The 144179-nt window shown below is 29.5% G+C and overlaps 4 protein-coding genes across 7 annotated transcripts in view; 3 read left to right on the top strand and 1 right to left on the bottom strand.

Moving 5' to 3' along the window:
• Positions 1-46493, top strand: part of LOC107438993 (sine oculis-binding protein homolog) — a 102334-nt gene extending 55841 nt beyond the window's left edge. Inside the window, exons 3-4 of one of the 2 annotated variants that reach the window (XM_016051430.4) lie at positions 17717-17806; positions 44378-46493. In XM_016051430.4, coding sequence (XP_015906916.2) covers positions 17717-17806; positions 44378-46419 — 2132 coding nt within the window. In that variant the 3' untranslated portion in view covers positions 46420-46493. Of the gene's footprint in view, positions 1-17716; positions 17807-29635; positions 31335-44377 lie in introns of those variants that run through there. The other variant, XM_016051431.4, reaches the window with a different exon arrangement.
• Positions 46494-64355: 17862 nt separating this feature from the next.
• LOC107438981 (mitochondrial tRNA methylthiotransferase CDK5RAP1) lies at positions 64356-87513 on the top strand. Of its 2 annotated transcripts, XR_006225459.2 has the most exons (13): positions 64356-64737; positions 66276-66379; positions 70182-70320; positions 71718-71846; positions 72184-72265; positions 72976-73096; positions 75880-76101; positions 77619-77772; positions 78735-78865; positions 80798-80947; positions 82414-82554; positions 84661-84845; positions 87387-87513. XR_006225459.2 is itself a non-coding variant. In XM_043045138.2 (12 exons), the coding sequence occupies exons 1-12, from the start codon at positions 64500-64502 to the stop codon at positions 87489-87491; spliced, it is 1716 nt and encodes a 571-aa protein (XP_042901072.1). In that variant the 5' UTR covers positions 64356-64499; the 3' UTR covers positions 87492-87513. The 2 variants fall into 2 exon arrangements, 1 of the variants encoding a protein (XP_042901072.1); XM_043045138.2 differs by lacking the exon at positions 84661-84845.
• Positions 87514-102582: 15069 nt separating this feature from the next.
• Positions 102583-109678, bottom strand: LOC107438992 (replication protein A 70 kDa DNA-binding subunit-like). Its single transcript, XM_043045139.2, has one exon. The coding sequence runs from the start codon at positions 109404-109406 to the stop codon at positions 107220-107222; it is 2187 nt and encodes a 728-aa protein (XP_042901073.1). The 5' UTR covers positions 109407-109678; the 3' UTR covers positions 102583-107219.
• A 12785-nt stretch (positions 109679-122463) lies between these two features.
• On the top strand, positions 122464-135032 carry LOC107438991 (uncharacterized). Of its 2 annotated transcripts, none has more exons than XM_016051428.4 (3): positions 122464-122991; positions 129839-129967; positions 131777-135032. In XM_016051428.4, exons 1-3 carry the CDS (start codon positions 122983-122985, stop codon positions 134192-134194), a joined length of 2556 nt encoding a protein of 851 aa, XP_015906914.2. In that variant the 5' UTR covers positions 122464-122982; the 3' UTR covers positions 134195-135032. The 2 variants fall into 2 exon arrangements, with proteins under 2 accessions (XP_015906914.2, XP_071037867.1); XM_071181766.1 differs by having other exon boundaries at positions 122545-122668.
• The last annotated feature ends 9147 nt before the right edge of the window (positions 135033-144179 follow it).

The raw sequence follows: 144179 nt of genomic DNA, 5'->3' as shown, positions 1-144179 counted from the left end.
GGTCAAGTTAAGTACTTATTACCATTTTTTTTTTAAATTGACGTTTAAAATCCATTTGATTACAGTAAGTAATAATAATAATTAGATTTAGAAATTCCTTAGCCTTTTTTTATACCTGAAAAGTTCGCAAAGTCTTTTTAATTTTATTTTATCATTTGTCTTTTTTTTTTTTATTTTCACGAAATTTACACGCAGTATATTGGAATTATTTTAATTGTTTACAATAATTTTGAATTAAAATGCTTTTAAAATATTACCACACCCAAAAATGACCATCAATAAAAAATAAAAAAAACTAAGGGGGGGGGGGTAAAAAAAGAAACGGTATGCTGCGTTTTCTTTCCTAAGCCATATATTTTTTTCCCCACAAATTTTCAAAATTTGTTATGAAATTTGTTAACAGGTGGTGCTGCTAAGTAAATAAAATAACAAGAAAATTTACTTAAAAAACTTCATTCGCAGCAATAACATGGCATAGTTTTAGGCAATATTAACAGGCATCTATGCAAATAATTCAATTGAAATGGTCTAAGATGCAGCAAGTAACATTGTTTTATAGTTGTTTCAGTCAACAGTGTCATCTGTTGACGCACTTTGTAACTAATATGAAAATTTTATGAGGAAAAATTTTTGGTTTCCAAAGCAGAATGCAGCAAACCTTATAAATCTACTTTAGTTTTTCTTGAATTGATTTTAACTTGATCATTTCTTTTTGGGAGACTTCTTTAACAGTGTGTAAAAAAATTATAAATACATTCGAATTATGAATAATCAAATTAATGGAAAAGACTTATTTGTAATATTTTACCGAACCTTCACTATTTTTCAGCTTCTTGGATATAATAATAATATGGAACAGTAAAGCTCTATTTTTATGCCTATCATTTTCAGTACCCGATTTTAATTCAACGTATAGAAAATAATACTTTCTCTAATGAAAACCGCTTGAGAATTACACCATAGATTCTTAAGGGGATTTATGTCATCATTATTATTATATTGGAAAAACTAAGTAGACTCTATCTCTAGGCTTTAAATAGAAATATTATGACCACTTTTAATCGAAATATTATAACAACTTTTTTTAATCTCTCAAAATTGCATGACTTAGTAAAATGAATGTCTCAAAGATTGCTTCCAATAATTTAAACACATGCGTCACTCATGCTTTCATAAAACTTATCAATCGAAAAAAATCGAACCGAAAACACATCCGATGAACAGCAATAAGTTATTTCTTAACAACAATTCCAGCCATAAAATTTTAATTCAATTTATTTTTAGTGTAACTAAATTAGTATCAATTATGTGTTATAATGTATTAATACTTACTGTTTTAAGACGCCACTTAAATTCAAAATAGTTTGTTTTCCTAAATTTTTTTAAGGAAAATGTGCACATTACAAAATGAAAAATTACTATTGTAGACTTGAATCCGAAACTGAAAATCAAAATTTAAAATTGAAATAAGGCTGGGGGGGGGGGAANAATTAACAAGCCAGATCTTCTAAATCATTCAGAAGAGCATATTTATTTTGTTCTACCATCTGGATGTAATTTTTGAAAATTTAAAAACATCTATCTGGAAACAATATTACAGAACAGTTGGCTGTAAAAAGATTTTTTTTTGTGCCAAATTTACTTAAAATGTGCCCAGTATAGTTCTGACGATAATAGGCTGCGAAATCTGAAAATTCCGTTCGATCTACAGTTAGACGCGCTTCTTTCACATGTGTGCCATTCACGTGTGAATCCTAATCACATGTGTTACTAATCCGAAAGAACGAAGCATTTATGTTACTAACGAGTTTATCATAATTTTTCGAATGAAATTTTATCATAATTTTTATAATTGTTTATTATTATACAGGATGCTCTCTAAATACCTCCCTTGATTTTGGGAATACTTGCCGAAATTGAATTTTAGCCTAATTAAGCGAATTTAGGAACTAATATTTAAATGGAAAATCAAGATTAAAAAACCATTGCGAAAGTTGAAGTTAGATTTAAGACGATTAAAATTGAAAATAAGAGTTTAAACACATTGATAATAAATCATTGACAGTAAAACCTTTCATAGTTTCTATAATTAACCAATAGAAAATAATATTAATTTTTGGTTTTATTCCATCGATAGAATGGATTTGAATATTTGAAATATAGGTTCTTAACGTGAGTGCTATCACTCCTACCCCCAGTGGTGTGTGAAAATTTTAGGGAAGGGTAAGGAAAAACTATATTACATTACTATTTTTTTTTCTAACGAAGTCTATGTTAAAAATTTTAATTTTTCGATTTTTAACTAAATTTTTCACCGGTGAGATAGATATGGTATATTGCAGCTGAACGTCATCATTGGCGAAATAATGCCAAATATGGCGGTAATGGAGATGTTGGGAGGGAATGTGTAGAAGTTGCAGGTGACGTCGACAAGGATTTATATCGGGCGGAGGAGATATTCAGGATCAAACGAGATCGTGATTCAGTCCTCCCTCAATGCCCGACAGACACGCCCCAACATCTTCTCTACAATTTCCTCTTCTCAGCACATCTTGGGACTGACATCGAGACGCTTCATTAAATTCAAATAAATAAAAAACAGTTCTTTAAAGGAAAATTTTTAAAATTCTTTCCTTATAATTTTGTTACTCCGCACGCAGAACGTATGCGGTCCCTTTGGAGCCAACGAAACTGAAAAATGCCTTTATTATTTACGAATGATTTTAAACTTGTTCAATGGTATGCAGAAAGAGGACTGTGGCCCAATCAACAAGCCAAATGGGTCATCCAATCACCGACTAAGAACACTTAAACTTTATTTTTCATTTCAACATTTTCATAATGAAATAATTTTTTAACTGGTTAATATTTGATTCAGGAAAAAGATTAAATATCTGTTTACGATGTTTTTTTTTAAAAAAATTAAATTGGCTTTTTCTGTGCTACAATAGATTATACTAAGCTTTTCAGGAGCATAAACACAACTTCCAGTTTAGATTTTATTGTGAGCATTCAAACGTTTCTATACGCCACTGAAGGTATTGTTTTAATATGTAAGAATTTTTTAAAAATTTTAAATAATATTAAAATGTGCATGAAAATTAATAATTGCATTAAACTACTAGTTAATACAGTCGAACTCGTTTATAACGAGCACAAAGGGACCGTAACACGTACTCGTTAAATCCGAGTGCTCGTAATAAACGGGTACTTAAGACAGGCGCGCAACCGGAAGAGGGGGGGGGCTTGGGAGGTCAAATGATTGAATTTACTTAAAATTTAATTAATACTTACTTACTTTAATTACATTAATTAATTTAATCGCGTTTTTTTTATTTCGAGCACATTTCTTATCATTTTGAAAAAAAAGATAAGACAGAAAGACTAGAAAGATGAGAAAAAAGATTACAAGACGGAAAAATATTGCTCGCTAAAACCGAGTTTTGCTCGTTAAAAGCGACTTCTGTTCCATAGACTTAACATTGATCCAACCAAATATTCTCGTGTCCCTCGGTAAATCCGAGTTCTCGTTAAATCCGAGCTCGTTATAAACGAGTTCGACTGTATACAATATAAAAACATAGTATTAATCATTATAATGCGTAACTGGAAATTATGAAACTCCGGCATTCCAAAGATAGCATAGGCATTGTATATAATGCCGGTCGTTTTTAGGCATGGTATGAAATCTTAGAATTGTTACATACTTTCCCTTGGCATTGTATATAATACCTAGGTATCACATAGAATGACAAATTTAGGCAAAAGTTGAGAAAAAAAGTCCCGTTAAGGCTATTATATAAATGACGTGCATTCCTCAAAAATAAAAATGTTATTCTGAAAAAAAAATAAGGAGAGTGCCATGAAAAAATATTCTAAGTACGTAAAGAAAAATGAACTTCCTACAAAATAAAATGTATGTCTCTCTTATTCTGAGAATTAAAATTTTCATATGAAAGGTAACAAATTAAAATTTACCTACCTGTTTCAACATGGTATGCTAGAATCATAGTTTTAATTACATTCAATTACATTCAAAACGAATCGGATATGAATTTCACACTTTGCCGGTTTCTCATTTGGCATTCTATAGAATGTCTAGGAATATGAATCGTTTCATGCATTATATCCAATGCCTAAGGCATTCTATTAGAATGCCGGATTTCAAACTTTGCGGGTAACATATATACCAAAATATTCTGTTACTACTGCCCTCAGTATATATTTTTAGAATTTTTGTCAAATATGGAGTCAAAAATGTATGAATTTTATGTTTCACATCTAAGCAGGGGAAGGCAAAAAATGCATAAGCAAAGAAACCAAGGACAAAATAAAAAAATAATGTAAACATAGGAAGATAACATAGGCGAGAAAGAAGCAAAAAAGGTGTAGAAACATAAGGTATCACAATTGAGGAATGCAGGACTAAAAACATCAAAACCTGTATGATTGATGGAGGAAATAAATAGTTTTTACAAGGCGATTATTAAAAACACCAGTAAGTTTCACCAGGCAGTCAATATGGTTTTAATGTTTTTCCATCCCGCTTTCTTCAGTGATTCGACAGGTTTTATAAGTGTTTTTGTTTCTCCTTCGTTTATTTATTGATACGCAATCCTTAATGTATATACATTTTTTACAATACACTGAAGCCAGTGTTTTCGGTAGAGAAGAGTACGGCTGACGGCTCGGTAGAGTGCGGCAGAGCAAGAGCCATTTACTGTATAAAAATCAGTGCACAAAAGCTCTACATTCATTCGAAAAATTCATGCTGTTAGGTGTTTGACCAAAATAGAACCGTGATTTGTTAAAATTATTTCTGTGAAATTCAGTGTAGTGTTGCAATAATTAAACGTAAAATGTTAGCAAGACACCATTTGAGTTGAGTGTTTCCAATTGTGGACGCATAGTTGGAAGACTTCAGGACAAAGAGTCACTACTGTGGCCAATCTAATGGGAGTGTCAAAAAGTGTAATCTTGTGATTATAAAGGTCGCTGAAGATGGAAATGCTGTGCGAAAGCATGCCAATGGTCCTGGTAAAAACATTATACTGGCGAAAATTCACTGAAATGTAGATAGCTGTTGACTTCGCAACCGCCAGAGCCGTTTTTATGTTTATAGGGGCCCTGGGCCTGTCATTATCTGGGGGCCCTTTATGAGTAAATTTAGAGAAAAATAATTTATTTTGAATAATTTTTTTTTATTTTAAGAGTAAAAAACATATAAATTAATTATAAAAACTTATATACANTTCGCAACCGCTAACTGTAAACATGTTTCTGCTAGAACCATTTCATAATGATTAAATCAAGTTAGTTTGTATGGAAGGAAGCCTGTTCGATGTATCCCGCTTCATCCCTACCATTATCAAGAAACAGTACGTTGGTTTAAGAAACGTATTGGTTAGAATCATTGACAGTGGTTCCAGAGTAACGATAACCCGTTTCACTTTGATAAGTGATTCTGGCTATTAGTTGGGGGGGGGGAGAGGGGGGACATGTTATGCCCAACAGTACGAGTTCACGAACGTGATTGGTATGGCAGGCATCATCCACAATGGCAAAATACCATTTTACATCTTTGAGCGAGGTAGCGTTACATCGCAGCGGTATTGCAGAGAAATTATTCTGGTTTTTGTTCGTCTTTTTAGGGGTGTGGTAGGTCCAAATTTTCTGTTTATGGATGACAATGCGCGGTCACATTAGAAAGCTGAGGTATCGGTCACGCTAGAAATTGAAGATATTGTCCGTAAGCGAAGGCCTGCGTATTCACCAGGCTTAAATCCCATAGAGCATGCATGGGATTCCCTTGGCAGACATGTTTCACAAAAAAACGCCCTCCCCGAACCGTGACAGAGATAAACACAGCCTAGAGAGAGCAGTGGGACAATATCTCCTACGCACTTCTCGTTAGTTTAGTGGACAGCATAAATAACGGATGCAAAATGTGCATTAGTGTCCGAGATAATTACTAAGGTACTCATATCTGTTTCATTCTGGCAAGAAGACTCATTTTTCGTGGTAGTTTGGAAATCGTCCAGGGAGCATCTTTTTTATTTTTTATTTTCTTATATTTCGATGAGGCGATATTTGTATAATTTTGCATAATAATAAATGCACATTTTCTTTACTAAATATGCATTTAGTTTCATTTCTTCAATAAATGTCTATTATTATATATTCCGAAAAATGTGACTGTTTCGTAACGATTGCTAAGCAATGTATATATGTATATACATATGCGTAATGACTACCCTTTATATATATGTTTATAATTTTTGTTCAAAAATAATCCGATAAACTATTGCAAAGAAATTTGGAAACCACTGATTAATATCTAAGCGAAGATACTTAAAATAAGATTTCACAAAAAGTATTTACGAAACATATAGTGACCAACTTGGTAGTCTTAACCCCCATGATATTAAGAGTGATAGGGAAATAATTAACAAGGTAAACTTCATTTGTTTAATTTTAACAGTACTTAAAAACTCCACTTACTATTTTAAAATATTTATTGCGGTGGTCAAAAACCACTACTGAGGAAAGTGGGATGGAATACATCGCAATCAGTTTGGTTGCCTGCGATATAGCTTGGTGTTTTTAATATCTGTCTTTCAACTCTTCTGTATTTCCTCTTTGTAATCAAATAGGTTTTTATAAATATATATTTTTTTAGCTAAAATGGTAATTTTCAAAACTTATTTTAGGAAGATTGAACTATTTATTTTATCCTATAATTACTATTATAATTAAACACCTGTAAAATATACAGCACAGAATGTTAAGAAATAATTAGAACTTGAGGGGAAAAAACTCTCGATCAAATGCGAAGAAAAATAATTTAAATATTTAAAAAAAAAGAAAAAAATGTTTGATAAAAATTATTGAGAGTAAAAAACTCTATTATTTGTCGCATTTTCTTTTGACCAGCTAATATATTTGGAGGGGAACTTTTTTTTTAATTTAAAAAAATGTCTCCCCGAAATAATAAAAATGAATCGTAATTTTCTATAACTAATAATGATGCGAAACAACGCACTATACTAACGTAAGATATCACGCATGTTAGTGGGTGACTGTAACTTTTCCGTGATAAAGAATGAACTGAGTAAGTATGCGAAATTCTGCATACAAAAATTAATTTAAGAGCTGAGGAAACACATTAAAGAAAGATAATTTTTAAAGTTTTAGTGCTGCCATCTGTAGTAATTATAAACAACTAAAACTGAAGGCCGAATTTTGTTCTTTAAATTTTATTTGGAAATAGGTAAAAAATTTTTTTTTTCTTTTAGAAAGTCGGAGCGTGAATTTCTGAGAGTAAATAAAAGAATAATTAGTACATGATAAAAAGTAAATAAGAACATTTATATGCATTGCAGTATGTAAAAAGAAAAAGAAAAGAAATTCCTTAAATCGCTTTTGTTCAACACTTCCGAATTATTAATTAGAACCAGTGTCGTAAAATTGAATAACAAGGTAATCACAAATGGTAGCATAATAGTGATGCTGCTTAATCATTAATTTACAAGCGATATTTTAAAACTGAATTTTACAAATCTGCACTACGAAACTCATGTTTCTGAACATAAATAGTTTTTTCATGCGTCAATATTTGAAGTGGGGGCATGCACTTTGCATTTGAATTGTAACCTTTTTTTCCTTCTTTTTTTTTTTTACTAATTGCAAGTTGTAATGAAATATTGAGTTTTATAGAAGGATACGTGACTAAATTTTTTAACAATAAAATATTGAATCTTAAATGAAACAACAGTTGAATCTCGAGACTTGTGATTGAAATTCTAACGGTAGAAGGGGCATTTTAAAAATTAATTTGACAAGGATGCACAGCGGATGATACATTTTTAAGAAATATATATTTGCTACAAATGTAAATCTTTAAAGTGGTGTACATTTTGCATTTAAGCTGCAGCTTTTTTTAAGAACAGCAGTAGAAAGTTGAGCCTTAAGCGTGTTAATAGCACATTAAAAATAATTTTTTCAGTTTTGCTTTGTACAAACTATGTTTTTAACACATAAATATTTTCTACGATTGCCAATCTTTAAAATGGTGTCATGCCATATATTTAACCTTTTGCACTTTTAAATTTTCCTGAACAAACCTACTGCTTTCACTTAAAAAAATTTTATTTATTGTTCATGACAGTTAGGCGACCCTAACTACTATTTAATTGCATTGATTTGTTGGTTTTTACAATTATTTCTGTGCTGTATTTACTTGAAAAAAATGAAACACCTGCAACGGCCTTAACTCGTTAACACGAGATGTTTAATATATTGAAATTACTTTTTTTAATGTCTCCATTTAATTTTGATAACTTAATTCAGGCGTTAATTTTTTTTTGTTATAGTATTATTAATATTGAGCAAAAATATGGTCCCAATAGTTGAGCCAGGAAAGCAGTTGAAAGTATGTAAACTCCTTCGGCCGTAATGTTGTAGTATTAGAAGACATCTTTAAATTATTATTTTGTATATCTCATTTTTATGATTTTATCAGCGAATTGGCAAAATTCGCTGCTAAAAATCTTAAAAATCAGGAATATTGGCAGTATTTAATAATATTTCATATTTAAGTTACTTATATAGAGTGAAGTTATTGTCACTGATTTTTTTACCAGTGTTTGATGTTTATTCATAACCAATGTTTTTTTTTTTATCTGGCCAGTTCATCATAGAGTTCTAGCCAGTTCATAATTTCACTCGAGGTCTTTTTAAAAAAATCGAACATTTTTTGCACACGATTATAAAATTTGTTTATCCACAGATAATTCTTTTAAAAAAATAACTTTTAAATATTATTCAGTACGTATTATTATTTTACTTAATAACGATCAAAACATTTTTTAATTGATAGATTTGCACATTTTTAAGCAATTTTTTAATACGTTACCTCAAATGACAAAATACAGAATTGGAATAAAGTCAGTAGCACTAATTTTTTTCTCGTTTCACTTGCAATGAAGAGCAATCTCATACAACTAATTTTAATGTCTTACGTAAAAAAAAGAAAAAAAAATGTTTTCTGTGTCACAATGTCATTACTCTACTTAAGGGTACTTAATTTATCGCCTTAAAGTCAATTAAAACAATATTAAAGTACCTATAAACCTTTTTAATATCGAATATAGATATAAAATTTTTAATATCCGATTTTTAAATTTTTGGGGGTAAGTAAGAAAAAAATAGAAATGAAGTGTTAATTTTTTTATAGTTGTGGGTTATTGTATTATTATTACTATTATTATTACTTATATAAATATTAGTATTAATTATTTTATTTTTATCATTATGAATTCTATTAATATTACTACACGTAACCAAAAGTTAATGAAAAGTCATCACCGGAAGGGCAATATTCTTAGTTTTCAGGACAGATAAACCAAAAGAGATGAAAAGCTTTTAATAATGAATAAAATGCGTTCATTATTCTAGGAATCTGAAAGTTAACTTAGTTTATTGGTGAAAATTACGTAAATATGTACTTCGTATGAGATTTGACAATTTTTGTAGATCAACAAGCATAAGTTATCTCAAAAATGATAGCTGTTTCACAACTCAATACTTTCCCTGAAGCATACGAAGATTTTTGTTTTTACAATAATCCTTATTTTTGTTCTCGTTGAGAGCCAAAAAACTTGAATTTCTCGAAGTCCCCTCATCTGTCACAAAGGTTTACTATTGTTATTAAAAATTTAAATCTCGATTTTTTTTAAAAACTTTTTAACTTCGAAACTGTTAGACGAATTTAGTTTAAGTTATATTTTGTCATAGAAATTTTCATAATTTTTAAAATTGCAAAGCGACATTTTCGAACAAAACCACGTTTATTCCGTGTTTATAAATTATTTAATTCTTTATTGTTTCCAGCACTTTTTAAAAAAGTATATTAATATATTATGCATTGATTTTTTTAAAGTTTAGAAATGAAAAGTGTCTCAACTTAATCACTACATATGGTTAGAATAAAATAATTTTAAAAAACAACAACTTTTCCATGGGTTTGCACAAAGAAGTAATAATTAATGTATTGTAACTTATAAAAATAGAATTTATAATAAATTTGGCAAATTTTACAGTTATTACGTTCATTTTATATAAAGTTATTGTGTTTCAATTTTTTATAGAATTTTTTTTAAAGAAAAGGCAAAAAAAAGAAAGAGAAAAAAAAAACGGATGAAAAGTCTGTGGTTTTTTGGATTATTATTGTTACTTGAAAAACCACCGACTTTTCAATGAAATCCTAAGACGAAAAGGAATGAAATAAAATAGTTTAGAAATTAAAAAACAACAACCTTTCTATGGGTCAGCACGAAAACACATTGTATAAAATATTGCGTGTTGCTCTTAAAAATCGAATTTATACAGTCTCGTCTGATTTTCTGGGAACTATATGTTCATTTTATATAAAATTCATCTTAAAATGTTTTGCGAGAATTTCTTATGAAATTTTTTAAAGAAAATGGATGAAAAGTCAGTGGTTTGTTTGAATTTATGATTGTTCTTTGAAAACCACCGACTTTTCATCTGCTTTCTTTAAAAATTTTCAAGAAACTCTTTATACAAAATGAACATCTCAATTTTTATATGTAACGTGCAATCTTTTATTTATTGCTTTTCCGTGTTAACCTATAGAAAAGTTTTTTTTATTAAATGTTTTAAATTATTTCTTTCTTTCTTTTCGCCTTGGAATTCATTAAATATTTGAAAAAAAAACATTGCACCTTATTTTTTCCTTCAAAAACGTTTTGAAAATACAGTTATAACAAAATAAACACGTGGTTTCAAATAAATTTAGAGATTCTAACTCGATGACGTAGCACCGATCTACATTCATATCTGCCAATATCTCCAGCTTTTATCCGGAGATTGTCCTGAATTTTTTTAAAGTAGTACAAAATTTCTGTTTTAACCCTTAATTCGAAAAGATTCTGATCGCCACAATTCATCAATAGTTTAAAAGATGTACACATAAATTGTTGGGAAAACAAGCATTATTGTCTTTAGGTGATAGCGAAATTTTAAAAACCTTTGTTTACTTAATAGTTATTTTTACTATCACTTTGAATGATGTGGAGAGCTAGAACTTCCTGTTTGGTAGCTCTGTGACTAAATCTGTAAAAAAATAATTGAAAGTTAAAGAACGTGCGCCAAAATCTTAAACAGAATCGATTACAATTTGTTTATAACAATGACTAATGAAAAACTACATCGTAAAAATAATTTTTTCATACAATTATCTCGAACAGAATAATCAAATTTTTTTAAACAATTTTTCGCATTGGGGACTAAAATTGTTCCTCGTTGTCGATGTCGAAATTTCAGAACTCTTGCGCCAACGCTTCTGGAGTTACAAAAGATTCAAAATAGCGTACCACGGCAAAGATAGCAGATGAAATACAGAGTAAACATAAAAGAAAAGTTGGAAAAAAAAAGGTGGTCATGGATCTTTTCCTCTCAACGTTTGTTCATTGGGATTAACTGTATCTCATATAATGATCTATACCTAGAAGTTTAAAGTAATTAGGCAAGCTCTGGAAAATTTCGAGGCGGCCAACAGCAGAGAGATACCCACTACATCGTGACCTACGGATCGATTCCTAGCCAGAAAAATGCCAAGCATGGCTTCTCACCACAGACTGCACGTTTATTTACAAATAATTAACGAACACTCAGTTAAGGCTATTTATACGGTCCAAGTTCATGAATCCAAGAACTTGGAGGAATTCCTCTGTCCAAGAAATTGGATGATCCGAGGACATTAACCAAGTTCTAAAATGTTATTAATTGGTGTGATTGAAAGTTGGAGCATCGCATTCTTCATACTCAAGATTATAAAAATCATACTAGCATGAAAGCAAAATTACGTCATATAAATTCATAATAACACAAATGGATCCTAACAGATTTAATTTATTTAGATTAGAGTATATGAAAATTTATAAGAAAATGAAATAATCGTATGTCCTCTCGCTGACGTCAATCAACTTTAGAAGCTGATTGGTTATGGAAGGAAAAACTTGGACGAAAAGTAGAACATGCTCTACTATCATCCAAGAGCTTGAACCAAAAACTTGGATGATCGTTTACACCACATAAGCTAAATAAAATTCCATCATTTCAATCAATATTGGATTGTATGAACAGGCCTTTAGAGCCGGCCAAAGATCCTTGGTTCAAAATGGTTCAGTGTTAAGTGTGTTCATGTTCGTGTAGATGTCAACTTTCATCTATGAAAAGGTACTCTCAGCATAGAATCGAATTAACATGTCTTATATACTTGTGAATTGTAGTTGTAATTTTGTAGTGGTAGATACGCTACAGTACTCCCCCACCAGAATTATATCTGGGATAGAATTCGATGGATACCGCTAGTTGATTCATTCCAATTTTTGTGAGGAGCCGAGAGAGCTGTATTAAGATCACCGTACTTTTTGCTGTTTGTGAGAGCTGTATTAAGTTCACAGTGGTGGTCGCTCCAGTGTTGCCTTTAGCAGTCGAGTGAATGCGTTGTACGTTGTGTGTGAGTACTGATGTACTGATGTGTACTCAGTAGCAACAGCACGAGGAGGTGGATAATGTCGCAGTTACAAGTAGCAAGTCAACTGTTCAATGTGGACCATCCATCGAAGTAGGCGTTTCCAGATCAAAGTGGGCGTTACTGTCAAGATAGGCGTGTTCACATCACGTCCGAAGGTCACCAATGTTCATGTTCGTGTAGCTTAATAATGATGGTTAATTCATTATTTAAACATAAACTTTAATAAAGACAATTTCTAGGATATACAATTATTTTTTTTTCTTCTTAATGGCGGGCACTTGGAGCTATTGCCCATTGGCCACAGAAAGTGCCAGAACTGCTAATTCTCTTTTCGTTACCCAGTGGGACCTGTGGCGAAGCCACGGCGGTGGAACAGCTTCGCCCACGTCACACTACCACAACCCGTTTATAGGGCGGGTCACATTCACACACAAAGGAGAAAGGACATAGAACACAGGAGGGAAAGAAACATCCATGCCTTGCCCGGGATTCGAACCCAGAACCTTTCTGATGCAAGGACAGTTCCCTGCCCCCTATACAGACTGGTCGGCGGATATACATAAATGAGAAGTTACTTACGGTTCTTACGGTTAACCCAAAGTTCGAAGTTGAAGTAGTGGTTTCTGTCTGTGGCGCGCTTAGCGCCATCTTACGCTGAACACAGAGCCATGGTTAAGCTCTGCCGCAAGTGTTTCTTCCTTGAATCTATCTTTGGTAGAAGATAGAAGGACAGTGCTGCATGTTGAGCAATGATTTGCAAAGATTATGTTTGTAACAAACATCTCATTGCCTTCCTTCGTATTCCTGAATTTGTTAAACGTAACGGAAGCATCCGGAAGTTTCCGGACTTCCGCTTAATAGCCTATTCTGTAACACTTAAACCATCGTAATACTCTCTTAGTCGTGACTCTTTTCCATCCAACTTTTAACTTGTTCTGCAGCATAACTGAAATGCTGAGCTTTAATAATTAAGATGACCCAATGGTTACCCATTCTCTCCATCATAGAAAAGCATGCCGCTTTGTCTGCACTTTTTTCGACCTTATTTTGAACTTTTTTGTCTGCCTATGTTTGTTCTCTTCAAGCTCACCATCTGCTTCGTACTGGATTAGTTGAGGTTTTCTAATTGCCGGCTTGCAGCAGGAGTATTTGTCCCCAAGGACCACCTTTTAATTATTGTTTTAGCAGTGTCACGATTTCAGTTTGGTTTTCAATCGAAGCACAGCGAATTTTCTTTAACCTTTTAATCTAAAGCTTTAGTTTCGCAAGATCAACAATATTCTGGACCAATTTCTTTAGTCTCTTCTGACGTGGTTTTTTCTTTATGCGGTCTGACTGTCAGGGTGTGTTCGTGAGCAGATAACGTGCCTTCGTGTTTTATTTTGGTTCTTATGGGAACTCCTTTAGTAGTCACATCTGAATTTTCGAAATTTGTTTCATTGTTATCTATTAAAAGCCTTTTTATGAATCCCTTCTCTTCCATAACGGTGTTCCGTTGATTAATTTTACCCTCAAGCTCTATTGTGATCTACATTTATCTCTGAACAAACTTTTGCTCCCAAAGCTCTTTCGTTTATTGCTTATATGCTAATCAACTGTTGATTTAAAATTATTGCTTTCACAATCCACTTCTTTTGGACTTTCTCTAAACTGAAGTAGAACTTCCCGTCAGACTCTGATTGATCCGAGTCATCTGTCACAGGATTGAGGTAATAATTCGAAGCAAGGAAAAATAAAAGTGCTTGGTGTTTATAGAAAGAAAATGTCTGAGCTCTATTTCTGATCTCGGCACACGGTGGCCACGTAGAGTGCTCACAAGTGCACCTCCATTAGGTGTGGGTGCGGAAAACGGAAGTCTTAAATGGAGAGCCTTCTTCATTGTATTTCGGTGAAGGATATCATTTCCAGAAAGTTTTCTCCACATAGAAAAATTTTTCTGATGAAAATTTTTGTTTACATTAGCTCAATCTAGAACGCATCTGCGAGTGAAAGCGTAAAAGATTCTAAGAAAATTTCATCCGAAAATTTAGCTTTTTGTTTACGCAGTTATCTTACTTTATAATATTTAAATGATAATATTCCGCTTATTTTTTAATTGTGACAATATTAGTTCTTTATCATTAGCTATAAATGAATAAAAGAATATTTCGTATTTAAACAAATTCTTCGACAAAAGAATGTTCCTCAAGCTAAAAGATGCATTATAAACATTATAAAGTGTTTCACAATCAATACAAGAACTTTTTTATTCCTTTTTCATGTTATCTTACCAAGGATAAAAGGAAAAGCAAAAAAAAAATCCAGTGTTTCACCCAATTTTCAATGACATGTAACCTCACTTTTCGGAACTTGTAATTTTGAATTTACATTAGTTTATTTTAACCGAACAAATGATATAATATACAAATTAAAAAAAAGTGGAATAAGAAAAATCACTTTTATGACTGAGGACACAATTCTAGTGGCAACGCCTTTATCGACAGAATTCGAGAGTTCTACTTTGACAAACGACTTGGCAAGAGTTGTCGCTCTCGTTTTCGATCGTCTTTTTAGTTTTTATTCTTCTTCGGGAAGAAGATTTTTGAGATCCCCGGTATCGTTTGGTTCTGGGCGGGTCCGACATGCGAATCCGACGTCCAGAAGCCCCCCTTTCTTCCCTTTTGACGTTTGCTTTCCCAGTAATAAATGTTCGCCCCGCCGATAAATTCGCATTTGTCACCTGGTTCTGTTAATTACAGCTAATGATGGCGACGGGCCACGCCTAGCTAACCCCCTCAGATCAGCGTAATGACGTCGTTAACTTTGTTTCACCCCCGGTCCATATACCCCTTTTCTTCGTTCTTCTCTTTCGCCCACATTCTTCCTGCGGTGTGCCTTGTTTACTTTCGTAGTGTTCTTATTCCCCACTCCCATTCCTGGATAGTTTTAGCAGACGACATTTTTCAAACGACTTTTCAAGAATGTTGCCAAAAGAACATTTTTAGAAAAGAATGAAATTGCGACAATCGTTTGGAATTCTTTTGTTTTGGTCTCGTGTTCGAGTTAAAATTTTCAAGTTTCCTCTAACAATTCATCAGTTAGAATAGTTAAGAGTATATAATTTGAAACCGAAATAAATGTTTAAAAAGAAGCGAGGAGAAACATTTAAAAGAACGAAATTTATCATCTTTGTAAGTCTTCCAAACGACGAATCGAATGGGGAATAAATAAAAATTATTATTTTATTTATTCTACATTTTTAAAGACATTGCAGTGTCTATTCCTTTGGAAGCTTTCTCTCTCGTAACCTAACTATCAGACTGTAAACGGAGAAAGAGAATATTTAAATCTTATTGATTTTTACCTCAGAGAAATTTATGTTTCTAAATAAAAGCACAATAAAAAAAAATTCAAAACGTTACTATAATATACGTGATCCTATCTTTATTCAACAATTTTTATTAAAATGAAGCTAATAACTAAATTTTTATTAAAATCAAATCAAAGAGCTATGGAACCCAGAGAAGTATTAGTCATTCACACTACAAGTATAATCGTTTAGACGTAAACAAGAATACGACTGAGGCACTAACTTATAAACTGTAGAGTGCCATGCCAACTAATATTTAAATCTACCGTATCAACTAACCGTTTCCTTTTAGTGCTGGTGAGAGCATATGGTCCTGTTGGTCTATGAGAAACTTGTCAGAGTAGATTATCGTTCATGATTTTTACAAATAAACTGAAGGTAGACATATATTCTATTTGGTCAATTAATACCTTTTGAAACATTCAAAATTTATAACTGTAACCAATCAAAATGATAGACATATTGCGGGTGTCATTTTAGAATTTTAGCAATTTTTCTTCGTTGACAAAACTAAACCAATGCAAAATTTAAAACAGGATTTTCAGAAAGATAATTTAGTTTTTCCTCACTATGCAAAATCATTTATTTTTTATTTTATTCGAACAAGCTATTTCCAGTCTATTTCAATAGTTTATTGAAATCGCTATTATATATATATATAGTTTTTACAGCAATATCATATAAATTACTATATAATTTAATGAAAAGAAAGCGATAAAATGAAGAAAGAGACATTTCATTAAATGATGAAAACATTTATTCATTAAAATTAAATTACACGACACAAAGTTCCTCATAACAGAAACTGTTCAAAATTGCTAAGATTTAGATAGGCTTCACGAATTCGAAGTAGTGACCGCCCTTCATCGGGAAAACAGGCTTATGATGTCAGCAGCTACGGATATCCGAGAAGCAAGGTTTTTAGTAGAATCTATTGAACCATTTTATTTTATAATCGGTGTTGAACAGCCGACCTAATTCTGAGTTTACGACTACCAATGTTCAACTCCGTAGCCTTGTAATTTTGAGCCTAATCCTGAAGACAAGGGAACTCCTAGATCAAGTATAGAAAAAAAATTGCCATCGAGGAGAACTTTTTAATGGAACTAACCCACATTTGCGTTACATGGTGAGGAAGACCACTTAGCCTGGTGGCAAGGGGACTCTAACCCCTCATCCGTGTACCACTGAAGATGTTTTAAGTCAGCATTGTGGTCGGTACGAACCGGGTATGGAATTCGAATCGACCATTCGAACTAGTAGTTCACCTCATTGGAAGGCGAACGCTCTATTCCCTGAGTCACCTCGGCGATAGATTAGGCTCTTCAGATGACCCCACAAGAAAAAGTTCAGCACCAAAAAAAAAGTCCGCGCCCTTTAGCGCTTTAGGACGTGCATTCGGACCATAGATTATATGCTGATATGTGCTTGTCTAGTTGTCTTCTATCACCCCTAACATAAGTATCATGAATTTCGTGACACCTTATATTTGTGTGTGTATAAAGGTGTGTAAAGATCATTCCTAAATACTTCTGCAATCGAAATAGTGTAATTCTAAACTGGCTAAGCACCCTAGCTTGTGAGTTATTATTATTATTATAATTTTTTTTTGATTATTTAAATTTCCTACAGTTATTTTACTATGTTATTCTAAAACTTTTAATCTTAGAACTATAAAATATAAAACTTAGCTGAAACTTATGAAGTAATTTTCAATCTTTTTAACCCGTGATAAACTTTTAAGCTATTTTTGTTTCAATATTATTTTTTCTTTTTCAAATTGTATTTGCATTTTCTTTTTTCAGCTTCATCAACAGCTTCCGACGAAGTTGCCAGGCAACATCAGCAAATGGTATCAGCACTTTCAAATATTACCAAACATCCAGGAGCGCCTGGTAAGTAACATAATATGCATGTCTTAATAATTGTAGGTAATTATAGGAGGAATAAATACACATTTAATAGTTTTTTATAAGAGTACTACATTACACATTTAATAGTTGTATATAAAAAAACTGAACATTTATTAGTTGTATATAAAAATACTGCATTACACATTTAATAGTTGAGTTCCGCATAACCTTTTGTTAAATAACATATTGGTTGATTAAAGTAAATTACGAATATAGTGAATCAGGATAGTTAAATAGTGATAGTTAAATAGTGAATCAGGATAGAAATTATTATATGCTAACAGTTTGGGTACACTTTTTTAAACAATACATTTCAGTAACATTTTCTAGATTGCCCAAGGTAGTAATTTCGATTGCTTTTTAACTTCTTTTTCAATTTCAAAAAATGTACAATTAATAATGCATAAATAACTTTCTTTCCAAGTGAAGTAAATTTTTTTATTGTTAATATTTACTAAAAACTTGTTATATAACTGTAAATAATATAAAAAATATGAAGCATTAATGAAACAAATTTATTTACACATTAGTTATTCTTTTACTATCCAGTCATTTTGACTGCTTTTGGGCAATACAGGTATATACTAAATTTCAGTCTTTCTAGTACTTAAATAAACTACCAATATATCTTTAAAAAATATTTAAATACACTGACACTATCTTTTAAACAATATTTAAATTAACTAATAATATCTTTTAAGCAATATGTATACACTTACACTATCTTTTAAAAAGCACTTATATTAACCAACGTTATTTCATAAATAATATCGATATTATCTTTAAAACAGTTCTTAAATTAACTAACAATATATTTTAAACAATACTTAAATTCACCATTATCAGTCGAAGTTACACGTGAGGTAAAAAAATTTTTTTGTGTTCCTAAATATTTTTCTTTAATTTTAATGTTGTCAGAGATTTTACGTTCATTTTAAAAATGTATATTTCATTGTACACTGAGTAATTTTAACTTTGATACAATTTGAACTAAAATAAATAATTAAATGAATTAAGTACTTTAATACTAAGTACTTTAGTGAAGTAAAAACAAAACATAAACGTTATCAAAATCTGATGATCAGTTTTCAAGATGAGAAAGGCAAGATAAAAAACAATTAAAAAATTTTTTAACCAGATTTTCAAAAATTAAATTTGCATAGATATAGATCTATAAAGCAAAGAAAAAATACAGCATTAAAATCTATTTACTTCTTTCATAAAATATTTCTTCTGAGATTTTATATTTTCTACATAGTTTGCTTTGCATACTACTAGCGACAGGGGAAAAATGTAATCTACATGGTTCCTTAAGTGGTTCTAAATTGGAAAATATTGATTTTTATAACTTGCAATTCTTCGTAAAAATTTAAATTTGAAATATTTCCCCCGACAAATAAGTTTTCTATTTTACCTAAGACATTAAGTAATTAACGAAAAAATCTGAAGAAGAAAAAAATCAAAGATGAAAACATGAAGGATTCACACGCAATTTAATTTGAACTCCTGTGTCTCAATTTTTCAAAACGACTCACCGAGAAACACAAATCCACTTAGCAAGTTTTCCGACGTATTCCGGACTTACGAAAGTCCTGCCATTGCGAGAAAACTTTTAAATTTCAAGAACCCGGAGTAAAAAAATAACTGCAACCGTAATTACCCCCCATTACTTCGTAATTAGGTCCAAACTTGTTTAATCAAAGCAATCAGTCGCAATACTTTTTTTTCTTCCCTATTTTTCTCTATCCCCAATTGTTTCTACGTATTCACTAATTACTTTCGGGCGAACTACGTCCCCACTTTTCCCTTTTTTGAGGTGTTACTTCTCAAAGATTCCACGTGTTTGGATGATTTATCTGTAGACATTACTCCAATCCCAGAAGAAATTATTTGAACAAACAACAATAAACGAAACAGTTAAATAAAAAAAAAGCAGACGATTTCGCTCAAACTGTCAAGTGTGTTCGAAGTGGAACATTAATTATTCGAATATTTGGTAAAGAGGAGGCCCTCGCTGTCAGGAACACGGTGTGGGAGGATCGATATTCAGCTCAGAACCAAAACATTTCCCTGATTGTATTAGTTCCAATTGCCACTGAAATGCCAACCCCTTTGTTATTCCTGTTTCAGTGCAATCGAATTTTGGAAAACACATTCCACACAACATTTTTGGAATAATAGCTTTAGTTTTCCTGAATAATAACTTTTAAAAACACAAAATGCTTCTTGATGAGAAGAATAAATAAATTCCATAGCATTAGATGCTGAATTCCTTATTATTTCGCCTAAATTATTACAAAATTTGAATAAAGTCTTTTGTATTAATACCGACTGTTTACATTACCATCATATTACTTAAATACATATAGTTTATATTATTACCCTGAATTTTAAAAGAAATCAAAATTTGTGACCAAATGTTAATTATGTCAGAAACTGACCAAACCAGAGATTTGTGACATTTCAAAGTCTATGGCAGTTTAATACGTATTAAAAATTTAGTCAAAACTTGAAAAATGGAACAAAAATAATAATTGATAGGAAAGTCTTAAGTACAGGTGAACATAAATGTTTCATTATTATTGTCTTAGGTTACATTAGGGAACATTTTTTTGTTTGTTTTCTGAAGCAAGAGATTTTTTTTACCAGATCTGAAATACTTTTGTATCGCTGATTTCAAATTTGCAATCAGTTTCTTTCTCAAAGCTATAGTTTTTCTATTTCCTTTTTTTCCCTTTAATTGACATTTTTAGTCTATTTTTTCTCGAAATGCAAAAGTTTAAAAACTATATATTTTACAGAGATTCGCATAACTGTTGCAACAACTTCTAGGGCAGTTAGTGCACATCGTCAGGATTAGTTTTTGTTATTGTTTCCCTAATAATTGTTATTGGTTCGCTATGTAAGCTATTGTTTTTTGAATTCTTGTTATGAGTCAATTCAAATTTTTTAGGACAATAAAATTTTTTTTTTAAACATTTGTTTAATGCTATTCGATTTATTGAAAAGATAAGAGTAAAATAGAAGCGCATGTTAATCGATTTTTGAAAAATGTTAATTTTTCCAGATTTAAAAAAAAATGTTACAATCGCGTCTAAGTGCAAAACTGCAGATTGAACTACTGATTAATTCCTCCAACATACCGATTACTAAGCTAACTTGTAATAAGTTTTCCGATGTTTCACAGATTCTAGATTTCATTTTTTTCAAACTCACTTTGCATTATCATTGGTTGTTACATTAAAAAAAAGAAAACAAAAAAGGGATTATGAAAATAACTTTGAACCAAACATATATTGTTTGTTAAAAGCTTGTCTAGTGTCAATATCAAAATTAATTGGTAAAAATTTATGTTTAGAAATGTAAATAAGATGTTAAAAATAAATGCAAATAGGAAGTGCATGAAAAATCTCCTGAATAAAAGCCCATTACATGTATGTTTAACTATAAAAGTATTACACACTAACTCGTACAAAACATGTAAACATTAAAAAACTATAGTTCCTCTAATAATTTGGTTTAATTATTACAATATACTAATATAATACCTGATATAATAAAAATTCTATATTTATATAATATATCGTCTTATTTATCCAGTCGTCAAACTTACATTATATATCGTTTAATTCAACCAACTGATACACGAATGTAAACAAGTTCAAACCGGTTTCAGTCATGTAAAAGCAATAAAGCTGTATAGTATCAACTGATAATTAAGATTTTTTTTTCACATAGAATCTAACAGTGCGTCTAATAATTTGGCCAGGGACTGTATCTATCTATCTATCTGTATGTCTGTCTACCTGCCTGCCTGTCTGTATATTTTTTTCAAGTACAGATGATTATTTTTAAAATCTAAGTAATTGTCTGCTTGCGATTAACTCATTAACAAAATGTTCTTTCATAAAGCTACAATAACTCCCTATTTTGGTACAGAAATATTAAGTTTTTTTCTGGGAAATATTTAAGTTTCAGGAGAAATATAAACAATGACGAATGAGAATCAATTACGGGGGTTGACGAGACGAGCGAGATGGAACGGAGCTTCTTACTTGGATAAAAAATTGATTTGTTTAACAAAGTTAACAGATAAGTTAACCTTCCCAAATTTCGACCCCGAAATTTAGTTTCCAATTCAATCTGCATGATTGCTTTTCCACTCTGTCCTCAAGTCACTCATAGCATTCAATGGAGAAACAGTGCTTGGTAAGAAATTGTTATTACAAAATTGCCCTTTGTAGCACTCAAGTTAAAATAAATAATTGAAATCATTCACTTTCTGATTGCTTTAAACAGCTATCAACAAATGAGATCTATTACTATTTCTCAAAATATCTGTACTGCAGTAGTTTTAAGTTAACTTATTTTAAAAATTAACATCTTACTGTCTGCAAGTGATCCAACAGCATACGCTCGGCCGCAGAACTGCCGTTCGAACTATCGCACTGGAGTATCTGCGTATGCTCAGATTAAATATTTTGTTTTCTGATATATTATAGGTTAATTAGCTTATATAAAATCTTATTATTTCATGATATAAATGATAAATGAAATTTATTTGTTAATCAACTGATAGCTTATAGATATAGGCTATCGGTTGGTAAGCGCCGGCAAAGTATTAATTTTACTCAGTTAATTAATTCTTATTATTTAACAATTGGTTTGAGGTAATATTTATGAAAATTATTTCGTTTAAATTCATAGATATAATCTTAGATTTAGTTATTACAGAAAATTTATTTTATTCAATGTGAAAAATATATTAAACTCCCTAATGGCATCATTTTCTTAATGTGTATATAAATTATTCCAGAAAGAACACCTGTTGGAATTTCCGTGCGTGCTCTAAAATCAAATCACACTCGAGATAATGATAAAACTTTCAAAATTTTCTAAATTAGCATGAGCGCGTGACGCTCTATCAAGAAACTGGCCGCCAAATGTCCACTCAAAATTTGCATCGGACATCAATGACAATTACTCAACCCTTTCAAGAATGTCCAGCTATAATCAGTTAGAGCATCGAGTCAAAACACCATCGTGGTCAGGAGGTTCCCACTCATAACCAAATGATGTCCCTCTAATGAATATGGAATCACTGACCAGTCCGAAAAATGTTTCAACCTTGCATCAACCCCCACCAATGAAGCGTCATTATGACGGTGATGACAATAATGCTCTTTTAATCGAAACTCCATCAAAATTACATTTAGGGGGTGGACGAGAAATGGATGGCCGCCCACGAATAAATCATACATCGTCATTCGTTGTTGTAGGTGTTCTGGTCAGAATCTGTAGGTAGAAAGATGCAAATTTGGGGATCTTCTTTAGACCCTCTCCTTGGAATTTTGCCCGATGAGTCCTCTTTGCTTCTGATTGATTGTAGTTTGGGAACAGAAGACTGTTCGAAACTTTTCAGTGTACTCATCAGTGGGGAAAATGATGGTGTAATTATGTTTGTTATTTAGTGTCTTTTCCTTTTGTAAATGAATCTGGTTGGAGATTTGGCGATATTTATGGACGTAATGAAACTAAACTTATTATACGTCCCTTCTGCCTGCAATTAGTGAAACTCAGGAAATTTTCAATGGTTAGGATTGTAATTAAGATAAATTATGGAAAAATATATATCCTTGAGCTAGTTTATAGGGTCATCGCTTTGTCAAAATACTATGGATCAGATATGAAGAAAAACGATATCGTGCATATGATACATTTAAGGTTTAAGGTTGTGTTATATCTCATTTTAAAACCGTCGTCGAACAGTCGATCCAGTTTTGAATTTAAGATTACCAATGTTCAACTCCGAAGCCTTGTAATTTTAAAGACAATCCAGAAGACAAGGGAACTCGTGGATCAAGTATTGGGAGAAATTTGTCTTTGTGAAGGACTTTTTGAGGGAACTGACTCGTATTTGCGTTAAATGAAGATAAAAATCTCCCACTGTTAGCATGATGGCAAGGGTCTTTAATTCATGATTCGTCTACCACTGACGATATTTTTAGTTCGCACTGGGGTTGATGCGAGCCGGGTGCACGGATTCGAACCGGTTCACCTCATTGGGACGCAAGAGCTCTATCCCCTGAGCAGCCACGGTTCACCGTGTAACATAATAAACCAATAAAATATTAAACTATAAATTATTTAAACATTGATGATAATAATTAATAACGATAATAATTAATAACGAATTGTGGCAGTCGAAAAGCCATTAAAACTTGTATTCTCTGCCAGCATTGTCGTCCAGTTAAAATTTAGCTACTCTAAAAAGTCGAACTATTTAATCTTTATTTAATTCACTTGAAAAACGTAGCTCTTAAACATTTTATTTCATTATTTTCTTTTTTTAATTCTTTGTCTGAAATTAAATAACATTAATTAAATAATAAATAAAAAATAAATTAATTAATTAAATAATTTTAAATAAATTAATTAATAAATATTATTATTGAGCTGCGATGGCTTAGTGGTAAAGGCACTGAGCACTGAGCTGTCATTGTGAAGAGCTGGGGTAGGATCCCCAATGGCGACTTGTAATCCACCCAGCTTCAAATCGATGGGTACCAGCTTGTCTGGGAAGAAAAGGCGGCCTGTGCGCAGCACTGACCACATTGCCACAATCATGCAGTTTGGTCACGAAATTGTGGAGCCCTATCATCATGATCCCCTTGGGTCTCAAAGGGCTGTTGCGGGAATGCTTTTGCTTTTAAATACTGTTAATTTAATTAAAGTATTAAATGATAATTGAAAATGATAATTAAAAATGATAATTTGAACAATAGGTTGATGGAGGATAATTTTATATTTGCTATAAAATGGCTACTGAAATTCTATCTGACTTAAACGATAATATAAAACTATTCACGCCTTAGATTTAATTAGAAGAGTTAGATATCTATTCGAAATCGTCAGCACAAATTTCACTAATTTCTCTAATTCAATCATTCAAAGTAACAGTAATTATATTTTATTTGTTATTCGTAACAGTAAATTCTGTTTTTTTGTTGAAAATAATTTGTTTACAATGCGTTGTTTTACAATGTTATTACCCTTTAAATTGTTATTATGTTCAACTATTTAAAATAAGAACTTTAGGAACTACGTTTTTCATTTGCACTAAGAAATAGAAAATAATTATATTTTTGTCAGACCAAAAACGATAAACGTACAACACATCACTCTCGGAAAACTTGAGGGGAATTTTATGTGTTTATTTTAAAAGTGCCTCAAACTTTTCATTTTTGATTTGAGAAAAATTCGGTTTATTTAATCGTTTTTTAATTCACTTAGAAAACGTAGTTCTTAAGTTTTTTATTTTATTATTTTCATCTTTTTTAGGTTCTGCATCTGTAATTAAATAGTATTTATTAAATATTTAAGATAATTAAAGTACGATGACGATAATTTAAACGACCGGTTGAAGGAGGATAATTTTTATTTGGCTATAAAATGGTTTGGCTGAAAGTCTAATTATGTGTGGCAGTCAAGAAACCATTGAAATATATATAGTCTGCCGTCACTGTGGTTGAGTTAAAATTTAACTACTCTAACGAGTTGGAAAGTCATTGAAAATAATGATAAAAAAACTGCAAATCTAAAACCATTCACGCCTCAGATTTAATTGGAAGAGTTACATCATTTATTCGGAAATCGCCAACACAAAACTTTCTCCCCTTTAGCTATTTCCCAATTAAGAGCCTCATTGGAAATTCAGCACCACGTTGAAATTGAGCACTTGGCGATCGCAATCGTGTCATTGCAATCCAGCTATCCAAATGTATAAATCAAAATAAATGACAGGGCGCCAATCTATGAAGGAACGAAAAAAAGAACGCCAGGTAATGATGGGCAGTCTGTACTTTCGTTTTGCTTACTCCGCCTCCGAAGACCATTTCACAGCATTTACCTACCCACTTTCAGAAGGGCCCTCTCTTATTTTAAGTTGCCCTCTCAATGGTTCTAAAGCTGGAGGGCCTGATCGTGACTAGGCCCGAAACGCGGATGTAGCCCAAAGGTTCAATTTCATTGGATAAACACCTTCTCCAAAAAAATCGTGATATCAATAACTTTTTGTATGTTTTTACGGTAGTAATAAGAAAGTTGTTAATATTTACCTCCAAAAGGAGATCATGAAGAAATAAGGAACCAATGAAGGCTATGGTTATTTTTAAAGTGTTTTGTGAAGTCAAAGTTCAAGTTTCTATGAAATATACTTTTATTCTTCTTCTATTAGATAAAAATTTAAATTTTTTAAACCGAGAAATTTCAATTAAAATTTGTATTTTTTCAATTTTTTTTTTAAGTATATGGAAATGATGCCAATTGTTAACAGTTAAGTGGGTACTTGCGCTTCAAGAATACCTCCTATACCTACACATGTGACCTGTGACGTCAGCGCCAGCTAATCTTCATCAGCAAAATGGCGTATTAAAATTGAGCTAAGTTTCTCTATATAAGTTTGTTAATTAACGATAAGTTAATTTAATTTAGAGCAGTATCGCTCATCGAATAAGTTGAAATATAATTCTTTCTCGCCAACTTCTTTTTAACTTATATTTATTGATTGTTTACGCATTTTATTGTAACCGTGATATATTTTTGTTTTATGTACCTGCCAACTTCGATGCATAATTAGTTTGTTCATGTTCCGCATGGTTTCGTGACTGTCTTTGTGTTAAGTCTCTGTGTAAATATATGGTAAAAGAATTTAAATCTTTGTGAAAGAATTTAGAATGTGTCACTTAGGAGAATTGATACTTGAAAGGCTTGGTTTACTCGAAATAGAATGGAAAGAACAGTTTCTAACACAAACAAATGCCATGTTTTAACTACCAATCATGATTGAGATACCCACACTACGTCACTTGTGGGTATCCTATTGTGGAGGTTGGTATTGTAATAATAAATAATATAGATTCGAATTCTAAGTAAAATAACTTATGTAGATAGGTATACAAAGAAGCTGCATAATGATTATGATAACAATGATTCCAATTAACAGCAATTAATGTACAATGTTAAAAAGGAGAAAAAAAATATGGAACGCCTTATATAACTTTTGATCCAATCATCTTTCATGTACTAAAACTCACTATTAATGATCTAAGGGCCTAACTCTAAATATGTTAAATCATAAGTGCGAGCCATGATGGCTCAGGGGATAGAGCGTTCCCCTTCCAATGTGGTGAACCGGATTCGAATCCCAGTGATGGCTGGTCGATACGAATTCTTATTTAAAATATCCTTAGCGGTAGACGGATAATGGGTTAGAGTTCCCTTACCGTTAGACTAACCGTGGGACTAATTGTTTTCGTGGTTTTCCACTCCATGTAACATGATGCGAATTAGTTCCATCAAAAAGTCCTCCACGAAGGCAAATTTCTTGCAATGCTTGATCCAGCAGTTTCCTTGTCTTCTGGATTGGGTTCAACATTATATGGCTATGGATTTGAACATAAGTAGTCGTAAACCCGAAAAAAATGGGTCGGTTGTTGAAAAAAATTATAAGTGCAGACGATAATGTAAGTAACGGAATCAGTAACTTTAAATATAAGCAACTTAAAATAAAAATAATAAAAAAAAAAACATTCTTTCTTCAAATAAACAGACCTTTTTTCGACGGATTTGATTTCCTGATCCTCAATATAGGGGGAGGGGGCAAGAGGAGTCGCAATCTGGGAAAAATGGCCCAATAATTTAGTCGGGAGAACGGTCGAAAACTTGGTTCCATAGGGTTTATTTTATTTTTTGCGCGTTTCACCATATCTCGAATACTTTTTAAGCGAATCAAAATAGAGAATTCCTTTATCAAGAAAAAAAATTTTCATGAAAAAAAATATATATAATTCTTTATATTTATTAAGTATTTTTTATTATTCAATTTAATGATAGTCGAAAAAAGTTTGTTTTGCAAGGTATACAAATTTTTACATTCTCTTTTACTTTTGCGTCCTACTCTCAAGTTTTTTTTTACTACGAAATATCATTTGTGAATTAATACGAATGTTTTTTTAATACGAAAAACAGTATAGCCAAATCAGGATTTTATTTTGTTACATTCTGCACTCATACGGAAATTCTAACTCTGGTATCCGAAAATTTATTTTAATCATATCTCACCTCCCATGAAAGTAGCCAAGTTCGAATCGCAGCGATGGCTGGTAGACGTAAATTCTACTTCCAGCTCACACAAACCACAATACTGACGTAAAGTATCTTCAGTAGTTGTCGGGTCATGGGTTAAAATCCCCTTGCGGTCGGGCTAACTTTGAGATATTTTAGTGGTTTTCCTCTCCATGTAAGGTTAATAAGAGTTAATTCCATGTAAAGACTACCATGGAAGCAAGCTGATGAGTACCAACACTTGTTCCAGGAATTCCAGTTTGTTCCACTTTCGAAATTACAAGTAAACCGTAAACCCAAAAAGTTGATGGACTGTTCAGTGCCTGTTATGAAATCAAATCACATGTTATGATTATGATTTCATGCTTTATACATTAAAAAGCAAAGCAAATGCATGCCAATTTTTAATCGACAAAATTAAATTTCACGAGAGAGATTTATTTTTTGATTTTCCTTTATATTTTGTATTGTAGAATGAGGTAAAATTAAGATAGCTAATTTATGCTAAAAATAAAAATTTAATATTTTCTTTTGAAGAAGTAAGCAAAATATCCCTAAGTTGACACATTTTATTGATACGCCAAGTTATTTGCTAATAGATCTAAGTATATGAATTTTAAAATTAAATCTAGATTTCTGTACCGGATTATTTTTTATGTTATTCTCGAAAACTATGTTTAATTGGCAATCCTTCTTCCTAGCGATAAAAAAGAGCTATTAAAGTAGAAATTTCAAATAAAGCCGACAAAGTAATTCTTTTTAGAAGTAGAAATAAACATCTGACTTCTAATTAATAAAAAAAACTTTAAGGCAATATTATTTATTCCATAATCTTTATAAAAAAAAAAAATTTCCTCCAAATTATTAATTATTTTACAAGAATTTAATTTCAAAATTCCTTTCTCTCCATTTTTACTTAAATTATTTTAGAAGACGATTATGAAGTGATTTTTAATAATAATTTAGTGCTACAGCGGTACCACGTTAAAAGAACGAGTCTATCCATCGCCGAAATGACAGATACGTGTTTTTTTCCATGAATCCGGCGCTCTTTTACATAACTTTCTTCTTTCATTAAAGAGGATTTTCCTAAGAAATTTAAAAGTCAAAATAAGTCTGAATTTGGTCTTTTTTTTTACTCCCAAAGCATTTCACACAATTGAAGTAAACATACTCCTGGGAAAAAGCCAAGTAGACTTTCTCACAGTTCGATTTTAAATACTTCCTATTTAGTCCAATTTAAAACTGTTTACAAACTCAACTTTCCAATTTTTCTCTATTACTTCTTTAGATCATGACAACTTATGGCACCCGTTTTTCTATACTTCTAAACGAAAGAGTTCCGTCTACAAGAGCTAAGCCCTTGGCGCAAAGCTATTTTCGCCAATTACAGATTTTACAAATCAACGAACACCCAGTGCTTCCAACACATTATCAGTCCTAAAAACATCTTTACGGAGCCTATTTGCCTACCCCTGAAGGCGCAATCATTCGAATTTGATCCTGCGGTTCTTCTTAACTACCCCCTCCTCTAATTTACCTGGATCCCCGCCCTACTTAAATGACCAATGATTTTATACCTCTTCCACTTAAAACTATTCCCTCCCTTTTACGTTTTGTTCTTTTTTTTTCTACTGTAGTATTCGTCATTGAAGCAATCACACATTTTCAAAATGTCTTTGGTTTATGCGCAATAATTTCCATTCTGCCTTACTGCTATTACTCTTTAACCTTTAAGAGTTTTTTTCCTCCATCCCAGCCCACGATGCTTGTTATTAGCACATTGTTTGTTTGAAAGGGGGCAGCTTTTATCTCATTGACATTTATCTGGAGATTATTATTTATTTCTTCCTTTTCGTGGCATCACCTTTATGACCCTCGATTCTTTTGGATGGATGGCAAAGTGACAAATGATATTCTTGTGTAGTTATTATAATTGCTGCGTTTATGTTTTATCAGTTTATTTTACCCATGGTCTCTCCCATTCCAAATCTGTCTCAATTTTAATAGTCTTTTAGTGAATCCCACTGCGTGTTTTTTTCTTCTTTCCTTTTTTTACCATCTTGTGATTGGCTTTGTGAGAATCTTCAGCGAAATTCATTTCGTTTCTTTAACTCCTGATGATTCTTTTGAAACGTGCACCCATCAATCTAATTCAGTGAATGCTTAGTCTTTGTGAGAGAAAGTTTTATGGTGTTACTTCAACGAAAGGCAAATCGCTATCGGTCTCTGAATTGGAAATTTTATGGTGTTATTTTCATGAAGAACACGCTTCATTTTTTATGAAGTATTAGGAGATATATTTTCTCGGTATTACATGAATGACAAATCGTTTTTGGTTCTTGAAGAATGATTTGATTATATATTTAAGAACAGAACAAATGATTTTATTTTGACATTGACTCTGAAGAGGAAATTTTATGGTATTCAGTGTGAGAGAGTTCGTTTTTGGTCTCTGATGAGGAAATTTTATGGTGTTAAATGAAGAACACCCTCCATTTTCATTAAATATTTGGAGATATATTTTCTTGGTGTTAATGGATAAACAGTTCCTTTTTTGTCTTTGAAGAATGATTTTACAGTGTATTTAAAACCAGAACGATCAACTTTATTTTGACATTGACTTTGAAGAAGAAATTTTATGGTATTCACTGTAAGAAAATTCGTTTTTGGTGACTGATATGGAAATTTTTTGGCGTTAAATGAAATACCTTGATTTTCATTAAATATTTGAAGAAACATTTTTCTTGGTGTTAAATGATAAACAGTTCGTTTTTAGTTCCTTGAAGAAAGATTTTATAGTCAGAACAATCGATTTTGTTTTAACATTGACTCTAAAGAAGAGATTTTGGTATTCAGTGAAAGATAATTGTTTTTTTGGTCTCTGATGGGAAAATTGTATGGTGTTGATTATTATACCCTCCATTTCTATTAAATATTTGAAGAAACATTTTTATGGTATTAAGTAATAAGCAATAATTTCTAGTTCCTGAAGAATGATTTTATAGTGTGTTTAACACCAAAACAATCGATTTGTTTAAACATTGACTCTGAAAAAGAAATTTTATGGTGTTAAATGAAGAATACTCTCCATTTTTATTAAATATTGGACGATATATTTTTGTTGTGTTAAATGATAAACAAATCATTTTTGATCCTTGTCGAACGATTTTACAACATATTTAACGACGGAACAATCAACTTTATTTAGACACTTGAAGAGAAGCTTAAATGATGTTCCCTTTTGGTCTCTAAAGAGAAATGTTTATGGTGTTTAATGCAAAACAATCCACACTATTTTGGTATTTAAAGGAAAAGTTTTGACGTATCCAGTGAAAGACAATTCACATGAGGCCACATTGGGGATTAGATTATGATTTTTTAAGTGAGTAATTTTTTAGACAATATTTGTGTGATTTTTGTATGTCAACTATTAGGTTGTACCTCAAAGAATATTATAGTTAAAAGTTTTGAGCCATTTTGAACCATATTCAATTCCACTAAAACCTTAAGAAAGGCCGAATTGAACCTTATAATTGCGGCATTAAATCCTTCTTAAAAACTTAAACATATACGATATATAGTACAGCATCATTGTGAACATTACTCGATTTAACACCATATAAAATTTTAAGCAAATTTATACTGTATTAAGGTTTAAAGTACCCTAACTATGAATCGATGTAGGACCCTTTTTTCAACGAGAGTATTTCCATGGCATTTAGTTTTTTTTAAAAAATTATTTTTTGTTTTCTGCCTTACAATTATGCGCATAATATTGCAAGTCTATGCTATTTTCTGTTTTACTTGAGCAAATTTAAAATAGTTATACATTTCTTAAAATATACCATTTGTTTTTGTAAAATTACTGCTATTGCAAAAACCATTTTGATAGCTATGCCACCTAATCAATAATGCATATGTAACGTTGATTTTAATGTACTCATGAAAGTGCAAAAATGAATCTTAACAAAAAGGGTGCAATGTTAAATTTGCTAATGTAAAGGTTTTATATTTTGTGTTTATTGCTAAAAATTAAGATAAAAATTTTTCAATATTTATCAAATTTTTTTTACAACTGTAAGAGTTGTGATATTAAAAGCAGTTGAATTTTTAATAATGACTATCTTTTTTAAAACTCTTAAATAGCAAATGAAATTTAAAATTCATAAATAAATTTATAAACATCTTGAAACCAATTTATAAACATCTTGAAACAAGCGTTAACCGTATAAAATGATTGCACTGTAGTAAGTTTGAAAATTGTTAAATTCATCATAAATGTTATTACAGTACCTTAGAACTTACGAAAAATTCAATTTTATTCTTCTTTTACTCAATTTTTTTTCACTTCAAAAAGTTGATCTAACCTTATATATGTGCATTTAACAAGCAATCAATAGGATTTCATCATTTCGACTGCTCCAAACTTGTTAAACTTTCTTGTACTAAGTAAAATTTAATTCCCGTGTACTTTACACTCTCCTATATCCCTACTTCATTGTTTCACAAAGATCAATTTACAATTGCTGGAAATTAAGTTTGCTAATGCTGCATTAAAACTTTTCATGGATTTTATTAATAGTTTTTTCCTCTTTATTAGATCTTTTCTTTGCTTGTAGAGAACATCTACCTGCAAAATAATTGGTCATAATGCATTTCTACTTAGATTCTTATTAGAAATAACATAAAATTTTGTTGATTTTCCTTTCTTCAATTTAATAAGCACAGATCAAAAGATAAAACTTAACGAATTAAGGTATCCGACTAGTTTCGACAACTTTTTTTAAAATATTATTATAAAATTTAAAAAACACTAGTTTATATGTTTAACTATGGGAAAAAACTTATAAAACTATCAAAAAAAATATTATTAATTTATTATTTTTAAATGGCCATTTTTAGGTAAAAATAAGGCATTTTATTGTATATACGCTACTGTAAAAAATATTCTATCGCCCAAAACAAAAAAAATCCTTTGTTGATTTTATTTAGAAGGCCATCAACTATGTTTAGAACTATTATTTTAAAATCAAGTGCTTATACTACTCAGTTAGGGATCCATGCAGTTCAGAAAGCAAATTTTTAAAAATTTACGCATGTGTTTTCGCGAAAAATCATGCATAAAAAGTGAAATTCTTATTTTTTTTCTCTTAATCTGTCAACATGTGTGCATGAACATAAACGCATTTTAAACACATTCATGACATGCGTAACAGCATAAACACACATTCAAAACTTGTGCGCTATAATCATAAACACTCATGAACAATCGTAGACAATTATTTTAAAAATAGTATGAGAAATCGTGTTTAAGGTGGTGAAAAATGTGAGAAAAAAAAACTAATTTTGGGATAAACTCAATTAAAAACGCCTAAAATCATTAATCTATCCCGTGTTATCACCTTGCACAAAAACTGCTATAAATTTGAAAATCATTGGAGTACAAACAAAAGTAAAGTATTTTTATAAAGCTATGACTTCAGGGATTTTGAATTTATAATTAACCCAATTTCGAAAATTTTGTTCAAAATCATAAAGCGATGCCGTTTACCGTATTAATAAGAAATTTATGTTTATAAAAATCGTGTTTTTATTTTTTTATTTTAAATGCTCTGAAAATTTAATTTAAATTAATTTCTAATTTAATTAATTTAAAATTTAATTTAAATAATTCTTTTATTTTAAATGCTCTGGTTTATTTTATATATCTTAGATTTGATTTTATACATCCCCATTAAAGAGATTTTGAATTTTAAAAATTAGATCGAATTTACCAACGTAATGTGTGTTTTAGTAAAAATTATTTTTCAGTTTTTTTTTTACTTATTTAAACTTATGTTTTAAAATGAATTTTTCAGTAGATTAGTTTTTTTTTAAATCTACACCTTTTTTTTCTCCAAAATTTTACTATAACCAACGAAAAGAAAACATTAGAAGATCAATCAAATTTCGTTTGAATTTCGATTTATGTTTCCATCCCCGCTTTCGTTTTATAATGAATTTTATTTTATTTTATAACCGGCTTTGAACAGCCAATACAATTTTGAGTGACCTAAACACACACACACACACCAATGTTCAATTTCTTGCCTTACAATTTTGAACCCAGGCCGAAAACAAAAGAACTGCATGATTGGGATAAACTAGCCATCGCAAAGGACATTTTGATGGAACGAACTCGCATTTGCTTAACATGGCGAGGAAATGTACGAAAACCTCTTACAGTTATCCAGATGCAAGGAGTGTTTCCTAGTATAAACAATATTGTTTGAATAAATTAAAATTTTTCTGCGTCATCATCTGAAAAGAAATAAATATTTAGAAACATTTAGCACTTATTGCCTGCTTTCTTATCATTTATTTAGTTTTAATTTGGCATTATTTGATTATTTGAAAGTAAAGCATATATGTCATTAAATTGGAAGTATTTTAATTTCTCATACTTTTATTTAACAGTTTCTTCATTTTCTTTTATTTAATAGTTTCCTTTTTGAACATGTTAATACGTCGCATAAAAAGTACCCATTGTTACGGGGATAAAATGTATTATTCCACCGTTAAAAATAAAAATAGTGCTTCACATTTTATTAAATACAAGTAAAAATTGTATATAACTTATAAAAATTATATATAAGTATATTCCAGCTTTAAGAAAACAAAAATAAAATAAACATTTTTTAAATAAAAATTCTTCTGATTTCAAAATTTATTAAACTATTTATTAAAAACACTTTAAATTCAAATTATATCGAATGCAGGTGTAATCTTCATACTTTTACAGAGATGCAAACTTGATCCGGAGGGCGGATAAATATATTGGAGTAGTGGTCTTTTAATGTATGGTTTAGTAAATTTAATTTATAGGGTTTTTATACTCATCCCTACTTCTAAATAATTCAAAGGTTTATGTTATGCGGCACTTTGTTACAGTTAAGCCGTGTCGAGCCTTGTAAAAAGTTAACAAAATTAACCGAAAATCTGCACATTTTAGTTGGTAGTTCTCTACTGTTTTTTTTTTAAATATTTTGTTGAATCCGGAGTAATTAGCATCTCTGCTTTTTAACTTTTGAAAATATGTAAGCTTAATTTTTAATGTTGTATTTTACGAGTGTTTCATTCGTAACATTTTATTTTAAACTTTTTATGCGCATTTACAATTAAATCAAACAAATCTTTCATGATCAGTAAAAAATGAGAAAAAGAAAAAAACATGCGTATTTGTTTTAAATACTCCCTAATACTTTCAGAAAGCAAAAATATATCAGAATTAAAAAAAATCATAATTTCGTGATAATCATAAAATCTTTTCAGTATATATATATATATACTGAAAAGATTTTATGATTATCACGAAATTGTGATATTGTGATATTTTTTTATTATGATAAATTTATGCTTTCTGAAAGTATAAGGGAGTATTTAAAACAAATACGCATGTTTTTTTTCTTTTCATATTGATGATAAAAGATTTGTTTGTTTTAATTGCAAATGTGTATAAAAATTTTAAAATAAAATGTTACGAATGAAACACTCGTAAAAAACAACATTAGAAATTAATCTTACATATTTTTAAAAGTTAAAGCAGAGATGCTAACAACTCTGGATTCAACAAAATATTTTTTAAAAAAAAGGTGATTGATTCCTCAAATTTTAGCAAAAGTAGAAATTTTATTGAAGTTATAAATATTAACATATAGTAGAATTTATTTTTCCAAATAATTTCTATCCTTTTATATTTTTTAAGTTCTTGATTTCTTGAATATTAGTTCTTGACTGTTGAATGTATTTTTAAGCAAAGCTAATATTTAAAAATTGAATAATAGAAATAATTTGAACAAATTATATTTAACTTAAAGAGTTTGACGTTTATAATTTTAAAATAATAGTAAGTAAATTGTTGTGTAAAGTTAAAATGTATTTATTAACGAACAAAAAGTAAGTAACTTATCATTTCAAAATGTACGTATTTTTAAAGTATTGCATCCTTTATATTGCATCATTTTAAAAATAACATGTCGTTTACTCTAGGTCAAATTATGTTAGAAAATCGAAAAATGATATTTATAAAACGACAAATTCTATCAACATAATTTGTAGATGAAAGCATTTTTTATTAATTTCTTTTCCTTTGGTAAATCAAAAATGCTATTTCAGAAATAGTGATAAAAAAATAGAAATGGTAAAAAAGAAACTGAAAACTTCTTTTGTCTTCATTGATTTTGTTTTTTTTAGTGGACATAAAAACACATTAATTAAGATTCACGTAAAAAAAAACTCTTTTCCAGGAAAAATAATTATCAGTTTATGATTGAAGACTTAATTTTCCTTCTACGAAATTTATCGAAATACCATTTAAACAAAATAGATTGATTTTTTTTTCTTAATTTGTTTCGGGAAAAAAAGTTTTTGAAATATTTTAATTTATTGAACTATGTTTTATCTTCGTCTGTTTCTTTGTATTTAGACGTTATAATAAAAAATTACTTTTGTGACTTTTTTCAAGAAAAGAAATCTTTTTACGATTAATATAGCATGCTACTTTCCTGATAACATGAAATTTTCAGGCATGAAAATTCATGGTTCAGCCCTCTCATGCAGATGGGACATTACTGTTTCTTTTGTATATTTTTTCTGATGCTCTAATTACAAACAAAAATATATTTTGGTATTTTTTAATTATTAAAAAACTGTTAAATAGTTACTAAAAAAATATATGTTTGATTATCGGACTTATATTTGTACTAAAATATAAGATCCAAAAAAAAAAACATAGTTAAAAATTTTTTTTTTGATTCATGATCAAAAATTTATCAAAAGATTGATTTTGTAAATTAAAGAATTTTCACTGACGAATAACTGCTTCTCTTAGATCTAAATAAGTGCAAATAAGTTGTAAAATTATTGTTCAGATGTGAGCCATTTTATTTTTATTTTTAACGTGGAAAGAGATTCTGTAGTTTCATACCGTTTTTCATAATCCATAACTTATTAAAGTACTAAATATAATATTCTTTTCTTATTTTGATCTAAATTAAAGCAAAGTGGTGAAAAATAAACTATGAAAAATATGTTAAAAAATATTCTGCCTCAAAAGATTAGACTCAGTGAAATATAGTTTGAGTTACGGAGAGAACTATTTCCGTCATTCTCTTATTTTTTCTTCTTATGTTCCAACTAATTCAACTTTCAATTTCAAATTTGTTCAACAATGACGGAAAGCTAAAAGTTAAAAGTCTGAGAAATTCTTTATAGAGAGATAACCACTTCGTTTTATGGATAATATTTCAAATGTTACTTAACTTTCGTTTGAAAATTTTGCTACGGGATGAAATTCGCTTTGGGGAGGCTTTCCACATCTACTTGATGACCGAGTTTTAAACAATGCAAAAAGTTGCATTTTTATTTAGAAATATGTAGTTTAGTTGATAGTAAACTCATAAATGTTGCAAACACATTAATTAAGAACCACATGAAAAAACTCTTAAGCGGGAAAAATAATTATCAATTTATGACTTATATATTTTCATTCAATGAAAGTTATCGAAAGGCCATTTAAAGTTAAATAGATTGATTTTTTTTCACCTAATTTGTTTAAAAAAAATTATTAATGCATTTTTTTAAATTTACTGATCTATGTTTATCTCTGTCTGTTTTTTGTATTTAGATGTTATAATGCAAAATTACGTTAGTCAGAGATTATTTTTTATCCTTTTATAATTATTTTTATAAGCTACTTTCCTGATAAATTTTTCGACATGAAGGCTTATGGTTTTAATCTCAGTTGAATATAATTTTATTTTATTTTATAACCGTAGTTGAACAGCAGACCCAATTTTGTGTTTACGACTACTAATGTTCAACTCCGCAGCCTTGTAATTTTGAACCCAATCCAGAAGACAAGGGAACTCTTGAATCAAGTGTTGGCAGACATTTTGCCATCGTGGAAGAGATTTTGATGGAACTAACCCGCATTTGCATAACATGGAGGGGAAAACCACTAAAACCTCCCACGGTTAGCTTGACAGCAAGGGGGTTCTAACCCATGATCCGCCTAACGCTGGGGATATTTTACATCAGCACTGTGGTCGGTGCAAGCTGACTGCAGAATTCATATCGACTATCCATTGCTGAGATTCGAACCCAGTTCACCTCACCGGAAGACGAACGCTCTATACCCTGAGCGATCACTGCTCAGTTGAATATAATTGGAGTTATGGAGAGAGCTACTACATTTTTACAGAGTTTTCTTGTTCTCGTATTCCGTTCTACAAATTTGCTCAAAAATACGAATAGCGAAAAAATATACGTCTGAGAAACAACGAAAACCTCAAAGATAAACATCTGCAAAATAACGAAAACCGAAAAAAAAAGAAAAGAAAAAAAGAAACGTCTCAGAAATAACGAAAAGTAATAAGATATACGTTTGTTATGATGAAACAACCACTTCGTTTTATGGAAAATATTTCAAATGTTATTTCAATTTCTACTTAAAAATTTTGTTGCAGTATGAAATTTGAGTTAGAGAGACTCTACATTGTAAAAAAATATGGTGTATAGTTGCGTGTATTTTAAATGAACAAAGATTAAATTTTTTTGTTGCGTGTGTGTTAGCTCCGTGTAAATTAATAAAAAAATTTATAAGTAATTTATTTATTTATCACCTATTTAACGGTATTTTCCTAAATGTAAAAAAAAAGAAAAAAATTATCGATGAAGTTGTAATTGTAACCGAACGGAATCTCAGAGGATCTAGCGTTCGCCTTGCAATGTTTGAATCCGAACGGTGGCCGGTCAATACGAATTTTTCTCCCGGCTCGCACTAGCCACAGTGCTGACGTAAAATTTCCTCTGTGATCGATGGATTATGGGTTAGAATCGCCTTCTAGTCAAGCCAACCGTGCATAGTTTTTCTTGGTTTTCCTCTCCATGTAACCCAAATGCGTGTTAGTTCAGCCAAAAAGTTCTCTGTGAAGGCTGGTTTTTCTCAATGCTAGATCCAGGAGTTCCCTTGTCTTATGGGTAGGGTTCGAAAGTACAAGGCTATGAATTTGAACATTGATAGTTGTAATAGGGTCGCCAAAAAAAGCTCAGAATTGAGTATTTCAAAATTCATTAAATGATAAAATTGGACTTTTGCAATAGTCAAGTAAAAAATAGTCATAATAAAAAAAATATGAAAAACACTTATCGCGAACAAAAGCGAAGACTTAGATACAATGAAAATAATATATTTTATATGCTTGTTAAGTTGCACAGTAAATTTGAAAACAAGAAGGAGTTGTCGTATCTGTGGCAAAAAAACGCTGCTTATAGAAAACGCTCTTTCAATTTTACGAAACCTTGTTTAATCTGAATATGTTTCAATAAATTTCACAAGCCAGTGGTATTGAGCAGTAATCTTATATTAAGAAAAATTTAAAGAATTTTAGAAGTTTCTTAAAACATTGCTTTTAAATGTTGTTATTGTCAAATGAAGTAAAATTTTTATTTAAAAAATACGTTAAGTTTATATCATGTATTTTTAGACTTAAAAAGTTCATGGTTAATAAAAGACTAGTTTGAAAAAGAAAAAAAACATCGAAAAATATTAAAGAGTAAATTTCCTTAAAACCCAACGGTCAATACATAGGACAACTTCTGCACAATTTTATCACACAAAAAAATATTGTTTAAAGATTTTTTTTCTATCATTATATCTTTAAAGAGATAGTCTATGTAAAAATACAGTTGAACTTACCTTCGACGGTTAGAGTTTTTATGAAAAATGATAAGAGCTGTAGGAAAGTCGATACAAGTTACATTTTGGACAGTTTTATGGCATATAGGTATCTTATTATTGGAATCTAGTGCACTGTCAAAAATTCCGATTCAAATTATGGCATAAAATACCAGCACTTTGGGTGCATCATCCATAAAATCCAATTTTACCGTGAAATATTTTACCTTAATTTTTACTGTAATATTTATTTAACTTCAGTGATTCAGGGATACGGTAATAATTTCTAATAATTGCGGTATATCAGGTATTTTGTTCAGTCACATGTTCCTATAAAAAGGGATTTTACGGTAAAAAGTACCAGCACTTTAATCAGAAATTTTTCACCATGTGGATTTTTTCATGACTAAAATTTAAAAAACTGCATTATAAGAATACCCTACAATATACAAGAATTCTAATAATTAAACTGCATAACTTTTTATACCATAATGAAAAACAACTAAAAGAAGTTAATTAAGCTTTATTAATTGAAATTTTTTAAACGAAAAAATATTTTATCATATTTATGAGTTTACTTTTTGCTAAGCTACATATTTCTAAGTAAAAATCAGATTTACTACCATTATTTAAAGCTCAATTCTTAGGAGGAGATAATACACTCTCAAAAGATTTGGTGTATATTTGCCACCATTTGTGTTGAGGTAAATTAAAAATTTTTACTGTGCATGTAGCCACATTTTTTACATACTTTTTCATTGATGTAGTTTTATTTATTTATTCATTCGTTTTTTGTTTGTTTGCTTACTGGCAAAACATATTTTTAAGAGCATTAGAATCAATATTTGGAATTAATGCACACAAAAAAAAGCGCAAACGTTTAAAAAACAAACACACTTATAGTTATATATTTGCGTTAATTCCTTTAAACATTTTTTTTAAAATTTTATATAACATTTTGCACGATAACTACAGTTTTGTGTCTAAAAATGTATTTAATTTACCCCAACTCCAAAAACTATACACCCTTGTCGATTACTCGGCTATAGTATGGTTAGATTAAATTTCTAATCCTGCTACGTAGATAATTCTTGGCCTCTTTTTGGGACGACGCCAAATATATAAAACTTCCTAGCGCCCTAAATTTTGATCCAAGTTTTTCAAAGAATCCAATTATGTAAAAATATGTTTATTCAAAAAAAGTGCGTTTTTTGGCCTGATTTCGCAACTTAATTAAAAGTTAGCACTAGTTAATTGCATATTTTAATTCTCCCCAGAAACCATTAAGACTCACACTGAAAACGTGAAAATCCGATCATTAGAACGAAAGTTATTCAGGGTGATATTTTTTTTTGCTCACTGTAAAAGTTATATAAGACTGATGACATCATAAAATCAACTAGGCTAAACAGAACGAGATGGGCAGGCCATTTGCTAAGAACGGACTCAAATTCTCTATGATAAAAAGCAAAGAAGCAGACCAGAAAGGGGAGGGGGTGGAGAAAGAGGGACAACCTGTTAAGAACAAGATTTTCCTGTAATTAAAGAAAAGAGCTGGAGAACTGTTCCCTGCAAAAGAGTGAACTGGAAAACTGTACTAAAGAAGGCCAAATCCCACCCAGGGCTGTTGTGTGCCGAAAATGATGATGATGATATTCTTCAATAATCTAAAAGCATTTAAACGTAGAATGCTCAACTGCCTTTCACAAAATGCTGATTTCAGAAATTGTATAAGTTCTTCAGAAAAAATATATTTCAGTTTTGGAATAACACTAGAATAATATGTTTTAGATTCTAACTGGGTGACGACCATGTTTTTAACATTTTTCTAGTAAAATAAATGCTTAAAATCATTTTTTAAGAAAATATTCTAATGATTATTAAAATAATATTTAAATATATTACTTAATCCTTTTCTGAACCATAACATCGTAAAAATGCTTTTTTAAACACATTATTTTATTAGTATATTGTTTTTTTAATAACTTTACAATATGTAACAAAGTTTTTCAAACTACGAATCCTGTACCTTGTCTGGAACTTTGCTTTTTAACAGATCTAAATTATGTATTATTAGAAGATCTAATAAAAAAAAATTTCCTAACTCTCTGCTACATATCAAATCAGTTGTTTTAAAAAAAATATTTACCCCTTATATACATTAAAAATTGTTATATTATAATAACACCCCTTACATTATTAATTATTATCCATTAGTTTTTTTAAAAGAAACTTTAATTTACTTTTAATTAGTTAATTTTTCAATTTCTATTTGCAAGCGGAATCTAATGTACTTTCTTAAGGTAATAAAAAATAATATTTCTTCAATATAAAAGTGGTTTGAACAGTATTTATTTAAAAAACACCAAGTCACATATTTGCTAATTTAAGTAGCCATGTAGGTATTTATTTATTTGTTTATTATTATTATTACTAAACAACCTGCTGAATTCAGCAGGTTCTGCATAAATAAAACGATTTGTTAACGTTACAGCTATTATAACGTTACAAGTTGTATCCATTTTTGGATCAGATTCAATGGGGTACCTGCATGCGACGACACTCGTGGGTGTCGGAGCTGATTGGCTGCGAAATTACGACAAGAACTGAATTCACGATTCAACAGCAAATCAAGCTTGACATCTACATTTGACCCAGTTAGAAATACTTCTCTAACAAAATTTAAAAATTTTTTTTTAATCATTTATAAAAACTCTATGTCAATGTTAAGAATAGAACCTCAATTTTTTTTCCTATCAAATTCGAGGTTTTGAATCCATATTATCTGTCATTTACTGTCACACTACGCGTATAGGTTTTATCCTCATTTTTCTATTCCCAAAATCTTATATCTACTGTAGCTTTATTTAATCCTTTTCATGAAACTTTGAGAATCACGTTTTACCACACTATCGTTTAAATATGCTGTTATCTTATTACGATGATGTGCTGAATGACACTATCGCCCTGCTTAATTACGTGATACTTGGGTTCAAATTTAACTGAAATATGTTCTTTTTACTGTTGTAGCCACTATGCACGATATTATAGTTCAAACTATCAACATTATCCCTCAACGTTGTACTGATTTATTTATTATTTATTTGCTTGTTATTATTATTATAATTTTTTTGGAAAGTATCGTGACGTTTAGTGTGCATTTCTTTCTTTAAAAACTGAATATTTTTTGAATCTGCTTTTTTTTCTTCTAGTTTTGATATGATTGAAAGTCTTGATGCTTGTATTAAGTTTAACAAACTTGCAAATAGTATTTTCCAGGTTTTAAAATATTTGGTTACATTTCCACGAAATTCTTAAAATTAGTAGAGTTAAATTGTTAAGTAATACTTTATAACATGTTAAGTTCTTTTTGTTTAATTATAATTGGAATAAAATTTTAAAAAATCTTCTCGTAGTTGTTGTTGTCGCATGCCATTAAATCAAAAGAGTGCGCTTCTTCTTATTTTCCAGTGGCGCCATCTATGACCAAGAATTCGACTTCTTTCACACATATACGTCACAGCCCATTTTACAGGGAGGACACTATCCATCCATCCGCAGATCGTAATTTTAACTGAACCAGAGCACGACCAATCTCAAATCCAGTATCCCCAGAGGTACTGCTTTGTTATAGAAAACTGAAGAACTTTGTGACACCGACAGATTTAATATTCACCAATCTCCATTTTGTACACGGGACGTTTTTGGCTGGCTGAATCGAACTCGCGACCTCTAAGACATGCGCCCAACGCCCTCATAAACCAGACTATCTCGGTTTTCTTCGGGTAGTTAATATAATTTAAATTTTTTTTAACTATATTAGTAAAAAATTCAATCAACCGAAAAATATTAGACCAATAATTTAAAAACATTCAATCAACCCGAAGAAAAATTTTAAGATTTTTTTTCCTTGTAAACAAACAAATCAGACGAAAGAATCCTCTAAATTTTAAGCCTCTAACGGTAGTTTCTAAAATACTTGAGCCTAAAAAAAGTTAATTATATTGACGAAATTATATTTCCATTCAGTTTTAGAATAGATGAAATGTTTACCAGCTATATTAACTGACCAGGCTGCCTTCAGCACTCCATTCTTCTCCTGTAAATATTTTCTTTAATTTTTGGGTTTTAGTAATGTAATTTTTATATATTATGTGTCGTTCGTATCTTCTTCTTAATATTTTTTTGTGCTTTTTGTGTTTCGGTATTTCAAATTCTGCTTATATGCTGTATTATTCTATAGGCGAGAGACTTGATATAATGGATTGAGTTCTGATTTTGCCATATTGAACTCCGACATTGGCAGAAAAGGCAGTTCATTAAAAGTAAAAGAAAACACAATATAAACAACACTAAAAACTACTTTATTAATGGTGGTTGCTACGAATTTAAGAAAAATAAGTTTTAATAATTTATTCATTTTTAAGGCATTTTCTTTGATCGAATTTAGTTATTGATTTAATATATTGTAGTCAACTGATAAACATATACAAGAATAATAAATAAATGTTTGAAATTCACTTATTTAGAGTAGATTGTTTTAAAAGTTTTTTTAGACGGGAGTTGGAAATACATTACACAGAGTTTTTCGTTTAGAGCATCTAGTTTTTAAAATTCAGGAAAGCATGTAGTTTTTAGATTCAATGAAGTAATATGTATTATATAATAAATTAACATGGTGTTGAATTGCGTTCTTTTTTCACTTTCAGATTCTCCTAATCTTCCACCTGGCTACATTGTGTGTGCTTGGTGTCAAAAAGTTGGAGTAAAGTTGTTCACGCTAAAGACACCAAATGGATCAAAGGCGTTCTGTAGCGAACTTTGCTTCACTCAGTGCAGAAGAGCTTCCTTTAAAAAGAATAAAATCTGTGATTGGTGCAAGCATGTGCGACACACTGTAAATTACGTAGACTTTCAAGATGGTGAGCAACAACTGCAATTTTGCAGCGATAAGTGTTTAAATCAGTATAAAATGAACATATTTTGTAAAGAGACTCAGGCACATTTACAGATGCATACGCATCTAAAAGAAGCTGCTTGCAAACTTGCTGCTGCTGGTTCTGTTAATTTAATTACTCCAGATTTGTGGCTTAGAGACTGTAAAACGAATGGGAATTCTAGATCACCGCACGAAGCGATTGATATCATGGAAGACGTAAATTCAGATGAAAACATTTCTATAGTGGCATCTCCTGCTCCGCTTATAGAGTCTCCGAAACCTTCATCTTCTCCTGTTATTGAAAAAAAGGAGTCAAAGGACCACAAACAAGATCAGCCTTTGCCTGTCAAAGAAAAAGACAAGTCTTTAAGAAAACATTCCTCTAAGCATTCATCTAAAAAACTGTCATCCGAGAATAAATCACATACGCAGAAACATTCACGAGAAAAGAAAAACACTTCGCATTCAATAGATTTTCCCTTGAATCAAAGGCAATCCCCTATTCAAGCCTCCCCACCTACACAAATTAGAAACGGACAAATGGTAGATAGTTCTCATCCATTGTTATCTCCTCCTCCTGTAGGCTCTATTCCAAGACATCCTCCTCATATGGGTTCGTTAGCATCTCGCCACTGCCCACCTGTGCCATCACCTATAAATTCCAACAACTTCACAGATCATGGTCGTCAGCCATTTCTTCATCCTAATGTTGTTCCGCCACCATTCCAATTTTTCGCTCAACAACAAATGGAAGCGATGCTAAGATCTCAACATGGTTTGGATTTAAGATCAAAGCTTCCACCACATTTGCCAATCCCCCCTTGGCTTATGCCCCCATTTCCACAAATGCATCCGCCGCCGCCACCACCACCTCCACATCATCCGCCCACTGCAAATTCACGAAGTCCTTCTGTATTGCATTCGTCACCTCCATCTAAAAACTCTCATCAAATCTCTCACCAGAAAAGTTCACACCATAACAAACACAAACATCATAAGCATTCTTCCATAAACCCAAACAATAGCTCACAAAACAAACCCAGTCCTGTCGCAGCCGATACGCCCTTATCCCAATCTTCGCTTCTTCCTCCAGTCACAGTTATGGTTCCTTTTCCACTGATGCTTCCTGTGCCATTACCTATACCAATACCCATACCTATACCACCACAAGTAATGGACAAATATAGCATGCTAAAACTACAACAACAACGGAAAGATCAATGCTTAGCTTTAGCGTCAAAATGTGATGAAATTTTCGTGTCTGGAACACATCAAAAGAGAAAGCATTCCGTTGATCCTCCTAAACATAGGAAAAAGCAGAGATCTTTGTCAAATGATCTGCAAAACTCAAACAAATCCGGTGAACAGAATGCTGCTGAAATAGTTTCTGAGAACCATCTATCTGGTAAATGTTACGATGGTGTAGAAAACTTGTCGCTGAAACATTCTCAGAATAAATTAGCAGCAATCAACAATTCCACGAAATCTTCTAGGCACGATTACGATGTCGAGTCTCGTAGTTATTCTCCCTTGTCTGATGCTGTGAGTAGCAACGACGAAGACGGCCAAGAAAAATTGTTAAAAAATGGTGACGCATGTTCTGGGTTGAGTTTTTCGAATTATAATCTCAACTTGATGAGATCTAGTCCCTTGATATCTCAGATGGCAGAGCAACCGACACAAACTCTTGATCCAAGGAAGAGCCCCTCGCCCACAAACTTATCCATGAAAGATAAACATAACTATGTGTCTTCCAATGTTGTTAATTACAAAAAGAAACATCTAAGTGATCATTCAAATCTTATCACATAAAACATTATTTATTAGATTTACGATGCAAGATTCCCTGTAAAATATTAAGTAAATATTCTAATGACTAATCAGAATTTCAGTCTTTTCTTTTAGTTTTCTCCTTTCTTAAATGTTGTATCTTTACTGATAATTTTATTTTTAAATATTTCCAAAAATTTTAAATTAATTTTTTTTATTGAAATGGTTGTCATAATAGTCTCTTAGATTTCATTTTAAAGAAATGTATATGCGTTGCATACAGCAATTTAATTACTAATTATATTTCACACTGAATTGAAGATCTATGTGGATGAAGTTTCAAAGAGGCATTTTTTTGAGTTTGAGTGAATTAGAAGTGAAGTTGATACGTTTACAATAGAAAATAAAGCTGATGCATTGCTTCGATTTCTTTTCTGCAAGAATCCAATTAGAGAAATCTCTAAATTCTCAAAGCTCACTTAAACTGTTTGAGTCATAGCGTTTGGGCTTTTGGTGCTTGCCTCTAGCGTTGCACTCTTCTTAAAAAAGATACTTTCTATAATTGCTTTAAACTGGAAGAAAATGCACTTTGAACCTTCTTTCACAACGAAAAAAAAACTCAAAGAGTGTCATTTAGTATCTTCCACCACTGACATTTCTGAAATTTAAAAAAATATTCAAATTAATCATTTTACATACAATTATTTAATCATAATCGATCCCGCTACTTCTACGCTTCAGAACATTCTACGTATGAGTGTTCTGCTTTTTAGATGGCCCTGTAACAAGAAACAAACTATTTTCAAGAATAATTTGAGAAAAAAATTTTAATAAAATAATTATTAAATTTACAAAAAAATGCATGGTTAAGTAAGTATAGAAAAATACATCGCACAATAGTTGGAACATAGATGATATTTCAACTGGTTTTGATTCCGAGAGTTGGCAGCTAGAGATTATTTGAAGTAACATATTACTGTGCAAATGCTAGTGAGAGTTGCAGTTCCACTTACTGTGAAGTAACATTCTGCTGTACTGCTCCAAATATATGGAAATTTTTTTAAATCAGATTTATCTGCAATATCCTATAGGTTTTATGGAACTTTGTGATTTAAAGGCGAAAGAAAAAAAAAGGAAAAGTTAAACTTAGATAAATAGATTTTTTGTAGGCGCATACAAATATCATTGTATTTTAAGAAGTTTGAATAATTATTCCGTGTTCAACAAAATTGGTTTAAGGAGCAGAAAAAATTGTATTAAGTATCTTTAAAATTTCATTTTTACTTTTATACCTTAAAAAACACATTGAAGTTTACTTTATTTAATGTTTCAATTTGTTTTAACATTTAATTTCTCGAAGATGCCTGCTAATTCGTTTAACGTACAGTTTGGTAAAATTTACTGCAAATATATTTTAAAGCCGAAAACCTTATTAGTTGATTGGAGTTTTTAAGAATTTTCATTTCTTCTTTTGCAAAATTCTAAAAATTGAAAAAAGAATTTAAACGTACTTTAATTTCAAAGTTTTAATTCCATGTATGATTTGCTTTCTGAAAAAAGTAATTGCTAGATTTACAGTTACCCTGGAAATTTAGTAGTTACAATAAGTTTTAAAGAAAAATTATCCCTACAATTTTATAAGTCTTAAGCCCTAATTTCAACTCCTGCATTTGACACTGAAGTAATAAATCCAATTATATTGAAATAGAGGCTCCCAAATTAGGTCCCCTTTAACCCTTAACACCATTTTTTACCCTTTGGTTCCTCAAGTCCGTTTCTTTACAATTTTCAATCTTAATTTTTAAACAGCTTTTATTTCTATTAAAATAAATTAACTGGATATCTTTTCCCTAAATTTGACCTAATACCTAAATGACCTAAAATGAAAATTCCTGAATTATGCTCCCTTTGTTGTTTTGAAATAGAAAGTCTATTTCAAAAAATGGTTCCACCCTTATATTATATTTTCTTCAAAGTGTTTTTAATATTATAAGATCGCAGTTTAAAAATTCATATCTTTCACCGAAAGTGTTTCTTCTCTGAAAAGTTAAGATAATTACATCTTTTGAAACAACTTGACTTTAATTATTTGATTTTTATAAGAATTTAGATAAATATTTGGTAACGAAACTAACTAACTCTAGAAGGGGGTCATTTACTAATCTAAATTCTTCAATTAACGCTCCTGTCAATTCAGTCTTACATCATCTTCATCACGTTGAAACATTTGTCGTATGCCATCATTTATTTTTTTATTTATTAAATTAATAATGATAGTATTCTGTAATTTTAAAGTCGTCAAATTTTGAACTTAAGAACTGTCCACTAACTATTTACAAATGTCTAGAATATGTAGTTTTACTTAAGTATCCCTTGTTTCAAAAGTTTTGAGATTTGAGTGGGTTGCATCATGGAGGAATATATAACTTATATTCGTGATTTTTTAGAAATGAGGAATTTAATTGTCATTTATTTACTACTTTTTTGCAAATCCAGTAATACTAATATTTTTCTTCATTTTGATCGGCATAATTGGATTTTTAAAAAAAACTAATTGGCATGAGAATTATGATTTTCTGTAGCCATCTACTCTTATTTCTGGAGATCTTGACCATTTAATTTTCGAATCAGTTTAAGAGTTATAAAATTGTAAGTTATGTGTTTTTAAGGTGTATTTTTTGAAAAATCCCATACGGCTAGCAAAAATTTAGATTTTTTTCCTCTTTTTTGATAAAAAAGAAAAACAGTCTACTTTCATTAAGAAAATTTATTTTGATTATTTTATTTAGAAAGTTTTAATTTAATATTTATGTAAGCTAATATAGTTTTATGATATTTTTCTTTTCCCTACTCAGTGGCAAAATGTTTATTCTTCAATAGAGAGAAAGAGGAAAATTTAGTGACATGAAATGTAAAATTTAAAGCACATAAGCAACCAGAGGTCACTGAGCCCTCTAGATCTATTAAAAGTACATTTGTAAAAAAGAATTATTATTGGAAAAAATTTTGGTCTCTGGTTCTCTTTTTCATATTGGTTACATTTTTCGCTGTTTTTGTACCTTTTTACCCATATTTTGTTTTGAAAAACTGTTGAGATCCCTGTAAACTTAGTAGCCTGAATAAACCGTTCAGATGAAGTTAATGTTCATTTACGTTACTTGAGAATAAAAACACAAATCACTTTTAAGAATATTTGTGCAATAATTCAATATATCCCTTGCAATAAATATTTTCCATGCTGTTGTCCTATGGTTACTAGAATTCTTTCGTAAGTATTAAACAAGTAAACAGTTTAAATATTTATTCTTAAAGGTGCATCATTTTATACTTAAAAAATTCCCCCTTTTAAGATAGTACTGAAACGTAAGTGCACTGTTCTAATATGGGACATTCTTTTTTAAAACAAAGGGGCTTAGGGGATAGTGTTCGCCTTCCAGTGAAGTCACCCAAGTTCGAATCCCAGGTGGCTGGTTGGTAAGAATTCTGCTCCCGGTTAGCACCAACTACAGTGTTGACGTAAAATATCCTCAATGGTAGACGGATAATGGGTTAGAATCCCTTACCATCGGGCTAACCATGGGAGGTTTTGTGGTTTTCCTCTCTATCTAACGCAGATGCTGGTTAATTCCATCAAAAAGTGCTCCATGAAAGCTAGTTTGTCTCAATGCTTGATCCAGGCTTTACCTTGTCTCCTGGATGGGGTTTAAAATTATAAGGCTACGGAGTTGAATATTGATAGTCAGTCGAAAACGACCTCAAAGTCCTAAAACTTAAGAACTGGAGGGGAGTTGCCATGGACAGAGGGAGCTGGAGAAGGCGTGCTGTTGAGGCAGCCAAGGCTTGCAAAGGGCTGTTGCGCTCCTGAAGAAGAAGAAGAAACTCGGAATTGGGTCGGCTGTTCAACGCCGGTTATAAATTAAATTATACTTATCTCGTTCTACAAATGAAATTACTATTTTGAATTAAACATATACAATAGTTTTTCCACAAAAAGAGTTCTTCACATCAAGTTTAATTCACGTAAACTGCTTTATCCAGATCTGTGCGGAATTTTCTTATCAAACAAAAAAAAAATAGTTGAAAAACGTCACCTTAATCATTGCAAGTAAAAATAAACTTATCTAATAAACTTGTCGAATGGTGCTCTATTATATAACTATACTTGATAATGTTGAAAAGTATTATTAATACTCCTTTGAATAATAATAATAATAAAACGGCAAACCTTTTGCGCACACATAATTGTTTGTTTACTGCACAATTATTTCAATTCAATTGGGGTTTTTGGCGGAACTTTTCTTTGTTGGGAAAATTTTAACTTTTCCTAATAATTCTAATAAAGCCTAGGAAGAAGATTCGACATTCTTTTTCGAAAATAGCAGCGTTTAAAGAAATAATATTTTTCTTTTGTAGCCCGGATTGTTCTCCCCATTCTCATTTTCAGTCATCCTTTCTTTAATATGCACCTTCTAAAACGTAATTTCGGCACACGCATTTAACAGAAATTAAATGGGCTCGCAGCATTTAAGAATAATATATATATATTTTTTATTCTCTCATCTCCTTTATTCCTCCTCCTTTTCTCGCCAAACCATGTGTTTTGATAAGAAACAGGGCGTTTCGCTTTTCTTGAACAATATGGAGTCCCAAAACATGTTCTTCCAAAAAGTTCTCGAACGAACGAAAAGTTCCATAGGAGGATGGAAAGAAAAGAGAGGATGAAAGAAAAAATAAAAGTCTCTGAAATAGCAAAAAGATGGAAATCTAAAAGAGACCCTCTAATTTTCCTGGCGTTTATGTTTCATCGGTTAACTCCTCCCCAAATGGTAGATCTACAGATATTCTTTTTTTCCTGCTTTTTATTTCCTTTTGTAGATTCATCTGCATGGTTCTTCCGTTGCTTGAGTAACATCCCACTCGAATGTGGCATACGCCCTTTGCTTCATTTGAGGTAATTACGAGTCTACTAAAAGAAGCTTGAAATAGCTGCTTCAAAAAGAAGGCTGAAGGGTTTTGTGTACTTAGAAATAGCTGGGTTGTTCGCGATGTAATGAAAATATTATTTATTAGCGATTGCTTTTATCAAACCGATGGATGGATCAATAAATGTTGTAGCTCGAAAATAATCTGCTCTAGCACATAATGTTTTTTAAATGTTTACATATTTTTTTATAATTTAAGGATATTTTTCGAAAGCTTTGTCTTCATACGTTCTTTAAATATGCTATTTTTTAAAATTGTCGTGAGCAATGCCTGATTATTCTAAGGCCTAAATCTAGGACCTCTAAATCTTTAAGTGCGCCCTTAATTTTGCAACTAATGTGCCCTTCCGTAAGAATCATGTTCCAGAATTCTGAATTGAAATATAAAAAAAATGTGTTAAAATGCAATAAATAAAATAAAACTATAAACATAAAAATAAATATATAAAAGAAAAAAAATAATAAAACAAATAAAACTGGTTGAAAAGAAATATTGAAAAAATTATAAGTTTAATGCAGGAAGTTCAATTTATTATGATTACTATATATTATAATATGTTAAAAACAATCTAAACATTTGGTTCAAGATTTTTTTTTGCAGTGAGGCCACGCAATCACTATAGGTTTACAACCTATGGATTTTTAAATTTAGCCGTGGTTATGAGTTTGTAACAATTATTTATGACTTCTAGGTTAAAGTTAGCCATCTAATTATGAAAATGACTGCAAAATATGAGGAAAATAGTATCATGTATGAAAATAAGAAGGGTTTGTAATTTAATATTTGAAAAGTATCTCTAACACTTTGTTTGGGATTATAAGAAAAAACATAAAAACATAAAATATTAATTTTTAATTATTTTTATTTACGTGAAAAAAGTTTCCCAAATGTGCAATGTTTCAAAAATGTTTAATAGTTTTTTATTAATACTTAAATTATTTGTGCATTTTAAAGTCCACGCAATACCTTTTAACAATATGGTATCTATATTTCAAAAATAAATATTTTCTTAGATTTTAAACAACTTAAACATTAGCTTCTTTTTATTTACCTTGATGAAAGAGTTTCGCAAAAAACCCTCAAAATTATTCATAGTAATTGAACATTAAAAAAAACAAACTTTTTTTTAAAAGAAATATATATGTACGTTTGCGTGCTTTTTGTCTCTGATATTTTTTACTACGGCATTATTTGAAGGTACTTTATTTCACACACTAAGACCTTGTGCCACTAAACCCTACATTCAATCAATCATTCAATCAATCAATTTCACACACTAAGGGATTTTTAAATTTAAATTATATTTATTTTATCAATAAACAAAATCTCACATTATCGAAGTATATACAAGTATGAGGGTTTTTGATATTTCTCTCAGTGAATCGAGTTAAAACCCAAATCTTTACCCCATACTTGTAATAATTTACTTCCTCAACATACTCATCAAGATGACTCAAAACTGGAATTCTTTAAACATCAGACAATACTTATTTGAAGTATTTTTTGTGACTGTTTCTAAAAGTATACATGAGGGGTAAAATTTATACATATTTAGAGGAAGTATAAATCCTTGCTTTTAATTTATATTTTTAAAAGAATTTTCAGAAATAAGATTAAAAAAATGAAACATTTGAGGATTGATCTTCAAATAAAAATTTGGCGATTAACTATCAAGGTTTATTACTGTTAGGACGATATTAAAAGCAGCAAAATTTCTTTGATTTTTGAATATAATAAAATAGTATTTCTAATTGTCGCATTTCACATTCCTTGAGCTTTATAGAAACAAAAAATTAATTTTGTTGCTTTAAATCCTACTTTTACTATGAGTGACTTCAATTATAAGACTTCACGGGAGTTTCTTATAACGTGTTTGTTGTTCGTTTTTAGTCACTGTAATAATAATGCAAAAGCAATTTTATATAATAATAATATCTAAGCATTTGTAGTTGTATATACAATTACAAATGCATACATACTATTATTATTTCCTTCTTCAGCAAAGATTCCAAAAATATACTTTGAGAGTGGAGATTATGGAATATCCAATATTAGTAATGCCATTTAAACTTTGCTAATTTTTCCGCAATTGAAATCAAAAATATACTCGCTGTTTCTAATTTTCTTGAATCGAATAAAGAAAAAAAATTCCTTAATTTATCGATAATTTTCCTGGTTTCCATATCACATTTATTTAACTATTTACCACATTTATTTAACTATTTATCATTATTTGATCGCATTTATTTAACTATTTATTTAATTATTTAAAAAAATGGGCTTTATGCTTCAAAACAAATAAGAAAAAATTTATTTGATTTATATTTTTCGTTTATACTTGAGCAAATATTTATATTACAGTAATTATAAAATTTTTAAAAATATAAATATTATACACTTGCCTAATAAATAAAAAACAGAAACAACTTTTGATCACTGTATATGCCAAACAACTTTTCGTCTTAAAGGATGCTTGAAAATAAAAATTATATTAAATTTATAAAATATATTTACATTCACAAAGTACTTCGCATTAGAGCTCATTATGTATATTTATCAAAAAGGAATTTAAAAAAAATAATAAATGAAAATAAAAACTGTTGCTTGTAATTTGCAACCAAAACTGACTATATCAGACTAGATTTAAGAAGCATTCAAAAAGTCGAAGACGAGAAGAATAACTTCTCAAAGAAGGCCCAAACAGTCTAAAATGTGTTCAACTGCAGCTTCGGGTTAATGACATTTTGGGCAAAGAGGATAGGTTTTATGACTTGAGATTTTATAATCCTCAGAAAAAAGAAGACAACTCAGGCCAATGGCAAGGCACGAGATGTTGGTAGAGAGTTTTTTTATCTCAAGAAAAAATGGGGGAATGCATATTAAGGGTCGCTAATTAATATTAAAGCTAGAAAGAAACAAAAACGCCATCGAAATTTGTCTAATCACTAGAAAGGAAGATGGGATGAAAATAATCAAAACCAATTTGATTGCCTCATAAAACTATTCATGAAACTAATTCATTTCTAATAACTACCATTCAATTCCTCTCGGTTCTCTCCGTCCTTCAAACAGGTTTAAACATTAAATTTTCGATCTGCAGTTATTCTACAGCGTCGATCTACAGCGTTTTTTCCCCTTATTTATTTTCAGAGCTTACTTTTTAACTTCATTTTTGACAAAGATTCTAAAAATATATGCGATGGGTAGTGATTGAAAAAAACTCAATATATTTAAAAATTAACAAGCAAATTCAGCTGAATTTACTAAATTGTATTTATCTCTAAAATCTTAATGTTATTTTGTTATGAATACCTACAATATTTTAATTATATGTGAATATTAGGTCGACTGGAAAGTAATGTCGTTTCGATGCATTTGATATTTGTTATCAAGACTTCATTTTTTAATCAATAATGCATTCACCTTCGTTAGCAACAACCTTTCAATGCCGGATTGAAAATAAATCAAAAAATTAATTGTTTTTTAAGACTAACGAATATTGAATGCTCTGAAACTACATTACTTAATGATTCACCCAATTCTTTCAACGTGAGCTAAAAAAAATATACATAGTTAACTTTTCAATAATTTGACAATTTTTGTAATTTTTTAGTATTAAAATATTTTAATACTAAAAAATGTGAAATGTAGTATAGTATAGTTACCTCTCAATTTCGCATAGTCGTTTTGCCATCCGAATGAATTCATTTTTCTTTCACATATGATTCTTACGGAATTACGTAGTTTAAAAACCAATTCTAATAGGGCTTATAAAATAGCTTAAAATGATGTAAAGATTTTTATTGATTAGTTAATTTTTTTATTTTATTTATCGATTTTTTAAAACTTCAACTTTCATCAGTAGATAATTATCGCAGTGCAGATCTTAAATTACTGTAAATTGGTTTCACTGCTCGCGCAGTCTCAATGCCGGGAAAATGCTTTTCATAACAAATAATTAAAAGATACAGAAGAAGTTATAAACATGCTTTAATTCAAAATGCATTTTATTTTATTTTCAGTTTATGCACAACCAAGATTTTTTCATTCTTTTTATGAAGAAAGTAAATACTCTAACAAAACAATTTTAAAAAAACTTTAGTTTTACTGAATTTATTGAGAAATTCAGTTTATATAACCTTAGAACTAAATATACTTTTTACTAAATGGAACTGGAATTCATTCATATTTTTAGTTTTTTTTTTCAATTTCATTGAATTTTTGTTGTAAAAAGTACCCTCTTGCTTCCTTCAAATAGCCAAAAATTATTACATAAAATAAGGCATGTCAGCAATCAACAAAAAAATTTTTTTAGTTAAAAATTAATTCCTTTTTTACATGTCGTCTATTAAAGCTCTTAATATATTGTATTTTCTCGTATATTTTATCTCATTTTTAAATGTTTGACAAAAGGATATCAAAATCAACATCGGGCTATGCCCATGAACAACTAATACTTGTAAGTGCTATTTTTTCTTAAATCTAGTTTCAAAAAGGTTATTTTTTTCCACTAGCAGAACTAGCAGACATTAATTCTGTCATTAATTCTGTAAAATAAATTTAATTGTTTTTACAAATTTTTTTTGAATTTTTGATATATGTGTGCCCTTTCTAAGATGATGGAAAATTTATGCTCGTGTTCTTATGCGTTTATAATTGTTTGCTTAAATATAAAACAGCAATTAAAATTACAGAAATATTGTCTTCTTTAAATAATCTAATGCCATCAATTTACCTAAATTTAATGCGTATTTACATTGATCATATTTTCCTTGTTCACTGCACCGTTTGCAATTCTTGTAAATCTCATTAGCTCATAATTTTACTCACAAATGTCCAAGTTTAATTTTTTCTAATTGCGACTAATTAATTCCATCATGAAAAATTTTAAAACTATTTTGTACATAAATATAAAAATGTCTAAGATTACTCCATTTCACTCACCTTTACTCTAAACGCAATGTCTTAAAATATTTTAGTTCAAATTATTTGAAATTTTGCAGGAATGCTTTCTATATGCATGTCCAGGGAACAGGCAACGAACTAGCGGATTTAACTATTATTTTGTATTTTGCAGCTAAAATAAAAATAACTAATTGCGAATTTTGGCCTTTTTCGGCCAAATATGTTTCTGTATTTGCTGTAAAATATCTAAATATCAATTTTATGTCAAATGCTTAGTCTTTTCCTTAAATTGAATTTTTATGACTATATTTTTTTTACCAGTTTTCCTGCATACTTTCATTAAAAAAATCATATTTTTTCGTATTCATACCATTTTTAGTGAATAATACATAAATAAATCTAAATTTAAAAAAATTAGGCCACCGAACGTACCTTAAAATCCAACTTCAGACCTGTTTTGAGATAAGTTTCAAGCCTTGAGATCCGAGCCCTAAAAAGTTTGATCCGAATGGAATTGTTTGATGATCTTCTTTAATGATTAGCCAATTCCACTTATTAAAAAATGGAGGTAAGCCTTACGTCTATATTAATATAAATCATATCTTTATTATTTTAAAACTGGTACATACAATTCCATGTGCGTTTACAGGGAAGGTCAAGACGGGTACCGCATTGACCTTTATCTATCAAAACGCTCGACAAATTTTTTATAAATTTTGTATTTTTAAGTAAAGTGTTTTAACCGGGCCATTACTTGCATTGCCTAAGAAATCCAATAAACTAAAAATTACTTTTCACTCTTAACTATTATTTTTTTTAATTTCAAACAAACGCAAACAATTGTTGCCTGTCATATGAAATCAACTCTGATTAATAAAGTAAACTAAGCACAAAAAAATGCATTTTTAAATTTAATCCTAAAATTAACAAAAATTTTATTAATTAGAAGATCAAGAAAAAAAAAGACTAGTGCTCGTTGATCTTATTCTATGATCATGCATTATTTCAATAAAAAATCAAATAAAAATGATTTTTCTTGCTTTTTAAAGAAAAAAAATTATTTATAATTTTTGAAATATTATAATGAATGTTTTTCCTGGTTGCACTCCACGGAGAAAATTTCGGCATGCATTCTTGCACACGTCTAACTTTTTTCTGCTTTTAAACAAATGACACCATAAATAAAGCAAAATAGAAAAAACAAGCTTCTCGCAACTTCTAGAGACTTTAAAGCCATGTAACTGAAAATAAACAAAAATGATGTTGACATACATTTATAAAAAACAAAATAAGAACTTAAGTAAGAAAACAAAAATACGCTTGTAATTTAATGTATAAGATATTGATCCTAATTCACGAAAAGAAATGCTAACTAGGATACAGTAATAGACATCAATTATTTCACATTTCTACGGTTGTTTTCGCTTTTCAGGTAAATAGATTTTTTCGAATTACAAAAAAGAACCTAATTATTCTTCCTCTTCTATCAGATTGTTTAACTGATTTAACGATATGCAAAAAAGGTTGTTTATTAAATCGAAAAGCAATTATAAAGTTGTTTATTTATTGAAATATTTTTAAAATTCGAAGCTGTTATAGCTATGTTTCTGTTTACTTACAACAAATGCCAGACATTATTTTGGCCAAATCCAAAAAAAAAAAGGGTTGCTTAAGATAGACACAAGACATAAGATTGCCAAAGACACAAAGTTGTAAATACGTTAGAACCCAGAAAAGGAACTAAAGACTAACTTACATAAATATAGAATCTTCTAATTAAAATAACTGTTAGTTTTAATTAGAGTTTTTTAAATGTATAACCTCTTATTAAAAAAAATAATTTTTGTTAAATAACTTTGTGTTTGTTAAAAAATGTTCTTGTTAAATGTTTTATTTTGTTAAATAGTAAAATATATATATTTTGTGATGTGATTTATTTTTCCATGTAGCCGTATTTAGTAGAACCTCTCATACGTAAATAGTAAATGCATGCTTTTTCTCCAAGAGTTTAAAGTAATATGCGTTTGTTTCTGATATTCACATTAAAAATCACTATAATTTGCAAAATAAAATTAAGTATAATTTGCAAAATAAAAAATAAGAAAATAAGAATAAGAAAAGTGCAAAGAATCTAATAGCATCGTTAATTTTATTGATGAATGTGTTTAAACAGAGGAAAAAATAGTTTTAATATAGATTATTTCAGAAATTTTCAAATACTTGCGTTTTACTTCGAATAAGTGTGCAATATTGCAAAGTTTTGAGCCGCGGTGACACAGGGGATAGAACGATGGAGCTCTCGCCTCCCAATGAGGTGAACTGGGTTCGAATTCCGGCAGTGGCTGGTTGATTCAAATTCTGCACCCGGCTCACACCGACCAAAGTGCTGACGTAAAATATCCTCAGTGGTAGACGGGTCATGGGTTAGAGTCACCTTAACGTTTGACTAACCGTGGGAGGTTTTCGTGGATTTCCTCTTCATGTAACGCAAATGCAAGTTAGTTCCATCAAAAAGTCCACTAAGAAGTTAAACTTCTCCCAATACTTGTTTCAGGAGTTCCCTTGTCTTCTGAATTGGGTTCAAAATTACAAGGATACAGAGTTGAACATTGCTAGTCGTAAACTGAAAATTCGATTGCCTGATCAACAACGGTTATAAAATAAACTGAAAAGTGGCATCGTATTTAAATAACGATAGATCAATGAATAAATAAAAATTAACTATAATAATAAAATTAATGCTTTTTAACTGTAATGCATTCAAATGTATTGAAAACTATCATTGGTTAGAAATAAAATGTCTGTTCTATCATATGTATAGAAGATTCTATTGCGTTTTTCAGCTGTCAGTAAAAATTCTGACGATTTTTTTAATTAAGCACTATTTTAAAGTTTTAAAGTAGTTAAAGTAAAGTATAATTTAATAACAAAAGTACGCAAACGCGATCCTTCAACAAATGTAGATCTGGGTCAAAGAAGAACTATGACATAACTGAATGACTATCCAATAATTTTAAAATTAAAACTGGAGGAACTGGATGCTTGAAATTGATTGTTTTTAAATAATCATGCTTTGCTAACATCAAAACAATAAAATCATCGAGCTATAATGTGTTCGTGAAAGATCACAGTGCAAATAATTACGATTTGTTACGACAATTATAAATAAAATAGCTACAATCAAATTATATATTTTGGTCAGTTTATTTACTGTTCAATAAAAAAAACCGATGTTCTTAATATAATTAAGCTTTACGAACATTATATAATAACAGATAATAAGAAAAAATATACACATAATTACATGCAAAACTCTGGACTAAATAGTAACAATACATTCTTTATGGCGAAATAAATTAGAGTAAGTTGACGTTTTATTTTAAAAATATCTAAAAGTGATAAATTTGTTAACAGTAAAAAAACTGAAATAGTTCAAAATAAAGCAAAATACATTCTGGTCTATTTAATAAAATCAAATTCTGAAAAATCCGCTTCACATCGCAACGGAACACATTAGAGATAAAGCAAAAGAAATCAAATAGATTTAAAATATAAATTTTTAGACACATTCAGTGCGCAAAAAGTGAATAAACGGACCACCCTGATAACTTTTGATCTAATGATCAGATCCTCACGTTCTGGGATTATTTGTTATTGGTTCAAGAAGATTCAATTGGTTTATTTGATTCAATTGGACTACAAATTTGCTAACTAATTTGAGCAAGGGCGATATTTTAAGTTACGAAATCAGACACTACAAAGTATTTTCTCTGAATAAACATGACATTTTTTCGACGGATTCGGATTTCTGAACCCCCAAAATATAGGGAGTAGCAGCAATCTGAGAAATAACTCGAGAACTTTTCAAGCGAATTGAAAAATTTTACACCCAATTATAAAGATAATTTATCTAAAGATAATTTAATGCTAAAAATACCTTTTAGTAAATATTTATTATTTTTTATTTAATAATAGTCGGAAAAAATTGAATTATAAGATATACATTTCAACCATCGTTTTAAAAGAAGGTAATTTAATGTAGCAAAATACAAAAGTTGACCGAAATTGATTGAATAGTTCCTGAGAAATCGAATTTTAATTACACTTCTTTTTGAAAATTCCATTTCTCAGGAATCCGAATTCCGTATTCAAACTACAAGAATTTAGACCAACCTGCATAACGAGTTTTTTTTGTTTTTCTTTTTAAAAACTTCTTAAACTAATTTAATTTAATTAGTTTTAGAAGTTGTTTTTAAGGAAAAAGAGAAAAATAAATCATTGGAATATTAGGGGTAAGGAGGGCTTTTTGTATCTTTATAAAAACATATTATAAGAATGCGTATGCTTCATTATTAAACAAGCTCTAACTTTTCTATAAGATGCTTATTGGTTTTTTTTTTCATTCTCTTAAAAGAAAGATAATTATTTAATAAAAAAATTACTGATTTTGTCACTTTAATGATACTTCTTTTAAGAAACTAAACGGTTGTAATGGTTGGTTATAAACTGCATATTATAATTTTAATATTATTTTGTTACCATTTTATTTTGTTCATAAGAAACAAATATAATTTATAAATAAATGACACTTTATGAACCCTTTTAAAAACGGTATAAAACGCTATATTATATAAAATGATATAAATATATAATAAATGATATATATTGTAAAAGACCAATAAAATTTAAAAAATAGTAATTATTTAATCTTTTGTAAAAAAAAGAAGAGAAAAAAAAATTTCAATCTGAAATGAAAGAAAAGATATTGGAGTAAAATTACAAAATTTTGTTCCCGAGATGGCTTTGGAAGCGTGCTCCATAATTTGAAGAAAATTTGATAAATATTAAATAAATGTAATTTAAAAATACAAAACAAACATGTCTTCATAAATAAAAAAATTCTTTTTTTTTCCAATTTGGAAGTAGAAGGATTATTGAAACTTACACTCAAAGCATTAAAATGTAATAAAAATTGTGAGTCAATAATACTTCTGTGACTAAGAGTAAAAAAATAACATTGTTAACAACTGACGATATGTTCCTTAATCTAACCATTCAAAATAAAGAAGAAAATCGAACTTTTACTAGTGGTTATACACGAAATGTTTCTACGAATGAATAGAACGAAAAACATTTCTTAGTAGCTGGCACTATTTTCTAAACAAATGTTACGTAATATACACGAAACTATTGACTTATCGCAATTATTTTTTAGAAACTTGAAAATTATGTTCCCAATACCATTCACATTAAAAATTAACTANTTGTGAGTGAATAATACTTCTGTGACTAAGAGTAAGAAAATAACATTGTTAACAACTGACGATATGTTCCTTAATCTAACCATTCAAAATAAAGAAGAAAATCGAACTTTTACTAGTGGTTATACACGAAATGTTTCTACGAATGAATAGAACGAAAAACATTTCTTGGTAGCTGGCACTATTTTCTAAACTAATGTTACGTAATATACACGAAACTATTGACTTATCGCAATTATTTTTCAGGAACTTGAAAATTATGTTCCCAATACCATTTGAAATTTTAGCGTTCGTTTTTTTCTTTCTTTTTTTATTTTTTTTTAATTAAGACTCATATCAATTTTAATAATATTGCATTAACGAGTATTTAATTATACGATATTCATTTTTTTGTTTTGTTTCCAAGGAATCAATGTGCTCATTAAATGTTTTGTCATAAAACAGTAATAATTAAACTTCAAAATATTATAAATTCTAATTTATAATATTATAAGGGGGGAGAGCAAGTGTCCCTCTCGATCTACATATACAGAGATGCCAACTTATTCTGCTTAATGGGGAAAAAAATTTATAGTGGTAGCAAAATTTATGATTTAATGTTTTATTCTTGGTTTATATAAAGTTGACATAAAATTATTTTTTCCACCTCTTACGTACATATAATTCGAAATTTCCCCAAAATTATCTAAAATTTTGCAAGTTTTGGTTTTTAACTCTCTACCACTTCAAAGAATATTTTGGAAACATCTTAGCAGTTAGCATCCCAGTATATTGACACCATTTCTAGAAAATATAACAAACGCATATAACGCTAACTAATAATTTAAGTAAAAGGCATTTATTTAAATGTTTACTTGATAAAATGATTACTTACTATCGAAAAAAAAAAATCCTGGAAATACACGCTGTTTACTTAAATAGTTGAATCAATTATAAAAGCCCAGAAACTGTAACGCTCAAAAACTGTATCTACAAAATAGATTTTAAAAATCAAAAATAGACTTTAAATATTTGACTTTATTGAATTAAATTTTGAAATAGCTATTAAAACGAGTAGAATCTTTTATATGAGCGTGAGCACCTAACAACCTACACTTACGTTTGACTTTATTTTTCAAAATAGTGGCTTGTATTCATTGTTAAATAAAATCGTTTTATTGTTTCAAATTTATTGTTGAACAAGGCAGAGCCACCTCTTATTTTTAGTATTTCACAGTTTGGGGATAGGAGATCGATTCCCACCATGAATGGCAAAAATTTCCTTTTATGGAGGATTTTACGCTAGTTTACAATCGGGGTTCTATTTGAAATCTATTCAAAATCTCGGAAAACGTTTTTCAAAGAGATTTTAACCCATGATAAAATTGAAGATTTACAAGCATTTTGCTAAATAATTAGTCTAGGCTAGACTGGGCACCCTATGGTTTTCACATTTCTCTGTCTGGTCATCTTCAAATATTTCTGCTTGAAGGTGTTCTATCAATTTTCTCCCCGGATAATTGCCCTTTCAGAATGATTACAATCTTGCAATGTGATATGAAGAGGAGGAACAAATTGTTCATCTTCCCTCTTTGCTAGTGGTTGTGGAAAAATAAATAAAATGAAGATTTATTCTAGGATTATGGATTCTCTACACTCTGGCCTTTCTTTTAAATGTTGTATGCTTTTTTTTAAAATTCAGCCCTAGCTTAAAAATATATCAAATAAAATTCTAAAGTAAAAAAAAAAATTATTTTTGAAATAATGCCCTTTTTGAAATAATGCGCGTACGGCATACGTCATACTTGACATTCCCTAGATACGCCACTGGCGTTGATTAGTGTTGCTATTACATAATTTTTTAAAAGGGGAGCATCTAGAGAGGAATTATTGATGTCAATACGTTGTATACGTTGCTAAACTTTAATTTTGAGAATAAATTTGAAATTATTTTTTAATACTTGTTAGAGTAAAATCAATGGGTAATCTATGGAACTGAAACACAGACGCTAATGAAGGAAGAAAATGTTATAAAATATTAACATTTATTAAGACATATTCATATAGATTTTTTGTAACTTTTTACTTTTAAGACAAATTCTCCCTGCATAAAACTGGAATAGAAGAAAAAGCAAACTAAACTTACATTAATATATCTGCTTTGAAACTTTAATCATCTATTTTAAGACATTTGAGTTAAAAAAAAATATGTATGGCTAAATTATTGCGTAGCAAACGTAGAGTTTTGTGAGTGAAGCGAGCAGGGTTCACTACTTAAAAATTATTTTCTACGTTTTGACGCCAACAACACCCTTTTACGAATGTTTATAGATTCTTAATATAATATTCTTGTACCAAAAATAACAATAATAGTCGGACATAAAGATACATAAAAGTAAGTACCTTAAAATGTTCTCAAATTCCAATCCTAAAATGAATTTCTACCTTCTTAAAGCTCCTTTTTCTGAAAACAAAAAACATTATCTCTTCATTGAACTACTTTTTCTATAATGTAAGTGGTCTTTACACCGTATATTATTTATTTTTATTGCGAAAAATTTAAACAAAACGCATTTTTGGTACAAAGAGCGATTCACTCAGCATACGAAAAAAATCGCACATGCGTATTCTGAGATGCGAACAAGAGTTTGATTGGAGATCTTTTTAAGGGGAAATGAATTTATCCAATCAAGTTCCCGTTCGCAATGCCAAATTCGCATGAGCGAATTTTTCACATATATTGCAAATCGCCCATAACGTCATCAACGATAATTTTGTGCCGAAGTAAAGTAACTTTTTCTCATATTGAAAAAAGAGCTAGAAGCTAAAAATTTATCATCATCAAAATATGCTCTCATCAACAAATAGGCCTTTATTTGTAAACAAGTGTTATGCTCGGAAATGATGAAAGTTTTTATCTTTTTTCTAATTGTTTTCTTATAAAATCGTTATATTAGTTTGCATGTAGTATAAATTTGGTTAAATAATTCAATCATGTTTCGACCGTCGAAACGCTGGCATTTTTCTTTACAGTTATTGCAGCGAAAACTGATGAAGAAATGTAGTTATTGCCCTGAAACAAAAAGCCCTAACATATTTGGTTTTAAAGAAAAACTTTCAAAAGGGCCTTCTCTTGCCTCTTTCATTGATAACACTAGCCTTCAACCTAGAGTGAATAGTGAATATCCCCCTTACATATCTCCAGATCCATCGTCAAATAATAAACAAAAAGGTAACTATTTCATCAGTAAAGTTGACGATTATGTAGGAAAGATTTTCGTGTCGGTATCTACGCCAAGCTTTTGCACAGTCTGGGCAAAAGCTTGCTAGAAATTGTCCAAGAGCATATTTTAAATAAAGAAAATTTATGGAATTTAAGCAAAAATTAAAACAAAACCATTATTGTGCAAAGTTAGATTCAATATTTATTTGATACTTCCAGTTAATATTTCGATTTTTTACATTATTAGAGGTTTTATGAATTTTAAATAAAAAGCATTTTTTTTTCTTCTAAAAAAATCCGAGCTAAAAGAGTTTGTGGGTGAGGAGTTATCGACCATACCAACCTTCATCTATCAAAAGGTACCTCAGAATTGAATCAAGTTAGCATGTCTTATATACTAGTGAATGACGTTAAACTTTCGTAGTAGTAGTTACGCTACAATATTCCCCCACATTAATTTTATCGGAGATACAATTCAATGAACAGATACCACTAGTTGCTGTACTTGTGAAAGACTGGGAGAGCATCACCAGTTTTTTTTTTTTTAGTGCTGAAATGTGAGAGGTGTATTAACTTCACATACGTAGTTGCTCCTGTGTCGCCATTAGCAGTTGGGTGTATGCAGGCGTTGAGAGTGTATGACGTTATGTATGTACGAGACGAGACTGTGTAGCAACAGCGCGAGGAGGTCATTTGCTGCATTCACAAGTAGCAAGTCAACTGTTCAATGTGGACTATCCTTCGAAGTAGGCGTTACCAGATCGAAGTGGGCTTTACTGCGTGTTTAAATCACGTTCGGAGGTCACCAATGTGGGGGCGTAGTTATCGACCATGCCAACCTTCATCTATCATAAGGTACCTCAGGATTGAATCAAGTTAGCATGTCTTATATACTAGTGAATGATGTTAAACTTTCGTAGTGGTAGTTATGCCACAAGTTTAAAACAAAATAAATTACGATAAAAATCCCTTACAATTACTATCAGTGAGCAGTTTAAAAACTCGTGTATTTGTTCACTTTTCTAATTTTTAAGTTGCAATGATATTGTATTTAAACTTGGATTTGGCGAGAAACGTTCTAGAAAAGGAAAAGGCCTACCCCAGCTTTTTGCTCTTAGGATGATGATTTTGGTATTAGTTTTTATATATATATATAAAGTAGTTATACATAGGTCTGTCAAAGCCAAATTTTCTACTGTTTAGCGGTACCTTCACAAATTCAACTTTAGGGTAAACAGTGGTTTCACGAAAAACCTTTTCTTAAAATCTTATTTTTGAGTCTCGTAAGAAACGATAAATTTATATTTTTACCATATTTTTGTGTTGATTTTTTAATTTTCACAAAATAGGTACCTCTCAGAAAAACCTAGACAGACCCCTGATATATATTTTCTTGTAAATTTTTTTGCTTTCTGCATGATTGGGGTTCTTATAAGAAGATTCTATTTAAAAACTTTTGATAAATTTGTATGTGTTCTTTCATTTAATTGCATTGGAAATTTTCAGAACTGTATTTTATTGCTGAATTCAATTATTATTTTTTCTAGTTTACATTGAAACATATGGATGTCAAATGAATGTAAGTGATACTGAAGTAATTTATGCTATTTTGGAGAAAGAAGGGTATGAAATTTCAAGGAACATTAATGATGTAAGCATGTTTCATTGTTATTAGCACAGTAAGATCAAAAATAAATAAACTATCTAAGCACATAATCCAAAAGTATGGATGGTGTTTTAAGTAGAAATGTAAACAATAACAATCTCGAGCTGTATGCCTGCTCTAGTTCCGGTTAGAAAGTTTGCAGCTGCTTAATACATGTTATTCTGCGAGGGGATATTTTCAAACGGATAATTTTGTTTTCAATAAAATAAATAAATTAGACAATTTCTGAGCTCAAATCTGCTGTATTTCATAAGATATTAATGTTATTATGTAATTCTGGTGAGTTTGAAGTGAAAATTTGTTTTAGTTATTTAAATATATATTGTTAAAAAAGGTGACATGGTTGCTAGATTTTGAATAACTCGGTTTTTTGGCAGTCTTGATTTGGCCTCTTTCCATTTGTTTATTACTGTTTGTTCGTGTTGCAAGCTGCATGTGCATCATCTTATGTTAGTGTTAGCATATTGCTCGAGGAGCAAGATTAATTTATACATTATAATTCTGGTTTAAATTTGAAAGTTGGCATATATTATTGACACGTTGTGAGCCAAATGACTTTGAGAAACACCGGGAGCAGTAACCCGGAAGTATAAGCGGTATACAGCTTTCAGCGCTCCCTAGTGTAGAAAACACCTTCCATATTTATATCAACAGTTATTTTCAACAATTTTAGAGCTTCTCCTGAAATTTTAGAACAAAAAGTTTAGGTTGAGGATAATTCTGTTTGGAAAATTGAAAATTTTAATTATAATTTTCATAAATAAGTAGTTGATATATTTTGGATTAATCTAATTTCATGAAACATTAGTTCTTTCCTATTGAAATATAAATGAATTAAAATTATCAACATTCTAGGCCAGGGATGGATAACCAATGGCACAAAATATTGGGACAAAATATTTTGGGCACGCCACTGACCACAATTGTTATTGCACTATGAATCGTTATTACACTATGAACCATATGTAACAATTAAATTAAAATTCACAAAAACAAACAAAATAATAAACAATTATTAATAAAAAAATAACAATTATTGCTAAAAAAACAATTAATAACCATAAAAAACAAGCTAACAATAAATAACTAGCAAAAAAATCAAGTCCTGCTTAAACAAATATCTTACAACCTATTATAAGTTATTTGTCATTTAATCTGCAATAACAGAAGTCCCACTGATGTTACTTTAAGTTTAATTATGCGTATAACTTCCTTTCAATGTAAATAAAGAGTTTTGAGTTGATAGTATTTAGTATTATTATTTTCCCAATAATCATGAAGTCAAAATTATTTAACGGCACATCTGTGATTTCAGTAAAAAAATTTTTAGAAAAAATGGCACGCTGGTGTATAAAGGTTCGCCACCCCTGTTCTAGGCCATATTATTTTAAGAAATAAAAGATACATTTCATAAATATTAACTGAGATTTTAATTCTGCTACACAGAGTTGGACAGTTTTTGAACAATAAAATATAATTAATAGCTTCAGGAAAATGATACAAAAAAAAATTTAAAATCATTACCTATTTTTTTAATTATTGTTGTTTATAGAATTTAAACGTTACTGATATGTTTTGAATTAGATGTAGGAGACAAAACTTCATATTATTATTATTTCTTTTTTTGCTTTTTATCCATAGAATTAGTTTTGTTAATTTTTTTAAAATAAATCGCATAAATTGCGATATTTGATTTTAAAGTCGTATGAATATAAATTGGGATCGCAGATTTTAGAAACATGTGAATAAGAATCACAACATTACATTTTTAATTCAGGCATGAATGTAAATCTTCTTAATTAATTTTTAGATTTACATGAATTTTGAAGCTTAATATGTAATTTTTAAATCCTAAGAATACAATTACAATGCATAACTTTTAAATCACGTAAATATGAAAATTGATGTTTTATATTGAAACCACATAAAAAAGAATTGCAGCATTGGGTTTTAAAAAAACACATTCATACAAATCGCAATGTGTGATTTTTCAATAGTGTAAATACAAATCACAGCGTCTGATTTTTAAAATAAGGAGAATTTGAATGGTAATGTGTGATTTTCAAATCAAGGGAATACAAATTGAGATATTTGATATTTTAAATCATGTGAAAATGAATTGCTAAGTGTTGTTTTGAAATCATATGAATACAGACTGCTATACGTTATTTGCATATGAAATGTGGTCCATGTTGAGACTCTGAAACTGTAATCATAATTTTAATCCAAATATTAAATTGCATTGTGCTATTGGCACATGAAATATGGTGAGTGTGGGGACTCGAAGATCGCAATCATAACTTACAACCAGAGATTAAATTGCAATTTGTTAATCAGATCAATATGAATCAAGAAACATGTGAATTAAGTAGTCTTAAATAACATGAATATTAATCGTAAATCGACATCGTGACAGCTCACGATTTAGACTAAGGTGTCATGTAGGTTGTTAGTTGCAAATCATCATGTGCTATTTATTGACCACTTTAATGTAATTCTGTGTCAGTTTATGATTTGATATGTTTTTACTTATCTAGGACATTAAGAATTTCTTGTTATCGTTGATAAAAAAAATCAGAACTTTCTTGAGAGAAAGCTGAAATTATACTTTTTCTTAAAAATACTGGAATTTCGGTATTTCACAGAAACATAATCTCCCCTGTAAATTTAAAAAAGTATCCATGGAATGTAAAAATTTCTGTGGGTTCCTGTGTTTAATACTAAATTTTCCCATGTTAAATGAAGTAAAAAGCAGTTATTTTAAAGTTTAAATGAAAATGCTATTTTTTATTTATTCGATAATGAAGCCTATTGACTAACGGGTACCCTTGAGCAACTTCCCATAAAGACCCTGCATAAATCTGCCCCTGGTAATAAAATATAGCTAAAAAAACAGAGAATTCATGTTTAGAACTTTCGTATTTTTCATTTAAAGTGGCACTTTCGTAGGTAAAATTAAAATCAAATTAATTTTAAATATTCAAAGTGAAATGAAAGCTGAAATGAAAAAATTACTACTATTTACTAATTCTGACCAAGCTATGATTATATTTAATATTAAGCATGCCATTCGATGCAGATTTTGATTCATTACGCCCTTTAAATGTTAAAAGGCAAGAACTGAAAAATTGTCAAAAATTTCTTGGTTTATTAAATGGTTAGAAATTGTCTTCTTGGTTAGAAATTGTCACAAACTCATATTAATTTCACAATATTCAAAATTTTCTTCTTCAGCATTTCTTTGGTCTACTTTTTCTTGACTTCTATAAGCAAGAGATTTCTCTGAAGTAATAAATAAACATTTTAGGGTTTTAAAAATATTTTAAGTTATTCAGCAGTATTAAGATCTTTCCAAAGCATTTTAATAATAGATTTGTTGGAAATAATAGGGTTTTATCATGCTTTAAAAAATGTCACGTAGTCATAAAAAATTTCCCTACTGCTTTTTGTTAGAAAATATGAAAATTTCTTGATTAAAATGTTTTTTTTCAGTCAAAAATATGTTTTTAAGAATACACAAATTTTGGAGCAAATTAAAGTCATGTTTTTCCCCTTCCTTTGTTTTTATTTTTAAAAAAAATGGCTTTGACAAATTCTCATCTGTTAACTAATTCATCCTTCCCTCTAATTAATGTATTTTTGTTCTATCTGGGTGCATGTAAATTAATAAAAAAAGTAATGTACTTTAATTATGTAAGATTTTACTACAAAATACATACTTTAATATCACTATGCTTGTTTTGTTAACTGTGTTTTAAATATAATCGTTGATTTATTAATTTTTCAGACGAATACCATATTAGTCATGACTTGTTCCATTCGGGAAGGAGCTGAACAAAAAATATGGAATAGATTAAAATACTTTAGGCAGCTAAAGCACAATCATGACAAGAATTCTCAGCATCCAATGAAAATTGGTGTTTTAGGTAATATACTTATATAATTAAGTCATATTTAACCAGGATTCGCCAGTCTGAAAAAACCTACGCTCGTTTTTCGAATGGGTCCATTTAAAAAAAAACTACTTTTTTTAATGAAAAGTGTTTTTTTTCTTCCAAGTTTATTGAAGTAGATCTATAATTTTGCTATTTAAAAAATTATTAAATGTTTAAAATTTTTTGTTTTTAATAAATTCACTAGCAAAACATTTTTGTTCATCAAGTTTCGTGGAAAATTAGATATTCTGATCTCAATAGCATTATGAGTTGGTGTTGAGCTCCATTTTAGTTGAGACTTTGATATTAGTACCATAATAATTGAGTATTGGAAGAATTGATGGTTTGTTTGGATGTTTAAGTTTTAACTTGTCAAATTTCTTGTTAAGAAGTAGAATTATTTCTTTTTATGTTCTTTTTTTTATGAATTTATTTGCAATCCTGTTTCTTTATCCTTATGCTCTAGTTTTCATGTAAAAGCAAAATGCATCTAAAAAGTTACGTTAGTGGATGACTCAATTTTTCAAAGGCAACATGATTTAAAAATGCTGTCAAGTGCATGCACTAGGAGAGATGTCATATAGCAAAAAGAACTCAAGAAACTGTTGCATATTAGTCTGCTTTGAGGAATTGTGTAAAAATTTTGCAGAAACTGTAGTAAAATAGAGAAATGAAAAAAGATTATATTTTGCTAAAAAAAACTGTGTAAAATGACCTCATACATAAGCAATGTTGGTCCAGATGTTTGAAATGGATGTTGAAAGGATAAATTCACTTACGACTACTGGTTTAAATGTTATTGCAAAGGGAAAAAAACTCAAAAATGATGAATCATGCCTGAGTCTATTCTTAACAAGTTTATTTACCTACAGCATCAAGTCGTATGTTGTTGTAGACATCTTTGTTCATAAAAATTTGGATAAATACAAAGCTTGTTCCTCTAATTTTGTGCTCCACATATCGAAAAAGTATAATATGTATCTAGGCCTTGATTGATTCCAAAAGAATGTTCACTGATTGAATTCAGCAGTTTTATCAATAATTTCAAAAGTGTCTCACGAATGAAGTTATTTCGTTTCTTGCTTTATTTGGTACTTCTGCTCACCTAACTATTTAAATAACCTTTTAATTTGTATTTCATAATTTGGTGCCTTCCTCTCTAGAAGGAAAAAGTCTATACACTAAAAACTCAGAGTTATAAACTTGTAACAATTAATTATATATTATTTGGATTTTGGATAAATAGATTGAAATATTAAACATGATTTCTTGAAAGAAACAAGGTTATTTGTTAATTTTATATGTGTTATGATTTTCCTCTCAGATTGCATATTGTACTGAAAGTATTAAACAAAATTAATTTACATCCATTTAATTATTAATTCTAGGTTGTATGGCTGAAAGATTAAAACGCCAATTATTAGAGAAAGAAAAAATTGTAGATATAATAGCTGGCCCTGATAGCTATAAGGATTTACCAAATTTATTATCTCAAGCTGACGAAGGTCAAAAAGCTGGTAATATTTTTTAAATTATAAATTTTACTTTTAAGTTGTGGCTATTATTTCTGCATAATTGGAGTTTAAATTAAATTACTATATATTCACATCTTTTTTGTGTTTGCAATTAATTATCAATCATTGTTGCTTGTGCATTTACTTTTTTATTTATTTTAAAAATCATTTGGTTAATATTTTAAAATTCTGTTGTGGAATATATTCATAGTTCTTTGAAAGTAATTATCTAGATTTCTGCTTATAAAGTAATATTACTATTTTATGAGCAGGAAACCAATTTATTTACTTTTCTAAGGCTAATTAATTCGCCAATGACAATAACCATTTTTCTTTATAGTTAATATAATGCTCTCAGTTGATGAAACATATGCTGATATCATGCCTGTGAGGATAAACCCAAATTCTAAGTCTGCATTTGTGTATGTTATGCTTTATTCTAAATTTAATAATATTTTATTTTCATTTGTAACTACTTAGTTTTCATTATGGTTTTTTCCTCAATGTTTTTAAATTTACAAGTTACATACTGAATTATAAACAAAACTGTAATTTTATCAAATATTTTTCTCTTTTTGTAATACATTAAATCAGCCTTACTTAGCATTAAAAAAGATAAAAGAGTTACTATTTTGCATTTGCAATGGATACTATACCAAGTTAAAAGTCATTATTTAATTATTTTGAACTATGCTAAAACTCTAGGAGAGGAATTTAAAAAGCTGCAGTTATAGTTGCATTGTTTATTAAAGAATATAAATTCATATTTAGTGTTTGCAATATCAATTTACTATCTTTTTTAAAATTTTGACATAAAATAAACTTAGTATCCTGTTGATATTAATCTAAATCTTGTTTTTCCTGAATGTTAATGTTTTGCTCGTGACCAGTACAACAAATAGACTAAAATAACAGGATTTTGCACATTAAGTGCAGTATGAGAAAGTTTAAAAATAGTCGAAGTTCATTTATATTAGTTACCTGGCAGTGTTAATATTCTTTTATAGTATAACTGTATAATTATTCATTATCACATATTAGTCAAATTTCTTGCTTATAGTATCTGAATTATAATATATGATTGAAGAATCATTACATAGTTGTTATTGATTATTTACAATGTTCTATTTAGGTCTATTATGAGAGGTTGTGATAATTTGTGTTCATATTGCATTGTTCCCTTTACTCGTGGAAGAGAACGGAGTAGACCTATTAGTTCAATTGTAGATGAGGTGAAACATCTCTCTGATCAGGTGAGATTTTAAATAATTATCATCTAATGCAAGAAGTTCCGAAATGTGTGCTGTGCTCCCTGTAATAATGAAAAGGATTACCATGAAGTGCCTTCACTTCAAGTTCAATATCCTTCAATAATAATAATCTCTTGCTACTAAAAAAGGAAAAAAATATAATGCAATTTTGACTGTAATGTAAAATATAAATATCCTGTCTTAAGAGAAAAAGCTTTAAGAATTTTTATTCATTTTGAAACTTCATATCTTTGCAAAGTTAGGTTTTCAGCAGTTGCTGCTCTAGGGAGATACTATCGCTTAAAAAAATATCAAAGAAGAAATGCTTTTTGCTGTATCTGTAATGCTTTTTGCTTTATTCTGTGTTTTGTAAAACAAATCAATAGCCAGCTCATCTATCACACTAAGAAATCACAATATATCCAAAAGTAGATGATAATATCTCTTTTATTTTTTTTCTTGTAATATAATTATCTTTTATATTATATATTACAATGAATTCCTTATTAAATACAATTAAATACTTGAGTGAATATTAAAAATAAACTGTATTGACAGTGTCTATATTCTTGATACTTACTTCGACAGTCTCTATCTTATAGTTTTAAACATATGAAACATGCATTGTATGTATAATATAAATATACTGCAGACAAATATTGCAGGGCTGCCTTGCTGTGAGATAGTTTTAAATTTCATAAGGGTGTTGCTACTTGGAAAAATTTTTAACCCTTGTTTTGATATCATGTACTTTCTTTATCATTCATATCATTTCATTAATTTTGATGAAAAGTCTTTACTTAACTTTCTTAGATGAAAGTTATATTACTATTGATGAAATATTAAACACATTTGTTTTTGATAGTGTGTGTGTATATTAATAAGCCAAATGAATATTTAATTTTGTTGTGAGGGTTAAAGCAATGGTGTAAGGAAATTTTTTTTTTTAATTCAGAACTATTTTTATATTCTTATGCAACTAATTTACATGTTATGACAATCATGCAGCTAATTTTAGTGTTTTTTACTATCGACATTTACGTTTAAAGAAATTATCTTTAGAAATTGGAGTATCTTCAACAATGTTAAATTTAATATTAATTATATACAGTCAAACCCCGTTATAGTGAACACGGTTTATAGTGAACTCCCGGATATAGTGAACAAAATGTTCGGTCCCGTGCCTTGCTGTACCCGTATAGTGTTATTTTTTGTGGGTATAGTGAACCAAAAAAGTGATGAAGTTGGATATAATGAACTTTTTTCTGTCTTCGACTGATTTTTTTCTTCATTTTTTTGTAATAATTTTAAAGTTCTACTTCAAAATAAATACAGATACTAATTTTTATAACCATCTATAGTGGAGAAGGTAGCGATAGGCATTTTTTTCTTGTTTGCTTCTTTTATCTTACTTTCCCATCCCTTAACAAATCAAGTAGATGCTTCCAACCCAGGCAGATGATGCACCTGTAAGGTGTCAGTGGGATCAATATGCATTTTCTGTCAGAGGGAATGAGTAATTATTCATTATTGGTCAAAGGGTTGGACACTGATATGTGTTGATAAGGCCCTCGTTTCAACTCCTTTTTGCTCTCAGTGCAGTTAAAAAAAGCCTGCAAGCAAGTGTCTCAAATTTAACTATAGCGAGCAGTAAACGTAAAATGTTCTCCATTGATGATAAAATGGGCATAATCAGAAAAATTGAAAATGGATGTAATCAAGCTGATATTTGCAGGGAATATAAACTATCCAAATCTACAGTTCTTTACATATGGAAAAATAGGCACTTAACAATTTCTGCTCATGAAAAAAATTTAAATGGCAGAAAAAAGTTGAGAAAAGCAGATCACAAGGATGTTGAAGAAGCATTACTGAAGTGGTTCAGCATTCAAAGAAGCTGCAATCTTCCAGTATCTGGACAAATGTCTATGAATTTGCTAAGCGATTTTATGAGATTACTTTTATGTGCTCGACAGGTTTAAAAAGTAGACTAACAGAAATTCAGGAAAAATTATTTGAGAGTAGGGAAATGTTTCCATATCTGATGTTGAGCACTGCTCAACAGCTAAAGATTACTATTTTTTTTTGTACGCAGGACGAAGAGTAATAAAAAATAACAAATTTTTCGCTACTACATAATATTTTTCAGTCATTTATTTGAATAACGTGTAATAAAAGGGAAGAATTTGGGAACCATTAGTTAAATTGTCCGCATAACGGATATAGTGAACTCCCGGTTATAGTGAACCAAAATTTAGGTCCCTTGAAGGTTCACTATAGCGGGGTTTGACTGTATATGTAATTTAATTCAATTCTATACATAAAAATATGCTATAAAATATTTTTCATTAAATTTTGTTAAGTAAAGTTCTGCCCCCATAAACTTTTACTTCACATGATTTTAAACAGTTTTTCATTAATTTATCTTGAATTTGAAATTTGTTCTCTGTCATGATACTGATTCTTATTGTAATTTTATGTTTGAATCGAGATTTTTTATGCATTTTGATTCTATTTTAGTAATACTTCTTGAATTCTCTAGATTATTTCTCTTTTATAACTCTGTGGTTATTTTAATTAAAGTGTTGTCAAGCAAAATTTGGTCCTACATGAATTTAAAAACTGTTTCTTCACTAATTTGTTTCAATAATTGTTGTGTGCTAATTTGTTTTCACATGCATCTAGTTGTTCATTATGTTGAATTTGTAAAAATATTTGTAATTTGGTTTTTGTGCTCATGCATCAACCTACTCATCATATTTTGCTAACTTTTTCTTAATTTTTAGGGTGTTAAGGAGGTCACATTGTTAGGGCAAAATGTAAATAGCTACAGAGACTTGTCAGTATCAGTGAACACTAAAACCGTTCTCAGTTCTGGTTTTAAAACTGAATATAAAAAAAGGAAAGGAGGTTTAAGGTTTGCAGATCTACTTGATAAAGTGTCTGATGTTAATCCTGAAATGAGGATAAGATTCACTTCCCCTCATCCTAAAGACTTTCCCGATGAGGTAACATAACATTTAACTGTCATAAATTTTTTCGTGATTTTATACAAGGTTTCAGCTATTAATAGTATAAGACTGATCTAAATATATTATGATAATTCCATACCCATTCAACATGTTTTGATTTTGAAGTAACCGTCATATATTCTAATTTACTTCAAAACTTTGAAGTAAAAATTTCAGGAACAGCTTTTAAAAGTTCTTGTTTGAAGGCTTTTTAAATCTATAGTTGGGGTCTTCTTAGTCACTTCAACATCCTGAACTAATCACACACAGAGAGAGAGGGCTTAGAATCATGTAATCTAGTGTAAAAGCATCAGGTATTCTCACTATTTGGAAGCTTGACTGAAGGCACTTCTTTAGAAGAGGGAATACTCATTTCATAATTCATTTTCTATAAGAGGGTGCAATGCTGAGAGGGTTCCCTTTGCAAATCTCTTTCTTTTCGGACTGTGGAGATAAATTATTCACCATACTCTTCAGGCTATAATCTTGCATACTTTGTTTCTGAAACTAACAATTTGCTAAGGGAACTAGGTTTAAGAGTGTCAAAAACATTAAGAGTATTGGCAAGAAGAATTCACATAATACTTTCAGTAGTTAGAGCAATTTTGGAAATTGATTTCCTCACCTGGTACAGATGTTTATTGAAGATGCTATTTAATGTTTTTATTAAAACCACTAACTATGAACTAATCATTTTATTTTTTCATTGTGGTTTTAAAAAACTCATTGAAATACAATTGTATAGTACTTTTTTACTACTAATATTAATTTTGTGAAGAAAAAAATATGAATTCTTTGTATTTTCTCACAAAGTCTTATCACTTTTGTTAAAAAAAAATTTCATTCATGCAACAAACTTAAATATTTTGATATCTAATTTTGTTTTTATTTCAAAAATGCTTTTTAAACATGCAACCAAAAAAACACTCTTAAGATTTTTGAAACAAACTGGGTGAATTCAGAAACAGTTGCATTCTTAGACAAAAATAAATATTCTTATAGCTACACAACTTGACTGAATGTTTTCATACTTGAAAAAGATAATATTCCTTTCATTTTTTTTCATCCATAAAATCAATAAATTTTGTCAGATTATATATATAAAGTGTTGAGATTCTTATTTCTTTTTGTGTTAAAGAATATGATTTTCCTTTTTGAAAATATTGTATAATTGTAAGTAATTGCTCACTTTATTTATTGTTATGCTTCAAAATGGATTTGAGAAAACTGCTTTATATCTTTTTCTGGTTTTTTCAAATAAGCTTAGCATAATATGCTTTTTAATAGAAGTATGAATTCTGAAACCTTTCATATGTGAATAAGATTGATATGATTAACTATGTTCAGCTGTTAAAATGAAATGATGAATTTTGAAATGGTTATTTATATTGAATTTCCTGTTAATCCTGTTTTTAAATTGATTGATTCAAATAAATTAGTAAAAGTTTATTTTTCTGAAATAAATGCTACTTTATGTTTAATTTTTTTTCTGAAATAGTGTTTCTAAATTTTAGGTGCTTCATCTAATAAATGAAAAACCAAATATCTGTAAATTAATCCATTTGCCAGCACAAAGTGGTAATAATTCTGTATTAGAAAATATGAAAAGAGGTTATACGAGAGAAGCCTATTTGGAATTGGTTGATCATATTAAAAATATTATTCCTGGTAATATTATTTCATATACATTCATTATTATAACAAATAATAAAATTTAACATTGTTTGTTGTGAATTCTTTCGAAGCATACTTTTGATGTAAAACTTTTAATATTGTTGCTCTATTTTAAAGGTTTAAATAAAAATAGATATCAAAATGAAAATCATTAATTTTTAATATAACATTATGAAAGAAAGAAAATATCTTTTATGAGTGATTTTCTTACATAGTGCAAAATATAAAATGCATTTTGGATTTAAAAAATGTTTTGAGTCACTTTTAAAGTTAAATCTTCAAAATAAAAGTTGTCATTCTGTTAATGCTTAAAAATACATATTAAATATTAGTTTTTCGTTTTAGTCACATAAAATTAAATTTATACAGTGAGCCAATTTCAATCTAAAACAGAATCCAATAGTTTTGCAAAATTAAATTTCAATATAATTAAAAAAAATTTAAAGAATTTTTTAGCTCTATTTATACTTTAGTTATACCAATTTGAATTTCCATGATTTATAAACAATTTTGTATCAAATACACAGAATTTCTTTCTTTCTTTCCTGTTTTTTAGTATCTATTCAAATTTATATAATTTTATTAAAGTATGCTATTTTTTTAAATAGAAAATGCCAATTTTTATTTTGTTTCTTTTTTAATTTAACAGAAAATCTAAAATAAGTTTAGGCAAGGATTTTCCCATCAATTTATGTCTTTATTAAATAGTATATTTAAAATTGTCAAGTTAGTTAACTTTTAATTCAAATTTTTAATATGAATTAACTATACAAAAAGAGTATAGTATGAATTAAATGGATTATTAATTAAAGTTTATTGAAAAATTGATTGTTGTAAGAATTTAATTGAAATATAATCTAAGCTAAAACTAAATTCATCCTCAATTTATCATTGTAATACTTATTTGTTAGTCTTACACTATTTTTAATATGAAATATTTTTTCTGTGATGTTTAGATGTTGCTTTAACATCAGATTTTATCTGTGGATTTTGCGATGAATCTGAAGATGCTCATAAGGATACAATATCACTGATGAAACAAGTGAAATATGAATTTGCCTATATTTTTGCTTACAGTATGCGGGAGGTAGGTAAAAATGTAAAATTCATCCTAACTCTAAATTAGGAGCGTTTTTCACGAATTACTCAATCATTCTAGTTGTTCAATATTCATATTTTCAGAATTTTGTTTCAAATATACTTTAAAATTTACATAAATATCAACATACTTGTCTTACAGAATCTTATTGATTTTCTCTTAAGATTCATTTTTGTTGTCAAAGTGGGATAGTGTCAACGTGGATAGTAATTTCGTTATGCCATTTTAGAATTATTAAGGCTGGAAAAAAAACTGGATTTTTATTACAATTCAGTGAGTGATCAATTATGAACTATTCCAAAACTTTCAAATTCATCTTCCAAAAGAAACATTCGCTGCTTTGAATTTCTCCAAATGCTGCTTTGCAAAATATTTTAAAACACCATGTAAAAAAACAAAAAACTTATTGACAAATAAATATACAAATACCTTTTACTACATACTTTTCTCTTGCAAAATAATGAGAATTTATTAATTATGAGCTGTTTGGCAATATTACAACTGTTTATCATTTTCCACAGTAATCCTACTAATTACTTTTAATTTGCAATGCCTTTTAAATACAAAATACATTGTGAAACAAAACTTATGGATAAATGAACCATTCTGAAAAAGGGTAATGTAAAAATGTTTTGTATTTCTTTGGCATCATTTAAAGTATTTTTGCACAGTTAAAAGTGCACCCTTTGCTAAGGATTTATCTTGTCTCAATAATTTTTAACTATTCTTTTTTGTGCCAAACTATAGTTATAACATTGTTTGATTATTCATCTAGATAAATGAAATCATTTATATTTAGTGCTGTTTCAGACTTTTGTGCATTAAATTCTATGACTTCATGTGAAAAAGAGATGCATTTCATTATTTAAAATACTTTAAGATGGATAACAGTGGGGAAAAAAAATTTTTTTTTTGTTTTCTGTTACATGAAATTTTATTTTATGGATCTTATATATTGTACATTCAGACAAAAATAAATGAACAAAAAATATGTTATTTTTCAAAAAAAATATGTAGCTTTCAGCAAAATACTAATTGCAGATATAAATTCCACACACTCAAATTAGGTAAGATCAAGTACTTAGATAATTGTAGCAAAAAATTAGTTTCCTAGTGAAATTGTTGTAACTTTTTATGCATTTCTGAATTGTACTGGGCTAAAACGGTGCCTAGATCTGACATAGGATTGAAAAAAAAGAAAAAACGTATAAATGCTTTAATCAGAATGTTTATTTTGAAAATAAAGTTATCTTTATAAGTAGGGCTCAATCTTACATATGTTTCTATCAATAATTAAAATATGTGATGACTAATAAGTTTTATCAACACTTGTAAGTTAAATCTTAACAATGAAATAATGAATTGGAGCCCACAGTTGAAATTGATGAAGCTTCTAAACTATTTCCGCCTTCTTTCTCAGTGAAGCTTTGTAGCAACATTTAAAAAAGGGAATAAGTCTAATCACATTGAAACAAAACAGACCCAGAAAATCTTGTCCCAGAAAAATTTGTTCCTATGAAAATGATTTTAAGACCAAATTGTAATTATATTCATATTAATTATTGATAGAAAATTACTCCGATAACCTCATTATTTCCTTGAATTCATATCATAATCAACAAAAATTAAAAAAAAAAAAATTTACATTCTTTTCATATAATAATTATATTGTTATCATGGTTATTTTTTCCGTATTTCATTTGAAATTTTCCTCTGCAAAATTAATTTGAATGAATGATTATGATTTCATGGACAAGTTCTGACTTGTTTATGAATCCATAATCATTAGTTGTACAACTGTTCAATTGTATTTGCATATAATTCTATCATGTAAACATGAACCCTTAATTTGTTTATATTTTCTTTATCTACATGTTGAAGCAAACTTTTTGTACGATTCTATTTTTATTAATTTTTCAGAAAACTATTGCTCATAAGACCTTGATTGATAATGTACCTGAGGATGTGAAAAAACAAAGAGCTGATGAGGCTTACACTGTTTTTAGAGAATGTGCTTTGGAACTTCATTCTAAAGAAATTGGCAATCAACACTTAGTTCAAGTCATAGGTGTAAGTTTTTTTTCCATTTTTTTTTCAATCTACTGCATGCTGTTTAAATAACAGTAATAAACTGTTTTATAGTATAGGAAACATAAATGCAAAAGAGGTAAAAAAAAATATTTTTTATATAATATTTTTAAACATGGAGTAAGTTCTACGAAACTGTGTATATTATAAAACTGTTGAATTTTTTAAAAATCAAAAGAAAAAAATGAGTTTAACAATATTTTTGTATTACATATTGTATTATTTTATTATTATGTTATGAAGTATTTATCCTAATATTTATTGTAGATAATTACTTTATACTAACACTTTATTCACTTTGCTTTTACCAGCCTTTGCTTTTCAAACTTATTTACTTGAGCTTTTTACATTATTTTGTTATGAGATAGTTGATATTGTTTTGGTTTGATAATTCATTTATGACACCCCACTCACGCAACAGACCGTGATGACCAATTGGGTCATAAAGATTATAACTCCAAAAGGTGCAAGACCTTCAGCGTGATGATGTTGCCTCAGATGAATTGAAAGACATTTTGTCTAAGAAGTTTAAGTGTCCAGTGCATAATGAACCAGACATCTTTACTTCTCAGACATATTGTTCTTTCAATCAGACTTTTCATATTGATGGGACATGCTAGTTCCCGGCTGTCTGAAACTAGGCCGTCGGGCTGAACTGATATGCCAGATTCTCTAAAAGAATTTTAAAAAAGCTATGAGTCAGCATTGACATCATTTTTATGCTTTTAATTAAGTTTCTCTAACTGAAAAAATACTATAAAGCAATAAAAAAAATTATAAAATGGAATTTTTATCTTATTTTTGAGGGTTGCAAAAAGAAAAGTGTTCATGCATCAAAAATATAGAAGCAATTGTAGTATCACTATTTAGGGTTATAAAAGAAATGGTGGGTAAAAGAAATGTAGAACAGAACTAAATAAATATTTTAACTAATTCACATGAGAGCATTTAGAGAATGTTAAGTCTTGCTAAGGTAGATGTATCTAGAACAGAACTGTAGGAACAAGTTGTATGTTTTTTTGTGATAGATGGTGATTGCACAATTTCTTTTTTCAGACAAAGCGCTGCACAGATTGTTGCTCTTCAATTACCATTATTTTATATCTTTAACAGAAGCAATGAAAATTTTTTATATTATTTGTTTGCCATAAATCAATAATAAATTTCCATATAATAGTCACTAAAAATTGTACTAATGCATATTTTTCAGTATTATATGCATTTGCATTAAATGCTCTTATGCAAACTCTTAATAAGTTAAATGGAATCTACAGTAAGCTTCTCTTATATTTTTAAACTTAAAGAGTATACTAACACTAAAGAGGCTGTTACTAAAATTCTGATTCTAATTGCAGTGCATTCTTTTCATTAAGGCAATCTTTATACGTAATGTATCTTTGTCAAATAAGTAAATCCTTTTAACATTTGCCTGAATTTTCCCTCCCTAGCCCAGCAAACGATCTGAATTAGATTGGTCAGGTAGAAATGATTGGAACACAAAAGTAATTTATCCACAGATTCCTATTCCTGTAGAAAGTTGTTCTGATGTTCAAAGATTACCAACTCCTGGTGATTATATCGTTGTTGAGGTATTATTTGTTTTGATTTATCAATTTTTTTATACATAAAATTTACTATTAATCACATTGTTACATAGGATTCTGATTGTATGTTTTCATCTTAAAACCTGGGGTATGAATTTAAACAGTATTAAACATTCACGTTGTGTATTTTATAACCGGCATTAGGATAGCCTGCCAAATTATGATTTTATGACTATAAATGTTCAACTCCGTAGCCTTGAAGACAAGGAACCTAGCCTTGAAGACAAGGAACCTTGAAGACAAGGAACCCAACCTAGAAGACAAGGAAACTCCTTGATCAAGCATTAGGACAAGCTAACTTTTGTGTAGGTTTTTTTGATGATACTAACCCCCATTCGCGATATATGAAGAGGAAAACCATAAAAACCCTGCACGGTTAGATTGACGGCAAGAGGATTCTAACCCATGTTCTATTCTAAACTCAGTGGCACGACAGCCCATAGATGGCCAAAGCGTGCACATCTCAGTTTTCTTGACCTTGGGCTCTGGAGTGCAGGAGCAGATGTTCCGGTTAGGTGGTCAGCCGAATGCGAAACCCCCAGTGTTTAGCTTCCAAGCATGCTTGGTTCTCATTTATCGACCCACTGAAAGGATGAAAGGCTGAGTCAATCTTGCTCGTCCCAAGGATCGAACCCAGGACCTGTGGCTCGAAGCATTACCACTCAGCCACCAGGCGTCACGTTCTATTCTACTAGTAATATTTTAAATCAGCACTGTGGTTGGTGCCAGCTGGGTGCAGAATTTGTACCAACCAGCGGTCGCTGGTATTCAAACCTGGTTCACCTCATTGTGAGGCGAATGCTCTATCCCCTGAGCCACCACAGCTACGTGTAGTGCTGCAGTGGCTCGTACAAAATTAATAATTGTATTAAAGTGATGCCAATTTATAATTCAACTAAACTTTTTCTCATAATTTATGTATAGTTAAGCCCTTTTATAACTATTTTTTCATAAAACATAGTTAAGAATTTTAGTTGGCACTAAAATTCATCAAAATCCGAAATAAAATGAACTATGATGTGAAATCTGAATCACACATAAACTTGACATGAAATAAAAATGCAAGTAAGAGGCGTGCTTTGGTTTTTAGCGACCCTGGTTGAAACATTAAGGCATTTTATCATGGTTGATAAAACTTATTCTGTTTAAAAATATGTATTAAGCATTTAAATTCTTGTGTTTAACGATCAAAACTCTGGTTGATCCTAAAATATATCCAAGATTTAAATATAAAGAAAATAAATTTTATTACTTACAATTATGGACAGATTAATTATAATGCAATTGTCTATTACCATAGAAAAATCCAAAGATGAAAGGCGGGCATTAGTCATCGTTTATCTCAAATATGTTTTACATGATATCTGCTAGATTTTAGATTTTCAAATTCATGACTTTCCATAACTAATTCCAAGAATTTTTCATGACTTAACGAAGTTACTATTTTCACCGACAAAAACAACAAAAAATTTTAAAAAAAGCACTATACAAACATTCATTGAAATGATAGGTGTAACCAAAACTGTTATACTCTGCATCTTCATATTTATAGATTTTAAATTTAAAAAACAGAGTAAAGAAAGAGTTGAAGCAATAAAATAGCTAAAGAAATACAAAAGCAAATACTTTTTTTCTTTCTTTTTTTTCTGAAGAATTACATTCTAAAGATTTCTTGTTCATCAGAAAGGGAAGAAATACTCCTGATTTTTCTGTTCTCATTTCAAAATAAAAAAATTCGGCAATGACTGGCTTGCTTCAGCTAAAATTTTAAATTGATAAAAAAAAAATTCTGAAGTGTAAAAGATAATTTGCTCTAGAAATGTTTTTGCTTTCATTTTTTGAAAAAACACAATAATTTTTAAAGAACATGATAAAATTATTTTATATTTTAGTCAAATATGATTGTGAATGGGGATTTTGTTACAAATTCAGATATTTGGAACACAATGAAATTGGGGGGAGGGGGTAAATTACATTTCAAAAATTAGGTTTTTCGGCTACCTAAACATGACTTTTCATGATTTTTTTTAAAAAAAAAATAGTTAAAATCATGACAAATTTTGTTCAATACCGAAATTTATGACTTTCCAGGTGCGCGGATACCCTGGTTTCATCAGTTTTGAAAATGAACGTTCTGCAGCAGCAATGGTTACAGGAACAGTACAAAGAATTCTTAAAATAATCACAATAATTGGTTGTCTTTCTACAAATGCTTTAAAATTTTGAATGATGAGGTTATTGTTTCTGGGATAGAACAAATAAAAACTGTCATTTCTGTAAGTAAATCTTGTCCATTTATATCAAGCAAAGTCGCTACATTATGGCAATAAGTTAATAAGTCAGAGTCAGTTGTTTTCTGTTCAGCAATATTAAAATGGAATCCAAAAATTTTATCAAACCATTCCAAGCGATTTAGAAGTGATCTTTACTGGTTATAGAAAAAATAAGTAGTACTGATTTTAATTCAAAGTGAAATTATTTTGCACATTGCAAGCATGATAATTTGCTGTACATTAACCTTTTGTACTGGGACAGAGGTAGAACTAGGACTTAAAGGTAGAAAAAAATGGCAATATCTGGGTTTTTGGTGACCCTGAACTTTAGTGGCCCTGGGCAGCTGCCCAGTTAGCCCACCCCGAAAAACGACCCTGGTGCATGTTTTGTAACAATTAACTTTTATAGCATTATGAAAAGAGTATGCCCAGTTATATAATTCAGTGCAAAAGGACCGCCAGAGGTCTCCCTGTCCATAAAATAGACAGAAAGTGTTACAAAGGGACCTGAACCACTTTCACTTCATTTTCTAAAAGAGGATGCAACACTGAATTGGTTAAGGTTCTTACAATAATATATATGCAATATTTTGCAATAATTTATTTTTTAATATTGATTTGTCTTTTAAAGAATGCAGATCTCAATCTTAGTGATTTATATTAAATGTCTTGAAGTTGGAGCTATGAAAAGGCAGATTACCGTAAAAAAAAAGTTTGCTTCTGCTTCAAATACATCTTGTAATGTGTGGAATATGTGTTCTTTAATGAAGCATATTAATTGCTAGTTTTCACAATGTAGAAATTCGTTTGTAATCTAGAGCTAAGAACTATTTTTAGCGAAGGATTTGTATTTAGTATTTTTTGTGCTTCACAATTGTTACAACATCAAATTCAAATTTGTTTTACTCTGGATACAGTAAATGTGAATTTTTATTTTAATTGATTAAATAAATGTATAATTTAATGGCACAATGTTGTACCAAACAATAGGTTTTGAAGCAGATCGGAAGATGCTGTACTTAATATGTTTTAGAAGTATCAATTATTTATTCTAGTACTTGATGAAAATAGGCAAAGTGGTACATTGGCGAATAAATGCTATAATTTATCTAAGATAAAATTATAAATACAATAAAACAATTACGTACATCAATTGATATTATCTGAAGTTGTGCATAGAATATTAAAGAGGTTAGGATGATTTGTCTAATTCAATAAATCTTTCATTCATAGAACTTATGGAAAAAAGTTGCACAATTTCTTTTAAAACATAGATAAATGATTATGTCAAGTTCCAAATTTCTGTTGCATTTTAAGATTATGATTTTAAAATAAGGTTCTTCAGTGTGTAACCCGCCGAATCATTTTATTCAGTTTAAAACAATAGTTCAAAGATATTATAATGAAAAAAATTGTATAAAGACAATTATTTTGGATGATAACTAAAAGTGCAAATTTTGTAGCTTATACTTAAAAAATAGAGGAATTACTTTGTTTAGTGTTTGATAAAGACATGTAAATAGTTTCAAAAAAAGCATTCAGAAATGTAAATTAAAAAAAGGTGTATGTATATAATTGCAAGAACATTAACCAATTCGTTGCTCCCTTTTTTGGAAAATTAAGTAAAAATGGATCAGATCTTTTTGTAACACTTTCTGTCTGTCTAGATAACATCTAATGCTATACTTTGACAAATATAAAAACACAAATTGGCAATTCATTACAAATTTTTATAAGATGCAAAAATCTAAAAGATGAAATTTTAAATAGTAATTTTTAAGAGAGTCATTCTTTGTGAAGATGGCATACACTCAGTTGTAACTCTGTCTAAAATTTGCTTTTAAAATCTCAGATTTTAGTTGAATATAATGCTGGATGTTAATGTTGCATAGGCACTTTAACTCCGTTGACCTTGAATTGAGCAGGAAAAAAATCAATGACTGGTTAGATACACTGTACTATATATAAATATCTTATATAAAATATTATTCACAAATTAATATTATGAAATAATATTATTTCATATAATATTAATGATAACAATCTGCCAATTACAAAACTAATTTTAAAAATGTTCTAATAGTAGAACACTAAGCTATAATTAAGCAGAATGAGAACATATATTATAAGTACACTTAACAATTATTTTTTTTTCAAACATTTTGAAACAATTTCTTTGTGTGTGGATGCATAAGAATATGTACTAACTAGTAGGACACTAAATTTCGCCATTAATAGATATGTTTCTAATGCTTGGATGTAATACTAGGACTAGGAATTGTACATATTTGCACCTTGAAACCTATATTTTTTAATATTAATGTTTTCTACAAATGGCATCCTTTAGAATGAAGTTATTAAATTTAAAATTATTTTCAATTTGCGTGAACTCTTGTGTAAGAGCGAAAATAAATATCTTTATGGTTTTAATTGCCTTTCTTCTGAATTTATCATATTTATTCCTATACTAATAGCTTTTAATTATTGCCATTATAGAGTTGCACTTATCCTTAGAGTATTAATGTATTGAAATTTTTATTTCAGGTTATGTCTTGCTCATCCCAAGTTTTGAAGGGAAAACCTTTGTATCATACAACACTACAGAATTTTTATGCAGATCACAGAAAAAAATATGTATCATATAATTAATAAAATAATTCGTTTTAGTGCATTTTTATTTTAGTATGTTTTTTCCCCGTTTACCAACAGTATTGATACCCAGAAAAATAGCAGTTGTTTGAAATTACCAGGAGTTGCTTTAAAAAAAAAAATGGAAGTGTGAGTAAATCTATATAGATCCCTCAAATTCTTTAGCTCTTTGTTAAATACTTTAAAAAGAATAACTTATTCTTGTTCTGATAACAAAGTTATCTATAAATTTATGGCCTCGATGTTCAGAATTAAATTAAATCCCACTGACTCACCCCTAAGAGTACAGAAATCCCTAGCTTGGATCGTCGAATTTTACCATTAAAAAAAATTTTCAAAGCGGCCACTTACAAAAAATAAATGAATGATTTCCTATTTTAAGTCTTAAGACTTCTGTAACCATTTATAATCTACAACTATGCCTTTAAGTTATTGAAAATATACCTAATGATCAATGTATTTATGTTGGAAATATTTCGTATGCTAATTTTGATGAAAATAACTCAATATGTAAAATTTTTAAGCGTTTGCATAAAAATGGTTTCATACTATCACTTTGCAATTTAAATCGAATACTTAAATTATTTGTCTCATTTATTATTTAATAATTAATGAGAGGTCTTGAGGGAAGTAAATGATCTTGTTAATGAATATTATCTGGTTGACTTGAAATTTTTCATGGTTCATTATATCTCAGCCGTTTCGGCGTCTTCCCAATTCAATCTGTTGATTAGTCTATTTTATACATAGTCTTTTCATCCCATTTTTTTCTTTTTTTATTACAATGATTATATTTCAGGGCCCTAATTGTAATTTTGTAGTTTAGTAAATTATTTATTATTTCCAGTATCAGAAAATCTAATTTTAAATGGTTATTTATTTAAAAACTATTAAGTATGGAATTAAACATTAACATTTTTACGAAGGATCGCCCATAATTTTCTATTGAATTGGCTAAAAAAAATTGAAAGTTTTGTTGAAAACTATTTTTTTGTTTTCGTTTTTTTTTTATTCCATTATTTATGTAATTGTGTTTACTATTATGTAATAATGTATTATGATTGTTATGTTTGATGAATGAATAAGGATTTCTGTGCTAACTAACTCCAGGTAGTGCAGTCTAAAAAAATTGTTTTCAAATAATTCCTTCCTTGAAAAAAACGATAACTATTATAAATAAATATAAATATTATTGAAAAAAAGATAAATGTTTAAAGCAAAAAATAGAAAAATCATTACCATTACTTTAAAATGCATACCTATTAAAAAATTTTATATTTCAATATCTAAGAGAGAAAAACAGAATGGCAAGGGAATATAACATTAACAGGACTGAAATGTCTGCTACGATCTATCAACTATGTTTTTTAATAAAGTTTCTGAATGAAACATATTTTGAAGTCCAATTAAAGAATGATATTTATAAAATAACAATAATAGGAAATTCGAAGTTAATTATTTTTTTATAATACTCCTTTGAATTTTTAAACACAATAAATTATACAAATATATTAATTAAAAAAATATTAAAAACTTTTTTTAATAAAACAAATTAAATATGAGAGGCTAAAGTTCAAAAATTTAATAATTTTTAAATTCCCAGGTATTTATTTTTTGAAAAAAATAATGTATTTTTAATTAAGTTAAATATCTCAGTGTTTTTTTAAAAATGTGGAGAAACTGCATGAGCTTTAAAAGTTTCAAATTCACAAGAAGACAATTCATTTGTCATAGTTAAAAAAAAATGTCTTTTCAATTAAAAAAAAAATTTAATAACGTAACTGCTTCAATGAAACACGTGTTAACTTAGAAATGTAAATAATTCTGCGATACCAAACGAAAAAGTTTTCGACTTTTAACCTGTATTCTAGACTCCTTTGAATATTCAAAACTAAATTAGCCTCCCCTAAAAGTCTTTACTGTCCACTAGATTGCAGTAGCACCTGCCCATGTTGGGAGTTGGTGTTTAAATTTTTTGTTGTTCTATTACATTCAATTAATCAAGAAATAACAAAACACATAAAAATATATAGTTCTTTTCTATGAAATGCCTTGTTAGTACTCAAATTAAGCTATGAAATTTCTGTTTTTACGCCTAGTTCATGCACTATTTTACCCAGTCGATTTGTGCTACGGTTTTTCTGTATGTAGGGCTTTTTTATTGATTTTTGCATTAATTTCAAAACTAAATCCATATTTTCACTTTTTTATCAAATGTTTTAGATTAGTCTATAGCAGGGGTTTCCAACTGGCGGCCCGGGGGTCGCATCCGGCCCGCGAACCGAAATATATTATTTGTCATTTTTTTGCGCACAATTTTCGTAAAAACTCTATATGGGTTTAAAATACTTTTCTCGTTAATAGAAACCTAATTTCTTCCTTTCTGATACATTTAACATACCAATGGTGCAAAAAAATTTACTTCTCGGATTTTGCATCTAAGAAAATATTTATTCAAATACAGAAATAATCATGTATGTTACTCTTTTTTATTTATTTATTATTTTTTTTTTGTATTTTATGAATATAATTCAGCTTGTGTGTATCAAATTTTCTCGAAGAAATTCTCCGATTTAACTTTTTGAAACCACTCATTTTGGACGAAAATATTTACACACACATTTGTAAATTTTAAAGGTAAATATCTATTCTCTGGTGGTTGCAGCAGACAAACCTCAATTTTCTCATTGAACATTTTGTGTGGTACTATGTAAGTTTTAATACCAACCTTTTTAAAGTTTTCTATCTTAACAATTAGATATCTGTTGCACATTAATTGCTTAATACGAAGGTGCACATTAAAGTTATTGTAGCCCGAATTTTTATTATTTATTTAATATTTTTAGAAATATTATCAGTAACAATTAAGCATTTTTAAAAATTAACTTCTTATCTTAATTTGTGATTCAATACTTTTGTTTTGTACAACTTGGTAAAAATCTGACAGTAATATTTAATGTTCCTTCAAACATAAAAGAGTCCTACATAAAATTTTGATAAAGTTGCGGCCCGCTATTTGATTTGTGTTGTTAATTGTGGCCCCCGGCCTCATGTAAGTTGGAAACTCCTGGTCTATAGGGAATTGTCTAACAACAAATCTGTGAGCGAAAATCAAACATTCAGAACACTGACTTTTATTAATTACTTCAATGATAAATCTGGAATTTATAGTTAAATAAATAAGAAAAATCCTGCTATGTAATACTACTACAAAATCTTCATAAATTTATAGTTTTGGAAAGGGAAAAATTCCACAGTACGAAAATACAAAGTTACTTCACATTGTGAAATTAAAAATAATTTAACATGATTAATAAGTGCAACAAACATTTAATTAGACATAGTTGAGTTACTTATTCAATACACTTTAAACACCTTAAACGTAACAAAATAGATTAAAACTGAAATTAATGTATTTTCGAATGGAGATCTTATCTTGCCGAGAAAAAATGCCGATTTGTGTGACTTTTAATTTGTACTTGTTTTAACTTTGCGGTAGCATAAGTGGCAGAAAATTTTAACGTTAAGTTAATACATGCAATAAATAATAAAAATTAATTCAAACTCTTAAAATATAGTTTTAAGTATAATCGATAAAGTATTAATAATCACATACGCAATCAGTTAAGTACATTTTATAAGTCAGCAAGATCAGTATTCAAAATAATGATTCAAGATCATTTGTAATATTTACCAAACTGAAATCTATTACCATCCCGTGCAACCGTAGAAGTTAATCCAAGATGACTTTTGAATAAAAATTTCAAAAATACCATTCAATACCATATCAATTATAATTGGATAAGTGTGACCGATATAAGCGAAACGTTTCAACCAGCTTAGAAAGGTCTGCTGGCTTAAATGCAAAAAATTAAAGATTTGTTGTTCCTTGATTGTTTGAAAACATACTTTGTTGAATTGTTGCGTAATGAAGCACTAAAAATTGCAAGCATGGATCATGGTGTCTTACAGAATGAAGATTCCAAACTGTGACACACACTGTGAAGGATTTGTCCATCCATGAAGGGTTGCCCATTGTACTTACGCCCAAAGTTATCGTGACGGGCTTTTCCGGCCTAGTGGTCTCGCCCTCTCACTAAACGCTCAGTAGCTAGGAGGGAGCGGGTTCGAATCCACAACCCTGGATGTATCATAGTGCTGTCCTAAACTAACTTGTGCTATCTGTTCTTCAAACTTGCCTCGTTCCAAACAGTACTTTGTAATATGCACGCAAGCCTGTATTATGCACGTGTAACAATAATGGAACTAGGGTAACGTTGCTAAAGAACAACGGAAAAAAATTACTTTGGAACAAAATAGATTATTGCCTAAATTCCAAGTTCTTTGCGTCCCGCAGTGGACTGATCGTTAAGACACGGTTCTCAGCAGATCATCAAAGTCAAGCATCACTGGCTATGGTCAGCGTGCGGGTGGGTGACCACTTGGATCAGCCTNGGTCACCCACCCGCACACTTCTATGTACGTAAGACACTTAACTTCGGTGATCTTCTGGGAACCGTGTCTTAACGATCAGTCCACTGCGGGACAAATTGTGATGGCATGTCTTCGGATTATCCTCAGGGATGTTTCCCAGACCGTCGCCAATAGCCCATTGTGCAGCTCTAGTGCGACGTAAATGAACAACAACAACCAAGTTCTTTGCCCGAGAATTTTTTCGACCCAACGCTCTGAAGTTTATAGGTAGTTAATTCATATCTCGCCGTAATTCTGGATGATCTTTGCGTTGTCTTCTCTGTTTTTTCTGTTTCTTTGAAGTTCGTTTTACTTCAGTACGCTTAAAGGGTTAACTCTTGTATGTTCGCTTGTTATCTCAGATGTGAGTCGCACGAACATATGACCTTGTTACAATCCGGAACCTTTGCTTCGCTGCCAGATTTAAAAACGTTCTGCACAAGCATTTAGTCGCCAAAATAGTCGAACATCGTAATAAAATAAGCGTAAAATAAAGTAAAGTAAGTAGACAATGAACGATAGATTAAACCTGTGATGGCAAACCAAAAAATTAACAAACATATTTTAAGTAATCATATAAAAATTGCAATAATAGAATCTTTCATTTTTTTCTATGGCTGCATGGATAAAAAAAAATTATGAATATTTCTATGTATAATAAAAACTAATGTTCTTTTTTTTTTAAAAAAAAAGAAAAATTGACACATTGAGATTAAAAATAGGGAGCAGACAAATTCAATTAATGTAAATTAATTTTAAATTAAGGTAAGTAACTTTATTTCTTAAAGAGTTTCTAGTTTTGCTAAAAATAAGGGACTGAAAAATCCTAAATTGGAGACCAACAAACTTAACCCGAAAAAAAAGAGATGGTTAAATAATGTTTCAAAAAATCTAATCGAAATGAACTAAACTAAGGATTTAGATCAACATTGTTCAACAAGTAAAGACCCATTGTAAGTTGTAGAGCCATAAAGGAAAGAGCTCAAAAAATTTGTCATTATTGAACTAAGTAAACAACTGTGACAGAGAAAGCCAAAGTCCCGAAGTCATCGTTTATAGTTTGTCTATGGAAAGAACAACCCTCACCATTCGTATGGAGCATTGTCGGTGCCTATGGTTACGAGCGAATCAGTGGAAGAGGCTCCCCTCTTTGATATGCATTATTTCTGTTCCCATGGAAGACTCCTTAGACTTTGTGGCTAGGGGAGTTCTTTCGATAAACAAACTATACAAGTAGCAGAAAAGTACTTAATTAACCCTAGATAGCAAAAGTCATCTCGCAAAGTCGATATTTTTCCGTAAATCTAACATTTTTAAAGATTACAAAGGTTAAATTTTATCCCTTATTTAGATTTTAAAAAAAAATAATAAATATAAAAAAATACAAATAAACAAGTTTCTGATTTGTAGTCGAATGAATAGATATAGAACAATAGTGATTTAATTTATCTAAGGATAAAGTCGGTTGGATAATTATTGAAATAGGTTTTCTGGTGAACGGCTCCACTTAACCCTTTTGTATTCTTAAAAAAAAACCTTAGAATAAGGGTTTTATTATTGCTATTTAATGCCGACCGGCCTGTGTAGGAGGCAGGGAACTGTTGTTGTAAGAACACATACATATAGTTGTTGTAAGAACACAAGTTTTCCGCTTTTTGACATAATTCGCAAACTTACCAAGCTTGTCTATAAATACATTAAGACAGACCCGAATCCAGATTTGTACAGAAAACTCAAATACAGACTTAGAGAGCCGAGGTGGCTCAGAGGATTGTTCTTGTAGTTCATTAACGTCGCACTGGAGCTGCACAATGGGCTATTAGCGACGGTCTGGGAAACATCCCTGAGGATGATCCGAAGACATGCCATCACAATTTCGATCCACTGCAGAGGGGATGGCACCCCCGCTTTGGTAGCCCGACGACCTGCACGCGAAGTCGAGCACTTTACGGTAGAACAGTTTAACGGGGACCAATACCGCACACCCTCGGTCCCTACGCAGACTGATCCAAGTGGTCACTCACCCGCACTTCGATGATCTGCTGGGAACCGTGTCTTAACGATAAGTCCACTGCAGGACTGAATTTTTTGTGTAATGTTGATACGAATTCTGCTCCTGGCTCGCATGAACCACAGTGCTGATGTAAAATATCCTCAGTGGTCGACGGATCATTGGTTAGAGTCCCCTTGCCATCGGACAAACCGTGAGGGTTTTTCTCTCCATGTAATGCAAATGCAGGCTAGTTTCAGTAAAAAGTCCACTAAGGATAGTTTGCCCCACTGCTTGATCCAGGAATTTCCTTGTCTTCTGGGTAGAATTCAAAATTACAAGGCTACGGAGTCCCGGTTATAAAATAAAACGAAATATGGATTGTAAAATGTTTTTGAAGCTCTTTCGCGTGTATTATTATTATTGCAATTATTATTTTGGAAATGTTTTCAGACTTTCTTTAAATCCATGCAATTTTAGACTTAATCACTTTTAAACACTTCTTAAATTGATCGGTTCTATCGAAATCAATTACTAGTTATAAGAAGCTGTCAAACATCTTCACATTATAGTCTTAAAACATCTAATTTGTGAAAAAAGAACTTCATAAAACTTAAATCCCAAAACATACCATGGAATATATGAATCCAGAAATTAGAATTAAGAACTAGAAAAAATAAGCTTTGTTCTATGCTTCCAAATTAGTATTCCTAAACTTCTTAAAGGAACAGATTATGCAAATTTTCCCCCCAGTTTTTTTCAGGTACTAATTATCATAAACTTGTCTACATTACTTTCATGCTTAGACTTAACGTCCTATAGTTGAAACTACAAAACATTTTTCGATGGCTAAATAAATTTTACTCTTGTTTTCTATATATTTTTACTTATTCAACATTTTATCATTTGTGTAGTCTAATTCCAACTTATATGTATTGAAATTTGAAATAAGATCATTGCATTTTAAAAGAAAAAAAACTCTGTTTCCTGTTTAAAATTTCGGTATATTAACATTTCAATTAAACATCGTGCGATTAATCACTGCTTTTAGTTTTACTAATCATTTGTACAATTTTTTAAACCAATCATTATTGTATATTTTTTACACTTTTTGTGTTTTAGTAGATCCAGGAAAAGAAACTTAACTTTTTTTTATTGCGTTTTTGTTGCAATGAGGCACTTTAACGATGTCAAAAAGTCGTATAAAACAGAGAAGAAAAAATTTAGCTAAAATTTACACTTGTTTCCAAAAAAGGATCGCAATTCAGTAAAGAAGAATAATTTTATTTTTACAATTTTATTTTTATACTTTTTTTTAAAATTATCACGGCACGGCTTTATTGTGAAAATTTTTTTTGAATCTACTTGAAAATTGTAAAATATTTTAATAAGAAAAAGAAACCTTGCATTTATATTAATCGGTACAATAAAGTAGGCTGTTGACGGTAACTTGTAAAAATGTTTCCTTTGTTAGTGTATAAATTAGGAAGATTGTTAGTCTATGTTCACTAATTAATTGTAAGCTTATTTAAATTCGGTGAAACTGCTCAATTCGAAAGTAATAACAGTAATTACTTTTTCAATCACTTTTAGCTTCATCTGTTTAATTGTTAGTTCAATCTATTTTAATCTACCAAACTTATTAAAAAATGAGACATTTTTAAGTATTAATTCAAAATACTATATATTCACATTACTATATATTTGAAACATAACTTTAGGTATGACGATTATTAAAAGCTTTCTCTTGGCATCTTACAGTCTGTTAAATAATGTAATAGAATCACTTTTCTGTATTGGATTTTTTTGAAAGAGTAACAACGGGTTTTTACGGTGTACTATCTTAAAACGCACATTCCTTAGACATTTATAGCTGATTATTATAAATATTTACGGTAACACTGAAAAAATTGTACTTTATGAAAGAGAAACAATCTGATTTGTATGAAACTGAATTTTTAAATTTGCTTTGACATGGCATTTTAAAATTTGCTTTGCATACATAAGAATAGTATCATTTAAAAATGTTTGATTTGATAGAAATTACTGGTTTTATTATAACAACCACGAAAAAATTCAATTTTAGTCATTGTAATTAGCATAACTCGAATAAATAAAAAGATTAGTTCCCGTACATTCCAAAATTAATTTAAGTTCGATTTCTTTCTTCGTTTACGCTTCAGAAATTATTGAAGATTCCTTTTTAATATTTAAAAATTGTAATGACGCCCTTTACCTCGTGAAAATATTGCATATTTTACTAAAGAAATTATTTTATGATAAATAAGACGCCGGATAAAAGTATCGATGCTAGATGACTTTTCCATAACTCATGATTGTTCTGGTGATCTCAAATTACTGTATAAGCAGCGTGACAAAACTAATAAATACAAATAATTAACGAGAAACGACAAATAATTAACGAAAAAGGCGAGATAAACATTAAAACCTATTTGATTGCCTAAGGAAATCAAGAGGTGAAATTGTATAACTATTAGAAACATCACATTTTGTCGAACAATCAAACTGGTTTTGATTACTTTAATCCAGACTTCCCCAGAGTTTGATAGCATTTTTACTTTTTCCTAACTTAAATACTAATTTTATGACCCCTACTTACGCATACTTTTATGGCAACAACTATATAATTATATAAGTAATAACATTGATGATTAAAGAACCTCTTGCCAACGAAAGTGTGAACAAATTAAAAAAGTGCTCTTTTAAAATTAATCCGAAAGTACAGAGCAAAGTAATAATTTAAAATCATAACAAGGACACAGTATTTTACTGAAATAATGAATTACTAAAGCCAAAAAATGTAAATAAAGCACAAATGAAATACAGAGATGAACAGTTTCGGTTCTAAAAACAAAAACTTAAACTAGGGTTTAGACACTGAGCGATGTTCTTGTTTAATAGAACCAAAGCTATGTGTATACTTAGTGTTTTATTCACATTTTTTTCCCTTCAGTCTACGTGGCACAAAATATACCCTATCCTCCTTTTGAATATAACAATTACTTTGTAGAGCCATTCATGTTGTCGGCGCTAAAACCCATCAATTGTTTTAACTTATTATGGTAACAAACCTTGTTACCATAAAAAGCTTAACAATTGTTTGGGAAGATTCGCAAACTGGCAGCAGAAGAATTGCAAATTCGTATTTATTTCGAGCTTTTGACTTAAAATTGTTAACTTCAGATTTTGGATCGTATTAGTATATGAATGTAATCTTACAAACGAATAGAAAATCACAGCTAAAAAAATTACAAATTTATTAATACATAATATAAATATTAATTTTAAATGAGTGAACAAAGTTTCTACGTAATAATAGATTGCTTTATAAAAAGTATTCACAAATATTTATAACTCGGAATTCACAAGCTAGTAAGTTGTCACGGTATAATTTAAAAATGCATATAAAATTTTTTAGATACAATGAAACATGAAATTGTATTAAAATAATTTAATATTTAAAAAATCCGAGAGATTAGTATAAAACTCACCACACGTGAATATAACCATCAAGAAATATCAGAATTTATGACAAAATATTCTGATCTATAGTCAAATAACATCTCGAAGAAAAAAGTATTCTGGTCAGGTTAGTAACATAATTACAAATCAACTCTTTTATTCATTTTGTCGTTTCAAGGCGATAACATATCAAGAAGAAATTAGTACTTCTCTGTCACTATATTATTGCATATAAACTTTTCTATTCGCATAGTTGTACTTGTTTGAAAAGCGCCATTTAAATAACATCTCACGAAGAAATTAGCATTTTCTCCGAGTCACTATAGTGCCGTGAATAAACATTTCTATTCACATAGTTGTACTCATTTGTAAAGCGTCATTCAAATAACGTATCAAGAAGTCAGAACTTCCTCCGTGTCCTAATGGAACCATTTGTGCGACGATTTTAATTCGCACGGTCGTACATATTTTCAGTGTGTCATTCAAATAACATCTCACGAAGAACTACACTGTGTCACTAGTGCCTCGTGTAAGAGTCAACATTTTCATTCAAATTATTCTGAGTCTAATATTGTCTCTTCGAAGAAATCCAATAATGGACACGTTAAAATTCTTCTGGCTGCGTCAGGTGGATTTAAATACCTTGCTATATGATCCAAGGCTAAGTTCATTTTTAAAAACGATATCGTAAGCATACGGGTAAAATAAGGGTATCTGCTAATTTCTTCCCCATAAGTTAGGAAAACAGATCTTTCGAAGTCTTCAAGATTATTCTTCAATAAATTAAGCGTCCGTTCACTATGTATCCCGAAATCGAGGAAACCTCCCTTATAATCCACACGATCCTGCTCGCGTGTTCTAACAGACTTAATTTGAACGAAAGTCAGCAATTTTCCTTTCGCACTGTAACATACGTTTATGAAGTCTAATACTTCAAGTAATTTCTGTGCCGCACAAAACTTGCTCAATCCTTTCCATCCACCTCCAGCATAAAACTGATCAGCGATAACAACAATAAACTCATCTTTCATAAATTTCGAAACTATTTTAAAGTATCCATGGCCAGTTCTCCGTCTACAAAACTCTATAACAGAAAAGGCAAAACTATAAGCATACATCAAAATGAGGAATGCATTAGTAAATTCTTTGAGTATTTTGGCGAAATGGGAGTTTAACAAGGAATCCAAATTGTCCCAGATGATGTCCGCCGATGTAAAAAACATTTCCAAGTCACTCCTGTGCATGGGACCAAAAGCTTGGTAAAAAACGCTCATCTGCTTCATAAATCTACCATAAAGTTCATCATTAGAATAATTTACGACAAGAGCCTTAGAAGTCATTATGTCCATATCCCGAAACACATTGCGAAGGAATCCTCTCAATTCTTTGTTCTGTAAATTCATAATTGTAAAAATTTAAAAACACAGTTCAACAAGTACAAACTACTTGTAATGGAGGGAATAAAATATAAAAGCGTTGGGGCTAGCAGTCACAGAGAATTTACGTGTATACTTTTAACGTATATCTTTTAAATAAGTGGAAATTTTGTAGAAACCGTAATGAATTAAATTTTATTGGAAACGCTGCCCCCGCCTATTTCTTTCACCTCAACATCTGATAAACTCATATGATAAACACATTCCTGGCCGAGCAGTCTCAAAATCCGTCGAACACCTTATAGCGTGGGGGTAAGGGGGTTCGAATGTCGCCATAAAACTGGAAGTATCTTTGATATCCTAATCTAATTAGAGGTATATGTTAACAAGGGCTTATGAACCGTCTTCGTAGTTTGCAGAGGTTCCTGTCTATGCTGTCTCGCCATTCCGCTAAGGCGTGAAGGTAGCGGGTTCGAATCACGCCGTGACTCAGGATGTATCATTGTGATGTCCTTCTCTGACTTATGCTATCTGCTTTAAAAAAAAAAAAATCACAAGGGCTTCATAAGTCGTAATTAATGAATAATCAGCGTCCATATGCATCGAGGTAAACATTAAATCTGTCGGGAAAGAGTTGAAAAGATATAAGGTAAAAAAGTCACACAGTAGACTGATCGTAAAGACAAGGTTCCCAGTAGAGCACCGAAGTCAAGTCTCACGGGCTGCGGTCAGTAAGCGGGTGGGTGACCACGTTGATCAGTATTCGTAGGGACCGAGGGTGCGCGGTATCGGTCATCGTTAAACTGTTCTACCGTAAACTGCTCGACTTCGCGCGGTTGACTTTGGTTGTCGGGCTACCAAAGCAGGGGAGCCATCCCCTCTGCGGAGGATTAAAATTGCGAAGGCATGTCGTCGGATCAGCCTCAAGGATATTCCTCAGACCGTCGCCAATAGCCCATTATGCAGCTCTAGTGCGGCATAAATAAAAGTACCTACATACAGGGTAAGAAAGGGTTAGTCCAAGGCTTTGCCCACGTTGTCTGTTTGAGCTCAAAATTACGCGGCATTCCGGCCATGACTGTTAAAAGGAAAGGGTTTTGAGAAATGGGACTAGGTGCTGGGCATTAGCTGTAGCTATCTCACTGTTCCGTTAAACGTTCTGTAGAGTGAAGGTAGCGGATTCGAATCCCACTGTAACCCCGAGCGACGATCTGGGAAGCATAATTTAGGTCAGGGCTCGAAAAAACTCAGAAACTTTACCCGTCCGCGAGGACGGCTTGTCCATTCAACAATGTACCCGTCCTCCTTTGAAACTAACCCGTAGCTTCTAAATAAATAAAAATATAATTTTCTCATATTTATTACAAACATTTATATAAATTGCACTATGAATTAGTAGTTACTAGGATTACATTATACTACATATGAATTAGTAATGAAAGAAATACAAGGTTACTAATAGTAACCTAGTATTTCCTTTATGAAATAATTTAAATGACAAAGTTCAAGTTATCTGGAATGTCAATTTATCCGAGGGTACTGCGCTTTTTGAGTTTGAAATTGAAAATGTATCACGAACATTAACGGAAAAATGGCCGTCCGTGCGGACGTCGGATTCGAGAAATTCGTTGTCTGCGGGGAGTTTTTGACAGCCGAGGACGAACGGTTTTTCGAGCCCTGATTTAGGTTGATCCGAAGATATGCCATTACAATTTTGATCATCAACATAGGGGATTGTTTCTCCGCTGTGGTAGTCCGACGATCTGCGAACGAAGCCAAATACTCTGTGGTAGAACAGTTTAACGAGAACAAATACTGCGAACCCTCGATCCTGCAGCCTGATCAAAGTGGTCACGCACCCGCTCACAGACCACCGCCAGTGATACTTGACTTCAGTGTTTTACTGTGAACGATGTCTTTAAGATCAGTCTACTGCAGAAAAGCTTGATAAGGATAATTCGCACTTTGCAATGAGCACACAACCTAATGCAATAAATAAGTAAAAAAAAAACTTAAAAGCTATAGCCTTAATGGTCGGGAAATATTGTCCTTCGGGCCAACTTTTTAAAGTGATTCATGGGATTAGATCTCTTCATTCTCTTTTAGTGATGCCCTTCAGCTATTAGTTTTCCAGTTGAATAAGAACTTCTCCCCCTCCCCCATTTTATAATAAAAGCAAGAATCACGTATGAATGAATAAAAAACTTACAAATTGTGAGACACTAAGATCCCTGGCTCGAAGGCCCTGTGAACCTCGGCATTTAAAAGTGAATAGCATACAAGCGCTTAATTGAAGTAGAGCATACACAAATCAAACCGATATAGTTGAAAGCCCCGGACAGCGACAGATCGCATGTTCGTACTTTTAATTTAATTTTATGACAAGTGTTAAATAGCTGACCAAGTTTTTGGTTAACGGCTATCAATTTTCAACTCCGTACTCTTGTAATATTGGACTCAAACAAATTTTCTTTGTCTCAAATATAGAGGGGGACCTTCAGAGATTTTGAATTATTGAGAGGGATAAATACCCACCCCAAACACGCCCATGAAGTGAATTTTTTTTGGAAAGGATAAAAGTATGAAGGTTTACGAATCAAATTTGTAATGGAAAGTACTTTATTTACGTAGCACTAGAGATGCACAATGGGCTATTTGGCGACGGTGTGGGAAACATCCATACGGATGTTTCCAGATCCGAAGACATGCAATCGTAATTTTGATCCTCTGCAGAGGGGATGGCCCCCCTGCTTTGGTAGCCCGACGATCCAGAGCGTGAAAGCGAGCACTTTATGGTAGAACAGTTTAACGAGAACCGATACCGAACAACCTCGGTCCCTACGCAACCTGATCAAATTGGTCACCCACCCGCTTTCTGACCGCAGCTAGTGATGCTTGACTTCGTTGTTCTACTGGGAGCCGTGTCTTTACGATCAGTCCACTGCGGGACAAATTTCATATGTAATATAATGAACGGGATGGTACTTAAAATAAACTTGGGCTTCCCTAACTGAAGGTGGCTATTTTTTCGCCCAAGTTCAGAAGTGTGGAAACGGCGGCTTCGATTTCCGATATAATCCAGGGAGATATTAACCTTTTCTGTCAGGAAATACATACATCTTCTATAAAGAAAAATTGGCTAGATATTTTATTGTGAAATAAGTGCAATTTTAATTTTAAAAAATGAATCTGAAAAAAAAAAACATAACCTTCCCTTTAGCAGAATTGTGGCACTCTTGGGAAAATTTTAAAGCTATCAAAATGCATCGCAAATAATGCCTCACTTGCCGGTGTAGAAGAAATTCATTTTCTACTCCTTCAAATCACCTCCCCTCATTTCTCTCAAAGCAGGGGGGAAAGTACAGAGGAGAGAATGGAAGTGTTCAGGTATCATTTATATGAACATAACAAAGATTTCTATAAAACAAAATTTTAGTTTTAAATTTTCCTAAGAAAATGTCTATTTTTACAGGACTGAAAAGAAAATTACCAACGAAATATAAACCATCTTTTAAAAAAAGACAGACACAGATTTAACAAATTAGTGTTTGACTTCGGTGATATACTGGGAACCGTGTCTTAACGATTGGTCTACTGAGGGACCCAGTTTTATGGGGAAATGGTGCGTGGTGAACAAAAAATAATTTCAAATTCGATATTTTTCGGCAAAAATATAAAAGAAATACATATTTTAATCTAAAGAACATTATGACAGTGTCATTAAATAGCATAAATAATTAAAGAACATAAATGAAATAAATACTCGAACTTTCATTTTTCTGTTGCCATTTGGAACGTTTATTGACTTAAAATTAACATCACATGAAATATGGTCATTATAAGTAAAGTTTGGTAGAAAAATAGCTTTAGACATATGCTTTTTACAATGTCTCATTTCATTTGAGCAAATATATTTCATTATATAATTCCATTAATTAAAAAAGGAAGACTAGGATTGATGTATCTTGAACTATGCAATTATAATATAAGTCAATAAATATATTTTACTACAGGAACTGTTCAAATATTATGTAAGCATGCAGGAGTTGATTTGAGGTTAAATTTTGCTGAGAGGAGAAAGGATCTGGATTCAGTTACTTTCAAATCATACATGACACATGAATTATCGAAAAAAAATATTCAATTTTTTTTAATAAATTTATACTTTAAAAAGAACTGTTAAGATTTTCTCAGCACTCTTTATTTCTGGATGATGATAAAATCTATTTATAAAACATAAACTAATTTACTAATATTTACAAAAAGTTCTGAGAACAAAAAGTGTTCCTATGTTTTAATAGTATTCATTTTGCATCAGGATGCATTACAACTTGCTAGCTTCGATGCTGTAAAAATAAACAAATGAATTTTAAATCATTAAAAAAACAAAGTTATCTACACAATCTACTATGCTTTACGATCAAAGTTGGATAAAATATTTTTAGGATGACTTGAACAAAAATAACCATGATTTTATTTATTCAGTGATTAGTTAGTAATTACTAAATAATAATTTTTGAATTATTTTAGCCATATTATTGTTTTTAAATAATATTAAGCATTGACAATACACTTTATCGGATGATTTGGCTAGTAAAAATAAAAAAAATTCAATTTCAATTAAAAAATAGGATTTAAATCAAATAAATCTGACTATCAGATTAGATCTGAAATCTTATCAGAAAAATATTTTAGCAATCTTTGTTGTCTAGGAAAATCTAAATACTGCATAGCGCTCTCTATTCCTCCTTTTCATTGAATTATGAGGTAGAAATGGATTTGTAAAACAAGAAAACAACCCAGCTGAATAGAGAGAAAAATCTAGGTTAAATAATCAAAGACTTATACCGAGCAAATCTTCCTATTATTGCAACAAATGGAAGTCGCAGATTAACAAATATCCCAATATGTACTTGCTTACATAATTATTTGATCAGCCTCACACAATATTTTTGAAAAAATAATTACATATAAAAATATATTTCAGCAACATAGATTTTGCAATTTTAATGGCACTTTCAATGACTTTTTAACAGTTTAATTGACACAGAATAAGATTCAAATTAATATCACACCACATGTACCAAAACATATAATACTTGAAAACTCTGTTTACAATAAATAAAGAAAAGAGATTAAGTTAATGAAAAAAATTTCTTCTAGTATTGCCTATAACTAGCTGCTGAGCTTAAAGAAAACTTTTCTAATCATACAGACCTAAATTTAACAAGTAAGAAAACTTTTAAACTCATTTTCTAACTTTCTCAAAAAGTTATTAATTTTCAAAAAAAATTTTTTTTCTAAGTTTAATTAGAAATCATGTTAATTGAGAAATATTTTATTTATAATTGCGTAATTATTACATACTGTATAACTTATATCACTATTTTAACAGCACAGTTTATTTACCTCGAATAGATGCAGTTAGTGAGATGTGAATATTTTTTCCAACAGTATGGAATCCCTTTAACATTTTTACCTAGAACTGAATGCTTTGTAGCATTAAAAAAAAAACATTTTCATGAGCTTAACTTTAACATTTAATTCAGATTACACTAATAATTTTTAGCCCTGAGCCAAGCAAGCATTATGATTTAGAATTGCACTTCATTCAATATTTCTATTAAAAAAAAAAAAAATTTTTTTTTGAACACATGTTTTCTTTTTCAAAAGCATATTGAGCAATTTGCATTCGAATATTTATCATGCTTCTCACTTGTCTAACATAAATTACGGTTTTATTCACAACAGGATTTTATAACCCTTAATTTATTAATGAAAATAGTTTATTTAGTCTAAATCATTCTTATAAAATAATTACATGTAACATTAAGCATCTTTTTTTTACACGTACAACCAAGCATCTAAATATATAAGGGTTAGTCTTCGAGTCAAATGAAAATCAAACATTTGCCATAAAATACATTCTTTGTCTAAGTGGGAACACAATTGTCAAAACAGTTATCTTAAAGGTAAGAGAAATGCATGTGAAAATGCACAGGTCTGTAAAGTTGTAATAGTAAATTGCTCTGGAGCTGAGCAGAGATGTGTGGTTCTTATCTTTGTGGCCTACAGTGCTAGAGCACACAAAATTCGCTGCCACACGATTCTTTTGTAGTTGTTTTCTTTTTTTTTATTTGACTGCCCCTTAAACATTAAAACGCCATTAACCCCTTCCAGTAAAATGACAATAGCTCATTTTTTGTACAGCTGACAAAGGTATTCCACTAGGATTAACAATTATATCCATATCAATATTATTATTTTAATTCACAAAATGTAAGAATTATAAAATAAACACAGCTTATGTTATATAAAAATTAAATAGTTATTTCCTACAAAATTTTTCATCATTAAACCTTACTAAAAGAGGTTTATGAAGAGATATTCAAATTTTTCTAAAGGAGCTGACTATTCACATTTATGTGAAATGTTACTATTCTTCCAGACAAAAAGATATGTCAGAGTTTAGGAACAGGAACCCTTGTTTTTAAAAAAACAACACTAATAGTAACTGCACCATCGAAAATGGAGAAGTAATTTTCTATGAAGATACCCTTTGCATTCAGAATTGATAGTTTAATTATTATCAGTAACATATAATAATCAAATTTTTTTATTTCAGATAATCTGCTATAGCTTTTTAAACTTCATAAATGTCAAGAAATTCTCATATTTTACAATTAAAACAATTCATTTTCAAATTACAACAACTCTTTTAATGTCGAATTACTTGGTCGAAATTGAATAAAAATTTCATTGAATAACAACAACTCTTTTAATGTCAAATTATTTGGTCGAAATTGAATAAAAATTTCATTGAATAACAACAACTCCTTTAATGTCAAATTACTTAATCGAAATTGAATAAAAACTTTATTGAATAACAATAAAAGAAACTGATTTCCTTTTAAGGAAAGAACTGAAGTGCTAGTCACGTCAGTTTAAAGTCGATAGTTAAGGAAGTTAAATAATTTTTAAAAATAAATATAATAAATAATCTTGAAGTGCACATGGGTTTTCATGACACAAGAGTCTGAAAAGGGTACACTGTTTTAAATACTATGTTCCAAAGTTAATAAAATCAAACGACCTTAAAAATTGATTTAGTATGAAATAAAATTGAAAAGAAAAAGGCTCATCACTATAGCACATTTCAGCAGTAGCACCAGCAATTTTCTAAAGAAGGTAAACACTTTAACAGACCATTGTTAAGATAGCTACATAAAAATAAAATTTAAATTTTTCTGTTCAAAATATTTAACATACTCTAAAAAATTTCTAAAAATATAAATCTAATGCTGTCTATACTTAAAATGTTATAAAAGCTACAAAATGTCAGTAATATAAAAATATTGAATATAAAGTAAAAGTAATCGATAGCAAAATTCAAGTGAGGTAATTAAATATGTACATAAAGAAAAAAATTACTTTGCAGAAGGATAAAAAACTTAATATTTGAAAAATACATATATGTATTAAAATAAGCATAAACAGAACATTCAATATAAAAACACAGGTTGTTATAATCAGCCACATTCAATACCAACTGATAAATAATAAGAGATTTTCCATGATATTGACTAGCTTAGGAAACAAAGTTTATTATAAACTTATTAGCATAAATGAAAACTTCAAGCCCAAATTAGAGTTAAAAAAAATTAACTGAATGTAGAGTTAAATGTCATACAAACAATAAGTCAACTATGTTGTTAAAAATTTAAATGACATTGTATAATTTAGTTAAGATGGTCAAACAGAGTTATAAGTCAAATTTGATGCAGAAAAAGAAGAAAAGAAAAATGTAGAAACTACCACTGGGCTAACTCTAAGTCATTTAAATATATATGTTTGAGAGAGAAAAGGCTAGAAAACTTATCTTGAAATTAAATTTTTATTTTGAGGGAATAAATTTACAAAAATAAATCATAGAATGTAAATAAAGAAATTAAATAAGCAACTGCTTATATTTATTAATAGAGTAATAAGATTAAAAAAAAAATAATTTAAAAGAAGACAATATAATTTAAGTACTGTAGCAAATATGATTAAGTCAGATCATATATAACACGGAATAAATAAAAGCAATAATTGAAATAAGTATAGGTGCGTTTATTTACCCATGTACTTATACTTTTCCGGTTGAACAATCTTTAATAAAAATATTTAAAAGCACAGAGATTTCAATTGGTTTAGAATTTAAAACAGACGATTTTTATCTGATAGCCTCAAAATTCAACTTCCTTTTGTTGAATTAAAGAAAAATTCAGAATATAAATAATATAAAGGTCTTGATTTATTTTCTTATCAATAAGTAAGTTGTTTGCAATTTTGCAAGATAGAACATCCAACTAACTTAAATACTGTAAATATAGTTACTGCTATTAACATGAAACTTCTTACAACCTATTTATTAGTACTCAATATTTTTTCCAATCGATTAATATCTAACAAAAGCTTTTTAGTGTAAGATAAGGTATTAATTGGCTTTGAATCTAGAATAGATATTTTTAATTGATTAGTATCATTAAAAACTTCAACTCTGGAGCGAAGTTTAAATATAAACGATTTAAAATGCAAGCTAGAAAGTATATCTTGATATTTATCCTCACTTTGTTCTTTAAGTGCACTTAAATCAGTTGATTTTAGATTCAAAAGAAATTCTGCAGTTTCCCTGAAAGCTACAGCCCAAATACCAGAGGAAAAATCAGCTATATTTATCTTTAACAATAGAGTCCAAGAATAAGTGTCATAATCTTTATTGCACTTGTTGCAGTGGTACTGGCCATTAACCGTCTGTGAAACTTTTTTAAAACAGTCAGTCAAAGGACAGGCTTGATACATTGCATTATCTTTTTGAACCATAACTATTGTAGCTTTAACAGTGCTATAGTCAGTTACATTAAGATTACTGACATCTAATTCATTGATATCAGCAACTGTCTTCCATATTTGATTTCTTTCAAGTATGTCAAGTTGTAAAGAGCTACGATGTTCATTAAACCACGATTTAAGTGCATGTGCTTGCCTTAGATTGGGGTTTACAAACATCATACTAGATGGTCCCATGTTTAAAGAACAACCATTAAACTCTGTAACCTTTGCCCTTTTAAAAGCAATCACTGGATAATCATCAAGTTGATAGTTTTCGGCTTCATTACCCCAAACGGTAACAATAATTTTGCTTTGATCCATGCTCATTAAGTGGACATCTAGTTTTTGTATCTCTTTGTTAGTTGCTTTAGCAACTATAGTTCTTTTTTCAATAGCCACACAGATTCCAATTACATCTACAAAACTTTTTTTTGCTTCAACAATTTGGTTTATATCAATAAAGTTAAATATTAGTTCTGGAATCTCTAAATTATCATCAGAGACTAGTTCAATTTTTGTGTAATCAGATATTGTCAATTCAAAATCATGGATTGATGAATCAGTTCGCGATAACCGTACATTAGCACCAGAGATGTAATATAATTTATTTATTTGAAGAAACTGATATAATTCTTCAGCTTGTCTATCAAAGGCAGTTGCCTTTATTTCCCCACTATCATCTAATAAGAAGAAAGAAAAAAGCTTCCCACTTTTCTTGTCCTTACTATAGCACGAAACAGGAGTCTTATAAATAACACAAGCTCTAATAGTCCATTTATTTTGATATGGTGTTAGACTAAAAATAGGCACAACTGGCTTTGGCTGGACATTTCTTGAAGCTGAGACTTCAGTTTTGTCCCAATTACTATTACTGGCCAAATTATTACTGATTGAATTAGAAAATCGGCTGGTTGAAGGAATAACTGGAGCCTGGGTCAAAACTGAAGATGATGATGTAGTATTACTGGTCTCAAGAACAAACTGATTGCTATTATTAGTTGAGCTGGAAAATATACTACTGGAAGGGGCAACTAGTGTTTTGGAAGCAGCAGAAGTCAACAATGTAGGAGCTGAAGTGATATTCTTCTTTGTAACAGGATGAGTGTTATCATTGGAATTATTGTAAGAAGTTGGATTCATTAGAGCTTTGGTTGTAACTGAAGTGGAAGTATTACTGGTCTCAACAATAGATTTGCTGCTATGATTTATTGGTGCAAGATGACTAGATTCAATATTATTATTAAATACTTCTGCATTTTTATCTTTATTGTACTCAATTTGACTATTTATTTGGCAACCTGGTATCAGAGGTGTAATGTCAAGACAAAGAATAATCTTTTTATTTGGTTGTACATCATTGCAAGCATATTTGTTAAGTTTGAAGACAGAAAATTTCTCAAGTTTCCTGTCTTTAATTAAACTATTAAGGTGAGTTGCAAGTACTGCGAATGAAAACAATAAAATGCCATCATTTACCAGCAATCGAAAGCGCTCGATTCCTTCCCCAGGCACTCTTTTATAGCCGAGAATTTGTAGAGTTGCACTATCTACATCAATACCATCAAGTATTTTTTGCAATGATCCGCAGGACAGCATAACATTTCTATTTGACAAGGCTGAAGGTACCATGTTCATGGCATTAATTTTGCAAGAAAGTTTGAAAGATTCAATATAAGCATTTAACATCAATTGTTTACAAATAACTGGAATCCCATCCATGCAAAAAAGATGAAAAACATAACAACGGGGAGAGTAACAGGAATCAAAAATATATAATACACTAAATCACTCATTATTACACTTAGTCTCAGAAGATAGATTTCCTTTTGATTACTGAAACACATATAATTCAGTTATCTTCAGTAAGACATAACATAATTATCTTCAGTAAGGCATTCCTCACTTATCCTTATCTCTGATATTTTTGTTATTCTTTGGTACGACAGGATGTGCGATAGAAGTGCGACGAGCTCTTTGCGTTAGCTTATAGCTTTGTATATCCATTAATGAAGTCCATGGTTGTGGCTTGTTGAATAGCAGAAAGTTGAAGTAAAAGTCAGAACGGCAAATTCAGGCTGGGACGATGGATTCGCGAACGCAACGACCTATAGGAGGCGTTGTAATCTGAGACGAATGACTGCTAGCAGAACACGATCATCAGTTGCACAGGAGATATCTTTGGTGAAGCTATGTAATAACGAAAGGTCTATTTAAACTTTACATTTTGAACCATAGTACTTCAAACATTAAAATATGCAAAAAGTACACACAGACACATAATGTTATATAATTTAATTTCGCAAAAAAAGTTTTTGATCACAATTTTTATCAAAAAATTTAAAGTTTCATAAAAAATCATCATTTATCGCCTAAAAAAGGTAAAATAAAGAATGCTTAAGATAAAAAAAAAATTGATCCCGTAAATTCCTCATATTGAAATAAAAATCTTCATATTTTTTTTTCTTTTTTGTCTTAAATTTCTTAATCAGACATAGAAAGCCATTCGGTAAAGTATTATCATGAAATCAGAAAAAAATTATTTGCAAGTAAATTCTTAAATATAAAAATCATAACATTTACCTGCTTTATAAACTTCACAACGAAATTTTAGAATAGAAACAATGTTATAAAGCTACCACTTTTTCGAATTTGATGGAGAGAAATCTTACTCTTATGGCCGCAGCTGAGCATTAACATGAATTATGTTTTTAGAATCACGTATATCTATTTTTAACTAGCCATTATGAACAATTTTTGCATCTTTTCACAAGTGAATGTACACATATGAAAAATTAAAGTTATTTAAAAGGAAAGGAACATATTTATGATGTACTTAATTTCTTAAGGCAGGAGCATTAAACACTTAAAATTGCAAATATTAGATAACTTCCTAGCATTTTTAAAATAAATATTCGCTGTGAAATAAGGCATAAATAAATTAAAGATTAATTGAAGGAACTCGAAAAAAAATGTTTTAGAATAACAAACTGGCTCAAGTAAACATGAATAAATATTTCTTAATAATTTATCATGTCTAATAAAAGGCAATTTTTTTTTATTCAAAATCATTTTAAATATAGGTGTAAATTAAATTCTCTAGTAAAATTTATCTCCTTAAAGTAGAAGAACAATTACAACATTTCAAAAATAGTATTTTTTGACTACATTAAAAAAAGTAGTTGTAATAAACTACATTTTTAACAAAATAATTGTAGTAAACTACAAAAATAATGTAATTTTTCTGATCACTGGGAAAAGATAAGTCAATAATTTTTATTCTTAACTTTTTAATTCTAATTGAGTTAAAATAATTTACTATCATAAAAAGTCATTTCTTTATGCAATGAAAAAAATTAGAATAATAAGCTTTTCATAGACATAGAATAATTTCAGGTAAGAATTTTGAATAAAATTGTTGACTGGAATCTGAAATAGAGAATAAAACCACACTCTGTAATTTTGCAAGTAATAAGAAAGAAAAGATAAACGCTTATTGGCGATCGAAATGGGCTGCAGGTGGCGTAGAGCAGAATTCTCTACCTATGGCAACACTTTGCATACTTTCCCCATTAGCGTGTGGAGAGTCATAGAGAGAGGAAGTACTTTAGTTTCTCTCTTAATTTTCATATAGATTAAAATGTTTTAAGTTGGAAAACTATATGGAACTGAAAACTACATTAAACATAGTTCTAAGGAAACGCACTAAAGAAAGCAAAGTTCTAAAGAAAGGAAAAATATTACGAAAAGGGAAAATTTCGTAGTACATTCCTATATAACTGAAAAGAGCAGGAGGGAGAAGGGCCAAAGGCATGAAACCGATCTCTCCCCAGATGGCGTATTCGAGCTTTGCGATCGCCTACAACAGATAAGAGGAGGAGAGGGAAGGGAGAAGGGCCAAAGACATGAAACCGGTCTCGCCCCAAATGGCGTATTTGAGCGTTGTGATAGCCAATAGTAAGTTGCTCATGTTAATTTTTCAACTGCTTGCCATATTTTCCATTTTTCCCGGAATAATAGATCTCGTCTAGTGTATTCATCTTGCTTTAAATAATAGGTTCAACATATATCAACAGTTAGAGAGAAGGGAAACGGAAGTCAAAGAATATGTTAATCAAAATAAAAAATTCATACGAAAACAATTTTTCCAGCACGAAGTAACGTTACACTTTTATTCAAATAATAATGTAATAATTATGTGAGGCATTCACTTGGAAATATTGACTGTCTAGAACAGTGATTCCCAAAGTGGTCTATATCGACCCCCAGGCAACCAGGGGTCGACGACAACCTGCAAGGGGTCCATGTCAAGTGAAAAAAAATTGGGGTACCATGAAATGAAAATGGGGGTCAACAATAGTGAATCTCATATGAGCAGGTCGTGACTTTTAATGTTGGCATTTCATGAATGGAATAATCAACATACGCTGCTAGTATCTCTTTACTTACATTATACTACCTTATAATATAAAGACATATATCTATCTACATTCTACATAATTTATAAAAGTAGCTTTGAAGTAAAAATTTCATTAAAATTTAAGTTATTAGGATTATTTTTTGATATATGAAACTGAATTGTTATAAACTAGCAGTTGCCTGCAGCTCCGCTCACGTTCGTATTTATTTTCTCTGTGTGTAAGGTTTTATTTTGTAACAAATAAATTGTAGCCTAGTCTGTGTCAACTCTTCAGCTAGCTAGACCTCCAGCTTTATCTGCGCACAAGATAGCGGAGATTTGTTGCTTAGTTTTTACGTGAAAACATAATAAATAGACCAGCAATATACTTCTACGGTTTTGTATACAAACTTATTTCCGCAATTATAATAGTAGTAGCGGAGTACATATTTATTAAATTAAATTAGTTTGAATTTAATTAATGAATGTATAAAATTAACATGTGTTTTTTTTTAAAGTTTTTCACTCTACCCTTCACTAGAGTTAGAAATTTAAATCTTTCACAGTGAGTAGCACTATACCAGTTGTCAAAAATACATTAGAAGTTGGTGAATTTACAAAAAATCAATATCAGGTAAGCAGGGGGTCTACCCAAAACCGAAAAACATAGCAAGGGGTCTACGAGACAAAAAAGTTCAGGAACCACTGATCTAGAATTTTGATTTTTTTCACAGTAGAAAATTGGTCACATTATATAAATACCACAAATGGATTATCTAATATACACACAATTAATTTTTTGTAGATTTATTTAAAGGACGTCAAAGTAAAGAAATCTAAATTATTAATCTAAAACGAATTTTTTTTTGTGATACTAGAAGTCTTTCTATACTTGTTCACATCACTATATATAACATTGTAATGCATTGATTTATTTACGTCTAAAAATCGCTAAAAGAAAAAATACCTCTTTTCGAAGTTGACAAACAACTGAAAGTTAAAATCTTTCTGGGCAACTAAATTTTAGCCTGAGGCAGGGTGCGATTGTCAGCGTCATTAAGGTTTAGACTAGATTTCACTTTAGGACCACCTTAAACGACGTAATCAAAACCTTGATGAAAAATTTTAGGTGCCATTCCCACAGCGTTTGATTACCTCAGAAGCACGTACAAATGCTTAGAAAAAGCATAAATGGTGAATGCGAACCGCATTTTCATGCGTTTGCATATGTGATTCGTCAGAACCAGAATGGTACAAAATATTTTCCCAAGAAAAACTTGCCCGCAGCACTCAAACGCGGACGATGATGAAGCCATTGTACCCAGCCCAATGTTTTACTATTGGATGCTGGTATCGAATAGACTTGGGTAAAGACCGACGTCACCGTCTACGTTCGAAGGCTGCGAAAATTCACTTCGTGTTTCTACTAGCAGGTTTAAACTTTATTAAGATACTTTTTTAAACCAGTTTTACGAATATTTAGCTTCATTAACCTGCTAGTGGAGTATTAGCCACCATTCAAACCATATGTGAAAAAATTGCATGTGTGAATTCGGAAATGTAAATGAGAACCTGGGAATACATTTCCCTCACGAAAAATTTACCAAACAAGATTTCGTTCTCACCTCCGAATTCGCACACGCGATTTTACCACTGACAGTGAGAATGGCACTTGTAGTACAGAAAAAGTTCACTCACGGTATGGTAGTTCACGCATGTGCCAGGATTATCTTCAAACTTTACTACGAATGAATTCCAAACTAACAACATTAACGTAACTCTAGTGCAGCGTTACGGAAAACGTAACTCTTAAAGTAAAAATTTCATTGATATAATTCCCTGATTTTTAGCGAATTTTATAAATTGTTTAGCCTAATTTTGAAAGATATGATAATTTAGAGCAATTTTAATTGATGAAACTCACAAAATAGTAAAATTATATAACAGTGAAAACACACAAAAATTATCCCTCTCTCGAAAAATTTTTTATGTATTGTACACGTTTCGATACTTTCATACCACAAAAAAAATTCTTAATAACTTCTTAAAAAAAAAAGGAAAAAAGGGAGGAAAAAGAAAATATTAACAATGTTAGCAAATTGTCAGGAAAATTGTGAAATATAGTCATAAGAGTAATTTAAATAAAGAGAATAGAAAAAATTATTTTAAAACCATACAAATCTTACTTTTTACAAATTAATGCGAAATTGCTAGATATTATTGTATTTTTAAAGATTGTTTTATTGATGAAAATATCAGAGCCAAATAGCAAACATAAATTTTCTTCCCTTTTTAGATAAAAGCATTTTTACAATGCTACTAAAAATTAAAAAAAAGGAGAAAAAAGAACGAAAAAAGTTAGAGAAGTCGAAAAAAATAAGATAATAGACTCAACAACTCAAAAAAATTAATTAGGCATTTTAGGAGTATTAGAAAAATTAGAAATGTTTGGTAATTTTCAATAAATTAGTCATAAAGGCGTAATTTAAAATAAAAAACTAAGAAGATACTGGTTTTAAATTACTTTAAACTTTGTTACATTTTAAATTTTATTAAAATAAATTTCCAGTTCAACTTAAGAATTCTGTTTCGTCTAAATAAAAGTTAGTGTTTAAATAAAAGTTTTGAATTTATGGTGAATATTTTGTTCACGTTTAATGGTATTCATTTGTATAAACATGTAAGATAATTAAGAAAAAATCAACTAACAATAAAAAAATTGCTTTTTTATGAATCTTAAATTAGCTTTAATATTGTAATAAGAATTAATATAAAATGATTGGAGCAAAGTTAGTATATGAATAAAATTTTTATGGGTGAAAGAAAAAGAAACATTAAGATGCTAATCTCATTCAAAACAATCCTAAAAAATAAAATATTAATTTTGAACTAAAAAATCAATGTTTAAAAACCTGTTGAAACTTCCATATTTAGAAGACTTATAAATTTAGAAATTAAAAATCGCTCTCCAAAAAAGCCTTTTTAGTATCGGGTTTAAATAATTTTTATTATTTTTTTAATCCTTTACAACACTCGTTGTGACCCCCGCTTGTTGTTTGTCTGCAATATGTGATATTTATTTCTATAACTATTGAGCTGATTTATCATACAAGTCTGCAGATTTACGACTGCATAAATAAAGAATTAAAATTAATAGCAATAATAAACTCAGTATATTTTGGAAATATCAATAATTCTAATAACATTTATTTTAAAAGTAATATACATGTTGATTTAATTCTGTTTTTACTTCTGAATGGAAAACTATAATTGCGAGAATCTATAATTGCAGGAATCTATAATTAATTCAAAGAAACTAAAATAAAATTATATTATTAAATTATAATTCGCTATAAGGTCTTCCAGAAAAATAAATTTATAATAATTATTAATTTAACATAATTCTTTCGAAGTTAATAAAAATAGTTCGTTAATGCTTTTTTTACATTTAGTTATAAACGATTTAATATAAACGATTATAAACGAAAAAACTTCAAAATTTTATTTTGGATTTTTTTCTTTCGTACAGAGAAAAATTTTAAAAAATTAACTATAGAAATTTTTTAAAAAAGTTTAGAATATTTTGGCCACAATATTTGATATTACTTATAGAAGGTTTGCTGTGCGCTAAAATAATGTTTCAGTGCAATACATTAGCTTGTAATAAATTAGTTTCAGTGCAATTAATTGCAATAAATTAGAGATCTCAAAGTTACCAATGGTGATGACTTTTTGATTCAGAAGATTTTAAATTAGGAAGAAAAAAAAAAGAATCCGCACCTTAAGAAAAAGAATTAAGTATTACTTAATTTTAATATTTACTATTACTGCCGTAAAAAAGGGATGTCCGGATATATTTTGTAAAATTGAGCACAACATTCCTGTTTAAATAAGGTTTTTTTTAAAAAAACAACAACTTTAAAAATCGTATTTGTAAACAAAGTTTTTGAATAAGATAAAAATTTTCAGATAATTATCATTAAATCAAATAATTATTATTAAAATTACAGTTAAAATTATTATTTAAAATATTAAAAACCCTTAAGTCCACTGAGAATCTTGCAGGATAGTTAATATGAACAATCTGGTGTGAGTAGGTAAAACTTAATTACGGTATGAGCCAAGTAATTCAAATTCTTTGTTTACTATACAAAATGCGTAGTTGAAATAATTATCAGTTATTATTCTTTAAAAATCAACTGTGATAAAGTTGAAATTTAGTTTAAGAAAACTTAAGTTATGCTTAAAATAATAGTTTCATTATGTTATTCTTTTCTTTTTTTGAATTAGTAGTTTAATAAATTAAAACAGAAATTTGTCATTGAAATTCAATCGACCGAAAGCTGATAAAAAAGGTAAAAATAAAAACTAACAAAAGCTATTAAAAATAATTACAGTGTGCTACTGTATGATTATCAAAATTCTTAAAAAAAAATGAAAAAAAAAAAAAATGAAAAAAAAAAAAAAAATTACNACATTGTCTCTACAAAAAAATGAAAAAAAAAAAAAAAATTACCCACTGTAAATATATCGCGTTTTCTGAAAAATATTTAATAAAAAATTATGTGTATTAATTTTTTTTAATAAAATAAAGTAAATCTTTATCATATTTTTTGTTAAAATAGTAATTATGATGTAAGTGCTCAACATAAAATTGAGAGCATCTTAATAACTTTTGGACAGAGCACTGAGTTAACGTGCGATATAAACTGCTAGCATAAATTTTTAAAATGTATTCACAATTTTTTGAGAAGAAAATTATTTTCCAATCAAAAATCTGGAGGAAAAGGAAGGAAGAAAAAAAGTAATTTCAACAAAGTAAATTCCTACTTCTTTACAGAATTTCTCACATCTTTATAATTCTGATTTGGAATTTTTTTCTTCCTTTTTTAAGTCTTCTTAAAGTAATGAATAAATTTTAAAAACAGAATTTTTCCATAATAATTTAATGCTAAAATAGAAATAAAAGGAATCTGATGTAATTTTGACATATTTTGAGAGTAATCTTTTCCTTATTTTTGTAATGTTCTCGAAAGGAGAAGAAAAGAAGTAAAAATAAATATCATATTCTATTTCGTATAAAAATAAATTATCAGATTAAAACTTTTGTTAAAAAAATATGCTTGTCTTTGGTAAGAAATAGACCCATCTTTTTAGCGCGTGTTTACATTTTCAGTTACTCCTACTGCAAATCTTGACAGATGAATTGTTATATACAATAAAAATATATATATGTATACATAAAGTCAGCATCTCTATTTTCGTATTTTTATTCTTCCGTTGAGACGTGTCATTATGAGGAAATAATGAAATAGCTCACGAATTTCGGGTTTTGGACATATTTAGATATATAACTGACTTAGAACCTTACAGTATAAAGAATCGTGGATTCATTTTTAAATCTAAGAAGACTCCACCTTAGATCGGATCTTTCTGACAGGTTCGTTTAAAGACTGACGTGCAAAGGAAACTGTTAGATCTATTTTAGTACTGTTCGTAAGATATTTACGAAAATTATTTATGTTTCAAAAGTTATGTGTCTATTAAGTAGATCTATTTGAATAAATTTGTGAATTTTGAACACAATTTTCCACCAGGATACGCATAGGGGAAAAAATTGAAAATGACTTGGGTTAAAAATTTCTAATAAAATGGTGTTATAAAAAAACAAAACCGATAAAAACTATTTCTTTACAATTTAGTTTTAGACAATTTTCTAAGCTTAAAGCCTATCGATTGTTAGTAAAAATAAAAATTATCTTTTCGGTGTTTAAATTGAGAAAAAATGCATTTTATTTTCATTTTATGAAATTGATTCCTGTCTAGTGTAAAGATGAATAATTTTTCAGATTGAGAGGTTCATATATTGCCTTACTTTCTACGCGCAGAATATGTTAGTAGTTTAGAGAGATTTTGCATCCTTCTTCCTCCGTTCCGTTACTTCTTTTTATCAGCAAGCTTAGTATTTACATATTGAAAGGAATGCAAAATCTCCTTTCAATCTGAATTACTTCCTAAATATCATCATAAATAAATGTATAAACATGTTGTTTTCTAAAAATGTTTGTTTTTGCATGCCTGAAACGCCTGTAAAATTAGCAAGGAATTTGCCTTTTTTAAGAAAAAGTTCATTACGAGATTAAAATTTGAAAAATCAATCACGCGATGAATTCAGTTAGTAAAACTAGATCTTAATAGATTTTTAGTTCGATCTGATTAGTTCTTTTTAGATCTTTACTTACCAAGAGTGACTTTGCTTTCATCCATTCCTAAAAATAAAAAATAAAAATTAGTAATTTTAGGTAAAAAAGTTAAAATCAAGCAAAATCTTATTTAAAAAAAAATAAGGATAAGAAGCTTTAGTTACTTCTTCCTTTACTTGAGAATTTGAATTTTGGTAAAAAGCTATGATGCAATGTGACTTTCCAATGTAATGCATGGATTTACCGAATTTTCACCCTTAGTAATTACGTAAAAGTTAAAAAATTACACTTATACAAAGTATAAAAAGCATATTTAATATAAATAATAGATATTATTTCTGTAGATATTTTTTTGTAATAAATTTTTGAGGTATTTAATATAAATTTTCACATTTTAGATATTATACTTTAATAGATTAATATGATGGAAAAATGATCGTATTTTAAGCGCTTTTAATCATTATCAAATTAAAAAATAAAAGAGCATATTTGAAAACGTAATTTTTAAATATAATAAAAAAAGTACATTTATTTTCCTTATTCGCTTATAGATTTATTTTCTTTGGTGCTGGCTAAGTTGTTCTTTAAAATTTTAAATCGAGATGCATAATTGATATTAATATTTAATACTATAATATGAATCATATTGATAAAAAATTAAGTTTTCATAAAATGAATAAAAGTGCTAATTTTCACATGTAAAGTATTAATGGAAACGTAAAAAAAGAGAAGAAACAAAGGGGAAAAAAAAAGAAAAAGAAAAAGAAAGAAAAAAAAAAAAAGAAAAGAAACATATTTTTTCCCTCTTATATTAAGCGAAATGAAATTATTCGATTACATTGTATTGGGATATAAAATATTATACATAAACAAAATAGACAAATTAAAGTAATAGTTGAATGGTGTAAAATTTTCTGAAGAAAAACTTTCTTCGTAATAGGTAAATAAAAAAAAAAAACAGTTACATTTTACTTGAATTTTAAAGTTTTAAGCTAATGCACAACCATTTGTGTTTTCGTAAACATTTCTGATTATTGCTCATTACCAACAGGAAGATGGGACGCGATCGCAATTTTTAAACGCTCCCTGAGCATTTGTATCCGCTTTTTGTTTTCTTTTGGCTGATCATTTTCTTCTAAAGCCCCGGGGGGCCAAGCCCCATCCCACCTAAATTTAACAAGGTAGGGCGCGCGTCTGCCGCGTGCCAAGATCGTTCTTCTCCCTTCTGGTTTTTATGAATGCCCCACCCTCTTATAACATCAGAGACAGTTTTCTCTGCAGCTTCTATCATCATCACCTGTTACATTGGCCGGACCCATGCCAACATTTCGGTTTTGTTTCCCACCTACAATGCGTACGTGCATTGAATTCCTTAATGTATGAGAATAATACATTTAAAGGATCGAGATTTTCAGTTTGGATTTTGATAAAGGTCATTACTACTTAGCGTGGGAAATATAAAAATAGTAATTTATTTCCTTTTTTAAATGCGCAGAATGATTTTATTTTAGTCAACCATATGGTATCAAACGATCAATTAGTAATTTCAATTAGAGAGTACTACTTTCCAAATTTAAACAAATTACAAAAGGTATATTTAGCAGTCAATATTGGTACATATTTTAGTAAGTAAAGTACATTGGTTGCGGTACGCATAAGCAAACTTCAGAATAACTGAATTTTGTTTTGGAATACTGTACGTTATGTTATCTTAGAATAAATGTATAGTTTTCATCGATATTTCCTATTATTATTAGTTGATAATCTTAAGGGATTAGAAGAAAGAAATTTAATGTTCGTTACAGTGTATTCCGTCTGGATATAAACAGTTTAGTTAATTTCCGAAAACAGGTGAAATTTTATCTGTAATAGAAAAATTAATATTTAAAGCAAATATGCTATTTATATCTAATTGGTCACTACTGAGGAAGTTGAGACAAACTATTTAAGTGAGAATAAAAGGCATATTAAAAATATAAAAATCAGTTTGATTACGTGAGGAAGCTGAGAGGAGAATAAGGTGATCATTGGGAAATTCCACAGACAAATAAGCAGATTTGATATTTAAATCTCGCTTTTCTCGATAATGATCCATTATATTTTGACTTTTTTTTAAACTTAAACATTTCTAAGGAAATCATAATGTGTACTTCATTCTTCATTCTTATCATCATATTTGGCAACAATTCTAAAAATATGCAAAAAAAAAAAAAAAAAAAAAAAAAATTTNACTGTTATTACAGTACGCCTTAAATGAAAGTTATCAAAATAAATACGAAAACAAACTACATGACAACATGTATCACATACTAACCGCGTAGTTTAATGAATATTTATTTTTTAATAATCATTATTCCTGTGTGATTTTGTATCCGTTTTATATTTTTAACTTTGCTGTAATCGGAAAATCATTGTGATTTTCATGCATATGTGATCTGAAATGAATAAATATTTTATTTGATAACAATAGAGAATTCTTCATTTTTTTCTCTCGTTATTTTGTAGTCGAGTATACTATTTGTAAGATCTAATCCGTTGAGAAAGAAAGTCTTTATCAGACAATTAAATTGGAGATGTTTTGTATACATTAGATTAGGCAATATTGTGCAAAAATTGAAAATAAAAAGTAAATAAATTATAAAATATATTTTATTATTTGTCAAGACTATAATGCTATAATAGCCTATTGTTACACGTTAGAAACTTTAAATTATTTAGATTTAAAATTGCTGTCGGGACAATAAATTTTATATTTTAATTAAAATGTTGATTGTTAAATGTCGACTTCGTCAATTTTTTACTCGGAAAAATTTAACATGGACTTATTAAAGTTAAAATTAAATCAGTGCGTTAATTTAGTTGTATAATGTAGTTGTGTGTTATTTAGTATAATGTGTTTTTCAAATTTTCGTTTGGAAAATATTATTATCAATCGGGGGGATACGGGCATATGAAAAATGAAAGAAATAATAATTAAAATATGCTTATTAAGAGCCGCAAACTATTGAAAAGTGCTATTTTAATAGATTTTAAATGTCAATTTAAATAGATTTTTAAATGTCAATTTAAATAGATTTTTTCCCATAGAAAGCTTAGGTATTTTAATATTTCAAAAGGGGGAGGGGGGGACTTATCCACATGGTTTAGGTTAGCTCAAAACCAGGTTCTTGAAAAATATGGTTTATTTACTGAGATAAATTTATACTTGACTAAGCTCGGCGTTAACAAATTTCATTGTAAATGTACTTGCACTTTTTCTGTACAAACTAAATTATATGATTCAATACATTTTTTAGTCTGAACAAAAAATATTCAAAATTGACGAAAATATAAAAGAAAGGCAGGAAATAAATTTTTAAATAAAATTGTAGAATTTAAGGAATAAATAATACAAATAGTTAAAATTGAATGTTGCAAACATTTAAAAATGTCAGATTGTCAGCATTTCTTTTAAGTATTTGAGTTATTTACATTCATTTACTTAACTTATTTGAAAAATTATGTATAAGCTTAGGCACATTTTCATTTAGATTGTTTTGAAAGCATCTTTTTTATGATAACCTTTGTAATAACTTTTGTAACTGTGTGGATCTCTCTTTTAGAAAGTTTTTAAAATCATAATGAAATTGTGTACAGCTGTCTTACATCGGTCAACTGCGAATTAAATCGTGGTAATCTTTTTTCTAGTGTTTTAAGCTTCCTAGCTTCGTCAATCTAAATTCACAGTCATTATTTATTTAAAATAACATCGTGATAAGATTTTGATAAAGTTTGATCAGCTTCATGAATATTACTGAGGATGTATCTGCATCTCGTTCTCTAACCTTTCAAAAACAAACTCACTGCGTGCAAAAAGGGTTAAAGAATTCAAGGGTGACGAAATTTATCGCTATCCCTTTTTATAGATCCATAAATTAATCATCTTGACCGATTCAATGAAATCAACAGGTGATCCCCCACCCTAACCTAAGTACAAGAAGTAAGTCAGCGAACCCGGTACTACTCGCTTGCCCGAAGCAGTGGGCAGAACTCAGCTTGGAATTATGTCCGGGTATTTTTTTGCCGCTTATCTTTGGACACCCCCCTTGCCTTTCCCTTATTCTCCGCCCTACCTGGCCAATTTTGACTTTTGATTGTTTTTTTTTCGTGCACCCCTCCCCATTCACGGTTTTGTACCACATGGTCCATCTTCTGGTCGCTGGCCCTACAAGCTTAAAATGCACGCCTTCTTTGATATTTTTTTACTTTTTTGCAATACGAAGAACAGCCTTGGCGAGGACGCAAAGTATAAATAGAACAAGCTTTGATTTTATTTTTTGCATTCGGGATTTTTGTAGGTTTGTCTGATCGGCTAGTGGAAGCGGTTCCATATAAACAAAAAGGTAAACACGTGCCTTCTTAAAAGGGGATGTATCTGTTATTTCCGACAAAAAGCTACTTTTCTCTTTGAAGAAACTTGCTTTTCTTTTTGTCATTGTTGACAGTTGTATTATGGGTGTGACTGATTGTGGGAAGAGATAGCTTTACAAACATAGAAACGGTGCTTATAAAATCTTTTATAATAGCAATGCTGGTGGATAAAAATAATTCTTGTGCATATAAATAAAAAGGCAAAGCAGATTTATAAGAATTGAACTAAAAAACCGTTGTACGTTTCAGCATAATATTGCTACTGATTTCTTGTTGAAAATTTGCCATGTCTCAGGTAAATAATGTTTAAATAATTCTATTGTTATTGAATATTTGTATTTCAAAAATTAATTATAATGAATAGTGTTATATACTCTATTATAAGTATTTTAAAGCATAACATAAATGTTATAATGGTTCGATTTATTACATTATTATCAAAGAACACCGACTTAGATTTTCTAATATCTCTTTTTTTATCCAAACCTTTAATTAAGAAAAAAAAAAATCTTTAGAAAGTTTTCGGTAAAGATTCTATCGCATAATTTTCTAATCTAAATACAATAATTTAAAGAGAGTTTATAAATAATTTCTTTAACTCAATTTTTGTTCTTATCGGGTTAATTAGGCTTGAATAAACGACTATTGTTTATAATTTTAATTTTTTTTTCTCCACTTATAACTTCATAGAAATGCAATACGATTGCATTTTTATAATGCCAAATGGCATGCATTTTAATTATTCTAAAAACAAAATTCCTTTAAAATACTTTGACGCAATAAACTAATGAAACTTCATACTTTATTACAATGGAGAAATCATTAAAATATGAGGTATCAAAGGTATGTTACAATTAATAAGACACATATATTTTTTTATAAAGTTTGCACGTATTTTTATAATTTTGAGTTGTTTTGTTTCATTTCTTGTTATCATTTTTAACATAAATATATGTTTTTTTTAAAAAAAATTTATTACATTTTGTCTTACAGTATAATCAAAATTACCCGATTTGAGTGTTGTCATGATTGTTCCTGAAACGAATGATTTTTCACGAAGCAATTATTTTTAAATAATTTATAGAATTTTGAATGAAAACTCTTTGCATTCTTAAAACCTTAGTTTCAAAATATTTTCAAATAAAAAATTAATTTTTGCTAGTCTTTTAGGTGTTTTTAATTTAGTAATTTTCGTGTTAAAAAAAATTAAGAATTTGATACCATATAAATTTTCTACCTCTTTAAAAGTGCAACTCGTTTACTGTATTACCGTTAAATCTATTCAACACTATATATTTTAGTTTTGCATTTTTAAAGAACATCCATCGAATCATTTGTAGGATAGACTATTACACAAGTTAAAGGAAATATACCTATAATACAGATATAATTCAATTTGGCAAATTTTCATAAAATCAGCCTATAGCTAAATCTTGCAAGGAAATATGTTACTTTGTTTTAATTTTATAAAAATGCAAATAGTTTACTTCTTATAATTTCGAATTTATGTTGCAAGTTCTTAATTTTTCTCATTAACTATTTTACCTTTAAGCAATTCTACTCTTTCAAATGTCATATTTGCTGATTAGTCATACTTGCTTAGTTATTATAAATCATACAATACTTATATTTTTTTTTAAAAAAAAGATTAGGTTCTATTTACATTTTCTGAAATTTCTATAAACGTTTAAAAACTTACCCTAAAAATTTTAAAAACTATCAGCATGACACAATATGTTGCTTCCATAGTTATTAATTTGTTAAGAAAAATAAAAATTTCTAAATATTTCAAAAAATTGGAGCGAGTGTAATGGTAGTTTTACCAATAAATATTAGAATCTAAGGAAACTAGCAAAATACGCTTGGAGCTTCAGATTTGTAGATTATTTATCTGTGAAACAGGTTGAACCCCCGGATAAATAAGTTTAATTGAATAAAGTTTTGTATTTTTTGGCAATTATCGATTATTGTGAACGAAGACTTGCTCAAGCTCATCATTATTAAAATTTTGAAAAATACTGTTCATTTAATTATAAATGAGAAGGGTAGAAAAATTGTTTGATAAACTTTACGTGACTTAATTGGTTTTTGATCCAAAATATAATCCGAAATACAAATGCTGTTAAGCAGATTAGTGAGAGTTTGAGTTTAAATTATTTGGTTTTACACCAGTTTTATGTTGCATATTAGTATTTGTAAATACTTTTCTGAATTGTCTTCAGTTTAAAAATAAGTTTTCAGCATGCACGTGTTTATTTTCAATTTTACAATGCTATTACAAACTGAACATAATTTTTCATTTTATAACAAATGTTTAAATATTTAGCGTGTTTATTTTGTTCAAAAGTTAAATGTTAAATAATGATAAAAAAATTAGAGCAAAAAAATTCGTTTAAAAAATACTTTTCTAAAATGCATCAAGAAGTAAGAGAAAAAAAAAACTGATGCACAATGGTGGGGTATTTGATGATATATAATAAATATGATTTGCCGTTTAATAACTTACCATCATTAATAAATCAACGCATTTAGTGTTCATGTTGCGTACTTTTTTTAAAAAAAATAATTGCTTCTGTTTTTTCTTAATTATTTTCGATATGCTATATATTAGCCCAGAAAAGGAACAAAATAGACAATTTATTTGAAATATTTTTCATTATTTGTCATGTATTTAACGAGTTTTAGTTTTGCTTTCTTCCTCTTTTAATCACACTAACCTGTTGTGTTCACAAAGTAGAAAAATAATGTGTACGAATTAAGAATTTTGCAGTATTTCAAAATACAATTCTGGGAATTTGAACATTGCAAGTATTTCATTTAAATTTCTAAATGATGAAAAATATGGTTGAGCTAAATGAAAAAATATATTAAGATTAATAATATAGGCTATTAGAAAATAAAAAAAAAAAAACGTTTACCATTTATATGCTATTTTAGCATTATAAAGGAACTACGTTTTTCACCCATTTTATTTAAGATCAAAATGGAGGAATAAAAATATAAAGAATAAACACCCATTCTTTTCCTTAGTAGATTCGGATTTTTGCACCTAAAAATAGAGAGATTAGAAAATTTTGTTTCATAGTTTAGTCTAGAGAGAAGTTGAAAGATTGGATTTCTCGATGTTATTTTTAAAATTTTGCGTAATTCTGGGACTAATTACGCAAATCGAAATTTTTTGCTTCGTTTAGCGTATTAACGATTTCTAACTGCTTAAGATAGTTTTATGCAAAAAAAAAAACATTTTTTTTTGAGTTGAAGTTTAAAATTACTTCAACATTTCTTTAAACAACGCAATTTTTGGAAATGCCAAATTTGAAATAAATCAGATAAATAATTCCTACATATTAAAAAATTAAAAAAAAAATATTTTTAAATTTTAGTTTCTTTTAACAATATTTAATTTGGTACTTTATCACTGTAATTACTTTAAATTGTCTTTAGATTATCTTTCACACTTATTATTTTAAAATCTAATGCACTAATTTTATATACATTTATCATATGCACCCTATTTTAAAATAAAAAACTAAACAAAATTTAAAACGTCCTAATTTGTTTTTTTTTTAAGCAATCGCGTGAAACCGCATTGGCATTTTTGGAAACGTAATCTTTCTTTATATAAAGTAATAAACAAAAAAAAAAAGCAAATAAATAACTAAATGATGTTGCATCTCAAATTTTTTTTTATTTGATTTATTTCTTTATACATTTTGCGCATACTTAATTACAAAATTAGTATTTAATTATTATTCATTTTTAACGCAACAATGTTGAATGAATAGGAAAACTTAAATTATAATAACATTAATACTTAATCGCAAATGATATATGGAATTCGAGTGTATTTGATACGTTGAACTTATTTCGCTTTAAGTAATGTTACAGCGTAATGTTAAAAATAGAGTGTACTTTTAAGAAATAAAGCTGCAGAAATGTAATTATTATTAACATATTTCGATTAAATGATAAAAAATAAAAATACATATTTTCGGAGCCATGTACGAACCCACTTAATTAAATTGTACGTTTTTTTCCGCTTGTATTGTTACAAAAAAAGACGTTGAATTCTTCGAAATTTTTTCTTTTAACCATACGTTAAAAGCTCCACTTCATTTATCATACGCTTCACAAGTGATTTAGTAGGACTCTATGAAACGAGTTAATGGGAAAAAACATCCTAAGTGAATTGCTTTTATATTTACTTGATAATCTAAACTTCCTTTACATCAAAATAAAATAAACAAAATAAATAAAAATTGAAGATGTTGACAGGTTTTGAGCACTCAAAAATAGGCGTTAATTTTCAAGACTCGCCAGATGTAAATGAGAAAAATAAAAGATTTTTCTTCCAGATTCTTCATTAAGAAGTGTTACGTACTATCTGAAAGTTCGTACGTAGACGTGTTACGTACGTACGAAGTGTGATCTAACTTAATTCTTTTGCTTTACAAAGTTTTGTTTCCTTTAATTCCACATTTACATATTACAACATTTCCTATCCCCTTTATCTCCAAGAATTTTATGATTTACACTTTATCACTTACGAAAAAATTTTTTCTTTTCGAGATTTTATGCAGCACGCCTTCAAGAAAAGAATGAATGTATGCATATTTTTTGTTTAAATTTTACTATTAATGATAAAAATTGAAGTAAAACATAGTGTATAGAATTTAACCATTTTTAACACCCTGTATCCAGTTTGACCTGGACCACTTGTTTCAAAAAAATTACTAACCACTAGAAATGTAAACTATTTGTTTCTAAAATTTTCTTCGTTTGTTCAGCAACAACTGTTTTGTGTGGCGCAAAGAGCTGAAGTTTATTTCTATATATAGATTACACTGAAAAAAAAAATTTTTTTTTCGTTGATTTGCACAAATACTTGACCTTGATAAATTTGGGTGTGAGATTTCAAAGCTGAAACTATTTGAATTAATTTTGTTGAATGAAGCTGAACTAATTTTGTTCCTAAGGATACGGAATTTTTTCAAAATGAAATTTTTAGCCTAATTCCGGTTTAAATGTAGAAGTTTAAAAATTTTATCTGTAACATAGGGTCGCATAAATGTTGCGCAAACTTCTGAGGGAGTTAGAGCACATTGAAAGGATTTAAACTGCCAAAAGAACTTATGTTCGGAAATGTCGTCGTACGCGGCTAGGGACACTTTTCTATTACGAACTATATTCAGAAGCACGCAAAGAACCAGTTTGTAACATAGAAGCGTTTCTAACGGCGTGTGATTATACTTCCGGTCATGGGTTCCAATGCAATTTTAACCCTGATGATTTGTCCTAACTGCCTCAGAAGTTTGACGAAAGATTAAATTAAGATTAAGTGACCGGATCATACTATTGGTCGAAAATGACATCATTGTACTTGTGGGGAGGGAGATGGTATGTATAGACTGGAGTTTCGTTTTTACGTGGTTTCAGATTTTGTTTTCACGTGTGCTCCGGACTTTACTTCATTCTTGTAAATGTTTACGTAATATCAGTATTAAATTTTATTTTCAAGACTTCGGCTTTAATAGAAATTATCACAAAATTTTACGAATTACAAAGAGTATTTTTAATTTTAAACAATTTTAATAATTAAAAGAATTATTTATTTAGTCGTATGCATTATACTTTATAACATTTGTAAAAGAAGCAAAACAAAATACTGTCTACAGTCTAAGCATTTATTACCTCTCAGGTTTTCTTCCCATCAGGGCTTTTTTTAAAAATCAGTGAAGCATTTTATTATTATTTTCTATTGAACACACATTGCTTTTATTTAAATTAAAAATTTTAAAATATTAGGCTAAAAAAACAAGTTCGAAAAATAATGCAGTTATATATCTTGAAACTGTAATAAAATGAATAATAAATTATAAAATAGAAATAAAGGAAAAAATCATGGTACTGTATGGCATGGCATGGCAAAGTGGCATTGTATTATTGTTTTCCATTGAACACACATTTCTTTTATTTAAATTTAAATGTTTGAAATATTAGGCTGAAAAAACATGTTTGAAAAATAATGTAGTTATATATCGTGATACAATAAAATGAATTATAAGTTATTAAATAGAAATAAAGAAAAAAAACTAGCTTGTTTAAAGGTAAATTTTTCAGCGATTTTCCTTAATCGCGTCAACGCCAGTCAGTACATAACATCTCCATCTCCCTTCACACAAGTAGTGATGTCATTTTCGACCAATAGCGTGATCCGGCCACTTAGACATTTTATCGCTTGTGAAGTTTGTCGAAACATTTATATGATCACATTTATATATAACATTTTTAAACTTGTACATTTCTCAAAAAAAAATTTGAAAAATTTAATAAAAACAAAACAAAACTGTAGATTGAAACTGATTGCAGACTTGAAATCAGCTATCGGAATGTATCTAAGATCTACTAAAAAATCTCAGACAATAGGGAAAAAAAGTATTCCTTAGTGTTATGGACTCAGTTGCTAATGTGATGTCTCACATAACTCTGAAGTTTCCTGAGTCGGAAAGAGTCTAGTTTAATTTTTAATTTTTTCAGGGAAAGAAAAAAAACCCCATTTAATTACAAAACTTAGTAAACAACCAAGCAAAGCAAAGCATTGTTTTAGGCATGCTTTTACTCAACACATACTTCATGCAGTCAGCACACACATCTACCGCTAAAACATTTTTACTGTGTTTTTATTAACTAGCTTTCGCATCTGTGAAAGTAGATTTTCGCCGCTTTTGGAGTAGCTAAAGTACGCAAATCTCTACCGCAACTCCGTTTTTGATGAGAAAGCCCATTTTCAGTGTTTCCTGACCACAATCAGCAGAATTTATAATCGTTTTACTAACAAACAGAATTTATCAAATAAAGTTTTTAGCACTAGCCATAAAAGCTTAAATTTTCAATAGGGCTTAGGCTGGAACATAGGGAAGCGTTTAAATTGAAACGTATTAGCTGGCTAGCTTTAGTAATGCAATCAGTTTTATTATAACGTAGACAAGCACATTATTTTCCTCATGAATTATTTTCCTAAGCATTGGATTTGCGAATATCATTTACTCAATTATTTGATACCATACATATTTTCATTTATTTATATATCATGTTTAAAGTATTTAGTTTATTGTTATTTATGATATCATTTTAATTTTCAGGCAAATGTCTTCCTATTCGTCTTTTTAGCTTTTCTAGAACTGCTAAAGAATTCAGTTGTAATAGGCAATGGCGAACATTTTCAAGAGTCAAGGACAAGTAGAGATGCAGATCTTTTTTCCTCAATACCAGTACGTTCTTTTTATGTGTTGCTTCATTTTCTTTTACTTTTTATAGAGGAGTATCATAAAAGCATTGTTTTTAAAATGCTAAAAAAAGGAAAAGAAAAAAAACAAGAGTTGCAAAACAAAGAGGACTTTGGCTTCCTACTTTTGATTTTTCCTACTTATGACTACTTTTGGAATGATAACTTTAAATGATATAACCATTTTATGACTCCTGCTATGAGTAATAAAATAATTTCAATTACGTATATATTTTATTTTTATTCGTCGTTTAACAGCCGACCCAATTTTGGGTTTACCACTACCAATGTTCAACTCCGTAGCCTTGTAATTTTGAACCAATCCAGAAGACAAGGAAACTTCTGGATCAGTACCCCCAGAGGTATTGATTTGTTATGGGAACATGGAGAACTCTGCAACTCGACAGATTTAACGTGCATCAGTCACCGTTTACTACACGGGAAGTCTTCGGCCGGTGGGGATCGAACCCACGAACTATTGGACATGGGCCCAGTGCCCTACCAACCAGGCTACCCCGGCCTCAATTACGTTTATATTTTATATTTATAGCCGTCGTTGAACAGCCGACCCAGATTTCTGGTTTACTACTACTAATGTTCAACTCCGTAGCCTTGTAATTTTGTACCAATCCAGAAGACAAGGAAACTCCTGGATCAGTACCCCCAGAGGTATGATTTGTTATGCCGTTGACGTTTACAGCAAATATCCATTGGTTTAGTTATTGGTGAGAAAATAGCATCAGTTACGTATGAAATAAACATTTTTGTTAACTCTTGTTACTGCCAAAATATTAATGAAGTATTTTTGTTGTAACAATGTTTGTCTCTGACGGTGCTCTGGCAGATCTAATCTCATAAATGTAATATTGATTAAGAAATTGTATGCGACCTGCTGCAACTTCTTACGTGTAGTTTTAATTGACAAATCGAAAAATTAAAATTGATAAGTATGAATTTTTAAAGTTTAATTTTTCAGAAACTATTCAAAAATATTGAATTTTGACATTTAAAATTACAGCTCAAAATAATGTAAGAATTCGTATATCTTAAAATTGAATGTCTTTTCCAACTTTATTAAATAAAATAAAAAATACAACTGAAATTACATTTAAATAAACGAAGTTTATAATTGTGTTCAACGATTACTTTTATATGCTTAAATTGTTACAGAGATATGGTAAAATATGCAAAATGTAAAATTAAGGGGAGAAAAAATTCTGCCTTCTCTCCTGGAACTAGCTATATTTTCCAAAAAGGGTCTATGGTTTGTGTGTGAAAGTCAAAACTCTAAAAATATATGTTTATTCAGAGAAAATAAATTTTATTCCATTGAAATTTTTATTCTATTTAAAGTAAGCCCTTCGAACTACATATATTTTAATAAATGTAATTATAACAGAACTATATATAACTAGATATATATACATACTTATAACATATTTTAGCGTTCCCACAACATCCCATTGTGGGTCAGTGGATTAATTTCGTGACCAACGGCATTATTGTGGCAATGTGGTCAGCACTGTGCATAGGCCGCCTTTACTTCCCAGACAAGCTGGTATCGATCGATCTAAATCTGGGTGAGCTGCAAGTCGTCACTGGATATAGTATACCAGTTCCTCATAATGGAAGTTCAGTGCCTTAACAGTTCATTTGCCGCAGCTAATTTTTTAGTTACAGTAAACTTATAATTTCATAACGTACAAAAAAAAAGATTTAATTATCTCTTACAGCAAAACTTATGAGTTTAATTTGCATTCATTACGCATGTTTTTGAAACATTTTTTTCTTTCAGGATTCCGATGGTTTCAAATATCTCATACTAAATGAAAAGGACGAATCTGCACATTTTAGAAAAGAAGAAAGAGACTCCACTGGAGTAGTGAAAGGTAGCTATGGACTTAAAGATCCAAATGGATCTATCCGTATTGTTCAATATATTGCTGATGATAAAGGATTTAGAGCTCAAATATCTTCTAACGAGCGAGGAATCGGTGTCCAGAATCCAGCAAATGTAAGAATTAACCGTTTAAACCGTCCAATAACAACTGCTCTTCATGGTTCATCACTGCACGGAGAGTATCACATACAAAATGTTCCTGACCACCTAGAGTCCGAAGTAAAACCTTCTCGTTATGACCTTTACACACCAGTTAAAATGAGGAGACCAAGCTTGTCAAGTGATTCAACAATAGATAACGTACCATTGAGTCGCAAAAAAGCAAACTCAAATTTATTCGGTATCACGAACGTCCAAGAAGTACCATCAGCAGCTTTCCCGTTCTATAGTGATATGAATAAACCTTATTTTCCAATTGAAACTTCTAAAAACATAGGTTCTGATTATCAGACAAGAGTTAATCAAAATAATCATCCATACGATGTTTATGAAAGTCCCCTAGACATGGTTGAAAATGGCGATGAAAATCATTATCAGATACCATATAATAGTTTAAAACTGATGAAACACCTCAGGCAGAACAATGTGTTTAATACCGAGACATCTGAAACACCGTCTGGGGTTTTCAATCCTTTGCTCTACAAACCTATCATAAAGGTTCATAAGAATCTCCCTGATTGCAACAAAGTTTCCAGCGCTGTTCTGTGCAAACCTCCTTATTTATTTTCTCGCACTTTTGAGTATGTCAATGCGACAGAAAGGCAAATGAACGTTCCTCAACAACAATATACTAAAGACAATGTAGTTACAGAAAATGACTTTCCCCAGATACAAGGCCAAATTGAAGCAATTCTTGCACAAAAACTGCTAAAATTAGCTGTAAGTAATGATGAGATAGTTCCATTGACTCAATCTTTGAGGCCTTTCCTTTTCCCTCCTAGTTTCACTTACATCAACAACTTGAATAAAAAAGAAAGTAATCCAGACGATCACAAACCTTCTTGTTCTGAGAAACACAATTCATTGAAAGATTTATTAAAATCCAAGTATTTAACGGATGACTTAGCTGTAACTACATCTCTTAAAAGGCCTCTTATTTACAACAATTTTATGTATAGTCCTCAGATAGGTTCTTTAGTGCACGGTGGTTGGAGTCCTCCAATGACTTTGAATTATGTGCCCTTACAGACATCCTCGAACAGAAATTTTCTGAACGAATTGCTGAATGATTCAACAGCTGAAGCTTCTTACGTTAATTTAAACCGATATAATGTTCTAAAAAATCAGAGGAATCTAATACTCTTGACAAAATTCAACAGTCCTGAAATCTCTCAAAACCCTATTTTGGAATTTTTGAAGAAGCTGAATGAATTAGGATTCACAATAGCTCCAAAGCAAGAAAAGGTATCACTTGAGAAAACTCCGGATTCTTTTGTGCATGTTTTAAATCGTGAAAATTCCGATTCGTACTCTGATAACAAAACAAATCTTTCTAATGGTCAAAAAGACAATGAAAATGCCGGCTCTTATTCTAACGAGAATATTTATACTTTTAATGGACCAAAAGATCATGATGGCTCATTTTCCAACGAAAATACTTATAATTTTAACGAACCAAAAGGACATGAAAACATAAGTTCGAATTTCAAGAAGAATATCTACCCTTCCAATGAGCAAGAAGGTCACGACAGTGTTGATGAAATTGCATTATATACAGCAGAAGAGAGCAATTCTGAAACAACCACAAGCTCTCAAGTGACCACGCGAGCTCCCATTTCCAGTATGCTTTTCGCTCCAAATGCTGAAGAATTATTACATCTTTTTGGCCCACCTTCTGTTCCATTTTATAATGATCATGAACAAACGCTGCCCATAAATGACTCAAAATTTGTTGTATTTGATGAAATAGAAAATCACGAAGAACTTAAAGAACAAGTAAAGGGGCATGACAGTTCTATTCAAAACAATTCATCTGATTGGAAAAAACAATTAGATGATGTCATCAATGAAGAATATGAAAAAACCTCTCTCCAAAGGGAATCATATTTTTCAAACCTTCCTCACACCAAATCTAATGATTCCGTGGAAAATGACTCAGATAAACTTGATAGTAGAATTTATAAAATTCACGAGCCACCTAGCAAGTTGTATGATTCGAGGGGTGTTACGGTAAAGCCTGAAAATGTACCTTTGCACTTGCATCGGTACGTACCGCCGACTGGTATCACTTCTTTCCCATGGAAGTTTGCTATTCCTAGGCCGGCTCCTCCTAGAAGTATAGTCATTCCACCAAAACCACCAGTACTGACATAAAATAATTTAATGAATAGTGATTATAAAGGAACTTTTTTAATTTTCTTGTAAATTAAAGTTGCGTTTTGCATTTTCAGAAAGTTCATTTGTTTCTGTTACCGTTGAATAATAGTAATGGTTTCAACAACCACCACAGCCCAGGTCAAATGATCCTAATTTCATTCATAAAACAATTTCACATTTCGTTTTTATAAATAATTAAAAATAAAGAAAACTTTTAAAATATTCTCACGATTTAATTATTTTTAATTAGTTATGTCTAATACAAATATGCTGTCAAAGTTTTTTTTCTTTATATGAGAACAGCAGTACAAAAGTGTTTAAATGTAGTTAGTTTATTTAGTCTATAGTTAATCCATTTAGTCTACGTTGTGATAATTATTAAGTATTTTTAAGCCATGTAGATAATTGACGATGTAGCTTAAGTTATTTCATTCAACCAAGGAACAGTTATCCAATTAGAATGATTTGTCTCATTGCTAATGAAAATGTGAATAAAAGCATTTTGTGTATGTGTTAATAAATGTTGAAGCATTCAAAATAAAAATTATATTCAAAGTTACAATTTTTATCAAAGAATTAATTTTGTGTAAAGTCAGGATATAATATTGAATGTAGTATATTATTTATTTTTGTATTTTACTGATATGTGATGTTAATTTTGATTTCTCATTGTGTATGTAAGCTTTTAATGCATATTACTTTATTCTTTAATGTTCCTAATATATTTTTTATAGATTTTACACAGATCTATAATTGTTTTGTACAAATGTAATTTTTTTAATTTTATTATTATTTTTTTTGCCTTAGACTATTTATAATAAAGAAAATACTAAAACTTTTATTTTACATTATTTAAACGATCATTAAAAAACATCTGACCATTCTTTTGAGCTAATAGTTTTATAATTGTACTCTATTCCGGAACTACATTGAAAAAAGTATTTGACTTTCTTCATGAGTATTTGACTACTTAAATTATTTAACTACTTAAAGTATGCTTATTAAGGCTTGCAAATTAAAATTTTAGAGATAATAAAACAGAAATTTAGCTAAAATTTGACGAATGCACTGTGAGGAAAGGTGAAATTAAAAATAACAAAACCAGTCCATTTGATTGTTGGGTTAAAGTTACTTCTAATTAATGGCTTTCGCTGGTCTCAATTTCTTTCTTCAAAACTTGCTTTGATATTTTTATTCTTACTTTCTTCGTTTCTGTTTTTTGAGGTTCCAAAAACTTTTTCATTTTTTCCCTAAATTTTAGTAAATTATGACTCATTTCCTACATTTTTAAAAAATATTTTTTACAAGAATTTTATAAGTATATATTAGGCATAGAGAGAGTAATGTTAATAAATTTTTGAACGAAAATTTCCAACTATTCTTAAATTTAAAGTGTAGTTTAAATTTCGTAACTGCTAAAGTTCATATTATTAGAAATTTATGAAGGTTAAACTAGCAACAAAAGGTAATAGGTGTTTTGATTAGTTTGAAAAATTACACTGTAATTAGTCTTTATTAATTATTTAATAAATTAGTACTTAATATATTTCACATTAAGCTAGATCAGCATAATTCTTGCATTCAGTAACAATCTTGTTAGAAGTACAACATTTTAATATGCATAACAATTTACAAAATTAGATATTAAAACTTTTTCGATATTAAAACTTTAAGAAAACTATTGAAAGATTTGGATTCGAAATTTTAAAAATCAACTTTTATAAAGAATTTAAATAAAAATCTTACATGAATTTAAATTCGCTTTTTTATAGTATTACTTACCTAAAATGAATATTTCGGCTGTATATCATATCGCAGGGATTGAACTCCAAAACGCAAATAAATCGATAAAAATTGTTTTAAATTATCGTCTGCTAGATTGTTAGAGAAGGAAAAATATTAAATAAATGAAAAACTAATAGAAAAAGTTATTTATTATTATGTATAAATCATGTGTTAATTTGCGTGGGAAATTTCCGAATTTTCAAAAAGTATTTATAAATTAGGGGACTTCGTCAACCTCCACGATTACAATCATTTTTGTTTCTTTACTATAAACAGGTTGTTACATCAAATAAAAAAATTATTCAGTTATCGGTTTCAAATTTTATTATTGTATTAACACGAATTTGGCTCAACAGTTTTTGATGTCTAGCTCTGTCAGAACAAAGTTTGAATGTACTAATTTTAGTCGGTACCATTAATTAACTTTTGGTTTCTACATAAGATCTCATTAAATATCTTTCGCCAAAGAGACTATTTAGCAATAGTGGAAAATATTCATTTTAATAGAATAACTATAAAGAATTGTAAATAATTATAATTAATAAGAATTATACATTTTAATGATAATTGAAATTGTGTTTTAACATTTTTAAACATTTAAAATTTTTCGTCTTAATCTTAAAATAACTTTTTTAATTACTTAGCCACGTATGTTGCACAGGATTTTACCAACTATTTAATTATATATTTTTATTTTTCATTGTTTTATACTTTACGCTACGTAGATTATTTTTTCAATACTATACAAATCTATTTTCTTAGCATTTTAATTTAGGTTTTTCTGTGAATTGAACGCCAGTTTCCAAATTAATATTAAGTTCTTAATAAAAACCAGCTTAGAATAGTTGATAATTAAGCTTGTTAAGAAATTAAAAAAAACATTCTGTTGCTTTAAAATTACTCCCTGCAAAACAGCTGGCTATAATTAGCATACTATTTTTTTGAAAAAAAAAGATGAGTTACTGTTTATTTTATTGTTTGTTATTTAATTGCGCAATGAAAAGAAAAAACTATTATTTCTCAACTTTAGTACAGTTCATAAAGTGAGGCAATAGGGCAATGCTATAAAAAGTCTTTTTTTAAGGCTGTTGAATGTTTATGAAGAGAAAATGTAGTTTGGGTAACCATCTGAAATAAATTACGATCTGATTAAAATATTTTAATTTCTCTATATTTCTTGTCCCGCAGTGGACAGATCGTGAAGACACGGTTCATAGTAGAACACCGAAGTCAAGCATCACTCACTGGCTGCAGTCAAAAATCGAGTGGTTGACCACTTTGATCAGCCTGCGTAGGAACCGAGGGTGCGCGGTACCGGTCCTCGTTAAACTATTCTACCATAAAGTGTTCGACTTCACGCGCAGGTCGTCGGGCTACCAAAGCAGGGGAGCCATCCCCTGTATAGAGGATCGAAATTGCGATGGCATGTCTTCGAATCATCCTCAAGGATGTTTCCCAGACCGTCTCTAATAGCCCATTGAGCAGCTCTATTGCGACATTAATAAAGTATCTACCTACCTATCGTTTATTTCTTTAATTTATTTCTATATTGAGTAAAAACAAATTGATCAAATTACGATCTGATTAAAATACTTTAACTTCTCTATATTTCTTAAATTTATTTCAAAATTGAATACGAAGTAAATTGATATAGCTGTCACGTACCCTTTATCAATTTAAACTAACAAAAGAATAAATAAGGATAAGCGTTATTGATTATAAGTACTACATAAATAATTTTCGATAAATTATCAATGTCGATCTTATTTTTTATTTTCTCTACTTACATTGAAATTTATCATGTTTCAGAATTAAGTAAATAGGAGTAAATAAAAAATATGACGAGAACAGTTTGTAAGAGTAATAGAAATAAAATCTAAAAAAAAAAAAAAAAAAAAAAAAAAAAANTTAATTAACTTTGGGTTTCTACATAAGATTTCATTAAATATCTTTTGCCAAAGAGATTATTTAGTAATAGTGAAAAATATTCATTTTAATAGAATAGTTATAAAGAATTGTAAATGTATAATTATAATTTATAAGAATGTAATAATTTATAAGAATTGTAAATGTATAATTATAATTTATAAGAATGTAATAATTTATAAGAATTGTAAATGTATAATTATAATTTATAAGAATGTAATAATTTATAAGAATTGTAAATGTATAATTATAATTTATAAGAATGTAATAATTTATAAGAATTGTAAATGTATAATTATAATTTATAAGAATGTAATAATTTATAAGAATTGTAAATGTATAATTATAATTTATAAGAATGTAATAATTTATAAGAATTGTAAATGTATAATTATAATTTATAAGAATGTAATAATTTATAAGAATTGTAAATGTATAATTATAATTTATAAGAATGTAATAATTTATAAGAATTGTAAATGTATAATTATAATTTATAAGAATGTAATAATTTATAAGAATTGTAAATGTATAATTATAATTTATAAGAATGTAATAATTTATAAGAATTGTAAATGTATAATTATAATTTATAAGAATGTAATAATTTATAAGAATTGTAAATGTATAATTATAATTTATAAGAAATTACAACGTCCTGGGCTTATAAAAATCTTCAAATAAATAAATTAAAAAATAAATAAATATTCATTGACTTTAATAATTTTCATCTTAATGGAAAAAATTTCAACGGAAATGGAAAAAGTTGGCAATTTTTTTGTATATGTTTAAGATTTATTTCTCCGTTCTAAAGTTCATATAATACTTTACGGAAAAATGGTGCACAGTGCACAAAAAAGAAAAGAAAAAAAGGAAAGAAAGATATCACCCTGAATAATTTTTGTTCTAATAATCGAATTTTCAAGTACTACGTATCAATCTTAATAGTTTCTGGAGGTGACTTCGGCTATGCTAATTATTTATTTCCAACTATCAATTGCGTAACGAAATCAGATGTAAGAATGTATTTTCTCTAAATAAACATAAATTTTTCTTCTTTTTAATAAACATATTTGGATTCTTGATTTTCAAAACGTAGGGGGTAGCCATAATCTTGAAATTGTAGCTCTAATAGTTCAGTCAGGAGAGCGGAGGATATAAATTAATTATTTTTAGAAAAATAATTTGGCGATAATGTTGAAATATTTAAATCCAGCGATTAATATTTAAATGTGATAATTTACGAGGAACTTGACTTACGCTCGCGTAACGTAAAATTTCATTAATATTTTTTCCGCTGATAGCCGAATGTTTTTTCCCCCCCTCCTTTTCAAATTCTTTTTTTTATTAAGATTTGAATCATTATATTCAACGAATGTTGAGTTTTATGAAAGCATATTTCTGATAGAATGTGGTCATATATCTGCTTTTTCGTAATTCTAATTTTAGTAGGTTGACTGAATAATTGATACAATTTCAATAATACATATATGTATGCATTGATTTGGAATAATTTATTTATCTATTTCTTCAATATATATTTTATAATTATTAAGCAATAACAACTTAAATGAAAATAAAAGTTTTCATAAGAGGTATTAATATCTCTTCTTGAATAAAATTGTACATCTTAAAATTTTTCGTCTTTACCTTAAAATAACTTTTTTAATTACTTGTCCACGCATGTTTCACAGGAGTATTTTAGCAACTATTTAATTATGTATTTTTTATTTTTCATAATTTTATTCTTTACGCTACAACATAGATTATTTTTTTCCAATAATATACTAATCTATTTTTAGAGAATTTTAATTTAGGTTTTTCTGTAAATTGAACTCCAGTTTTTAAATTAATATTAAGTTCTTAATAAAAACAAGCTTGGAATTGTTGATAATTAAATTTGCTAAGAAATTAAAAAAACATTCTGCTGCTTTAAAATTACTCCTTGCAAAACAGCTGACTATTTACCTAGCATACTATTTTTTTTGACAAAAAAGATGAATTATTGTTTTTTTCATTATTGTTTCTTATTTAATTGTGCAATGAAAAGTAAAAACCATTATTATTCATCTTTAGTACTATTCAAAAAGTGAGGCAGTAGGGCAATACTTTCCGTCTAAATGTGTACAGCACCTGATGCTATAAAAAGTCTTTCTTTAAGGCTGTTGAAAGATGATGAAGAGAAAGTGTAGTGTGGGTAACCACCTGGAATAAATTACGATCTGATTAAAATACTTTAATTTCTCTATATTTCTAGTCCCGCAGTGGACTGATCGTAAGGACACGGTTCTCAGTAGAACAACGAAGTCAAGCATCACTGGCTGCTGCTAGTAAGCTGGTGGTTGACCTCTATGATCAGCCTGCGTAGGGACCGAGGGTGCGCGGAACCGGTCCTCGTTAAACTGTTCTACCATTAAGTGCTATAGAGGATCGAAATTGCTATGCCATGTCTTCGGATCATTCTCAGGGATGTTTCCCAGACAGTCGCCAATAGTGCGACGTTAATAAAGTACCTGCCAACCTATCTTATATTCTTTAAATTTATTTCTATACAGAGTAAAAAAAAAAATTGAACAAATTGCGATCTGATTAAAATATCTTAATTTCTCTATATTTCTTAAATTTATTTAAAATTGAATAAGAAGTTAAATTTATATAACTGTCACTTACCCTTAATTTAAACTAACAAAAGAATAATTACGGATAAGAGTTATTGATTAAAAGTACTACATAAATGCTTTTCTATAAATTATCAATGTAGATATTGTTTTTTATTTTCTTTGCGTATACTAAACTTTATCTTGGTCCAGAATTAAGTAAATAGGAGTAAATGAAAAATATGACAAGAACACATTTTACGAGTAATAGAACTAAAATCTAAACAGAAAAAAGAATTGTGATTTATTAGAAAATTTTATGTTTTTTCAAAACTGCACAATATTTAAAGGAATCTCCAAGCACTATCATAAATTCTCTCAAACGCTTTATTTCAATAATGCTAGAAGGAAATAAATAGGGGTGAATATATAAATAATCCTTATGTTTCACACTATATTGCCTAATTTGCGAACACTAAATGAATATTTAAATTAATTATTTATCAATATATTCCTAATATAACTACTCAAAATATTCATAAAAATACTGAAACAATTAGCATAAAATCTCCATCTTTATATATATATTTATTTTAAAATCATATACATGGATTTAGTGAGAGTTATATTTTAAAATACTCCATGAAAAAATCAAAATGAATAACTAGTAATAATTTTTATTCATTTTACTGAATACTTCAACAATTTACAAATCAATTTAAAAAGAAATACTTCATGAAGTTTTAAAACTCGTTTAAAAAATATTCGAACCGTGATTATTATATATTCATTTATTCATTCCATGATATTATCATTCATTCGAAACGAATTTTAACGACGTATTTGTTTTGAATTTCAGATTAACATTTTTAACACTGTTGTTTTCCTCATATTTTATTTTATAGCCGTCGTTGAACAGCTGACCCAATTTTTAGGTTTAGGACTACCAATGTTCAACTCCTTAGCCTTGTAATTTTGAACCCGATTCAGAAGACAAGGGAGCTCCTGGATCAAGTATTGGGAGAAATGTGCCTTCATGGTGGACTTTTTGACAGAACTATCCCGTATTTGCGTTACATGTGGAGGAAAACCTCCTAGGGTTAGCCTGCCGGCAAGGGGACTTTAATCCATGATCCGTCTACCACAGAGGATATTTTGCTTCAGAACTGTGGTTGGTGCAAGCCAGGTACGGAATTCGAATCTTCCAGCCATCGCTTGGATTTGAACCCGGTTTACTTTATTTAAAAGGCGAATGCTCTATCCCCTGATTCACCGCTGCTCTTCTTCTCTTCATTGTGGAATTAAGTTTAAGTTACCTATTCAAATTTATTTTTCAAGCTTCTGAAAGTTATTGGATTCTAATTCATGAGCGTTGTTCCCGCTCAATTACTATAAACCATTAAAAGATCCCTTAAAATACTTGAGACAAGAGTATAAAATAATGAATCATCATCATCGGTTTAAATTTAGATAAGTTGAAAATAAATTAGTAAAGGAAAATAATTACTTTGTAGGTATTTATTAGATGATTGATGCATGAAATTTAGAGCACTACTGTAACTTTGCATTTTAATTTCTCCATTTTTTAAACTGTTCTTTTAATTCTCCAAAATGTTCATAATGATAAATTATCAGATCATGGCGGAATCTCAGTGCAACGGATTTATATTGTATGCTTGTAAGATAAGCGATAATTACGTCTACACTGTAGCTTCTATAATTTTTGCCCAAGAGGGAAAAAATATTAAATGGATTTTTCCCCCATCAATATTTTGAATCCTCATTTTTGTATTAAATATGATTTCAATCTAAAATTGACTTATGATAGCAATTAAATGTTTAAGATAAAAAAAAAAGACTCTATTCTTGATAATGCTGATAATAATTGAAAAATTCCTACCGTTATGAGAGAATTAACGCGGATTCATAGAAACAAATAATGAAAAAAGCACTTGAGGGCATAGAATGAATGAAAGGGAAAGTGGGTAATGGATACAAGGGGTGTTACCAAACAGTAGGCAGGGATCATTAAGCAAGAAGTGAACCATTACGGAGACCCGGATCTAGAGTTCCGGATTCAGTGCCGGAACAGTCGTAAACATGGGNAAAATATTCATAAAAATACTGAAGCAATGAGCTTGAAATCCCATCTTTATATAACTTTTTATACATGGATTTAATGAGAGCTATATTTTAAAATATTCCATGAAAGAAATCAAAATAAATAACTACTAATAATTTTTATTCATAATTTACTAAATATTTCAGCAATTTACAAATTAATAATAAAAAAAAAAGACTTATACTTCATGAAGTTTTAACCTCGTTTTAAACATATTCGAACCGCGATTATTATATTCATTCATTCGAAATTCATTTTAACACCGTCTTTGTTTTGAATTTCGATTAACATTTTTAACGCTGTTGGTTTCTCCATATTTTGTTGTATAACCGTTGTTGAACAGTTGACCCAATTTTTAGGTTTAGAACTACCAATGTTCAACTCAGTAGCCTTGTAATTTTGAACCCAATTCAGAAGACAAGGGAACTCCTGGATCAAGTATTGGGAGAAATTTGCCTTCATGGTGGACTTTTGACAGAATTAGCCCGTATTTGCGTTACATGGAGAGGAGCTCCTAGGGTTAGCTTGAGGGCAAGGGTACTTTAACCCATGATCCGTCTACCACTGAGGATATTTTACGTCAGAGCTGTGGTCCGTGCAAGCCAGGTGCGGAATTCGAATCTTCCAGCCATCGCTTGGATTTGAGCCCGGTTTACCTCATTGAAAAGCGAATGCTCTATCCCTTGATCTACCGCTGCTCTTCCTTTCTTCATTGTAGAATTAAGTTTAAGTTACCTATTCAAATTTATTTTTCAAGCTACTGATGGTTATTGGGTTTAAATTCACGAGCGTTGTTCCCGCTCAATAATTATAAACCATTAAAAGATACTTTAAAATACTTGAGACAAAAGTATAAAATCATAAATCATCAATCATCATCTGTTTAAATTTAGATAAGTTGAAAATAAATTAGGAAATGGAAATAATTATTTTGTAGGTATTTATTAGATGATTGATGCATGAAATTTAGAGCACTACCGCAACTTTGCATTTTAATTTCGTCCTTTTCTAAACTGTTCTTTTAATTCTCTAAAATGTTCATAATGATAAATTATCAGATCATGGTGGAATCTCAGTACAACGGATTTATATTGCATGCTTGTAAGATAAGCGATAATTACGTCTACACAGTAGCTTCTATAATTTTTGCCCAGGAGGGAAAAAATATTAAATGGATTTTTTTCCCATCAATATTTTGAATCCTCATTTTTGTATTAAATATGATTTCAATCTAAAATTGACTTATGAGAGCAATTAAATGTTTAAGATAAAAAAAAGACTCTATTCTTGATAATGCTGATAATAATTGAAAAATTCCTACCGTTATGAGAGAATTAACGCGGATTCACAGAAACAAATAATGAAAAATCACTTGAGGGCATAGAATGAATGAAAGGGAAAGTGGGTAATGGATACAAGGGGTGTTACCAAACAGTAGGCAGGGATCATTAAGCAAGAAGTGAACCATTACGGAGACCCGGATCTAGAGTTCCGGATTCAGTGCCGGAACAGTCGTAAACATGGGGTTTGAAAGACCCCTCCTTTATCAATC

The sequence above is a fragment of the Parasteatoda tepidariorum genome, chromosome 1 (genome assembly GCF_043381705.1).
Source record: "Parasteatoda tepidariorum isolate YZ-2023 chromosome 1, CAS_Ptep_4.0, whole genome shotgun sequence".
Taxonomy (NCBI): domain Eukaryota; kingdom Metazoa; phylum Arthropoda; class Arachnida; order Araneae; family Theridiidae; genus Parasteatoda; species Parasteatoda tepidariorum.
This window is presented reverse-complemented; position numbering and strand designations above follow the sequence as displayed.

Coding starts and splice junctions, on each gene's coding strand:
- LOC107438991 (XM_016051428.4), top strand. Junction 129,968..131,776: donor ATCTTTTTTCCTCAATACCA/GTACGTTCTTTT, acceptor TTTTTCTTTCAG/GATTCCGATGGTTTCAAATA.
- LOC107438992 (XM_043045139.2), bottom strand. CDS start 109,406: ATGGATGGGATTCCAGTTATTTGTAAACAATTGATGTTAAATGCTTAT.
- LOC107438981 (XM_043045138.2), top strand. CDS start 64,500: ATGTTTCGACCGTCGAAACGCTGGCATTTTTCTTTACAGTTATTGCAG. Junction 70,321..71,717: donor AATGAAAATTGGTGTTTTAG/GTAATATACTTA, acceptor TATTAATTCTAG/GTTGTATGGCTGAAAGATTA. Junction 72,266..72,975: donor AATTCTAAGTCTGCATTTGT/GTATGTTATGCT, acceptor TGTTCTATTTAG/GTCTATTATGAGAGGTTGTG.